Source organism: Eleutherodactylus coqui, chromosome 1, assembly GCF_035609145.1.
Source record: "Eleutherodactylus coqui strain aEleCoq1 chromosome 1, aEleCoq1.hap1, whole genome shotgun sequence".
Lineage (NCBI taxonomy): Eukaryota > Metazoa > Chordata > Amphibia > Anura > Eleutherodactylidae > Eleutherodactylus > Eleutherodactylus coqui.
Genome location: NC_089837.1, coordinates 156,827,934 through 156,972,112, shown reverse-complemented (window position 1 = coordinate 156,972,112; position 144,179 = coordinate 156,827,934). Strand labels below are relative to the sequence as shown.

At 41.6% G+C, this 144,179-nt stretch overlaps 2 protein-coding genes across 4 annotated transcripts in view; both read left to right on the top strand.

The window, feature by feature from the left end:
* Positions 1-42,883, top strand: part of LOC136630545 (tumor protein 63-like) — a 56,435-nt gene extending 13,552 nt beyond the window's left edge. Inside the window, exons 2-5 of the mRNA XM_066605514.1 lie at positions 23,916-24,041; positions 27,174-27,306; positions 41,288-41,344; positions 42,857-42,883. Of these exons, the coding sequence (XP_066461611.1) occupies positions 23,916-24,041; positions 27,174-27,306; positions 41,288-41,344; positions 42,857-42,883 (343 nt within the window). The remainder of the gene's footprint in view (positions 1-23,915; positions 24,042-27,173; positions 27,307-41,287; positions 41,345-42,856) is intronic.
* Positions 42,884-80,352: 37,469 nt separating this feature from the next.
* On the top strand, positions 80,353-143,795 carry LOC136627183 (tumor protein 63). Of its 3 annotated transcripts, XM_066602129.1 has the most exons (14): positions 80,353-80,528; positions 90,719-90,973; positions 115,772-115,958; positions 116,274-116,389; positions 116,516-116,625; positions 116,768-116,892; positions 117,755-117,837; positions 118,315-118,439; positions 119,147-119,320; positions 132,772-132,929; positions 134,469-134,610; positions 135,630-135,705; positions 136,315-136,408; positions 139,740-139,877. In XM_066602129.1, the coding sequence occupies exons 1-13, from the start codon at positions 80,487-80,489 to the stop codon at positions 136,390-136,392; spliced, it is 1,671 nt and encodes a 556-aa protein (XP_066458226.1). In that variant the 5' UTR covers positions 80,353-80,486; the 3' UTR covers positions 136,393-136,408; positions 139,740-139,877. The 3 variants fall into 3 exon arrangements, with proteins under 3 accessions (XP_066458226.1, XP_066458217.1, XP_066458221.1); XM_066602120.1 differs by lacking the exon at positions 135,630-135,705 and having other exon boundaries at positions 139,740-143,795; XM_066602124.1 differs by lacking the exons at positions 119,147-119,320; positions 135,630-135,705 and having other exon boundaries at positions 139,740-143,795.
* The last annotated feature ends 384 nt before the right edge of the window (positions 143,796-144,179 follow it).

Sequence of the window (144,179 nt, the reverse complement as noted above, 5' to 3'; positions counted from 1 at the left end):
TGGGTTCTATTGATTTCAATGGGTTCCCTCACATTCAGCGTTTTTTCGCTATATATTTTGAAAATATATATGACATGCTCTAATATGTGCACCCAGGGCAGTAAAGGAGTCTATGCGGGTACACACGACATCATATCTGCATGAAACCGCACTCAGAACTGCATGATTTTGCGGTGTTAATTGATAACACTGGGGACTAATTAAGCTGCTCACCCGGTTCAATAATGGCCTGTGAGCCTGACTTCTATACCAGGGAAGATCTTTGAACAAATTATTAAACAGCATATACAAGTACTTGGATGAGAATGGAGTAATTAACCAGAGCCAGCATGGGTTTGTAACAAACAGGTCATGCCAGACGAATTTAATTTCCTTCTATGACAGAATCACCGACTGGGTTGATCAGGGAAATATGATGGATATAGTATATCTTGACTTTAGTAAAGCATTTGACAAAGTATCTCATACCATACTTATTAAAAAAATGACCAAATATGGGATAGACAAGGCAACTGTTAGGTGGATTCAGAACTGGCTGAGTGATCGTACTCAAAGAGTGGTCATAAATGGCTGCACATCCAAGTGGAAGAATGTATCAAGTGGGGTACCACAAGGCTCTGTAACTGGCCCAGTGTTGTTCAACATTTTTATAAATGATCTGGAAGAGGGAATTGATGGGAAACTGATCAAATTTACTGACGACACAAAGCTAGGAGATATAGCTAACACTAGGGAAGAGAGTATTCAAATAGATCTAAAAAAGCTTGAACAGTGGGCAGCAACTAACAGAATGGTATTTAACAAGGAGAAATGCAAAGTCCTACATCTGGGCAAGAAAAATGAAAAAAGCACATACAGAATGGGAGAAATTGGGCTAAGCAGCAGCACATGTGAAAAAGACTTGGGTATACTAATAGATCACAGACTGAACATGAGTCAACAGTGTGATGCAGCAGCCAAAAAGGCAAACACAATTCTGGGATATATTAAGAGAAGCATAGAGTCTAGATCACGTGGGGTAATTATCCCCCTCTTCTCTTTCTTATTCAGAACTTATCTGGAATACTGTGTCCAGTTCTGGGCACCCCGATTTAAAAAAGACATAGACAAACATGAGCAAGTACAGAGAACAGTTACCAAGATGGTAAGCGGTCTGCAAATCATGTCTTATGTGGAATGGTTAAAGGATCTGGGAATGTTTAGCTTGCAAAAAAGAAGGTTGAGAGGAGACTTAATAGCTGGTCACAAATATCTAAAAGGCTGTCACAGTGCAGAGGGATCAGCCCTATTCTCATTTACACAAGCAAAGACTAGAAGCAATGGGATGAAACTGAAAGGGAGGAGACGCAAATTAGATATTAGACAGTGAGGGTGATCAACGAGTGGAACAGGTTACCACGGAAGGTGGTGAGTTCTCCTTCAGTGAAAGTCTTCAAATAGAGGGTGGACAGACATCTGTCTGGGATGATTTAGTGAATCCCTCATTGAGCAGGGGGATTTGATAACCCTGGAGGTCACTTTCAACTCCATTCTATGATTTCTTCTACAGGACAGAACCCATTACAGCTGCATCCCAGCCATCCTTGCCACTAAATCTGTAAAGAGTTGTGCATATTCCACCTGGCCAGGTGAGTGCAACTATTGCTGTATCTTACACTGCAGCAATCGTGCACATGAAGAGCCTTCCATTTATTTTTCAGTAATTGTGATTTCTTGGCTTGTGGTGTTTCCCCAAGTTATTGGGGAAGAAAAGTACTATCTTTGCAACCATTTGTTTTTGATTGCTTCATTGCATCTAAAATAAAAAGTAAGGCTGTTGTCATGTTGTGCTATGAGTTTCCAGGAACACACTTCCATAGGTGTGGAATGATTGAACTGGTTGGATGTGTATTGCTCCAGTCAGCCAATCACCACCGGTCTGCTGCACATGAATGCCAGCCCCTCTTGCTAGAGGGCATTGGTCATTTATCTTTCTCCTCATTCCCTCCCAGAACCCCGATGTATGGAGCCATGCTTGTTTTGCTTAGTGTTGCTGCATGCATGAGGTTCTGGGTGGGATTCCCTTGTCTGTTGGTGTAAACAGTGTTCTGTTCTACTTGTATGCCGTTTATCATCTATGGCGAGCCAGGGCCCCAGGTTCCCCAGGTCTGTCTCTATTGGGCTGATCACCCCAGTTGCACGCAGGACTCCCTGGGATTTAAGTTGTCTTAATAGAGTAGGAACCTACAAAACAATGAGGATTCTTGTTGTGGGCTTATGAGCCTAAGTATCTTGGTCAAAACACGAGCCAATACCTTGTACGTACTGTAACTCTTCCATTTGCTTATGTGTGTGGGTATGTTGGATGTCTGCTCATTAGCCTTGTTTTCAGCCTGCTTTGTTATGGTGTTCCATGTGAATCACAGCCGATATTGTGCTCACCAACATGCGGTTACCCCACAGATGCGAGGCATTTTTATATGAAAACCACCTCGCATCACTTCAAGGAAGTAGTGACTCTCCGCTGCGATGAAGGATCGCAGAGTGTCTCCCATTGTTTTTAATGGGGAGACCTTGCATTGCATTTGTGTGCACCTACCACGCAGTGTGATGCTGCCACTGGCTCCATTGAAAACAATGGGTGATGCACTGCGAGGGCATGCCCAAAGATAGGATGTGCCGCTCATTTGTATGACCCCATTGAAAAGAATGAAGTTCATATTCGTGTGAGATTTGTGCATCTCACAACGCACAAATCTTGAGTGATTTTCTCGACCATGTGAAAACGGCCTAAGGGCTTCCTCACACAACCATGTGGTAACAGCATATTCCGCGCATGGGTTTTGTGCACTGAGTATACGCTGTAGCAATCTGCGATAAGCTACCTATCACACATATTGTGCAAAATAAGCATGCAATAAATATCGTAGCATGTTCTATCTTGGTCCGTATTACGCGAGCATGGATGCCAAGATAGTGAAAGGTAATCGACTGCCCGCAGAAAGTATGTAGTGTCACTGTGTACTTGCTGTGTGCTGTGCGACTGTCACAGGCGTGCAGCACCCAGTGAATTACGCTCCTGTGCAGCCAGCTTTAATCAACTTTGCAAATAGCCTTGGTTAAAAATATCCTACTCTTTTGTACCTTTGAAGACCTATGCATATTCTTGGTTACATGCTACAAATTAACCCTCTGTAGTCTGATAACCCTCTACAGTCATGCTCCTATACCTCCAAACATTTGAATCCTCATTTGTGAACCTTTTAAGCCCCGCCTGATCTGCTCAGTAAATCTCTCAAATCCTCCCAGAAATGTCCAAGGTATGCCTCCTTCCAGGCTGCTCAATGGTCTAAACAATGGGATGTTTAGGGAGTATTATATATACTCCCTATCTGTTCATTACCTCTTGCTAACCTATCACTTGTAACTCAGGATTTGAGGACAGCAGACGTGTAATAAGGCATGATATATTTTTATTATAAAGTAATAAAAAGAATAGAAATGTCCATTTCCATCACTGATTTGCAGGGATATACTACAGGGATATACTACAAGCCCTGTTTTCAGGGAGGGGAATTCCAGGATATAGTTGTGGCCAAACTGAAGTCTGCACTTGGCTGTGCTAGCCCCCTCCTGCCCCCTGCACAGCTGTGCCCTGCTGAGGATGATGGCTACCAAGCTTCACGGTGATATAATGCAGAGCATGGGGAATTCCAGAACACAATACTCTGCCAAGTGTCTGCAGCTTAAGAAGCATATTCACAAATGGCTGCCTCCTCTCCCAGGAAAGTAGTAATATTATCTCTAAACATCCTTTGTTTGGTTATTACGCTCTGTGAATTAGTAAGGATTAGCTTTTCCTTTTTGCCCTTATTTGTCTTAACCCTATAAAATAAGTGATTGAAACTTCTATCTCATCCAAGTACTGCTGTACATGATATATATTTGTGGGTGGATTAGGGTAAATGTTAAAGGCATATTCCCAACATAAATATCCACAGAATATATCATGCCACCTCTAGGACACCCCTCTATATGTAGGGTCACCTGACCTGCCTGAAGAGGCAGCCGCTGCATCCAAGTAGATTCACCAGGTGCGCTGGGGGTCAGGGAGCAGGTGCAATACCTGCATCTATCAGACATATATGGAACTAGCTGATATACCCGGCTTCGTCCGAGTTAATTAGGTACTGGTGTTTATCTGGTGTTCACACGGAAAATCTTATGAAGTCGTGGTTACTTTAGACATACCGAAAAAAATATGTTCACCATTTTGCATGGTTCTTTGCGTTGCCCAGGAAACACCACGTGGAGGTAATCATGCGACGTGTCGTTTATATAAAATGACATCAGGAAGTGAGAGAATTAGATTCCATACGTAAAATTTGGACACTAATTCTTTAGCGTTTAGAATTAAATAATCGACTTGGGACCCATTAACTTTTCCTTTATATGATATAATTAAAGGGGTTGTCCCGAGGCAGCAAGTGGGTCTATACACTTCTGTATGGCCATATTAATGCACTTTGTAATGTACATTGTGCATTAATTATGAGCCATGCAGAAGTTATAAAAAGTTTTATACTTACCTGTTCCGTTGCTGGCGTCCTCGTCTCCATGGTGCCGACTAATTTTCGCCCTCCGATGGCCAAATTAGCCGCGCTTGCGCAGTCCGGGTCTTCTGCAGTCTTCTATGGGGCTCCGTGTAGCTCCGTGTAGCTCCGCCCCGTCACGTGCCGATTCCAGCCAATCAGGAGGCTGGAATCGGCAATGGACCGCACAGAAGAGCTGCGGTCCACGGAGGAAGAGGCCATCTTCAGCGGTGAGTAGAGAAGTCACCGGAGCGCGGGGATTCAGGTAAGCGCTCCGGTGAGCTTTCTTTACCTCCCTGCATCGGGGTTGTCTCGCGCCGACCGGGGGGGGGGTTAAAAAAAAAAAAAACCCGTTTCGGCGCGGGACAACCCCTTTAATGCTCGTGCCAAATTTCAAGTTTCTATGACATCGGAAAGTGAGAGAATTAGATTACGTACGTAAAATTTGGACGCTAATTATTTTGCACTTAGAATTGAATAATCGAGTTGGGACCTATCAACTTTTCCTATTTATGACATAATCAATGCTCGTGGCAAATTTCATGTTTCTATGACAGCGGGAAGTGAAAGAATTAGATTATGTACGTAAAATTTAGACGCTAGTTCTTTTGTGCTTAGAATTGAATCAAGTTGGGACCCCTTTACTTTTCCTATTTTGGACATAATCAATGCTCATGCCAAATTTCATGTTTCTACGACATCGGGAAGTGAGAGAATTAGATTCCGTATGTAAAATTTGGATGCTAGTTGTTTTGCACTAGAATTGAATATTCGAGTTGGGACTCCCTTACTTTTCCTATTTTGGATATAATCTATGCTTGTGCCAAATTTCATGTTTCTACGACATCGGGAAGTGAGAGAATTAGATTACGTATGTAAAATTTGGACGCTAATTCTTTTGTGCTTAGAATTGAATAATCGAGTTGGGACCTATTAACTATTACTATTTATGACACAATCAATGCTTGTGCCAAATTTCTATGACATTGGGAAGTGAGGGAATTAGATTACGTACGTAAAATTTGGACGCTAATTATTTTGCGCTAGAATTGAATAATCGAGTTGGGTCCTCTTTACTTTTCCTATTTTGGAGATAATCTATGCTTGTGCCAGATTTCATGTTTCTACGACATTGGGAAGTTGGAGAATTAGTGTCAAGTCAGTCAGTCAGTGAGTCAGTCAGTGAGGGCTTTCGTCTTTATATATATAGATATTCTGTGGAATTGTAATAAATGTCTGTGTTAGCAATATCCCTTTAACATTAGGAATTATTATGTATATTCTATTTCTAAAGGTTTTGAAAATTTGGTAATTGTAGTATTGTAGTAAAGTAAGGCTAGAACAAACAAAGTCATGATTATAACTAGAAAATTGCCCCCGACGACTGGGACTTCCTTCCAGATTACTGTGTGTTCAGTAGCTTATTATCTTAACCCAGTGGGCTGGCCTGCAAATTCTAGACTGGGGATAACACACAACACTGGCCCTTGTGTAACAGTCCATCCTTAATGGGGTTTGCCGGGAACAAAATGGAAATTGTGAAAATGCTGAGATCTAGGAGATACAGCTAAGTAGTGGCAACCTGTACCTTTTATCTGCCACTCTGGACCCTCGACTTTGTGCCTTGTAGCTGCTGATTTGCCGCTGTGTTTATATGCATCACTGCTGCAGTAATCACAGCAACAGACTCTTACTTACAACTCCCAGCATGCATAGAGTTTGTTCACGGGCCAGCTCTGTAGCTCCGCCCACAGCTTACAGGTCCTGCAACTTACCAGCACTGATCTATCTCTCACACCGAGCTGAAGCAGACGGACAGAGCATTCTGAACTGCGTAGCTTCTGCGTGCTCCTGTCCTCCCAACATGCACTGCTCACAGGATGTTGGAGGCTATGGACAGGTGGAGAAGTAGCAAATGCCGACAAGATAGCAGAAGAAGTGGAGATATTTTTTAGGTGGACGATCACATGACATAAAGAAGAAAGTAGCCAGACCAGGTACAGTGTACCTATTACCCGACAGATCACCCCATGTAAAAGCACCCTTTTTGTGATGATATACATTAGATTTTAAAATGTTAGTCTGTGCCCAGAACACCCCTTTAACCTGTTTACCTCTGCCTGCCATATAAAGACAGAGGCCAACGCGGTCCATGTCTTCATTCCAAGTCAAACTTCAAAGTGTATTTGTTCTGAAATGCCACAGCATTTCGGGTTCATGTGCCTGTGGTTTGGGTAGCATGGACCAGGTGACAAGTTCCCTTTAAATCCAGCCACCATTGATTGACAGGTGTTTTCAGGTTGAGATCACACATGCATGTAAAAGTCCGACAGCTAGGGATGTATTTACAAATCATGTTTCCCTAGACAGTAAATCCTAATATGCTCTCAATAACCCTTTCCAATCCACTGTCTGACGTCTAAAGACATTCTGATTGAAGGCTGTACAGCTCTGATGTCAGAAGACGTCTGGCAGGGTATTCTTACTGTATATTACTGGCCCCTCTGTTGTAGGGGGCCTCTCCAGCACGCCACATACCACAGTACTGGCTCTAGCCAGCAGATGGCGCCATTGTATAATGGCAGAAAGAGAAAGCCCCCTAGGAAACCCTGAAACCAAAATTTGATTGCAAAGGGTTAAAACAAAATCTACCCTCACCAATTATTGCCATGATAATGTCGTTTTGATCTGTCGTTTTGGAGCAATCGTAATAATGACTGGTTAACCATAAAGATCAGCAATAACATTTATCATCAATCGTGATGCTGCTAAACTAATTACTGTCAGTGTGGGATTGATAATTAAATGCTTCTCTGAGACATTTACTTAGCGCATCACTAGGTCATGATGTTAGGTGGGGTGCATTGAGCTTCCCAAGACTCAGGTGCCTCATTTTAAAATATGGGGAACACAATTCTGTACCAGAATCTGAAATCTATGGACAAAGATTGGCCCTACTGTCCAATAATATCTACAATGACTAAGCAATAACTTCTTACAGTGACTCAATAATATCTCCGTACCGTGACTAGATGACACCAATATCTCAAGCAGAGGATCCCAGGGACTAGATAACACAAGTCATTTCCTATGAGGAACAGTTAAAGGATCTGGGAATGTTTAGCTTGCAAAAAAGAAGGCTGAGAGGAGACTTAGGCCTCATGTCCACGGGCAAAAGAAGAATTAAAATCCGCAGCGGATTTTAACTCTTCTCCTGCCTGTGGATCTGCCCCCCATAGGGATGCATTGACCACCCGCAGGTAGATAAATACCCGCGGATGGTCAATAAAAGTGATTTTTTTAAAAATGGAGCATGAAAAAATCTGGACCATGCTCCATTTTCGTGCGAAAACCAAGAAATAAGAATTAACTCACCCGCAGCGGGCCGGGAGGGTCTTCTCTTCCTCACGGCCGGATCTTTCTTGCTTCGGCTCGGCGGATGTGCCCGGTGCATGCGCGCGGCACGTCGGCGATGTGCCGCCGGCATGCTGAGTTCATCCGCCGGCCGAAAAAAAAGATCCGGCCGTGAGGAAGAGAAGACCCTCCCGGCCCGCTGCGGGTGAGTTAATTCTTTTAAATTCCTATTTTAAGCGCTCATGTCCGCAGGGCAGGAGGGACCCGCTGCAAATTCTCCATGTAGAATCCGTAGCGGGCCTGATTTTCCCCGTGGACATGAGGCCTTAATAGCTGTCTACAATTATCTAAAGGGTTGTCACATTGCAGAGGTATCAGCCCTATTCTCATTTGCACAAGGAAAGACTAGAAGCAATGGAATGAAACTGAAAGGGAGGAGACACAGATTAGATATTAGAACAAAACATTCTGACAGTGAGGGTGATCAGTGAGTGGAACAGGTTACCACAGAAGGTGGTGAATTCTCCTTCAATGGAAGTTTTCAAACAAAGGCTGGACAAATATCTGTCTGGGATGATTTATTGAATCCTGCACTGAGCAGGGGGTTGGACCCGATGACCCTGGAGGTCCCTTCCAACTCTACCATTCTATGATTCTACGACAACCATGCAACCACTAACACCACCATACCATGACTGGATTACACCACTATCCCCAGCAGCGAATCCCTAGCAATCGACTATTGATGACCTATCCTGAGAATAGGTCATGAAATAGTATTTGCCTGGAACACCCCTCTGAATGAATATTACAAAACACCTAAATTAAAACAAACCCCATACTAGACCCCAAAATATATTCAGAAGCAACCCACAGAAATAACTTTTCTTTGCCCCTGCTGTTCAGATCAATTTGCATACTAGAAATACTTTAGTAAATTGCTTTGCATACTTTCAGTTTAGTATGCTAATATAGTGTAGCATGGTACAATACTTTTTAGCGCCCCCTATTGGAAGGTATCTTCCCTGTAAGTCAAGGTCCAAACATCTAATAGGCTTTGTAACGTGACTAAAGACATGTCGAGCCTCAGGGGGCCCATAAAGGCTTCTCTTTTCCATATAGGGAGCCCAGGACCATGACTAAAGCATTATAGTTGGGTGCCCTGTTACAGGTTTTGCATTGGGGCACAGAAGCTTTAAGTTACGCCTCTGCCCTTCACTAATGCTCTGCTTGTGGATCAGAAGCGGTACTGCTTCTCCTTGTGGGTAAGGAGAATTATAGGCCATGAAAAGCTCCTCTTGGAAATTTGGTAGGTAAATGGCAGATGGTAACCAGCCAATGAGACTGCAAGTCCAGAGGAATATGGTGATTTTCAGTGCACTTAAGTGGACTGCAGCTGTCATTTAATAGTTGAAATTGGAAACTCGTGCTACTAAGAGTTAGGGGAAGCATCCATATTAAAAACTGTCCATAACTGTACAAAAAAATCTGTGAAGGTAAAAAAAGGTACATGACGAAAACTCAAACGTCCAATAGTCTTGTAAACTAGCATGTGGAGCTTTTCCTTCTTTCAACATGGCAAAAGAGTGTTTTACCATTTGGTACTATAGATTTCAAGCAGGGGATTGGTTCTATCTGGTGGTGTGTAGCATGATGAAAGATTCTAATGAAGGTTTGTTTAGTCTCCAAGCCTGTGGCTCCATGCCTACTGTGATTAATACGTTTAGAGTTCTTGCAGATTGTCATAGTTCCTACAAGATAGCCAAAGGCTTTCTCAGGCCGAAGGTAGGGGTCATGTAACAAAAGCTGTCTAACTCTGCAAGGATTTAAACTGCCTCAAGAAAAACTAAAATAAAGTGTCAAGCATAGTTTTCCGAGGTTTAGAATGTCAGGGTGGATATTGAGGGATTTCTTTGACAACACTTTTATGTTGTAAATGAAAAATCCCTCCGAATGTTTATGGCACGTTTACAAACTAATGTACTGTTTTTTGTCATATTCTAACTTTGTGTTACTATTTGTAACCATTTTTAATATCACTCCCTTGAATAATGGCTATTCATTGTTGAAAACCCGCATAGTCAGTTATGAGCCATTTACACGTAACGATTAGAGATGAGCGAGCACCAAAATGCTCGGGTGCTCGTTACTCGAGTCGAACTTCCCGCGATGCTCGAGGGTTCGTTTTGCGTAACGAACCCCATTAAAGTCAATGGGCGACTCGAGCATTTTTGTATATCGCCGATGCTCGCTAAGGTTTTCATTTGTGAAAATCTGGGAAATTCACGAAAGTGATGGGAACAACACAGAAACGGATAGGGCAGGCGAGGGGCTACATGTTGGGCTGCATCTCAAGTTCCCAGGTCCCACTATTAAGCCACAATAGCGGCAAGAGTGCCCCCCCCCCCCCCCTGCACTGTCAGCATAAAGATCGTTCTCCTCTGCCACAGCTGTAACAGCTGTGGCAGAGAAGAACAATGTTAGCCCATTGAATTCAATGGAGCCGGCAATACAGCCGGCTCCATTGAAAGCAATGGGCTGCCGGCGAGCGCGGGAGTGAGACCCCCCCCCGCACTGTCAGCATAAAGACCGTTCTCCTCGCTGCCGGCGAGCGCGGGATGAATTTTCGGGAAGGGCTTAAAAATATAAGCCCTTACCTGAAAATCATCCTAAATGTGTAAAAAAAAAAAAAGAAAATGTATACTCGCCTTTCCGCTGAAGCCGGAGTTCAGCCGCGTCTGGCCGGCAGTTCTCCTGAACTGCTCTTAGTAGTATTCAGCAGCCGGGGATTTAAAATCCCCGCCTGCTGAATGAGCTGCCTCTGATTGGTCACAGCCTCACCAATCAGAGGCAGCTCTCACTCACACCCATTCATGAATTCATGAATGAGTGAGTGCTGCCTCTGATTGACAGCTGAGAGCTGCCCCTGATTGGTCCCTGCGCTGAGCCAATCAGAGGCAGCACTCACCCATTCATGAATTCATGAATGGATGTGAGTGAGAGCTGCCTCTGATTGGCTGAGCACCTCAGCCAAGCACATTCAGCTCTTTCAGCAGGCGGGGATTTTAAATCCCCGGCTGGTGATAGATCAGCAGTTCAGCACCACAGTGCAGGGGACAGCAGGAGAAGACGCAGCTGTGCCGCGGCAGCTGAAGGGAGGTGAGTATCTATTTTTTTGTTTTTTAAATCACTTTTAATTCATTTCCAGGGAATGGCTTATATGTAAAGCCCTTCCCTGAAAAAGAATTCAGGTGTGCCAGCAGACCATTGTCTTCAATGGAGCCGCCGGCAGCAGCAGCGGCTCAATTGAAGAGAATGCCTGCATTTTTATTCTTTTTTACACTAAAATCTTTCTTTTTCAGGGAAGGGCTTATATGTAAAGTCCTTCCCTGAAAAGGAATGCAGGGAGCCAGCGGGCCATTGTTTTCAATGGAGCCGCCAGCAGCAGCCGCGGCTCCATTGAAAACAATGCGTGCATTCCCTATGGTGCACGCATGTCCTATCTTTGCAGGCACGCACCTGCAAAGTACGGACATGTGCACACACCATAGGGAATGCAGTGTTGTAAATACAAGCGTGTTTTTGCGCATGCGTATGCACACACCAAAACACGCTTGTCTGAACGCACCCTTAGGATGATTTTCAGGTAAGGGCTTATATTTTTAAGCCCTTCCCGAAAATTCATCCTGAGATCGCCGGCAGCCCATTGCTTTCAATGGAGCCGGCTGTATTGCCGGCTCCATTGAATTCAATGGTCAGTGCTCGTTTAATCGAGACGAGTACCGTGTGGTGCTCATCTCGAGTAACGAGCATCTCGAGCACCCTAATACTCGAACGAGCATCAAGCTTGGACGAGTATGCTCGCTCATCTCTAGTAACGATCACACTTTGTTTAAACAAACAAATTTGAGCGATAACCGTGCAGTGTAAGTGCAAAAAAACCAAATCGCTCACTGTTTGTTCACTTGTTATCACTGACTTTCATTCAGCAAAAAAACAATCGCTGGCTTCTCGTTATGTGTAATCGCTCCCTGCTCAGCGCTTCACAGAGAAGGTAAAGTGCTGAGCAAGAAGGTGTTTAGCGCCAGTCCACGGCACCGCCGGGAACTTTTCTTCTTTCTTCGGCCCGCTGCCTAGTGTTATGTGGCCTGCGGCGTGCCGACGACGCTCACCACTGAAGCGATTACCAGCGGGGGCGCCTCTGCTCCCCGCTGGTAATCGCGCTGATTCGGTGCACACTGACGTCAGTGTGCAGCCAGGATCCTCCTCCCCGAGTCCCCTGCTCATTAGTTCCGCAGGAGAGGACTCGGGGAGGAAGCGTGCCGGGCTGCACACTGACGTCAGGGCAAGCAGATAGAGAGCGACGCTGACAGCAGGGAGGAGGTAAGTATATGGGTTGGGGGGGTGCTTATTACTAGGGGGACTGTTTATTTCTGGGGGGGAGGCTGCTTACTACTGGGGGGGCTGCTTATTACTGGGGGGACTGCCTATTACTGAGGGGTGGGGGCTGCCTGTTACTGGGGGGCTGCTTATTACTGGGGGGGGCTGCTTACTACTGGGGGGGCTGGTTATTACTGGGGGGGATGGTTATTACTGGGGGCACTGCTTATTACTAGGGGGGCTGCTTATTACTGGGGGGGCTGCTTACTACTGGGGGGGCTGCTTACTACTGGGGGGCTGCTTATTACTGGGGGGGCTGCTAATTACTGGGGGGGGGGCTGCTTATTACTGGGGGTGGGGGCTGCTTATTTCGGTGGGGGGGGGGGCTGTCTATTACTACACAGCCCCTATTGGACAAACCATCAGGAGATTTGGCCTCCAATACCACCTGTATGCTGATGACACCCAGCTATACACCTCTTCCCGTGACATCTCTGCACCTTTACTCCAAAACATCACTAACTGTCTGTCCGCTGTCTCTAACACCATGTCCTCTCTCTACCTAAAACTAAACCTCTCTAAAACTGACCTGCTGGTATTTCCACCCTCCACTAACCGACCTCCTCCTGACATCTCCATCTCAGTGTGTGGCACCACCATAACTCCTAGACAACATGCCCGCTGCCTTGGAGTCATATTTGATTCTGATCTCTCTTTTGCCCCCTACATCCAATCTCTGGCCCGAACATGTCAGCTGCACCTCAAGAACATCGCAAGAATCCGCTCTTTTCTCACTGTGGACACGCTAAAAATGCTTACTGTTGCCCTCATCCACTCCCGACTCGATTATTGCAACTCGTTGCTGATCGGCCTCCCCTGCACCAGACTCTACCCTCTCCAATCCATCCTGAATGCGGCAGCCAGGCTCATCTTCCTGTCCAGCCGCTACTCGGACGCCTCTGCCCTGTGCCGGTCACTGCACTGGCTGCCCGTTAAATACAGAATTCAATTTAAACTCGCCACCTTCATCCACAAAGCCCTCCACAGTGCAGCGCCCCCTTATATCGCCTCCCTCATCTCAATCCATCAACCAGACTGGGCTCTCCGCTCTGCTAACGAAACCAGACTGAGCGCCCCTTTAATTCGAACTTCTCATTCCCGCCTCCAAGACTTCTCCAGAGCAGCACCGGTCCTCTGGAACGCACTACCAAAGGCTACCCGAGCAATCCAGGACTCGCAGAACTTCAGGCGTGCTCTAAAAACGCACCTCTTCAGGGAAGCATACCGAATTCCCTAAACAAACCCCTCTGTACTCCGCCTGATAACATGCTCCCTGACCTACTGACTGCAATCCCTGCTAGCCATCATAAACCGCTCCTGCAGTCATACTGTTTCTGCTGTCACACGGCTAAATGTCTGACCATTGTCTATGTGTATATCACCCCTCACTCTCCACCTCGCCATACAGTGCACATCTCCAGCCCCTTTACCTTCTGTATCACCCCATTATCTGTAGTATGTAAGCTCGTTGGAGCAGGACCCTCACCCCTATTGTTTCCATGAACTGATTACTATGTAACCGTGGCTTTGTAATGTTTGTACTTTTGTCTTTCTGTATCCCCCGTCTATGTTAGCGCTGCGAAATATGTTGGCGCTATACAAATAAAGTTTATTATTATTATTATTACTGGGGGGGAGATGAATTATATGCTGCCCTATGTGTGCTTGGGGGGGGGGGGGAGATAAATGATATGCTGCCCTATGTGTGTGCTGGGGGGGGGGATAAATTATATGCTGCACTATGTGTGTGCTGGGGGGGCGGGAGATAAATTATATGCTGCCCTATGTGTGTGCCTGGCGGGGGGGGGAGATAAATTACATGCTGCCCTATGTGTGTGCTGTGTGTGTGTGTGTGTGTGTGGGGGGGGGGTGATAAATTGTACGCTGCCCTATGTGTGTGCTGGGGGGGGGGGAGATGAATTATATGCTGCCCTATGTGTGTGCTGGGGGGGAGATAAATTATATGCTGCCCTATGTGTGTGCTGGTGGGGAGATAAATTATATGCTGCCCTATGTGTGTGCTGTGGGGGGGGGGGATATATTATACTGCCCTATGTGTGTACTGCCAGGACATTCTAAATGTCATACTTAAATAAGTATGCACTAAACTCCAACCCCCTTCATAACCCCACCCCATATAACCAAAGCCCCGCCCATGTCCCACTCTACCCTACCGGGCCTTGTAAAATGGTCTTGCTTGAAGCCGGTCCCTGGTGCCAAAAAGCTTGGGGACCACTGGTTTAGACGACTGTGGTCCCATGTAAAAGGAGCATTAGTTATTTTGATTGCTAACTGTCGGGGCAAATCTCTTTAAAACAAACTACAGCAGCACTGTTTTCGACTCCAAGCTTGTAGATAGTGTTGATTACCTTAATCGGCCGGGTGATAAAATTGTCCCGATTTTTCCAAATCTGGGTAAATCTGAACTGATGTTTGGCAAAAATTGCGTGAAAATCGAATTTCTCATAATACCTGCTGAGAAATCAGCATGCAGCCAATCAACAGCTAGGGTGCCTTGTTAATGTCACCAAATGTGTCCTCCATCTTGCATATAGGCAGCAGTTTCACTAGACATGTGCATTACCTGTCCATATATAACATATGCACAATTGCAGTACCATTTTAGGCCACCACAGAATGTATGGCGCTGTACTAGTACTGATACACAGCATCTCCTTGAAGCAGTGTGGATGTCAGACACTACTGATTTCATATTGATAACCAAGTCTTAGGATAGATACTAAATATTATAGTCCCAGGTAACCCATCTAAAATGTGGTCATTTTACTTGGGGAGATAATTTGCCTGTGATGACGAGCATTAACTGACAATGAGAATGTTGATCAATGCTCATTCTTTTTGTGTACAAAGGCAGATTACTGGCTGTATGGGGACAAACAATCATTATTATGATCATTTGTCTCCATATACGGATGCACATTTCCCTGTTTACATGGGGAGATTTACAGCAATGCAGCAAGCATTTTTATGCTCGCATAAAGAAGCCAGCCATCCAACAAGGGAGCATTTGCTCATTCGTCAGCTGACTTTTACATGGCCTGATGATTGGTAAACCAACATTCAGGTTTGTTGGGCCATGTGAAAGACCCTCAAGTAACAACAATGATATAAACAGAATTACACACTGCAAACAGTGAATGTGTCCCCAAACTCTAGATAGTACAGTAGTGAGCCTGAAGAGTGCTATAGTCTTAGTACTACAGTGCTCACCTAGATTGCATATGCTGTGTTCCACAGATAACTTGGCACAGGCTAGATTGGGGTGTGGAGTTTAAGGAGCTCCCTGGAATTAAAGGGGTTGTCCCGCGCCGAAACGGGGTTTTTTTTTTTTCAACCCCCCCCCCCCCCGGTCGGCGCGAGACAACCCCGATGCAGGGAGGTAAAGAAAGCTTACCGGAGCGCTTACCTTAATCCCCGCGCTCCGGTGACTTCAATACTTACCGCTGAAGATGGCCGCCGGGATCCTCTGTCTCCGTGGACCGCAGCTCTTCTGTGCGGTCCATTGCCGATTCCAGCCTCCTGATTGGCTGGAATCGGCACGTGACGGGGCGGAGCTACACGGAGCCTGCATTCTGCACGAGCGGCTCCATAGAAGACTGCAGAAGACCCGGACTGCGCAAGCGCGGCTAATTTGGCCATCGGAGGGCGAAAATTAGTCGGCTCCATGGGAACGAGGACGCCAGCAACGGAGCAGGTAAGTATAAAACTTTTTATAACTTCTGTATGGCTCATAATTAATGCACAATGTATATTACAAAGTGCATTATTATGGCCATACAGAAGTGTATAGACCCACTTGCTGCCGCGGGACAACCCCTTTAACTCTAGCACAACTGCAAGAAAAGTTGGGCCTAGCTGCTGAAGAATTTCTGCGTCAGGATCCCATGAATAGTTGTCAGCTAGTGGAGTGGCAATGCTGATGAGTAGAGATGAGCGAACGTACTCGTTAAGGGCAATTTCGCAATCGAGCATCGCTATTTTCGAGTACCTGTCTACTCGGGTGAAAAGATTCGGGGGGTGCCGGGGGTGAGCGGGGGGTTGCAGAGGGGAGTGGGGGGGGGGAGAGAGAGCTCCCCCCTGTTCCCCACTGCTACCCCCCGCTCCACCACGCCGCCCCCCGGCCCCCCCTCCGAATCTTTTCACCAGGTACTTGAAATAGCGATGCTCGATTGCGAAATCGCCCTTAACAAGTACGTTCGCTCATCTCTACTGATGAGCAATAGAAAGAAAATGCAAATTTATCAGAATGTTGTCACCAGAAACAGTTCAAGCAGTTCATGCGTATCATTTAGAGGCAAGACAGAAAAGTAGTTAAAGGGGTTGAACCATAATTGCAAGGTATTCCCTACTATAGGATACAGGATAACTTGCTGATCAGTAGGGGTTTCACCACTAAGACCCCCACCAATCTCAAGAACGGGGGTCCGTGACCCACATCCTACTCACTATGGAGTTACTGCAACCCCCGCAGTGAGGAGGAGAGTGCTGGTTGTGCAAGTGCACTAGCACAGCATTTACTTTCAATGGGACTATGGAGATACCCCAGTAGGTGCCCAGTAGGTGCTATTTCCGTGAGCCCCATTGAAATGAATGGAGTGCTGAATGCAAATGCTCGGCCAGCACTGCATTGACAGTGATGTCACTGCTGGGAGGAAAGGGCATAAAAGAGGGACACAGGAGAGTTGAGACCCCCACCAACCATCAAGTTACAACACGCTTTAAGAGCTGCTTCTGGTCATAGCCAAAAATAGGACTGCAAGTTTCAGTGAAGTAAATAAAGAGCAATACAGAAGCATAGCCTGTAATAAGCTGAAAAGCACACTAAGGTATAGGTAAACTCTAATATCACTTACTGAAGTTAGTGTGCAAATGATTTAAATAGAGCCCTTACCCTTTGATTGGCTGGGCAGGGTAAGTTCATTATGGTCATTTAGACACAATGATTAGTGCTCAAAATTCGCTCAAAAGCCTTTTTTCTTTTTAGCGATAATCCTTGTGTCTAAATATGCCCATCTTTCAGTTTTCTGCCAAAGTTTTTCAGTTCTGCTTGAAAACCATCCTATGGCAGAGCAACTAATAAGCAGGACCTCAGGCTGTGTTCTGCCCGGGGAGAGCTGATTACAGCTGATAAGCAGGACACTGTGTCTGCTGTTCATGGTGCTGAAATGTCCACGGGGAGCTAGAGATTTCATTGTTTTCTCTTAGCAACCAATGGCTAAACAATGGAGCTAATTACAGAGCTCAGGCCTCCTGCTGAGTTCTGCAACAGCTCCCAGAAGCTCATTTGTATGCAAAGGAAGCTGATAAAGTACTAATAGCAATTAGTGTCTATTAGTAGTTTATGCAAAACGATCACTGATCTTTCAATCTTTTAAAAGATTATCTGTGTGTGTAAAAGGGCCTTTACGCTTAGGGATCTTTCACATGAGTGTACACGTTTTTGAGTTCTATCGTCTGCGCCGTAAATTCGCATGAATGGACGATTTTCCGCGATCAAGTCCCATCCTTAATTAGCATTTTCTCCTCCTTTCACATGACCAGGTGCAATGTTTTTAGCAAAAAAATTTGTCGCACCCTGGAAATCCCTCGCCCATCCTTGGAATGACTTCAAATGTCTAAATAGAGGCACCTGTAAGTTTTTTCACAGTGTTGGACGCTGCTAAACTGCCTCCCCCTCCCTTTTTTTCCAGCTCCCATAGGAGTCTATTTAAAAAAATATACTGCACAATCCAAACAGGTGCAAGACAAAAATCTATATATTTTTCAAAAAGCATATATGCAAATATGTCATCAATAAAAATGCAACTTAATCATGTGATTTTGAGCTAATAGTGCATGCAGATTCATGTTTTTAACTCTACCCTAAAAGATAAGTTTTAGAAACAGCTTCTTACTAATAAGCACAAAGTGTACAAAATACATATATGCTGGTCAAATTCTACACAGTGGAACAATATATAAAGGGAATATTGTATTAGGTGTATATACACTGCGTTGAGGGCAATTAGCCTGGATGCAGCCGCTGGCTGAACTGCATCAGAAAGCCAAGGGGACCTCTGTTCTCCACAAAGATGCAAATCTCAAAATGTGGGAACCACACCTGTCAGATACGTATGGCATATGCTGTGTATATGCCATAAATGTCCCAGTTGATAATATGTCCTTAATGGCTAGCATTTAGATACAAAAGTTACAAATTCCTCCATGAACTAGAAAGTAGCCATTATTACATAGAGGCTCCTGCTCATGAGTGGGTGGAGCCCACCAGAGCAGGAGCCTCTATGTAATAATGGCTACTTTCTAGTTCATGAAAGCATTTGCAACTTTTGTATCTAGATGCCCATTTATATGAATGGCTGCCTTGTAATACTACATAGAAAGAAGAGGGTAGTTGTTAATGTTACACATTCTGATTGGGTTACCGTTACTTGTGAGGTACCACAGGGGTCAGTATTGGCCCTATTTTTGTAATATTTAATAATGACCTTGTAAAAGGATTTTACAGTAAAATATAAATATTTGCAGATGATACAAAACTATGTAAATAAATTAATACAAGAGCGGACTGTATATGGTTGCACCAAGATTTGAATTAACTGAGGACTAGGGCAGAAAAGTAGCAAATAAGGTTTAACACTGATAAATGTAAGATTATGGACATAGGCAGAGAAAGTACATGGGTAAAACTGGCATAGAATAGGACTTGGGGATTTTAGTTAACTGTAAACTTTATTGGACAACCTGTGTCAGGCAGCTGCTGCCAAGGCAAACAGGATTATGGGGAGCATCAAAATAGCTCTAGGGCAGTGTTGGCGAACCTATGGCACGCGTGCCGGAGAGGGCACGCCGAGCCCTTTCTGCCGGCACGCGTGCTGTTCGCTAATATCACCCGCTCCTCCGCACTGCAGCTCAATAGGAGAGCTTCCTGCCCTGTCAGAAGTACAGGCGGGCAGTTCAAATCCAGTACTGACGGCAGCCTGAGGTGAAGGGGATTGCCGGCAAACACTGTTGTCTAGCAGCTCCTCGTCCCCCCACACTCCTCCGCACAGCAGCCTAATCAGAGCACTTCCTCCCCTGTCAGAAGGAAGGCGGGCAATTCATATGCGGAGCCGACGGCAGCCTGCACTCAATGTGATTGTCCTGTGAGCAGGGTGGAGCGGAGCTTGTGTGCAGCAGTAAGGAGCGGAGCTGGAGTGCAGCAGTAAGGAAAACCTGGACGGAGGTTAAAAGGAAGACCAAGACCATTGCTGCCTGGGTAATGGAAGAAGCAAAGAGCACGTACTGCAAAGATAGGGGCAAGATTAGTATAAGTTCCTGTAAGAAACACCTGAATGTACAGAAGCTTCAGGAAGAAAGGAACTGGCAGAAGGGTTTCACTGCTAACCACTTCTCAGCTCACCAACTGCCCACTGCACACATGAACACGGGCGGATTTGCACTGTGGAATCCGGAGCGGACGGCCGCCTCCGGATTCCACAGCCAATACTGCACAGACACGCTGTGAAAAATCACTTTTCCAAGTCCACGAGCGGAAATCAATTGCAACTTTTCGCTCGCGGATGGAAAATCTGTTCTATTTTGGCCAAACGCATACAGCGGATTTGCATTGCGGAGTCCACAGCAGGCGTCCATCTCCGGACTCCACAGCAAATACCGCCCCATAGCATGCCAGGGAAATACGTGGTTTCACTTCCATTAACAGAAATTGCGATTTTCCGCTCGCAGAGGAGAAATCGCAGCATGCAGCAATTCTGTGAGGGCTACGCACGGATGGCTTCCATTGAAGTCAATGGAAGCAGTTTGTCCTGCGCCCATTTTGCAGTCATGATTGCAGAATGGCCGGAGGACCCGTGTCGACGCGGCATAATCTGTACTGCGCATGCATGCTGCCTGACACATCCGCTGTACAGATTATGAAGAATCCAGATAGGTACGCGGGGGTCACTGGCCAGGCACAGGGTTGGATTCCGCTGCGGGATCTGACCCAGCTATGTGCAGGTGTCTCAAAGGTCACATTTAACCCCTTAATGATGCGGCCCCTTTTTTTTCCATTTTCGTATTTTCCTCCCCCCTTTAAGAAAATCATAACTCCTTTATTTATGCATCGACGTCACTGTATGACGGCTTGTTTTTGGCGGGATGAGTTGTATTTTTCAATGGTGCTATTTAACTCACTATATAATGTGCTGAAAAACTTTTAAAAAATTCTAAGTGGAGAAAAATGAAAAAAAAAACTACATTCCGTCATCTTTCGGTGCGTCTTGATTCTACGGCGTACACACTGCAACAAAAATGACCTGTTAACTTTATACTGCAGATCAGTACAATTACTACAATACCAAACTAATAGTTCATTTTTTCTGTACTACTTTTTTTTTCAAGGACATCTAATTTTTTTAAATTACTTTCTGCCGCCATCTTCTGTGCGCAATAACTTTGTAAATATTTCCATCAACATAGTTGTGCGAGGGCTCATATTTTGCAACATGTCCTGTAGTTTATTTTGGTATTATTTTGGAATGCGTAGGACTTTTTGATCGTTTCTTATTGCATTTTTTCTGGGAGACAGGGTGACTGAAAAAGTGCATTTCTGGCGTTCTTTATTTTTTTTTCGGACGACGTTCACCGTGCGGGGTAAATATTCTGCTACTTTGATAGATCAGACTTTTACGGACGCGGTGATCCCAAATATGTATTTTTGTTTTATGATTTTTTTTTTTTACAATGAATAAAACTTTATTGATCTTATTTGTACTTTTTTTTTTAGCCCCCCTGGGGGACCACAACTAGCGATGCTTTGATCGCTCCTGCAGTATGATGTAATGCCGTAGCATTACATCATACTGCGATCTGACAGGCAGCCTATTAAGCCATCTCACACGGGAAGTGGGCGTACGGGACCCCCAAACATTGTTTGCAGGAATTTAAAAGTTGCTGTCGATTACAGCTATTGCCCGTGGGTGTCAGCTGTACTGAACAGCTTTCACCCATACTGTATGAAGAGAGGTCGCCCTGCGATCTCTCTTCATACATACCCCGCACCTGCATGACCTAAATGTACGTTATATAGCAGGAAGGGGTTAATAAGCAAACTGTAAACATATCAGTGGGGTTCACCCGGAGTGGTATTCTGCAACATTTACAGTATTGGTAAAGTGGACAAGATTTTGAAAATCTCGTCCACAAGCTGCGGAAATAACCCGGACAAAAACGTGCGAAACGGACTTGTGGTGCGGAATTTAATCCGCGACCTGTCAATTTTATCGCTGTCTTTGTTGCAAAGTTCATCCCTCTCAATGAGGGCTCACACCCACTTGTGTTTTTTTTAACACTGCGATATCACTGCAATTGTCAATAGGACTTTCTAATGTAATAAACACATCACAAGTTTGCGCTTTGCAATTTTAGTGTGATGTGTTTTTAACATTAGAAAGTGCCATTGACAATTGCGTTAAAAAAAAACAGTGATATCGCAGCATTAAAAAAACGCAAATGGGTGGGGGCCCTAAGCCTGCCTTATCTCTGCCTACACAACTGAGCTGAAGACCAGAGTAGGCCATTTAGGGTAAAAACAGATGGCCGTATGCGCAACTACTCTCACCATCACAGGGCGCAGTTGCGCCTGAATGAGGGCAATTTCTTCCCTTTTGCTGGTCATTCACACACTGCACCAGAGCGCAGGAGTTAAAAAAAACTGTGGGAAAATAGGTGTTGCCCGATCTTCCCCGCACGATCTATTTACTACAGAGCAGGGCTAATCTTTTCTCGGCCAAAGTATTAAAGGGCGAGTAAAGAACTAGTTAAAACAAAACCACTGAAATCCATTGGCTTCAGTGGTTATTTTTTGTCCCGTTATACGGCCGTAATTATTACAGCAGCATAAGGGGGGAAACCACGTTTGCCTAAAAACGACCCCTAAGGGTAAAACAGAAGGCCATATGTGTAACTGTGCTCGCCACTACAGAACATAGTTGCGCATGAACTGTTTTTTGTTTTTTTTAAATCAAGCCATTCAAACTCCTCTGAAACCACCCTTCCGGTTACATTGCCATATTGGCACTTTGCAATAAATAAGTCGGTGTTGGGTTGCAAATTGGGCACTTGGTCTCTAAAAGGTTCGCCATCACTGCTCTAGGGGCACATGACGAGAACATTGTTCTTCCTCTTTACAAGTCACTGGTCAGACCACACATGGAATATTGTGTACGGTTTTGGGGACCGGTACTCAAGAAGGACATATCAGAGCTTGAGTGGGTTCAAAGGTGGGCAACTAAAGTAATAAATGGAATGGGCGGACTACAATACCCAGAGAGGCTATCAAAATTGGGGTTATTTAGTTTAGAAAAAAGACGTCTGAGGGGCGACTTAATAACTATGTATAAATATATCAGGGGACAATACAGAGATCTCTTCTACAATCTTATTTATACCCAGGACTGTGACTGTAACAAGGGGACATCCTCTACGTCTAGAGGAAAGAAGATCTATACACCAACATAGAAGGGGGTTCTTTACACCTTTCTTGAGTGTAACAATCTTACATATTATAGTCAGTGTTATACTCACTGATTAATGCAGAAAGGTTTATCCCGATTGCCAGACTTTGGAGTCAGAAAGGAATTTTCTTCCCCTAAAGTGAGGAAAATTGGCTTCTACCTCATTTGGGTTTTTTGCCTTTCTCTGGATCAACATGAGGGGAGGAGGGGTAATAGGCTGATCTGGGTGGACATATGTCAATACTATGTGACATGGCTGCACAAGACTTTAAAAAATCAACAGCGTGGCAGAAGTCAATGCTGCTATAACCAGCTGATTTTGCCCACAAATCTAAGCGGAAACGGGTTGTGTCTGATGATTTGTTAGACAGATTTGATGCTGTTAGTGTGCCTTGCTGAAGTATTTACTTTAAAAGGGCAGTGCTGGCGTTTTCATCTAGCTCTTCTTCAAGGGTTTTAATTGTAGGTTGATCTTCAGCTATATAAATGTTTAGAGGGAAAACCATGTCATCTGTCAGTCTATGGCCACTAAGAGTATTTCATCCTTACATCTTTGTAGCTTGGTTATTCTGTTTATACTTTGCAGTCAGTGATCTAGTCTAGTATCATATTGCTATAACTAAACCACATCAGTTTGCTTCACCTCCCCCATTTCCTGGGTCACTGCCTCTTCTTCACTCAACACTCCCACATGAGTGCTGTTCTTTCAATCAATCACTCATTGCTGCCGAAAACACTTGTTTCCTTTATCAGTTTTCCTTTTTTCTTCTCCTTTTTCTTGGCCTTATTTATTTACAGTTTTTTATCTATCCAATGTATCGTTTGTAAACCATTTCTTTTACATTTTAGAGTAAATATAACAGACATGCCAGCCCAAACATACCTGCGTTGTTTGCGTAGAGTACTGTATGTTTTTACAATGCAAATTAGTAGATGTGACATTATATCAATATTCAACAGAACCTACAAAGTGCTTAGGATTTTTGGCACCCTTGCTTTAGAATAACTGACTTTTATCATTTTTTTTCACCAGGTTTGTGGATACGTCCACCCATTTTTCCTGCAAGGAAAGGTATTACCGTACAGCAATGTCTCAGGTATCACAGGGTTCAGAAAACAAAAGCCCTGGTGTATTTGACCGCCTGTGGGAGTTTCTAGGGTAAGCATAAATTTTAGTTTTCTTGATAGTTCACTGTAACTTCATAACTAGTGATGAGCGAGCATACTCGCTAAGGGCAATTGCTCGAGCGAGCATTGCCCTTAGCGAGTACCAACCCGTTCGAGAGACAAGGTTCGGGTGCTGGCGGCGCGCATGGAGCTGCGGGGGAGAGCAGGGAGGAACGGAGGGGAGATCTCTTTCTCCCTCTCCCCCCCCCCCCGCTCCCCCCTGCTGACTGCCGCTACTCATCGCTCCCCCGCGCCGGCACCCGAACCTTTTGTCTCGAGCAGGCAGGTACTCGCTAAGGGCAATGCTCGCTCGAGCAATTGCCCTTAACGAGTATACTCGCTCATCTCTATTCATAACCCTTTTGGACATAATATGAATTGTCAACATGCTGTAATACCATTGAAAAATATGGGATAATTATAAATACTTAACTGAGGATGTAAAGATTTGCTTGGCACATGTGCCTTTTCCCTCTATGAGTCTTTTCAGCCCTATAGCTGTGACGAGAAGGGTCATGTAAAGCATTTTATTGCAGTCCCAACTCTATTTAGGGTATCTGAATACAACCTTCTGATATTATTTAAAGGGATTTTGCCATTAGGTTCATGCTGCCCCCACCATGGGTAGCATGAACCCGGGACAGGGGTGCCTGTTGCCCCTGTGAGTGTTTTATTTGTAATGCTGCAGTTTTTCAAAATAGTTTGACTCATGGGGTGGGCTGTGCCAGCATCTCCTAACCTGCTGTATGAAGAATGACATAGGAAGAGAACTGTCACTCTGTATGCAGCGGGTGGGGAGAGGCTGTCATGGCTCTCATGTGACTCAGAACTCAGCCCCGAGACAATCTTCAAAGGGTATTTGTTTTAAAATGCTGCAGCATTTTAGGGAAAAAAAACACCCACGGGGTAATAGGTATCCCTGTCCAGGGTTCATGCTGCCCATGGTTTAGGCAGCATAAACCTGATAACCCCTTTAATGGGCCCATTGGTGCCCTCTTATTCATCCTTCAAAAGGTCTACTCGCAGGTGCACTACCCAGAAGATTTTGATTCTGCAGTCATAGTCTGCAACAAATTACAATTAGGAAACCTCATTCACATGCAGTGAAAAAATGCTATCTGGGCTTAAGGGTATTTTAACCCCTCGGCGACATCCATCATACATGTAGGGCAGATGTGCGTGCTGTTTGTATGGCACGGATACAGCTTGTACACAGCTATGTTTGACAACTGACACCATGCCGCAGCTGTTATCCCTTTAAATGTTGCTGCCAGTTCTGTTGTTTTCATAGCCTGATCAGTGTTTCAAGGTCCCAAAAGGTGTATCTTTAATGAGCCTTGGTAAGGTCCTCAGGCCTGCCACTTATATTTGCCTATTATGATGTGCCTGTGGGACATCTTAATAGAATGCCTATAAAAATACAATGTACTGGATTACTGAAGTATTGCTATATATTGTTTGAGCAAACAGATGATCCCAAGTTCATTTAGGAGACATGTAAAGCTAAATAAAAGATATATATATATATAAAAAAAGAAATGAAAAATATTAACTCTGTTCTCACACAGCCCACTTTTTACCGCAATTTGAAATTTTTTAGAATTATGTATCTATGTTTTAGGGCTTCTTCAGACAACTGTGACTTTGTCCCATTTTGTGGCCACAAAAGGGATGAAACTAAACCATTGATTTCAATGCTTTGGTTTTGAATAGCGGAATTCTTGCGTGATATTGCTATGCACGAGAGAAGATAGGACTTGCCCTATCTTTCTTGCACGTAGCTTTTTGCTTTTTTTTTTTCAAACTTGCACGCAATAGTGCAGAGCTTGAATAGTCAAAAAAAGGAAATCACTGGTTCATGCACTAATACACTCCATAGCGGTGAGCGTATAAGCGCATACACCATCGGTTTGAGCCCTTACACTGGATAAACACGCAGTCCTCTTGGTGGAATGATTTAGAATGACCCAGTGTCCCAGTTAATGTTTTGACAGGCCAAATAGTGAGGTAGGCTTCACCACATTGCTGATGTGTAATGCTAAGAAACTATGCAGGGGGAAAATTAATATAAAGGGATTGTGTCATCAGGTTCCTACTGACCGGGTGAGTATGAGATACGGCTCCCCAGACCCCACATCACCTCACATGAGCGTAAGATTACTGTGTATTACGCATGCAATGTATGCACGTGTGATATGCGGTAAGTTGCAGGCAATCAAATACCTTATGCTGTTTCATGCACATTTGCATGTAAGGCAGGGTTCACACACTGCAGATTTGCTGAGGTTTTGCCGCGGATTGCCGTTGCATATCCGCACTGTGGCAAAACCGCTGCGTTTGCAGTGCAATGCAGCACACATTAGTTTTGCCAAAAAGCTGTTCTCACAGGACGGATTTTTTCCGCACAGCCGCAGTGCGGAAATGCAACTGCGGCGCGGTTTTCAAAGATGCAGCATGTCCATTCTACTGTCTTTTCCGCAGCGCTTTTTGTTCCATAGACCTGTATGGACGCAGCAATATCCGCTCCAAAATACGTGGCAAAAAGTAAAAAAGCGCTGCGGAAAAGAACGCTTGCGGATTTTTCCGCACGAAAATCCGCAGAAAAATCTGCAAGCCAAAATTAAGCTTAGAAGCGATTTTGCCGCAGAAGCAGTTCTTCTGCGGCAAAACTGCAACGGAAGTACAGCGGCAAAACCGCAGCAAATCTGCCCTGTGTGAACCCTGCCTAAGCATTGCATAATATATGAGCGCAAAAAAAGAAGGCAGCATGTTATATTTTGCCACGTATTACATCTGAGAGAGTCCATTGTTCTCCATTGGCACGTAATCAACGCCGCTCATACGCAATTGCAATGCATATGTGCAGCATATATATGCACCGTTGTGAAGCGTATATATGGGAGATTTAAACAAAAAAACAGAAAGACTGCGCATGATAGCAAGCGTGAGATACGCTCTCATGCGCAGTACAATATCATTGCCATAAAGAAATCTATTATACCCTAGCACAGTTTTCAATATTTATTATAAGTTCCCTTTGCATTTCCACATTTTGGTTGATAAACATGTGCTTGTTTATGTCTTTTGTATATTTCCATATTTTTCATCTCTTGTTCTTCTGCAGACCAATGCATTCTGTACAACCCATTGACTTGAATTTTTCCAGTGATCCAACAGAAAAAGGTCCTACAAATAAGATTGAAATTAGCATGGACTGCATCAGGATGCAGGATTATGACCTGACTGACCCAATGTGGGTGAGTTTATGACTATATGGGTTTTTGCAAAGTACCTATAAGTAATGACCGATCATAAGATGTGTTCCCGAACGTGGTGTGATTTCTTTTCTGCTTGCTGGAAATGATGGTGACTAGAGTTCATCCTGTTGTGGAAGCATTTCTTTCATTCACATTCACAAAATATTAAGGCACACAGACGCACCCAACATATTGAATTAAGTTAGTTCCTCGGCCGTGTAAACAACAAAAGCTTCAAATCCTTTCCCTTTTGACAAAAGACCTGAGTGTTTTAACTTTCTCCAATAACACTTATGTTTTCATAGTCTTTTGTGATAATGTACATTCTAGTCTAACTAGTGCTGGTCACCAGTGCAGTTTGATTCCTGTATCAACAATAGAAGAAAAATAGAGAAAAAGGTAAGACGTCAATAAAATGAGAATGCATTAGGAGTTTGACTAGGATATCTTATATACACACACAGCTTGTTTAGCCAGTTGTACAAGGTTAGATTAAAAGGTTTTGCCTGGAATATGTAAATAGATAGAAGGCCACAAAAATAAAAGAAAAAAACTTTGTTGAAAAGTGTTCTTTATTGATTGAAAGATTTTTATATGTCTCTGGATGTCTTTTGTAGAAAAAAAAAAGGAATAGAGCCATGTATATGGAGCCTGTGCGGTGTCCATGTGCTGACATACAGGTTCCATGGGGTGCCTGTTTATTGCATGGAGATACCTTCTTATGTAACGCCCCATACAAACTTACTGTAGGTAATCTTGGAGGCCTAAACCTTGTCACGGTGACGCCACTCTCTAGTTGGACACTCTGCATGATGACGCAGAAATAACGGAGACCAATCCAGTTTAGTTTAGCAATCTGAGAGTGAGCAGATTTACTAACTTTGGAACTTTGCAACAACGGATACACTTTACAATCCTTAGAAAACGTACTTATAACAGATATTCAAGAATGCAGTAATATTGATTTGATGATACTCTAACTTCAATGCTCTCTCTCTTGTTAACGAAGATTTGATTTATCAGACAATTTTCCCCACTATTGAATTCAGATGAACAATTGAGTTAGATTCAACTGTAGGATTAGATGAGGCAGAGAGACAAGTGACTGTATACTAATCCAGGCTTAAGCTTCACCGGTTAGCTATAACTCACTGTTCAGATGAAAATGAGGCCTTTGCAAGGATCTTCTGTGTTCTCTGCTGTATGATGCCAAGGGAGTGGGTTAGCCACCACACTCGACCTTTGGAAATGATAACTGCTGGAATACTCCTCCTTGCTGACTACGGAAACTGCAACCTCTCCCCACTTACTCCTGGCTGAATCTGCCTATCTGCTCTGTGTCGCTTCCTATTATAGCCTATCTCTCTCCTGCACTTTTGCATAGGGACTTGTATATCTGCTTCCCGCCCTTGGGCTCTGCACCAGTAAGATTAAACCTGACTGTCAGCCAATGAGAGGCCAGCTGACATCAGGACTGTGCTCTATGCTTCAAGCACTTTCTGGATCCAGGGATGGCATCCAGACAGGTGAGACAGGACAAGTGTACCGTGAGTGTTTACTGCATTGGCTTGATAAAGACTGTACACTACACAGTCGAAACGTTGCTGTATTTATATGCGAAATGGATTAAAGGTGAAGTTTTAAATCTCTAAGAAGTTACTGCAAATTTTTCAACAACCCTGGATGCTGCTGAAGATACCGTTTTATATATATATATATATATATATATATATATATATATATATATAACATTTTTTTCCTGTTGGATACATACAAAAGCTGATGAAAAGCTTTCACATGTTTAGAATGAAATTATAGCCATATCGAGGTACATTAGAAAGCTCACGCACCATTATGGAAGCCCTATTTTGTTTGCATGTAAAACAGAGCCCTTATATGGAGACAGGAAGGATTTTTTTTCACCTAAGAGGAGGAAAATTGGCCTTCAACACTATGGGTTATAAATTAAGCTACTGTAAGGGCTCCTTCAGACTCATAAATTTGCAAGCAAATTTTCACGGGCAGAGAATAGAACCCATTGACTTCTCATAGAAGTCTATGAGAAGTGCGCAAATACGCACTCAATCTGCGCACAAAGTTCAGCTCATTCAGCAGGCGGGGATTTTAAATCCCCGGCTGCTGAATACTACTCACAGCAGTTCAGGAGAACTGCCGGCCAGACGCGGCTGAACTCCGGCTGCAGCGGAAAGGTGAGTATAAATTTTTATTTTTTATTTTTACACATTTTAGGATGATTTTCAGGTAAGGGCTTATATTTTTAAGTCCTTCCCGAAAATTCATCCCGCGCTCGCCGGCAGCCCATTGCTTTCAATGGAGCCGGCTGTATTGCCGGCTCCATTTAATTCAATGGGCTAACATCGTTCTTCTCTGCCACAGCTGTTACAGCTGTGGCAGAGGAGAACGATCTTTATGCTGACAGTGCGGGGGGGGGGGGTCTCACTCTTGCCACTATTGTGGCTTAATAGTGAGACCTCGGAGCCCGAAATGCAGCCCTGCATGTTGCTCCTCGCCTGCCCTATCCATTTCTGTGTTTTTTACATGACTTTGGTGATTTGCTAAGATTTTCACAAATGAAAACCTTAGCGGAGCACCAGTCATATACAAAAATGCTCGAGTCGCCCATTGACTTCAATGGGGTTCGTTACTCGAAACAAACTCTCGAGCATCACTGAAAGTTCGACTCGAGTAACGAGCACCCGAGCATTTTGGTGCTCGCTCATCTCTAGAAATAACCAATAGTTATCGAGGTTAAAATATATTTACTTTAAAACCATATAATTTCTCAGCGCCTTGACTCTGTTTGATATGGAGCACCAATTCCCTGTTCCCCACGTAGTTTGTAAGAGCATAGGCTCAAGTCTGAAAGGAGGGTCGCCACTCCTCTCAGCAGGCCCAACTGCAATCATAGATTCTTCTCGCTGTTACCTAACTTCTATCAGGAGCACTTTGGTTCAGCGGCTTTCTGCCTTTACACTGTCTAACTTAGGTGCTCTGTGCACCTTCTACTTATAGGCTTGCCCTCCTAGGATGAAATTCATGCCGCGCAATGCTACACCATCGGCACATTCTGCACTTGCGATCCCTGATCTCAGCCTACTGCTACCCAATATTATCACTTTAAATGCAAGGTGTACATTCATCAGGCATTCACATGTATAGTACAATGCCTGAAATAAAGTGCAAGTTAGTCATCACAACATGACATCATTTGGTATAAGACAATATAACATAGTACAACATGCCACAACATAACGTGTCATTAGTCACCAGTTACTTCACTAGTTGTTACAGTTCAAGGCTACAATCTGTTGGCTGGGAGTCATTATGCGCTCTACAGTCCTTCTCGGTTACCCCTTTACAAGTTAGTAGTACAAATGTTCCAATTCCTACTTAGTTCAATGCAGTTAATATTAAGCTTCAAACTTTAACAAGTTAACTTTTAGACAGAATGATTATTGTTCTAAAAATCGTTCAAGCAAGCGAAAGCGAACAATAATCATTAAGCCTGAGTGCAGCCAATGACTGAATGACGAACAAGAATTGTTCACTTTTCGTTCATTGTTTAGTTTACGCAGGTATAAAAATTATTGTTGGCTCGTTCACTTATCTTTTGGTTTACACAGTAATCATTCAGTAGTTCTCAGGGGCGTAACTATAGGGGATGCAAGGGATGCGGTTGCACCCGGGCCCAGGAGCCTTAGGGGGCCCATAAGGCCTCTCTTCTCCATATAGTGGACCCAGTACTATGAATAAAACATATTTCGGGGCCCTATTACAAATTTTGCATTGGGGCCCAGAAGCTTCAATTTACGCCTTTGGTCATTCATTTATATAGTTAATGTGAAAGGCTGAACGATTCTCATTTGAAGCCAAAGATGTATTTGCCAGTCTAAACAGGCTGAACAAGAGCGAATGAGCTAGCGGTGATGTCACTTGTTCGTTCAAATGGTAATCAGCTCATCCAACAGGACCCTTACTCAGTTCTGGAAAACATACGGGTACCTCGTTAAACCATTAAAGAGGATCTATCAGCCCAATGCTGTGTGATTGTTTTAGTAAATACTATATTTGTTTTCCTTATACAGTATCAATTCTGGATCATAGTTTCTTTAGACCTCTGCATTGTGTTGCTCCTCTGTTAGGCTGCTTTCACATGGCTGACACGCAAATCTCACACAAATATGAACCCAATTCTTTTGAATGGAGTCATATACATGAGCCATTTTTTTGTGGCATGTTCTAACTTCTTACATCAGAAGGCATCACCTATTGTTTTTATTGGGACTGTAGAACACATCACATGGCCGAAAGCCGCACCGGAGGATCGCTACATCCCAGAAATGATGGGAGGTGTTTTGGACAAAAAAATGCCTCACATCCGTAGGTACCTTGCACATTCATGAACGCGATATTGGGCTGAGTTTCATGGCCCGACATCACGCTCAGCTGTGTGCAGGAAGCCTTAGGATGCATTTACTATGTATGTGCTTCTGGCCTCCTTCACATGGACAATTTTTTGCCAGCTAAGTTACATGCTTAAAATAATCATGACTAGTAGATAAATGATTTGTAGCCACATCAAAAATTCACACCAAAAAAGATAGGACATCAGTGGTGAAAAAATAGGTCTTGACTTTTGGCAGGAGATCGCAGAAGCCTCCATAGACTCCTATGGGAGACTATGCGAAGTGGCCTGCAAAGGTAGATTAATTCCCCAGCAGCACAATGCTGGGTTCCCCTGCAGAGGAGAATAAGGAAATCCCCAGCAGCACGATGCCGGGGTTCCCTTACAATGGAAAATAAGGAATTCCCCAACGGCAGGGGAATCCCTTATTCTCTCCTGCAGGGGAACCCTGGCATCACGCTGAGATGAACGGAATCCCCGGCAAAGAAGGGAAGCCCTGGGGGAATCCCCTTTATCTCTGCGGCTTGGCTTTCCTTCACTGGAGAGAGAGACAAGAAGATGGTTCCCCTGGGAACTCCTTCCATCTCTCTTCAGCAGTGCATCTTTCCAGTCAGTCCTGCACGTGTGAACGCCCCTGACCCTTGCAGCTAGCACTGCGGAAGATCTTCTGTTCAGACAATTTTCTGCAGCACTAGCTGCGATTTTTTTTCATGCAGCTATTTTGTAGCCCGTGTGAAGGAGGCCCATAACAGAGCCAATGTTTGCGGTAGGATCTACCAAGAGTTTCTGGACTGCTCTGCATGGGGTGGCTGGTGGTTGTAAGGAGATAAGATGATGTGTTTTTGAAAAAAAGTGGTGAGTGACTGACTTTTACACCATTTTTTTTCGCTCCCCAAAACTGTGAAAATTTTAAAAACGTTATTGCTGTGTGTTGGGAAATGAATGAAATGTGTTTGCCTCATGATTGAAATAACATAAATGCATGACCTCATGACATCATTGTTGAAGCCAGACTACAGCAATGTATATACGGTATAAAGTTTCCGTATTTAGGTGGGCAGAGGTGCTGATCAATGGAACAGTTTGTAATCTGGGATTTTTTCTTGCCATTTAATGGCAGTAATGCACAGAATCTGTAAGTAATTGGCCGACTGACATCTGACCACATTATGTTCAGAGCTCTGCATATTGTTCTATGGGCAGGTGCACCGTGAATAGAGAGTGTGCATTCCATATTAATTAAACATTCACATTCAAGTGCAAATATTGTCAGACATGAATAGTATTTTTCTTGGCAGACAAAACTTCTGTTTTTCTCTTCTTTTTTTCTAAAAGCCATTAGTCTGTCATTCTTTAACGTCTTGTCTACATGAATGTCGGTTTAGGTTGCACGCTATAGTCTATATTTACAAGCAGGAAACATTATTGATTGCATTAGTGTGTGCTTGGAATAGTATTTCCACCCAAAAGTCAAAATATATTAAGGTGTTAAACGTGGAAGTAAGATGTTTGTTAGTTATATTTATTTCTGACAACCCATTAATAACCATTGCAGCTCCCACTAGGATCATCGCACACACTTCTCAGGATTTTGATTGACAGATCTGCCTATCTATGCAAGCAAAAACAATAGTGCAGACTCCCAATTATGTACCACTCCATTGTGCCCTGGCCATTCAGACATCTCTAAAGGATCCAGGGCTGTATGGGGGCTCATAGTCTGCTACCAATACACCTCCCTGTAGGTTCAGGGCTATACCTAAATTCTAACCTCTTCATACAACAAGTATTTTACACCTTCATAACCAGAGTAATTTTCATAGCCATACCCATATGTAATGTAATATAACTTTGGATGTGTTTCATGTATCCATGTGAATTTCACAGTTTTTTTTTAAGTACAGGTAGGGATTTCTTTCTGTGCTATGCTTTTCCAAGTAACATTTTTTATATAGTCTTGGAAAAATGGAGAAAATTAAAAAAATGTAATTTCCATAATTTAAAGTGTAATAGTTTTAACCCTTTGCAATCCAATTTTGGATTCAGGGTTTTCTAGGGGGTTTTCTCTTTCTGCCATTATACAATGGCACCATCTGCTGTCTAGAGCCAGTACTGCGGTATGTGACATGCTGGAGAGGTCCCCCGACAACAGAGTGTCCAGTGACCTACAGTAAGAATACCCTGCCGGACGTCTTCTGACATCGGAGCTGTACAGCCTTCAATCAGAATGTCTTTAGACGTCAGACAGTGGATTGGAAAGGGTTAAAATAAAGATATTTGCTTCATGTTGCGGTGACTCCTCTCTCTCTTGTGCTTTTTTTCACTGAGCCAAGAATAGTCCAATATCAAGTTACAACCTCTTCACTGATTTGGACCTTAAAACATAACTTTTAATAATAAAATTTTAAATAAGACAGAAATTTATAGACACACTTAGTACGTGTATTAAAATATAAGGTGTATAGAGTATTAGATATATGACTTCTCTCACTTATTCCCATGAGCAATTTATAATCAGCTTATGTATGGACTGTTTATTTGATGTCCGAGATTTAACTGATTATATTAGATACCACAGTCGGTTGTCCAGGATCAAAAGGACAATAATAGGTTGGTCTATTAACTCCCCGAGGCACAAGGGAGTTAATATTGACAATCACTCCAACAGAGAGGATCGTTCCCTCTGATGAAGTATCAGTCAGATCGTTGTCACAGAGAAAACTCTGCCAAAACATTAGATAGGTCTAATCCGGACTGACGCGTTTCGCTCCACACTGGAGCTCCTCAGGGACCTAAGTATGTCTATATTTATAGAACACGGATTGTCCTTAGAACCGTCATTGCTATCTTTCACACCCCAATAGGTTAATTCCTATATTATAATATCAGCTGGAACAACATATGGTGGTTTACGGTGGTGATACAGAAGGAGGGGTTTCCCTCATGAAACACCACCGTCTGAACGTCTCTCAGTCCATTCAAAATAAATGAATTTTATATTTGTGAAGAGGGCTTCTGGTACCACCTCATTTGATTAGTTCTATTGCACTGGATTTCTCCTTAATCAATAGATTGCCTCGAATGATAACTCAATGACCTCTCTATCTAAAAGTTCAACGGCTACACCCCCATTTAGTACGCCTATTGGAGATGCCTGATTTTCACCTCACCAACAGACTATTCGATTCCAAGTACTGTCTAAGCAATAAGGTTTTGACAATATTTTCTACTATCTTGCTGAAGTTTCTTATTTCATGTTCTTTCAATCTATCAAGGCCATTAATATAGCCAGTCTATAGGTAGTTGTCCATTCAGCCCGCGGTCATCAGGACCCTCTCTTGCACTGACCGCCAGCGTGCAGACAGTCCCTATGCCACCCTCCATACAGCAGGCACCACAGGGTCACCAGTACCTGTTGCTAGATCACCACACTGCTGCTGCTTGTGCTGTTCTCTCTCTGGCTGGCTCTCTAACTATCTGTGAAGATGCTTCTTCCTATCCTTATATACTGGGCGCCTCCCTGCAACCACAACTTCTGGTTCACCCCAGAAGGGAAAAAACAGCACCTAAAGTGCCTCTGTTAACCCTTTCCTTGCTACTGATCTGAGAGGAAGAACGGGGCATTGCAACTAGCACTTTGGGCAACTCTTCTTTGCCTTCCCCACCTTAGCCGTGGCACTGACTTGTGGTGGGGCTTCTTTTACACTGCTCTGAGAGCTTCACCATTCTACCCCTTCACCTGGCTCAATCTCGGGCTGGGGGGGGGGGGGGGGGGGGGATCCTAGCGACCGCAACAGCATTTCTCAAGACAGTAGCAGCTAAGTCGCTGCTCTGTAGGGGCACATAGCACCACTCAACTGCATTACATATGTTTTGTGGTTGATTTGCAGGACCTAAAAGATAAAGAGGTACAGTATAAATCATAGGAAGTGTAAATTTCCTGAATCACTATTATTTAGGCGGAGGCTTTATGAGAAACCCTCCTATTATTCATCCAGGGGTATAAAAGATATTTTTAATAGGTGGAAATAGAAGGGGAAAAAGGATCATTTGTGGAATACAGCAATTGTATAGTTGGAAAGCCCCTCTATTGAATCAACCCAACCCAAATGCTAACAATCCTAAATCTGGCTCTGTGATAAGTTAGATAACCAGGCATAAAAGGATAAACATGCAGTGTGAAAATAAATCATTCAATAATCTGGGACTGTATGATATATTTCAAAGTAAGGATAATTGCAGAATCTAGAATGTGAGGGACTTTTAGGGCAATAAAATAGTATATCACTTGGTGTGCCATTCTAGCTGCATCACTTCTTGGGGTATGTATTGTTATCGGTAGCCGGTACAGAGTTCACAAAATGACATTCCACTGGTCTGCAGACATCTCTTGCGTCGTGGCTGAGTCTGCGGTCAGGAGAATGAAATAAAAGCTTTTCAATGATCTTCTCTAAGAAATAAAAAAAAAATTGATCACTTTGTTTTTGTGCATGACTAAGGTGTTATATGTTGCAGTCTTTATCAGGGGAATGCTGAGCTTTCTATAGCAGACCCGCAATGTTCTTTGCAGCATGTATGGCTGTAAAGCCTATTCTGATGAATCTGCCATGAGTTTATTGTACTCTGTGATGCAGACCGTCTTTTCTCTATTTGATGCGGCACCACGTTCTCTCACTACCCCTTTGTGCAGACAGTGGTCAACATGAATATGTCCTTGCAGTTATTACATTTCATTGCTCGGTTGTTTTTACTGCTAAAGCCACATGACCACGTTGTACTCTTAGCCTTCATAAGTTCTAAAGGCAGAGATATACCCTGAACCACTCTCACACAGCTTTTAAAGTTTGCTGTCTCTCAGGGGATAAACGGGTGGAATTAGAGCCTGCCCTTTAAACTCCAGAAGAATTCATCCACCATAATATTTTTTTGATGGCTATCCACAGATGGTTTCTCCAAAATGCTGATCAGGGGTCTTATTTTATACAGTCAGTTGCAGCCAGGATCAATACTGGGGGGACTTGGTGGTTGCCATTAAAAGCCATAGAGGAAGTGCGTAAGTACTTCATATCTGCTTTCTGGCATATCAGTAGGGAATACTGGTGTGGCATGTGTAGTTTTGAGCTGTAGTTGTGTAGTGTAAACACAGGAAGTCGGCAATCGGAAGAGCGGCTTTCACTTCTGTGTGAAAGCCCAAGAGGGACAGTTGTCCCGTGTAAAGCTTAGGACTTTGTATCTTTCTTCATGTTGTTCTCATAACGGCCAGCAGAGGGGATTCAGTTATCTGCACTTTGCATAGATCGCGGCTGAACTGACACTGTCTATGTGACTTTATTGTATGTCCAACTTATTCAGTGCCTAATGAGTTATCATTGCTGTATAAAAGTGCTTATTAATCATTTGGAGTGGTCAGTGGCAAAAGAAGACCTGGCCACCAAAGAATGCATTGGCTTGATACCATCAAAGCCAACACCAACATGCAAATGATCAAACTGAAAGAAGGCGTGCAAGACAGAACTTTATGGATCAGCATGGAGAGGGCCTTGACTAAACGGATAAAGATAATAATTGTTTACTAACTGCCAAGCCATTGTCTTCTGTGGGCAGACACTTAACTCCTTTAAGCTGTATAATGCTATATAGAGCATCTGAGTTATGGCCCACTTACATGTAACGATTATCGCTCAAAATTCATTCAAACGAACTAATTTGAGTGATAATCGCTCAATGTGAATGCAAAAAAATTCATCACTTGTCGTTTGTGGCTTGTTAAGCTGACTTTGCAGTCAGTTTAACCCCTTCCCACTCCAGGACATACATTTACGTCCCGGAGCGTTGGGGTATGTATGCAGAGAGGTCGCGGGGCGACCTCTCTGCATACAGCGCGGGTGTCAGCTGTTTAGTACAGCTGACACCCGCGGGCAATAGCTGCGATCGGCCGTTCGGCCAATTGCAGCTATTAACCCTTTAAATGCCGCTTTCAATTCTGACAATGCACCCCCCTCCCCCCCGCGATGAGATCGGGGGAACCGTGCAGGTGTCATGGCTGCCGGTGGCCTTCTGAAAGGCCCCAGGGTTGCCTTGAGAGACTGCCTATCAAGCCATCCCCTTGGGGGATGCTATAGCATTACGTCATACTGCAGGAGCGATCAAAGAATCGCATATTGTAGTCCCCCAGGGGGACTTAAAAGTAAAGTTAAAAAAAGAGCAATAAAGTTTTTTTTAACTGTAAAAAAAAAAAAGTTATAAAGGTTTAAATCACACCCCTTTTGCTATATCTATAATTAAAAAGTCTAAATAATTAAATAAAAATACATATTTGGTATCGCCGCGTACGTAAAAGTCCGATCTATCAAAGTAGCACATTATTTACCCTGTGCGGTGAATGTCGTCTGAAAAAAAAATAGAGAACAACAAAAATGCACTTTTTCAGTCACCCTGTATCCCAGAAAAAACGCAATAAAAAGCGATCAAAAAGTTGTACATATTCTGAATTAGTACTAACAGAAACTACAGAACATTCTGCAAAAAATGAACCATTGCTGAACTAAATCGATGGAAAAATAAAAAGTTATTGCGCGCACAAGATGACGGCAGAAAATAATTGAAAAAAATTAAATGTCTTTGAAAAAAAAAGAGTAGTATAGTAAAAAAAAAACCTATAAGCTTGGTATCGTTGCAATCGTACTGACCCATAGAATAAAGTTATCCTGACGTTTTTGTTGCAGTTTGTGCGCCGTAGAAACAAGACGCACTGAAAGATGGCATTTTTTTTTCATTTTGCTCCACTTAGAATTTTTTAAAAGTTTTTCAGTACATTATACGGTACATTAAATAGCACCATTGAAAAATATAACTTGTCCCGCAAAAAACAAGCCCTCATACAGCGACGTCGATGGATAAATAAAAGAGGTATGATTTTTTTAAGGTGTGGAGGAAAAAAAAGAAAATGGAAAAAACAAAGGGCCGCATCATGAAGGGGTTAAAAAACCTCTTTGGCTCGCTGGCTTCTTTTCCTGTGTAAACCTTCCCCGCTCAGCGCTTCACGTAGGAGGTGATGCGCTGAGCGAAAAGCCTGTGATCCAGTGGTGAAGTCTTAGACCTTAGCAGTGATGTCAGCTCTCGTGCAGTTGTTTAAAGAACTGTTGGCCCTTGTTAAAGGGTCTTTATTTAATTTGCATGTAGACGTGTTACCCAAGGCAAAAAAATGTAAAAAACAGTTAACATTCACTTCTTTCGGCTCCCCGCAGGTTCCCTGTTGCCATCTCCACATCTTCTCTGAGATGTATTTGTCGAGCTCTGGCATTGGATGCAGTAGGTTTGGATGCCCCATACACTAGCTACTGCAGCCTCTAAACTATACGTTATATTTGAAGTTGTGATATCAGAACTGAAAGTCAGCAGCATAAATTGACATGTTGCAGATTTAAAATCTACACCACAGGTGAATTTTTTGCTGTAGATATTTTTATGCCATGTGTGGAAGACATTTCTTATCTTATCCACATTGCTTGTACTGTAAAACATTGCAAATTTTCGGCAGTTAATCCGCAGCATTTACACTGCTTTTGAATATACCCTGAGCAGAGGCGTAACTTGAAGCTCCTGGACCCCGATGCAAAACCTGTAAAAGGGACCCCAACTATAATGTTTAACTCATAGTATTGGGTTTCCTATATGGAGAAGAGAGGCCTTATGGGCACCCTAAGGCTCCTGGGCCCGGGTGCAACCGCATCCCCTGCATCCCCTATAGTTACACCCCTGACCCTGAGGCTACCTTCACATGTGGCATATTTGTTGTGGGCTTTCTGCAGCGGAAAACCTACAGTAAATATGCACTCAAACTGCTCCCAAAGGGCTCCTGCACACTTGCGTTTTTCTTGCGCGTTTTTTTTTCATGCGATATCGCTGCGTTTTTTTTCACGTAATTGTCAATGGGACTTTCTAATGTTAAAAACACATCACAAGTTTGTGCTTTGCAATTTTTGTGCGATGCGTTTTTAATATTAGAAAGTTCCATTGACAATCACCTGAAAAAATGCAGTGATAGGGCGCCCACCCACTGGCGATTTTTTTTTCTTTGCGTTTTGCGTTTTTTCTCAAGAGCAATTAGAATTGAATGTACTCCTGTCCACTGGCGTTTTTTTTTGCGTTGCGTTGCGTTTTTTAACATAGGAACTGTCAGTTGCATATGTGTCCTTATTTTTCTCCTAATGCACCCATGAAAATCAATGGAAATTAATGGAAAAGCCGCGAAAACGCCGCGGAAACGCGGCAAAAAACGCAGCGGAAACGCGGCATTTTTCACGCACGAAAATCGCGAACGCCAGTGGGTGGGCACCCATATCGTGCGAAAAAAATGCTCAAGAAAAACGCAAGTGTGCAGGAGCCCTAATGGTGCGGATTTGGCTGCATTTTTAATTGCAGATCTGCGGCAAGGTTTGACCCTTGTATTTCAAGAGTTGAATTCCTCAGCATGAGATCACTTTCTCACAGGGGCGACAAAATCGCTCGATTTTTCTCATGATGCAACAGTGCTATAAATCATATGTATGTGAAGCCTATTTTTTCCAATGGGTTCCTTCCTTTGTGTTGCATCACATCGTACAAAATCGCGGTTTTCGTGCGGTGCGATGCAACTTTTTTAGTAGGAAGTCCTACTGTTTCCTCTAAAATAAGCCCTGACTGCATTTAAAAAAAACATTACATCACCTAACACGCGCTGTCTGCTCTGCCGCACTTCTCCTCCCAAAGCTTCGGCATATTTGTCTATAGTCTTCAGCCAGCGGTTCCTGGTCAGGGGGTTCAAAAATCCCACCTACAGGAAGCACTGGCTCTGATTGGTTCTTGAGCGCTAAGTCTTATTTTACTTACCTAGATGGTGTAGTAGCCAAGAGTTAGTTGGCCCCTCCATAAATGTTTTATGTCTGTCTCATGTCAATGTCTTGTCAGTGTCTTATTTGTGGCATGCATCAGATTTATGCGTACTGCACACCTGCAGGACCGAATGGGTTAAAGTCTGGTATGTCTAGTCCTGTCTGGAAAATGTATCGTTTTGTAAGTCACATTATCATGCTGTGTACATGTGTTTGCAAGACTGCAAGGAGAGGAGTCTGAAGTCTGTCAGTCAGGAGAAAGGAGTGAGGTCTGACCGTGAGTGAGTCAAGTGAGTGAGCCGCACAGATGTTGAACATCGGTCTGTGTGTGGAGGGAATGGAGGAAGCCGAACCACTTCCTTATGCTCAGCCTGGGCCCATTCTACCCAGGAGACCTCAGTGTTGCTACTGAGCACTGGGAGTAGGACGAGCCGCTTCACAGCAAGGAGAGGACAACATGAGAGAGAGAGTCTCTGGGAGTGGCATCACATAGATAACTGGGATTGTGGATTATCCGAGTATCCCGAGAATCCTCCCTGTTGCACCACTCTGGTTTGTTGTACTTGTACCAAGACTGTTTCTTTGGCATTGCGTTGAGAAGATTACAGTAAACGAACAGAACCAACCATTACCGGTTCTTGTTCAGAAAGTTGCCCTGTGTGTGGACTACTTTATTTCATAGGTAAGATCCACCGTAGAGGATGGAACAGTGGCATCACGAGTGACAATTGGACTTAAGGTAACCCTCGGTTACAACCCCTGTGATCTCCCCCAGCAGTAATGTGGTCGGGTTCCAAGCTACCCCCAGGGGAGGAGGTGGAAGAGTCCTGTGACAAGGCCTTTCTCTACCCCGCTGTCTCCTCGGCTGTGGGCCCTGTAATCGGACGCTACACTGATGTAGTCCGGTTACCTCTCGCTGTTCTCTGAAGTTTCTTAACTGCTGCGCATCCTTCACTCCTTGGCTGCCGACAGAACATCACTTCCTGGTTGAGGGTTCATAAATCCCGCCTACAGGAAGCACTGGCTCTGATTGGTTAAGCAAGCACTTCTCTCAGCCAATCACTGCAGCGCTCGCTGAAACAACACGATGGCTGTGATGTTCTGTCGGTGGCCAAAGAGTGAAGGACATATGGCGGAGCTGCGGAACTTTGGAGTGTAGCGGCAGGGACCCGGACTGTGCTGACTAGGTAATGCTTTTTTTTTTTTTAATGTAGTCTACCTTTTCAGGGTAGGTCCTATATTTTGGGGAAATACGGTACATGCGGAGCAATTAACAGTTGGGAATCCCAGAAGTGAAAATGAAACCACTGAAATCAATTGAAATCAGTGGTTTTGTTTTGCCCCCGTTACACAGCTGTGATGAACCATTTGATGGCTGTGATTGGTGCATCAAGCGCCAGCTCTGATTGGCAAAGCCAGCTGACACTCACCTAGCTCAGCCAATCAGAGCACTCTCTCTGGAGGTGGGGATTTCAATCCCTGTCACTACCAATAGATGCTTTGTCGGCCATGACAAGTGCCCGGCAGCCTGCCCATAGCTCCGGAGAACAGCGGAGGCAACCCATAGAGCACCAGCTAGGTGAGTAATTTTTTTTTCTTTGGTAGTGCAGCTAGTGCTTGCATTTAGCGATGCCAAAAACATGGTACAAAGTTGTGCCGCGTTTTCAGCAACGCAGGGCTGAAGAAGGCCAAGGATAGAACATGCATCACTGTCAAAGTGCAGCGTTGTAGACGCTTGTGTGAACAGCCCCTTTGAAATGATTACGAGTGTTGTACGGCGTTTAGTGGAACGCTGAAAAGGCAGCACTAAAGGCTGTACAAAAACGTCCGTGTGAGGGAGGCCTTAGAGCGTACCTTTTATATGGAGATTATTTGTCTACTACATTTCCCCCATTTCCTCTCTGTATTGGATTTGCTCCTTTTGCAATACAGAACAATTCCATCTGACTGTTACAACAGTCTATAGTCCGCCTGCAACACAGACAAACTATAATCTGCAGTGAAGGGCAGTGTGCAGAGACTATATTTTTCTATGGCTTCCCCGCGCTTTTCTGCTACTTACTAGTATAAATAATGCAGTGTCTTGATACATCCCAACCCGAGTTGTCTATGTTTTTTTAGCACCAGCAATAGAATCAATGCCAATATTGTTTTGTACTAATTTACTGCAAGAAATAATGATCCTTATTGTGTGTAAAGGTGTGTTTGCGTTCCTTGTGGCTATGATTTTTCTTTCCTTCTTCTTTTTCAGTTTACACTGGCAGAAAGCATGACCTGAGGGGAGGAGGAGGGGCGGTAGATCTCTGTATAGTGAAATACCTCTTTCAGAGCCTTGTTACTTCTCTAAGCCTCAGGGTGCAGGTTCCTCCATCACCTGTCTGTGGGAAAGTCTAAAAGATGTCTCCAATAGATGCGGTTATATAGCCTGTCTTCTGGCAGAAGAGGTGAGAAGGGCAGATATAGACAACGGAATTTAGCAGTGAAAGCCGGCTTATGTCACAGTGTACAGAGATAGAGATCAGTCCACTTACACAGGGAATATCATGTCAGACATATACTTAATTGAATCTCCAGTGCCCATTGTCTTGGCTTACTTGCAAACATCTATTCTGCATTGCATAACAAACACCTTCCTTAATGGCGCTGCTGCTTGCAGCACTGGAGTCCCGGGTTCATATCCAACCAAGGACAACATCTGCATGGAGTTTGTACATTCTTTCCGTGTGTTTCCTACAGGTGTTCTGGTTCCCTCCCACATTTCAAAAACATACAGATAGGTGAATAGAGATTGTGAGCCCCAATGTGGACAGAACCCATTATCAAGTAACAGAGGCTTAACTTGAAGGTACTGGACCCCAATGCAAAATCTGTAACAGGATCCCAAAGTATAATGCTTAATTCATTATACTGGGCTTCCTACATGAAGAACGTAGGTCTGATGGTCCCCCTAAGGCTCCTGGGCCCGCGTGCAAACGCATCCCCTGTAGTTACGCCCCTGTCAAGTAATATAAAGTGCTGTGTAATATGCATGTGCTATATAAATTAAGGTGATTATTATTAATGGGGTTGTCCAGTAATAGAAAATACGGCTGCTCTCTTCCAAAAACAGTGCCGCACTTGTCCATGTGTTGTGTGCGATATTGCAGGTCAGCAGTATTCATCTGAATAGAGCTAAGTTGCAATACCAGGTGCAACCCATAGACAGTTGTGGCGCTGTTGTGTTTTTCTAATTCTTGAAGACAACTTTAAATACACTGGCTTTTTTTAAATGTTAGTTTTAATTTTTTCAACATCTGATGTTTTTGCAACTATTGGATGAATCACTGAGCTATTTCATATTTAGGGCTTCTTAGTATAGAGCCACACAGCAACTGTGCACTGTCATACAGGCTCTATCAGACTCTTTGTACAATGCTTGTAGGGAAGAGTACAGAATCCAACCTCTATATGTCTCCATATGAAATGAGAGGTGAAGAAAGCTACCATAGAGGCCTCATTGACCTTTACCAAAGTCCTATGAAGGGGCTCTGCATGTTGTTCCCCCCTCCCCTCAATGTGACAGCTATAGAAATTATATTGTGCAGCAGGAATGTCATAACATTACTAGAACTAGTACTCTGTACGAGGTTGAAGGGAGCACTTCAAGCTCTATTCACACACATTGTCTGAGTGTGTGAGCCACTGAGCCACTCTAACAGCACCTTTGAAGGCCACACTAAGCCCCATTCCCTGCCAGTGGTGAGGCCGAGGGGACAGAGAGAGAGGCAGCATGCTTCAGTCACTGGGAGATGGCTCTGCACCCCCTGAGTGTTGCAGCAGTGGCAAGTCTAGTTCAGCAAGTATGTAATGCAGTGAAGCTCCGCCCCACAGTAAGGACAATAAATATGACTAAGCCTCGCCCATTGAACCATTCCAAACTTCCGGGTGCAAGAGACACAATATAAAAAGGAAAAATAACTGTGCCACGCAGTCAGTGTGTGTGGTGCAGCACCAGCAAGGGGCAGCAGAGTAGAGAGTAGTATCCTAAAGTGGCAGAGAACAACTGCACCAGGGCACCAGCACAGTGGCAGAGCTGCCAATAAAACAGAGAAAGAGAGACCAGAGACCACAAGCTGAAAGGGGCCCATGAAAGGTCTGCTGCACAGCTGAAGAATGGCCATGCCTTTCTGGCTGCAATAGCAGGTGAAAAGCGGACGCAGAACAATGGAGCGCATCTGGACCATCGGAGCCAAGTACCCCACAGTGAATGGGAAGAGACAGATTCTCCCTTCTGTTACCCTGATGCAGAGAAAGATGGCTAGGTAAAAGTCTGCGCAGACGAATATAAGTGAGTCCCAGTGTAGTGAAAGTCTCGTTAAGGACAGCTGTGAGTACACTATTTTCTCCAGGTTATGTTACATGTAAAATCCCTGGCCATGGTGGGGTCATGGACATTGTTTTACAATATGAAATTAGCCTGAAATTTATCGCCAGTGAATAATGTTAGTTATGGTGCCATAGTTAGTGCAAGGTGTGGTATAATGATATTGGTAAAGTGTCACCCAACTGTCCAACTATCAGCTTCTTGTTCTGGGCTATGGGAAGTTGGGTGGAACAACTAAATATATTTTTTTAATGCCCCCTTCCTCCTTAAAACATTGGCCGAGGTCTCTGATATACATTTGGCCTCAGGAAGTCTTTGATCATGATGGCAATAAAGTTAGCCAGTGACGGGGGATGTTAATTGCCCTCTGCCAGCGAGATTCGACACCTCTGTTATTTCAAGGGCCTCTTGTGGTGCAGAGTGTTAAGGCAGCAGTATGTACTCCTCAGCCCTCGTTCATGACCTGAAGATTGCAAGTTTAATCGCCGCAAGGTTGGTAAAATAAGTACCCAGTTTGCTGGGGGGGGGGGGGGTAATACATAAAATAAATTTTTTAAAAATTACCTGAAAGCGCTGCGGAATAAGTTGGTGCTATACAAATAACAAGTCCCTTTCCCTTCTTGCAGACACAGTGGCTCCAAAATTCAAATCAGAAGAAAATCTCTTAATAAGGATTATTGGTCGTGCGAATGTCCTAGCTCGCATACCTGGGTATAATTTTCGGGTCATGCTGGTATCACTGAGTAGATAAAATCATAACCAGAAATATGCTAGGCATATATTCCCAATCAGAGGATCTGCTGCAGAGATATGGCTGAAATGGGGAATTATGTTTTTTTCACAGGTAACTACATCTCTACCCCAACTCTCTGTGAATGACCTCAGAGAGGGCAGGGAGAGGTGTGTTCCGGTGAAACCTTTAGGATCCAGGGGGGCACAGGGAACGGGTGTCAGACCTTTGGAGGTACGCTGCAGTGTAAGGACTTTCCCATTTTTTCCTGTGACTCCTTGCAAACAGAACCTTGAGTCAAACATCCCAAATCTGGTAGCTTTCTGTTATTCCTTCCTTGTTTATTTTAAGTACTGACTGTTGTGTATGGCTGTAAATCTTATCTCCACTGCACATCTTTTTTCTGTATATTTTTGTACATATACAACATATACAGGTATGTAGCACTGCTAGTCTTTTTCTAGAATAAATCAGCAATTTATTAGTCGAACCTTGTCCGTTTTAATGAAAACAAAGGTTTGGTACCGTGTTAGACAGTAGAGCAAAATGTGATTGTTCCCAGCAAGAGAAACCACGTAATCTTGTTGATATGATACCTTTTAATGGCTAACAAAAATACATGATGTAATAATAGCAAGCTTTCGAACCAACGCAGGGTTCTTCTTCAGGCTTAAATGGATCCATTTAATGAGCTGTTTGTCACCACTGTGCCATCACGTACCATCTACCTGTTTCAAAATCCATATTAATGGCACTTAACACTAGGGTAAAAGCTATATCTCTAGGCCACAGATTTAATAGGATTCTTCACTTTCAGGGCTCAGTCACACGGGTGCATCAGAGATGCAAGGGGTAGATTTATCATTCCAAAATCGAGCAATAGATATCCTGGTAGCTATCAAAATGTGTAGTATTGGGGTGTGTATGCTATAGGTTAGTTGGTCAGAATCGATATTTAGAGCCAGTCCGGGGTTAGGGGGTATTTGTATATCACATAAAATGGACCTTTAATATGGGAGCATGACCACCATAAATGAATTAGAGTTCCATTTGCTTGAACCACATCTCCAATAGCAATTAGAATAGCAGGGTGATATTTATTAAGTCTCTGGGGAGTGAGATACCAACGCTATAGTAATTTACGTATATTTTCTAGATGATTAGTACATCTGGAAACCCTTGAAACGGAGATATAAATAAGTCCATTGGTCTTCTGTTATGGACATCTGTAGGTCTGATTCTGATTTCTCTTTTATAGAAGCCAATGGCTGAGGTGTACAACATATTAGAATGTGGCAGCAAACCGATATGCCTTTATTAGCTTATTGAGAGGAGTTCAGCTAGGCTTTCAATTTCCTAGGAATGTTAATTCTGGTGGGACTTGGAGTTTTTTGTAACAAGTGGCATATTTGAAAATATTTCAATAGGTAATTTCTGGGTATATTAAACTTGTTTACTACCTCTGGGAAGGTAATGAAGCCCTGATCTATCCATAACTGGCAAATCAGGGTAATATCCAGTCTTTTCTATTTCCCACATATTTGTTATAGCTTGGATTGTGAGAAAGTGAAAAGCAAGTTGTCTTTTTAAAAAAATGATAAGTTAATAGATGAATTAATCACTTTTATTGTGTTATATTAGGAGGCAAAATGAACAAAATAAGCATTTGCCTCCATTTTTTAGTGTTTTTTTGACATGCATGATAAAGTCTGTTCAATTTATTGTGCAGGTTGTAAAGATATGATGATACCAAATATGTGGGCTTTTTTGTAATGTTTTTATTTTTTTATAGAAATAGGGGAAAGTGTGCAAAAAAGGGGATTTTGTTATTTGTTTTTCTAACTGTTTTTTTTTTTTTAATTCCCTGTAGGGGACTTGAACCATAAAAGCTATGATAGCTATGATAATACATTGCAGTACTTTTGTACTGCAATGTATTATCACTCACAATTAAAGGCCATGGCAGGCCTGGACACCAGTGTATTGTGTCCATTTGCCATAACAACCCATTGGCCCTCTGCAATTACATTGTGCAGTTCCGATTACGTGAACCCTTTACATGCCACAATGCATGTCGATGTAAGGGGTTAAGAGCAGAGATTGATGTTCTCGTCAATCCCCGCTGTTGCAGCAGGAAGCCGACTATCAGTCGCAGTCAGCTCCTGCTGCGGGATGGTGCAGGCTTACTTCTGAGCCCCTGCCATCCACAAGACATAAGTTTATGTCTTGTTGTGTTCAGTACCGTGTGCCCATGATGTAAACTTATGTCCTGTAGCATTAAGGGATTAAAAGGTGTAATTGCAAGACTATTAATTCTCTTATTTAGAACAATAAGACTTTTTAAACTTTTTTTCTTTTGGGTAAATAAAGAATTCCAGAATGTACTGCACACAGATAAAGGGAAAACATTTTCTGAAGAAACTGGCAAAACAAACCAATGCAATTTCACATATAGTTATTGGGGCTTTTCATACTGTATCCACCCTCCTCATAGCTATATATGGCCTTTGTGTACATTAGTTTAACTGCACTTTTTCCATAACATTTGCATTTTTTAGAAACTTTCCAAAGTGCGCAGCTGCTCATAAGGGAAAAGGATTCAAATAGAGATGAGCAAGCGTACTCATCCGAGCTTGATACTCGTTCGAGTATTAGCGTGTTCGAGATGCTCGTTACTCGTAACGAGCACCACGCGATGTTCGAGTTACTTTCACTTTCATCTCTGAGACATTTGCGCGCTTTTCTGGCCAATAGAAAGACATGGAAGGCATTACAACTTCCTCCTGTGATGTTCCAGCCCTATACCACCCCCCTGCAGTGAGTGGCTGGGGAGATCAGGTGACACCCGAGTATTAAAAGAACCCCAACGGCCTTCTTAGGGCCACATCTGACCGTGTGCAGTACTGTTGAGGCTGCTGGGAGCAGTGTTGCACTTTTTTTTTTTTTGTATATCGGGCGTGCAGAGCATTGCATCCTCAATCTGCAGTCATTGTACAGAGTATAGGGCCAGTACTGGTAAGGCAGGGACAGTGGTACAGGGAAACAGATATACAGGCTATATAGGCAGTGGGCTTTTTCAAAAAAATTGGGGAAAAATACTATATTTGGGCTGCCTGTGACTGTCTTCAGTGTACTGCGTTCTGCTGGGGGTAGTAGTCCTAATTAATACGCAGCTAAGCGTTACAGCAGGCTTGCGCAAAATTGTTTCCTGGCTCTGCTGTCTCCATTACATCACCGCCGTCATCCTGCCAGAGGGAAACAGTATACATAATATACTCTGCCTACAGTATCTGTCTGCTGTATCAGCTCAGCATTTAAAAAAATTGAAGCAAAATACTTAAGGCCTACTAGTGGCCTTTGGCTACTTGACTGCTTCGGTGCTGTGAATTCCACTAGCTGAGTCATACGCACCTACGTCTCAGTGCAGGCGTGCGCAAAATTGTTTGCTGGCTCTGCTGTCTCTGTTACATCACCGCCGTTATCCCGCCAGAGGGAAACAGTATACATAATATACGCTGCCTACAGTATCTCTCTGCTGTCTCAGCTCAGCATTTAAAAAAATAGAAGCAACCCACACCCTCACCTCCGCTGTCCTCGGCCCCATCCAGCAATGTCTCTCAGCGCAGCGTCCAGACATCACTAGCGCAACTCTTTGAGCGCAAGCGCAAGTACGCCGCCACGCACCCGCACGCTCAAGCGTTAAACGTGCACATAGCCAAATTGATCAGCCTGGAGATGCTGCCGTATAGGCTTGGGGAAACGGAGGCTTTCAAAAACATGATGGCGGCGGCGGCCCCGCGCTACTCGGTTCCCAGTCGCCACTACTTTTCCCGATGTGCCATCCCAGCCCTGCACGACCACGTCTCCCGCAACATTGTACGCGCCCTCACCAACGCGGTTACTGCCAAGGTCCACTTAACAACGGACACGTGGACAAGCACAGGCAGGCAGGGCCACTATATCTCCCTGACGGCACATTGGGTGAATTTAGTGGAGGCTGGGACCGAGTCAGAGCCTGGGACCGCTCACGTCCTACCCACCCCCAGAATTGCGGGCCCCAGCTCGGTGCTGGTATCTGCAGTGGTGTATGCTTCCTCCACTAAACCACCCTCCTCCTCCTACTACGCAACCTCTGTCTCGCAATCAAGATGTGTCAGCAGCAGCACGTCGCCACCAGTCGGTGTCGCGCGGGGTGGCAGCACAGCGGTTGGCAAGAGCCAGCAGGCCATGCTGAAACTACTCAGCTTAGGAGAGAAGAGGCACACGGCCCACGAACTGCTGCAGGGTCTGACAGAGCAGACCGACCGCTGGCTTTCGCCACTGAGCCTCCAACAGGGCATGGTCGTGTGTGACAACGGCCGTAACCTGGTGGCGGCTCTGCAGCTCGGCAGCCTCACGCACGTGCCATGCCTGGCCCACGTCTTTAATTTGGTGGTTCAGCGCTTTCTGAAAAGCTACCCACGCTTGTCAGACCTGCTCGGAAAGGTGTGCCGGGTCAGCGCACATTTCCGCAAGTCCAAGACGGACGCTGCCACCCTGCAGACCCTGCAACATCGGTTTAATCTGCCAGTGCACCGACTGCTGTGCGACGTGCCTACTCGGTGGAACTCTACGCTCCACGTATTGGCCAGGCTCTATGAGCAGCGTAGAGCTATAGTGGAATACCAACTCCAACATGGGCGGCGTAGTGGGAGTCAGCCTCCTCAATTCTTTACAGAAGAGTGGACCTGGTTGACAGACATCTGCCAGGTCCTTGGAAACTTTGAGGAGTCTACCCAGATGGTGAGCGGCGATGCTGAAATCATTAGCGTCACCATTCCTCTGCTATGCCTCTTGAGAAGTTCCCTGCAAAGCATAAAGGCAGACACTTTGCGCTCGGAAACGGAGGAGGAGGAAGACAGTGTGTCGCTGGATAGTCAGAGCACCCTCATGTCTATATCTCAGCGCGTTGAGGAGGAGGAGGGGAAGGAGCATGAGGAGGAGGGGGAAGAGACAGCTTGGCCCACTGCTGAGGATACCCATGCTGCTTGACTGTCATCCTTTCAGCGTGTATGGCCTGAGGAGGAGGAGGAGGAAGAGGAGGAGGAGGATCCTGAAAGTGATCTTCCTAGTGAGGACAGCCATGTGTTGCATACAGGTACCCTGGCACACATGGCGGACTTCATGTTAGGATGCCTTTCTCGTGACCCTCGCGTTACACGCATTCTGGCCACTACGGATTACTGGGTGTACACACTGCTCGACCCACGGTATAATGAGAACCTTTCCACTCTCATACCCGAAGAGGAAAGGGGTTCGAGAGTGATGCTATACCACAGGACCCTGGCGGACAAACTGATGGTAAAATTCCCATCCGACTGTGCTAGTGGCAGAAGGCGCAGTTCCGAGGGCCAGGTAGCAGGGGAGGCGCGGAGATCAGGCAGCATGTACAGCGCAGGCAGGGGAACACTCTCCAAGGCCTTTGCCAGCTTTATGGCTCCCCAGCAAGACTGTGTCACCGCTCCCCAGTCAAGGCTGAGTCGGCGGGAGCACTGTAAAAAGATGGTGAGGGAGTACATAGCCGATCGCACGACCGTCCTCCATGACGCCTCTGCCCCCTACAACTACTGGGTGTCGAAGCTGGACATGTGGCCTGAACTCGCACTGTATGCCCTGGAGGTGCTTGCTTGTCCTGCGGCTAGCGTCTTGTCAGAGAGGGTGTTTAGTGCGGCTGGGGGAATCATCACAGATAAGCGTACCCGTCTGTCAACTGACAGTGCCGACAGGCTTACACTCATAAAGATGAAGAAAGCCTGGATTTCCCCAGACTTCTCTTCTCCACCAGCGGACAGCAGCGGTACCTAAACAATACATAGGTTGCACCAGCGGATGGAAGCATCGTTCTCTATCACCATCAAAAACGGGGACCTTTTAGCTTTATCAATCTGTGTATTATATTCCTCCTCCTCCTCCTGCTCCTCCTCCTGAAACCTCACGTAATCACGCCGAACGGGCAATTTTTCTTAGGCCCACAAGGCTCAGTCATATGACTTTAGTAAACAATGTTTATACGTTTCAATTCTCATTAAAGCGTTGAAACTTGCACCTGAACCAATTTTTATTTTAACTGGGCTGCCTCCACGCCTAGGTACAAATTAAGCCACATTAACCAAAGCGATTACTGGGTTTCACCTGCCCTCTTGCTTGGGCATAGGCAATTTTTCTGAGGTACATTAGTACTGTTGGTACACCAATTTTTTTGGGCCCTCGCCTACAGTGTAATCCTAGTAATTTTTATGGGCTTTGCCTGCACTCATGGTACAGAAAGGTGTGTGGGGTTGGCCTACACTTTTGCTACATAAATGTAACTGGGGCCTTGTCTATACTGCAACCTACTGAAATGTGCAAGAAACTGTTATCTCCCTAAACTGCTGCAACGGGAATGTTACTGTGGCCTGTCTTGACTGCTACTACTACTGAAATGGAACTAATACTGTGCTCCCCCTATACTGCTGCTTCCGAATTGTTACTGGGGCCTGTCTTGACTGCTACTATTACTGAAATGGAACTAAGACTGTGCTCCCCCTATACTGCTGCTTCGGAATTGTTACTGGGGCCTGTCTTGAGTGCTACTACTACTGAAATGGAACTAATACTCTGCTCCCCCTATACTGCTGCTAGTGATATGTTACTGTGGCCTGTCTTGACTGCTACTACTACTGAAATGGAACTAATACTGTGCTCCCCCTATACTGCTGCTAGTGATATGTTACTGTGGCCTGTCTAGACTGCTACTACTACTGAAATGGAACTAATACTGTGCTCCCCCTATACTGCTGCTAGTGATATGTTACTGGGGCCTGTCCAGACTGCTACTACTACTGAAATGGAACTAATACTTTGCTCCCCCTATACTGCTGCTAGTGATATGTTACTGTGGCCTGTCTTGACTGCTACTACTACTGAAATGGAACTAATACTGTGCTCCCCCTATACTGCTGCTTCGGAATTGTTACTGGGGCCTGTCTTGAATGCTACTACTACTGAAATGGAACTAAGACTGCGCTCCCCTTTTACTGCTGCTTCGGAATTGTTACTGGGGCCAGTCTGGACTGCTACTACTACTGAAATGGAACTAATACTGTGCTCCCCCTATAATGCTGCTAGTGATATGTTACTGGGGCCTGTCCCTAATGCTACTGCTGAAATGTTACTAATTCTGGGCTCTACCTATACTGCTGCTAATGCTATGTCACTGGGGTGTGGAAACGGAGGCTTCCCAAAGATGATGGTGGCGAGGCCATTTCCCACCAACGCGGTTACTGTTAAGGTACATATAACCACGGACACGTGGAGAGGACACGTAGTGCCTCAAAAACATCCCCCTCCTCCTCCAACAATGAAAACATTCTTGGCAAATACCTTTGCATAGGTCCGTCTGGTGGCAGTCGAAGAATTTCACTTTTACCGACACAACAAGAGAGCCCCTCCACCATTCCCCCGCCACGGCCCACTTAATGCTGGCCACATTCCGAAAACCAACTAAATAAAACCGCGCTACCAGGTCCGCAGTCGCCACCACATTCCCACCAACGCGGTTACTGTTAAGGTACATATTACCACTCTGACTGGGGCATGCACTGTGGGCCGAAGCACACGTGTATTGTATGTGACGTTAGCTCTGCTGAGCAGGGCACTGCAATGGGATACATTAATGTACCACCGAAGCCCACCTGCATTTAATCTGACGTTAGCTTTGCTGTCCAGGGCACTGCAATGGGATATATTTATGTACCGCCGGTGGCTTCCTGGGACCCACCCATGCTGTCGGTCCACACGGACTTCACAATAGGGAGTTGTACCTGCCTGTGCCTACTTATAAAAAAACCCAGTCTGACTGGGGCATGCAGTGTGGGCCGAAGCCCACCTGCATTAAACCTGACGTTACCTCAGCTGTGCTGGGCACTGCAATGGGATTTATGTACCGCCGGTGGGTTCCAGGGAGCCACCCATGCTGTCGGTCCACACGGAGTTGTAACTGCATGTGTCTAGTTCTAAAGAACCCCAATCTGACTGGGGCATGCAGTGTGGGCCGAAGCCCACCTGCATTACACCTAACGTTACCTCAGCTGTGATGGGCAATGCAATGGGATATATTTATGTACCGCCGGTAGGGTTCCAGGGATCCACCCATGCTGTGGGTCCACAGGGACTTCACATTAGGGAGTTGTACCTGCCAGTGTCTATGTATTAAAAACCCCGGTCAGACTGGGGCATGCAGTGTGGGCCGAAGACCACCTGCATTTAATTGGACGTTACCTCAGCTGTGCTGGGCACTGCAATGGGATACATTTATGTACAGCCGGTGGGTTCCAGGGAGCCACCCATGGTGTGGGTGCACACGGAATTCCCATTGCCGAGGTGTACCTGCCTGTGACTATTTATAAAAAACCCCGGTCTGACTGGGGCATGCAGACACCTTGACAGAATGAATAGTGTGTGGCACATGGGTTCCCCACGTGTGCAGCTCCTGACGGAGGTGGCACAGGATTGGAGTTCTCATTGCTTCTGTACAGTATTGTGGGCTATCGCCCCGCCCCTTTTTAAAGAGGGTCTATGAGGCCAGCGTGTGGCATGAGGACAGCTGAAGGCTGCGCAGGGACACTTTGGTGTGCGCTGTGGACACTCGGTCGTGCGGGCGGGTTGGGCAGCATGTTACCCAGGAGAAGTGGCAGCGGAGTGTCATGCAGGCAGTGATTGTGCTTTGTTGGAGGTAGTGTGGTGCTTAGCTAAGGTATGCCTTGCTAATGAGGGTTTTTCAGAAGTAAAAATTGTTGGGGGGGGGCCACTCTTGCCGCTATTGTGGCTTAATAGTGGGACCTGGGAACTTCAGATGCAGCCCAACATGTAGCCCCTCGCCTGCCCTATCCGTTTCTGTGTCGTTCCCATCACTTTTTTGAATTTCCCAGATTTTTACAAATGAAAACCTTAGCGAGCATCGGCGATATACAAAAATGCTCGAGTCGCCCATTGACTGCAATGGGGTTCATTACTCGAAACGAACCCTCGAGCATCGCGAAAAGTACGTCTTGAGTAACGAGCACCCGAGCATTTTGGTGCTCGCTCATCTCTATATTCAAACTGATGTGGATGAGCAGAATTACAAAACATTGCAAGAGTGCTTTGCAACATTGTAATTTATGGGGTGTGGAAGAAAAATGTCCACCCAGTCATGAAATACGACTTTAAACACACTGCATTTACCCTACAGGCTTCTTCTCTAAACACGTAATCAGGGAGTGCACTAGAAGTTTCTTCAGGCACATAGGTGGAATACATTCTCTTTAGCATTTACATAATGTTGGTAACAGGATGGTGGCTCCTGTTCACATTTTATTACTCTGTGTAACAAAAAGTTAACAAGAGAGGACAGTACACTTTTGGATCTGGATAGGTGGGGGGCTTGGGTAGAAAAGTAGCAAATGAGGTTTAACACTTACAGATGTAAGATTATGCACATGGGCAGGGAAACACATGCCAAGATTACTTTATAGATTGGAAAACACTGGGTAAACCTGACTTGGAAAAAGACTAAGGCCTCATGTCCACAGGCAAAATTGAATTGCAGAATCCCCGTGGTTTACCCCCGCGGACGATCCGCAGTTCAATATGCTCTAAGACAATCATTGGGAATCCACAGTTAATTAGTTAATTAAATACCTGAAGGTGTCTTTAATCCCTGCGTGTGTTTCGCACACGTGGAATAGAAATCAAAAATGCTCCATTTTCTGTGGATTTCTGCATGGACGGCTTCCATTGAAGTCAACTGACACTGCGGACATGCCGCGGGTATTAGTGTACATTGATGCCACCAGAAGCAAGGGGTTTAACAGCGAAAACGCCCCTCGCACACCCCTAGCCCCCGATTGGCGGTATAGGCAAAGGTCCTGCAACCTGCAGGAATGGCTGACTGCCTGAAGTGGCTTAGCATGTAAGTGAGGTGATCTCCATGTGTGTCTTACCCAGCTCCGTTTGACTGTCCGGCGGGGATAGCCTACCGTCGCTCTGGGATGTGCGGTGCATTTGGCAGTCCCCTGAGGATGTTGGGTACGTTGTGCGCAGTGTCATCGCAGGTATGCTCCTGGATGCTTGTAGTGAAGGGGTGGCCACTAGGGAACCGAGCCCGGCGTGTGCTTCAGGATAGTGTGGGCGCCACACTGATAATAAACCTCTGCAGATTTGAAGGTTAGAAGCAATTGGGCCCAATGTCCACGGGCGGATTTTAATTATAAAATCTGTGCGTGTCTCCTGTGCAGGGGATCTGTAGATCTAGACGCTCATAGAGATGCATTAGCATCCGCAGGGCAATTTAATGCATGCGGATGTGATTTTTTTCCCTGGCGTGTGGATCAGACGCGCAATAAGAAATTGCAGCTCCATTTTTCTGCGGATTCCACAAGGACAGCTTCCATTGAAGTCCATGGAAGCCATCATTTCCGCAGCACCGCCACAGCTGTCACTGGGTTCAAAGTTGCGCAACTAAAGTAATAAATGGAATGGGTGGACTACAATACTCGTCTAAAGGTGGGCAACTAAAGTACTAAAAGGGCTTTACTATATCATTGTGTATCTTCAGTGACCAGTGTTTTTGCTCTAGGTTGGGTCACAATTTGCAGCCAAGTTAAACATTTATTTTAACTATTTTATTTTAATACTCTTGTATAAAAAAGTCGAAGGTATTATAGAGGCAATACCTTTATCGGCTAACCAGGATAATTGTTGTATTTGCAAGCCTTTGAGGCTACTTAATGCACTTTCATCAGGCTTCTGTTTTAGCAGACAATGTGCGTGATGCCTTCATAGCTCATGCAAGGCTTCATTGCCCTGGTTCTGTCAGTTTACAAGTTCTCCCAAAACGTGGCTGCATTGTATGCACCAGATGTTTTCCATTTCTGAATAACATTTCCGATAGAGGACTTTTAAAAAGGTCCAAAAGTGCTGCAATGTCTTTTATTGATTGATTGCTCAGGGGACATCCCACCACCATACCCCGTTGGAAGTCTGTCAACTCTACACCTTGTCACATTCTGATGGTTTCTATACTGGGATATGCCTGTGTGATACCCTCCTTTATACCTAATGCTCACATATCCGATTTGCACATCCCCTTTGCCTGAATGTACAGGAATGGCGGGGGGACCAATACTTTTGTTAACATAGTTTATATACACACATAAGTTAGTGAGCACAAGTTGCAAATATGGCTTTGAAAACAAGCCTGAGGGCGAGCACCCACTGGCGTTTGCGTTCTCCGCGGGAAAAAAACGCAGCGTTTTCGCGGCGTTTTCGCGGCGTTTTGCGTTAATTTCCATTGACATTCATGGGTGCATTAGGAGAAAAATAGGGACACATATGCAACTGACAGTTCCTATGTTAAAAACGCAAACGCAACGCAAAAAAAACGCCAGTGGACAGGAACACATGTTATCTCTATGCCTGTGCAGGAAAAACGCAAAACGCAAAACGCAGGTAAAAAAACGCCAGTGGGTGCTCGCCCTGAGATGGATGTTTATAACTGCCGGTATCTGCACCCTGCCGAAGCTTACGGAGGTTAAAGCTAGTCGGTCGATGAGCTTATTGCTGCTGGTTCAGCTTCTCTTAGGCCATTCTCACACATGCCTTCACAAAATGAATTTGGGCATTCAAATTGAAAATCACAGCATTTTACCATAATTTCGATTGGCGTTTTTGAACGCATTGTACAGCGTTTCACTGTGTTTTTTAATGCACGAGATCTTTGTGGTGGGTGATGAGGTACGTTAAAAAATTATAAAACAAGCAAAAATAGAGCAGACTGTGGTCAGAAATCATGGTGTTAGAAATGCTGCGTTCGAGCGCAGGTCTCCAAAACTCTATTGAAATCAATGGAGGTGTTGTACTGAGATTAGCACGGCGTTTGAAATGCTGCGCTATTCGCTGTAAAAAGCGATTGTGTCAGAGCGGCCTAAGCCATGATAATCAGCTGCTATCACTGAGGGAATCTGCTGTACAGTACGTTTCCCCTGTAATGACCACTGCAGGGTAATGTAGTATTATGTTTGATCATATAACTCTACCATTCTATGATTCTATGGAAGTCTTCAAACAAAGGCTGGACAGACATCTGTATGGGATGATTTAGTGATCCTGCACTGAGCAGGGGGTTGGACCGATGACCCTGGAGGTCCCTTCCAACTCTACCATTCTATGATATTACATAGTAACTCTTCATTCAAGCTAATAGATTGGATTTCCATACAAGCACCCCCTCTATGACACCTATCCTGTAAATTCATCTGATGAAGTCCAGGGATGCATTTTAGGCCCCTATAATGTAGCAGGCCCTCCGTTACTGGTATATATAGCTATTCTTGCCATACACATATCAAATACTAAATTGTGTATTCTAGGAAGAGTGTTTTGTGGAACCACCTCTAATGTATATTCATAACCATTATGTTATGGTTATGAATATGTATTACAGGTGGTTCCCCAAAACACTTCATATATATACATATATTATGTAATCTTGAAATCATTTGTGGAAAAACATTAAAAAAAAACTCTGCAGGCTCAGTTTGCACTAACGTCTTGGCTTCCAGCACCAACCGACCCAATTAACCTTAATAAGGTAACAGTGTGTTTATAGAATGCACTTTTTTACCATCTAAAAGCTTGAAGGAAACCCCGGAATAACCCTAAATGAGGTACATTCTGTTTCGTAAGCGCATGTTTTACTACACTGGCCAAATATTTATGCAAACAGAATTTCTGAAAAGCCCATTTGTGTAAGATTTTTAGGGTATGCTACAAGTTTGTGAGAAGAAAAAAAGACAAAAATACCCCAAAAACACAGGATGCCTTATGATTCAGAAGTTCCTTCTGCTATGCATTACAACTTTATGATCCACAACTAGGAACTGTGAGCATCCCAGTGAGTGAACTAAAAGCTTAAAGGGAATGTGTCATCAGAAAATGGCCTATTATATAAATCAGGCTTTATTTTAAGAATATATTTAAAGAATTTTTTTTTTTTTTATTTTATTTTCAATGTCACAATCCATGTATAAAAGGAATCCTAAAATCCTGCATTTTTCACACTAAACCTGAAAGTAATCTGACTTTCTGATCTGTAGAGAAAACCACTTTAAGGCCAATTTAGTTTAACCTTCCAGACATTATTTATATATTGCTACAAATACATAGAAGCAGGATTTGTTACCATTTACTCACTGCTTTATTTCCTTGTTTCGCAATTTAGACTCAATGATTCCTGCTCAAAATTCACTCAAAGCCGTCTTTTGAGTGAAAGCCGTTGCGTCTAAATGCATGGACATTGTGCAGTTTTCGTGCATGATTCGTTCCTCGCTTAATTCTAGTTTTCTAGAATTGAGCAATGAACTCTTATCAGCGGTACAGGCTGTTATCACAGTCGGCAGCGCTGATAAGATTCTTTCAGCTCGTGTCCCGCTGGTAGTTCATAGTGGGACGCAAGCTGTAAGCGCGGGGAACAATGCTGCTGTTTACTTATGCCAAGCGATAGCAGCGGTGTCTTGCTCTGCCTGCATAGCTTTTTAGTAGCTACTTAGCTACTATAGACTAGGCAAAGATAATCGCTCAAAACTGCTACTCAAACTGTCGTTTGAGCGATTTTTGAGCGATCATCTATCAGTGTAAATGGGGTCTTAGCAGTCATCTTATCATCATCGCAGGCAGGATTATGATAAAAGGTTACACCTATACAATAGCTGATGGTCACAGTTCATCTCCTCTTTCTTGCATAATGACCTTTACACAGGTTACAGAGCATTCCCACAAGACTCACTTATAGAAGCCAATGTGTTAATTCCTGTCCATTATGTGAATGGCCCATGAGACTGCTGTAAAGTATATCTCTAAAAGCTGCGGTAAAAATTATCTCTGCAGCAAATACAAGATAGCAGCCCCCACCGTTATGTACAGATTACAGAGAAAAAAACCTTCAATGAAAAAATTAAAAGAAAATTACAAAAATTGAATGTTTTTCACTATGTAGTTTAATTAGTAATGGAAATATTAGTGACATAAGTTGTGAAGAGAACAGTAAAAGGAGACTCGAAGGATACAATGAAGGATATATATAAAAACTAGTGCAAAGAACAGTGGTCACCCATTATCAATAATCAGAAGCCAATACAATCTGTATAATTAAAATAGAGATTGGTTGCTTTGTGCCGCTCCTCCGTTTTTCCTTTGCACTTCTTTTTATACATCCTCCCAATATATAGTAGAAGTGGTCTAGTTGGGTGACTCACAGAAAAACAGGTGAAATAAAAGGAGCTTGTCCAAGACATTATACTGTATAATCAAATTATACTGGTGACATGGAAAGTATAGAGCAAAAAAATCAGTTTTCTTGATATAATCCTTTTCTAAGCCCATGTTCATGACTCCACCATGAGTCACAGGGAAATAAAGCGGTGAGTAAATGGTAACAAATCCTGCTTCTATGTATTTGTAGCAATAGATAAAAAATGTCTGGAAAGTTAAACGGGAATTCTGTCACGATTGCCTCTGTGATAGATTGGTGAGCAGCGCAATGAGTAAGAGCAAGGCCACATGCAGACGGCTGTAATATAGCCTGATGCGGGAGTCAGATGTATGGAAATATTCGAGCCTAGAACACTGCTTCTAGGGGGCATACCTCTTAAAAATGAAAGGTGTCTAGTACAAAGGAATCATCCGGTTCCAGTAGGTAGGTGATGAATGTTTTAGGCGAGAGTACCCCACTTAATGATAGAGCATTTCCCTGCTGTGGTGATCTCCTTAGGTCTCATCATCTGACACAGACATAAAAATGAAAAATTATATTTCGTTGTTGAGTCTCGTTTGTCATTTTTTGTTACATATATGTTTAATGATCATCTCTGCTGATACTGAAGAATGAATATCGGTAACATATGCCATGCCTGTCTATAGGTTGTGTCTGGTATTACAGCTGAGCTCCATTGCAGTGAATGGCAACAAGGCAGCAGTGTTGACCACTGAGCCACCATGCTTCTTCCTTCTTGCTCCTCTGGCGGAGAAGAAAAAACACCAGTAAAACATGCAAACCACATGCAGATGTTGTCCTTGGTCAGATTGGAATCTAGGAACCCAACACTGCAAGGCAAGAGTGCCAACCACTGAGCCAGTTTGCAATCTTTTTCCGGGAAAGAAGGAGGGGAAGGATAAGATCTTCTTCTCCTCCTCCTCCTCTGAGGCAGAAAGAAGGAGGAAGAAGGAGTTTGGTGGGTCAGTGGTTAGCACCGTTGCTTTACAGTGCTGGTGTCATAGGTTCAAATCTCACCAAGGAGAACATCTGTATAGAGTTTGTATGTTTTCCTTGTGTTTCCTTTTCACCTCCTCCTCCAGAGGAAGATGAAGGCAGCAGCATGGTGGCTCTTGAGTTTGCACTGTTGCCTTGCAGTGCTGCGGTCTTAGTTTCAAATCTGACCAAGGATAATGTCTGCATGGAGTCTATATGTTTTCCTTGTGTTTCTTCTTCTCCTCCCTCAGAAAAGGAAGCTTGAAGAAATGTGGTGGCTCAGTGGTTAGAACCGTTGTGGTCCTAGGTTCAAATCTGACCAAGGACAACATCTGCATGGGGTTTTTATGTGCTCCCTGTATTTTGCATATTTCCTCACTATAATCACCTTATATAGTGCATATATTTACTGAGAAGAAGAAACACAAACAAAGTGAGAATATAGAATTCCACGCAGATGTTGTCCTTGGACAGATATGAACCTAACTAACCACTGAGCCACATAGGACCACCACCAACAATTTTAGGGATATTCATGGAGTTTTGGTTTGGTTTGAGCTAATTCGGACTGCACTGAACTTTTTGCTGAAATTCAGCAAACCAGACAAACAAACTTTTCAAAGCTTACTCATCTCTAATTATCATTATCAGTAATCAAATTTTTTAATGTAAAAATTAGGGTACTACAAGAAAATAAATTTGCATTGAAAAATGGTGCGTGTATAATATTCAGAATGTTATTAAAATATTGTGTGTATTGGGGATCATTCGTAGGTGGTTTGCAGAGTTATTTAATGCACCTTAAAGGGTTTTTTCAGGAAGAATACTACTGATGACCCATCCTTAGGATAGGTCATCAAGAGTTGATCGGCTGGGGTCCATTGCTCGGGACCCAAACCGATCAGCTTAGCAGGCGCACGCTGTTAGTGGCGCGAATGCGCAGATGTTAGAGCGGAAGTCTCTATGCTGACCTCTGTGTAATGGCTGGCGCTTGAAAATGCAGACACAGCTCGCATTGATTTCAATGAGAGCCGTGCCTGCAGTTACAAATGCCAGCCACTACTCGGTGGTTGTCATGGTGACTTCTGCTCTGACCTCTGTGTATTTGCAGCACTGACAGCATGCGTCCGCTTAGCTGATCGGTCGGGATCTCCAGCAACGGACCCCAGCCGATCAACTATTGACCTATCCTAGGGATAGGTCATCAGTAGTATTCTTCCTGGAAAACTTTAACTTCTCCCTTTAAAATTTGCCTCAGCACTAGGTAAAAAAAAAAAAAAAAGATTACACATACCGAATAAAGCAATCAGGCTAACACACATAAAAGAGTAAGGGTCCATTTAGACGGCACGAATGTCGGGCACATGATGCCTGACACTCATCTCCGCATACACTCTCTCCTGTGCTGCTGCACGGAAGCTAGTATCGCATGCTTGCTCACAGAGCAGCCAGCAGGGGGGTGGGGAGGTGGCAGGAGACTACACTGCTCATGCTCCCCCGCCCCTCTCCATTTACTTAACATAGAGGCCGTTCAATACTGAACAGCTGCTATTTACACTGAACGATCAGTGTTCAGCTCATTGTCCATTGTTTATGCTGCATAAACGATGGCCGATGATCTGAATGATCATCGTTCAGTGTAAATAGCAGCCGTTCAGTATTGAATGGCCTCTATGTTAAGTAAATGGAGAGGGGAGAGGGAAAACGAGGATACTAATGATACTAGCTCCCGTGTGGCAGTGCGAGAGCCAGTATGTGTGGGGACGAGTGTTGGACATTGTTTGCCTGACATTCGTCCAGCCTAAATGGGTCTTTATATGTATTATCCCCCCACCACAACCTTTCTTCCACATTATGCATGTCACAAGGTTACGCATGTCTATAGTAATCCAAATATATACAATGATGTTCTAACCACACTCTAATTGTACAAGCCTACAAAAGACCAATCAATGTGGCCATATTATAGTAATCCAAAAATAATGTTATGAATGAATACAAAATAATCACGCATATGCTATAATATGTGATTTATAGTTCTTTGTTAGTTCCTATTACTTTATGCACTTTGACATATATGTGCTTTTAGACATTTAAACATTGGTATTCACAGGCATGTTTAAAGCATCATGGTACTATTTATTAATGGTAATATGGGTTGCTTCTGGTAATGCTGCTAGACCCGTGAATGATGTCATTTTTTTCATGATTTTTTGATTACTATCATATGGTCACATTGACTCATTGGTCTTTTGTAGGTTTGTAGAAGAAAGAAATAGTAGAAAAAAAGCTCATTTTTTTCTGTTGATGGCACCTGTTTTTGTTTTCTTTTCTAATGAAGCCCCTCAGGCATCGTTCTTTTAAGTCACTACTGGAGAAACCAGTTTTTAGGAATGTTTACCTTAAAACAGATTTCTTAGCAGTTGCAAAACTGCCAGCGGGTATACATTGTGGTGGGAGATCTATTCTATCAACAGTAAAAATACAGACAAAAAGAAGTGAACTGTACAACTTTTTGCTATGCAGTGTCATGTGCAGTTCACTTGGTGATATGAAGGCTAGTGGTTCCCTATCAGTCTCCTGAACGTCTTATAAGGTATATCTTAGTTTCACATCTTAAAACATAATCTTTTTTATTAAATAAGACAACTTAATAAGAAACCCAGGGTTATTGTAACAGCATATGCGAAAATGTTTCTGTGGATTCACACAACAGCTTTTGTTTTAGTCTTTAATGCAATTTTTTGAGCCATCCAAAAAAAGAAGGAACAGTGAAACTATTGATACTTTTTTACACTCCTGTATATGGCCTGATTTCATTTTGACACATTTTTGGTGGCTTTTTGATGGAATTTATTTTCCCCAAAGATACATTTCCTCACTTTTGTATCCACTCCTCTATTTAGAGCAAAGCATTTTTGACACATTTTCTGTGCAGACAGATGTTATTTCAAGGTCTATAGTAACCTATGAGGGCTCAGTCAGGCGAGCAGCGATCCACGCATATTTCTGCGTGGAAGAACATGAAAATCCACATGACCACGTCCATTGCCACTAGAGATGAGCGAGTATACTCGCTAAGGCACATTACTCGAGCGAGTAGTGCCTTAGCCGAGTATCTCCCCGCTCGTCTCTAAAGATTCGGGGGCCGGCGCGGGTGTCAGGTGAGTTGTGGCGGGGAGCGGGGGGAGGGAGAGGGAGAGAGAGATCTCCCCTCCGTTCCTCCCCGCTCTCCCTCGCTGCTCCCCGCACCCCGTCGGCCCCCCGAATCTTTAGAGACGAGCGGGGAGATACTCGGCTAAGGCACTACTCGCTCGAGTAATGTGCCTTAGCGAGTATACTCGCTCATCTCTACTTGCCACCCATATGTTGTTTCTTTGGCGGGTGCGGATTTGCATTCGCACCTGCGGTGCGTTTTCCTTTCCACGCATACATACGTGCGGATCTCCGCTCGTGTGACCGAGCCCTGAGAATTTTTCTATACACGGCGCTTTGTATTTTTTTGCCATTTTGTCACTTTTTTGGAAGTCTAAAAATGGTATATATTCTGGCCTTATTTTGAAGAACTTCCACAATGTGCTTTGAGAAAACCCCCAAAATATCTGTACAAAATGTCAAAAAATAAAACCGCCATCTAAAACACCTGTAAAAACTTTGCTTGAAACCCATGACCTTTTTTCATGCATTTTAAAAAGCAAAAAAACATGGGTTTGAAGAAAGGCTACTGAAGAGTACAAATACTGGAGCTGCTCTTTTTAAAGAGTAAAGTCAGTAAAGTCACAGCTGGCATGGGGTACTGTAATGGGATGGGGTATTACCACAAATAACATAACATAGGTCTTGTTGAGCATTTATTCAGGTTGCAGATCACTCCATAGGAGGGAACAACGTAGTTTAATGTTTCAGCAATAGCCTGCTAGCCAAAATCGGGTAACATACACATAGGAAACGGTGAAAGCTGAAATTTAATTTTTTTTCAATAATGCTTAAATGACACAATCTAAAGTGCACATGAATAAATAATCCAAATTATTGCATAAAACGTGATTGCCTTTTCTACCGTGAGAACGATACCAGTGATTCACAATATGCACAACCTATGCATGTCATCAATCCTGGTATAGAAAAAAACAACAATACTCTTGCTAATGCCATTAAACTTAGCACCACATTACCATGTTCACAGTCAGGTTAACATCATTAGGGCTCAGTCACACGGGCACATCGGCGCCCGTGTCACTGCAGGTGGCAGATGGCCGTACCTGAAGACGAACGTCTCTCTGCAGCGCCGAAGGATAGAACATGTGACCGGCTTCATTGCCGGTCATGTGTTCTTTCATCAGCGCTGCAGAGACGTCCGTCTTCAGGTACGACCGTCTTCTTTCTGCAGTAACGGCTCGGTCACACGGGCGCATCGGTGCCGGTGTACGGGTTCCAATGCACCCGTGTGACTGAGCCCTTAAGTTGCACAAAATTTGCAAAGGGTTGGATGCTACCTGTTCACTACATCCAGATCTCTAGTCAGCAAAGATAAACGAAAAAAACTTTGCATGCCCGTATAGCAGCAAGTCTCAAGTTGTTCTGGCGCATGACGGTGACATCATCAAAGGGCCTTCATGGCCAGTAAGAGTTACATGCTCCACCCTTTATCACATGATGGTGACATCATCACAGGTCCTGCATCTTTGTGCGATTACAGACGGACTACAAACCCCCTGTGGCCTCAGTTGCTATGGAATACTAACGAACACTTAGCGGGACAGCAGCTGTGTGCATACAGGACCTGTGATGGTGTCACCGTCAGGGGCAGGGCATGTAACTCCCTCACTGGAGATGAAGGACCTTTGATGACGTCACCATCATGTGATCAGGGGCGGAGCATGTAAGTCACTCTCAAACCCACTCACGCATGGACAGACAGGTCATCATTAGTATTTTGATTGAAGCGGTGCTATCTCATCACTTCCAATGTGACCTGGGTGATGTAATAAGAGATTTGCCATACTGATAACATTATTCAATTAAACCACTTAATGAGCCATGCTACATTAACAGCCTATTTTCATTATTGATGCAGACACACAACTGAGCCCAACTTAGGGCATACGGGCCAGCCACCCCACAAAAGGTACTTCCCCCAACTCCCCGGGCGGAAGATACGAAACAGCTGTGGCTATCCAACCCAGTTCGGGGTACCCAACAGCTAGCACCAGGTGCGCATGAGGTTGGTCCTCTATGGTCTGAACCAAGGGGGAAAAAACAGCCACCACCTTAGATCCCCAAACCCCTTATTACAAATACAGCCTCAGCTTCCATTTTTTGTAACATCCTGCTATGGGTGTTGGCCAGACAGCTCATTTCATTGTCCCAGGCCTGATTGTATGACTAAATCGTTTGAATCACACTTTGAACAATCCAATGTATATTCACCACAGTCTTTTTACCTATGATCAGCAAAGAACATGTATGAGTCATAAACCAATACAATAAATGTGATTTCATCTTGATTTCCTAAGAAGTTGGATTCTACCTCACAATACTCCTGACTCACTGTTCATACTACATTGTGAATAGCTTTGAAAAATGACAATATAAAACGCCGGTATTATACAGAGTTTACATTATGGCCCAGGAGCTTCAAGTCACACGACTATATGGACAGGCTCACATAAGCGTAATTTAACAGCATATTACGCGTGCGTTATACATGGTGAATGGAGTCAATGAAAGTACACTGATTTTTTACTTTGCATATAAAACGTACATAAAAAGATCGCAGCATGTTCTATTTTACTGCATATTACATGTGATAGAGCCCTACTGTTCACGCTCGTGGAAGCCCGGCTTTGTATGTACTACTTTACAAGCTGCTTTTGCAAATATAATTTTGTTTCGGCAAGCACAATCAACTTTGTTGTAGTCTTTCCATATATTACAGCTATTTTCACTGTTACTTCTCACACATTGAAAAATTGGACAGAGAGAAGGACGGCGGCCATCCAATAGCTAGTATTTTCTGCTTCTTTCTCTAGCATGTACCAGTTAAAGGGGTTGTACCAAGATTCAAAGTTATCAACATTCTTCATAACTTTTCTTCTGACAGAATATGCACTTAGGGCTTATGGGAGAAAAACAGAAAGCCTGATAAGTATTGTATGTTCATACGTTTGTGTACAGGAAACTTTTGGCCCAGATTACATTTTGCATGATGTTTTAAGCACCATTTTTCTTTTACACAAAAGCAGAACTTGATCCTTATTGGCAGAGCAGCATAACTGGCAGCTTTATGATTAACTTTAAAAAACAACACAATTTTGGATTGCTAATAATAATAATCTTTATTTGTATAGCACAAACTTATTCCGCAGCGCATTGATGAAGAAGTGCAAATAAATATTACATCAAAAAGCAAAGTTTGGAGTGAGTTATTATGGGCATGGCCACTACAACAGTAGGAAAAAAGAAGACATGGAACACTCATCCATACTGTATATATTCATCTATGGCTGTTAAGCAAAATTTATATAAATGAACATGAGATTCTTAGTACACATTTTGAGCAAATGGTAAAAGCCCACTTTCCACTTCACAGTGACATTCTTAAGTAGATCCCTACTCTACTAGGTGAAACAATGCAAGATGACTGTCGCCGCTGCAACACAGCACCTAGTTACCCAACAATGTCTGCCATTACAGCATTGCTTCATGTGAACAAACCAAAAAAGCTTGGACTTAAGGCTCTCAGCAACTATTGGATGAATGAACGTTCATCTGACAGCTTTTTCCACTGGCTCAGCTGAATGTGTTTATGGAGTTACCTCTGGTGCCAGCTTATCTCCCGGGGTAACAAAAGAATCGGGCATTGAAATTCAATGTCCCCAATCCTTTTTTCTCTTGATCTTATCTGTTGGAGGAAAGTTGAGCCCCCCATCCCTATACATTCAACAGATGCCCAGCCCCGCTGTTGTCAATGTCTTCAGACAACGAAACACTAATGTGTATGGAGGCCTTCAGATAGCTGACTGAGAATCAATAGGGGGATACCCTTATGTAGTATCCTGCTAATTAATAACATCTGGGTCAAGTGGGTGGAGTGCTGGTGGGAAATATGGGCAGGGACCTCTCTCCTCTTATCTCATCGTTTATTTGGTTTCATTTTATTTTATGTTGCTCATTTTTAGGCTGGTTTGACACCTGCGTTGGACCCTCCAGCTGGACGTTCCGTCACAGATCCGGCTCAAAATACCAAAAGAAAAAGCGCTGCATGCAGCACAGAGAGTGGCCGTAGAGAGCGGCAGCTGGGTAGAAAGTGAGCGGACCCCATTATAGTCAATGGGGTCCGTCTGGCTCTGTTCGGTTCCGTCCAGAGTGAACCATACTGCTGCAGGGATTCCTCTTTCCTGCTCCTCAAACAGCAGGAAAGCGTAATCCTCAATGCAGATGTCAAACCACCCTTAATTCCGCAATTATAGAGTACTGCAGAATATGTTGATGCTATATAAAGATTATTATTGTTATTGTTACATACTTGGTGTTGACAGACTGAAAGAGGAATGTAAATATTTGCTCGAAAAAGATCCACTTGAGGTCGAACACAAGTTGAATTGTTAAAGAAGTGGATAACCCCTCCCTGCCCTTTCGCTGGCACTCTTTGCCTACAAGGCCTTAGGTCTGTCTTATCTCTGGATTTTGTCTTATCTACCTTCTTTCTCCTGTCTATACACATTTTTCTCCTTTTATTCCTCTTTCTTACATATGTCTAGTTAAAGCCCTTTAGTTGTAATCCTTGCTCCAGCCTGAGGCTATTGTACCTTCATTGGGCCATTAACAGTGCAGTATATTCAAATAATCTGGTGGGATCACTGGTATAAGTGTAATATCTAAATGAATCAACTACAACTCCAAACTATTTAACCCTGGAGCATATCCTTTTATGTTTTTCGATCAATCATTCCAATTTTTTACTAGTCATTAATTTGAAATGTTAATTATTTACATTTCAGTATGAATTTTGCTTTACTTCACTAAATTAAGGAATGGAAATATAGATTATTTCAATGTCAGAACTTGACAATTTAAAGGGCTGCTCCACACAGCCATCTATTAGGAGTTTGTGTTATCAGCTATATGTTATACAGTATATTAGTTGTCTTACAAATGAGTGATAGGATAATTCTCCACAGCACCATCTACTGAAATGGTAGCTACCCTATGAGTCAATATCTGGCATTACCCCTTTGTGACACAACTGCATATACCCTGTGACATTGGCATATATTTAGTCTTCCACTGCATATGCTGTGTATGGATCGGGCTCACAGTTGAACATGTTCCATACACAGCAGGGGTCAATGGTTCATGACAGCTGAAACCTGCCAGCAACAGCCGCGATCAGAGAGAACTCTGCTCATTGCTGTTAACCCTTTAAATGCCGCTGTCAGTTCTAAAAGCGAAATTTAAAAGTCCCAATCAGGTCTTAGATGTTCTCAATGGCCCCACCATGATAAGATCATAGTGGTGCCGTCCTGGTGTCATGGCAGCCTAGGGACTTGTGAAAGTCTCCAGGGATGCCATGATTATTTGCTTATTAATGATATGCCTGTGGCATGGTTTTAACAGGACGCCTGTTAAAATATAGTATAATGCAATATCATAGTATTGCATTAAACTATATAAGCAATCAAACAAGCAAAATAAAGCTAAATTTAAGTTTTTTTTAATTATTAAAAATTATATAAACATAAGAAGTATTGAAAAAACTTTTCCCAGTCATTGCATCTGGAAAAAAAATTGATATTGCTGCATCTGTGAAGGTCCATTTTAAAAAAAAATCACATTATAAATCTGGCATGATTACCTGCGTCAGAAAAAAATACGATATGGCAGAATAGCATTTTTTTGGTCATTGTGTCTCCAAGAAAAAAAAGCAATAATAAATTATCAAAAAGCTGTATGTTCTCCAAAATCATACCACTACAAACTACAGCTTGCCCTGCAAAAAATGACCCCACACAGCCCTATTGATGGAAAAATAAAAAAGTTATGGGGGTCAAAAGATAGTGGCAGAAAGCTATTCTTTTTTAAAGAAAGGGTATTTCATTTTTTTAAGTATTACCTTATTTTAAAAAAAACTATATACATTTGGTATTACTGTTCTTTGTACTGACTTACAGTATAAAGATAATACATCAATTTTACTGCACCATGCACGCCTTAAAAATAAAAACCCACCCACATGGAAATTTTTTTAATATCTTACAATACAATATATTATATGTTAAATGTTGCCATTGAAAAATACAACTTGTGCCGCAAAAAAATACTAACCCTCATGTAACTATGTCACCTGATAAACCAAAAAAGTTATGATTTTTTGAAAGTAAGGCTACCAGAACTCAGAACTGCACAATGGGACCTGGACGCAGGCGCACCAAAGACCCTTGGTCATGAAAGGGTTAAAGTACCTTTATATGGGACAACTGTCAGATGCATATGCTCCTGACAACTGTCCAACAGACTATTACTACTATGCTTTCACACAGGATAGATAGTCGTTCAGAGACTAGAAGCACAGCGGGTTGGCTAAAGATCTCTTCTGGCCCCCCGCATTCATTTAATGCAAACAGAGATTTGCTCTATATGTTGTTCCCTAGTATCTGCTTTCAAGCTCAAAGACAGAGTCTAACTTTATATGATAACTGTTTTATAAAATATTTGGTATATTGTTGCTTTGGTAAAAGTGTTGCCCGTTTACTGGACAACATGCCCTCTTTAGTGCCCCCTGTACTAAAATAAGAAAAAGAGCAGTACTTACCTGTTGCCTGCTGCTACAATCCAGGTGGCAGGGAAGAGGTAAGTACTGTTCATCTTCTTATTTTAGCACGGGGCGAGCACTAAAGGGGGCGTGCTGTCTAGTAACTGGCAACCCCTTTAAATAATTAATTATTTTGCCCATTTTCATCCTGCTGTGATAAAAAAAATCTTAATAAAATAAGTTGCAATTTCCAGGTTTTTAATATCATCATCAATATTGTGCTATCTGTAGCATGTGCTTCAGGAACATTCTAATTAGCCCCAAAGGCAGTTTGCCTAGATACAAGGTAAACTATTAGCGCTGTGCAGATGTTTGGAGAAGGTCAGAGAGTAGCCTTATTATGACCTGCCACGGAGATGGCGCACTCCTATCTGGGTGGGGCATGGTTCTTGTGATTGTATACTAAAAAAGTTTTATTTGTATAGCGCCAACTTATTCCGTATACTTCCCAAAAACACAACCTTTACTACTTTATGTGCATATCTACAGGTTTATGGTCATTTATCACAATTTGGACTATTATTGTGTCCAGCAGGATTATGGTTAGTATTATATATTCATTTTGCATTGGTCCTTTGGTAAGCTGCAGGTGGATGTGCGGCAGACTGGAATAATCTTAAAATCCGCAACTGTTCTACTGGATGCAAGATGGTTGGGAGGCATGTCCGCCACTAAAATTAGTTGTAAGACTGCCATGTAATGCTAAATTTCCTTTGCAGTGATCAATAATGGGAAATTACATAGCGAGAAGAAAAAGTTAAAATCCCTTTACACCGGACAACTGCTTCCGAAATTCATGGTTTCCAGCTACATTTCTCGATAACCGCCCTGTGTAAAGGTACCTTTAGAACAGCTGGACTGGCAGCCATCAGTTGAATGTTGCAAGGGGTTTGTCTTAGTTAATGAGCTTCTTTAAAGACAGGTGATGACATCAGCACATGCTCATTCCCAGATAATGACCGCATACAACAACACTGATGATTACAGGATTTAGAATGATGGAAGAAATTACTATTTCTAGCTTTGGGACATTTTTCTAAAGAACTTCAAAAGCCTACCTTCCCCCAGTTTTGTAATATACAGGACTAATTTACCTGTAATGTCGCCTTATATGAAGCCTCTTTCAGGCTAAGAAAATATCCTGTCCTTTTGTTATTTATGTCATGTCCAGGGCAATATAAATCATCCAGGTAATACAGGGCAAGAGGAGGACTGCATGCCAAAATCCGATGAGGGAATGTTTGCACTAGGCAAACCTGATTTATGATTAAAACCACTGATAGCAACTATACCATTTGTCAGTATGTGATTGAAGGTTACTTCAGTAACAAATTCTTTTTGCAAGAAGGATTTTTTTTTAATTTTAACATCATAATGAAACCATAAATTACTTAGGGACCAGAATTATTATGCAAGGGACCCAGAGGGACAGCTGTTCTTTTACCTTGGAGGTACTAAGAGGGCTTATTACCTTAGTTCACAAAGTTGGTATTATTATGTGAAGGAACAAATAGGGGCACAGAGGGGGTATCAGTATTTTGTAGGGGTAAAAAAGGGGGATTTTTCTGTTGGAAAACAAAGGGATCCCTATCAATTTTTAATGCACGAAAGGGGTATTATTACTATGTAGGGGCATAAAGGAGGACCATATTTCTGGCAGTCACAAAGTAAAGCATTATGTTGTTGTGAGAACGTTGGTCGAATTACTGTGTAGGGGACTGAGTTGAGCCATTCTGTCTAAACTAATACTGTTGTTGTGTTCTAATAGTTGTCTTATAGATATGCTGACTCCAATCTATGTTTATTTTTAGGGCTGTAGACATAAACCATGACATGAAGGTGCTTAGTTATACTCCTGTCTTATAGCCATGGTGAGGGTGAATAGAAGGTTTAAATAATCAGCTGGGGTCACTGATGGTAAATAGGATGATATAGAACCTGCAGGCTTTTCTGTAGAATTGGAGTACTATATATGGGATCAGGTTGGTGACTGAACAAGAGCTACAACAGTAGTCAAGAGAAAGTAAAAAAATCTGAACCACCTGAGACAACCAGAGGTTAGCGACAAGGATATTAAGCAGACACTAAAGGCATGGCAGGGACACACAATAGGGCAGACATAAATGGGAACACGCTGCCACAAAAGAGAGGTAAGCTTGACAGCTATGGCTGATGACAGTGTTTCCAGTCACAGCGTGCACTTCTGTCTACATTAGTCACCTGTGCCCTCAGGTTTCCTTTACTCAAGTACTCAATATTCCTTGAAGAGCACTGGAGACATAACTGTGTGCTAGGGCTAAGTAGGGTACCAGGTCTACTTCTAGGAGAAGATTAAGAAGAAAAAACACAAAACAGGAAGTCACGGATGTTGGTACATAAATGAAGCTAATAAAGTCCAGATTTATACTTGTATTATTGTGAAATCTGTATGGTTGGTTAGACAAGCAGAAATGATTGTATTAGTAAGCATGTAGGAGTTAGTCAAAGTGCAGGATTGCCTACAGCAGTGTTTCCCAATCTTCAGTCCTAACAACTGCCCAACAGGTCATAAGTTGAGGAAATCCTATTGAGAAGACCTTTGCAATGTCTGAGGTACAGACAATAATTATATCACCTGTGCAATGCTATGGAGATCCTGAAAACATGACTTGCTGGATGGAGGTTCATGGGAACTGGAGTTTGAGAAACACTGGTCTACAGGCTAAACTACTGTAGATCAACTACCAGAGGATTTTCAAATATATATTTGCCATCTTAACCTGGGTTCTAGCTGTCTTGAAGACCAAAACAGTATCCTTTGTTGCCTAGAGGGCAGATATACTAGAATAAAGTTGATGAAAATGAACAATTTCAACCAAAATCATTGCTTATCATGTGAGATTTTAACTATGAACAAGGGTTTTAGTTGACTGATGACAGACTGTCATCATCTGGAAAGAAGTTGGCCACATTTGAAATATTCGTCCAGTAGTCGAACAGAAGGCCTTTCGTTCAAAGAATGATCTTTTGTTGAAAAAATGCTCCTAGGAAGACCTTTTGTCTATCGCCTGGTCCATCGTCAAGGAGCATGTATGTGCTGTTTTAACAACTGTGCAGCCAATATGGACTAAAATGTGCATGGCTGAAACAGCATAATGCATGTTCACAAGATCATTGTTCAGTCAATGGTTGTTCAGTTAAGAAAGATTGGATATAAGAGTAATTCTGTGACACATTGTATGATGTCTGCATATTCTGGTTTTCTGTACTGGTTAAGGCAAAGTTTTATAACCTAAGGGAAAGCCTCATGAAAAAAGAAAGATTTTCTATATAGATCACTTTTTTTTCTTCATATGTTCTTTTTGTATTTATTACATTGAAGAATAAACAGCATGGAACATATTGCACATTTTCGTTGCATTTCTTTTGAAACTATTCAAAATGTTTCTTAGGCTGCCTGTACATGGCAGAGCCAGATTCCGCATGCAGGTTCCCACAGTGGATTATGGCTCTGACCTTAGCTGACGACCCCGCATACCTGTTTTTTCTGCACTGCGGACACTTGCTGTCGGTCAGGCGCAGTACAGATTTTCTCTTTTAACCCTTTCCAATCCAATTTGTATCCTGGTTTTCCTAGGTGGCTTACTCTTTGTTGCCATTATACAAAGGCGCTATATGCTGGCTAAAGCCAGTACTGCATGAGGTGACACGTTGGATAGGCTCCGACAGCAGAGAGGCTGGTAATATACAGTAAGAGAACCCCGACGGATGTCTTCCAACATTGGAGCTGTGCAGCTTTAAATCATAATGTCTTCAGAGGTCAGCCAGTGGATTGGAAAGGGTTAAATGTTTGTTTTTGCTGCGCCATCCCTGAGTGATGATATGGGTACCGATGGCCTATCTGCAATGTCAATTGTGGATGGGCTGTGGGTCTGGCAGCTACCTTTGACTTCAATGGAAGCTGTCCATGTGGATTCTGCACAAAAATGGAGAATGCTACAATTTTTCCTCCGTTCACGAAAATCGCAATTTGTTTCCGTGAGTGTGAAGGAAAAAGCAAGTTTACATAGCATGCTTTGAACGGCATTTGCTGCGGATCCTCTGTGTGGATGCCCACTGCGCATTCCGTATCAAAAATCTGTTTGTGTGCCAGCCGCCTTACTGTAGTTGTTGCTGTTTGCTATTGTATTATTTGATTTTTCTTTATTGGCCTAGTAATATTTTAAGAATTCTAAAGTAATGTGTCTTTCTTAAATTTCAGAAGAATATATCCAAGTTTTCAGTACTTTTAATAAATTCTCTTTTTACAATGAATGGATATTAGTACGCTTCTGTGGAGAATATAATGGTAAATAAAGACTTATAAATATAGCTCATTGAGTTGCCCCCCTTTGTGTAGTCCTTTACTTTTTCATCTATTTCTAACTGTAGAAAAACATGTCATTCATTTCAGGTTAACCAGGGGTCGGCACTAAGCCTTCACTGCTAATTCTATATATTTATGGAGTGATACAAATCACACTGTGTATTACTGCACAGCTAGGCCAATTTACTATTTTAGAAAATGCGAAATCTGGGTAAACACTACTTTGGGAGCTGTAATGTTGACCATAATTGAGATCATCCAACTTACTTAGAACATAGTATAACTATTCAATGACTGAGTAGTGTTATAAACGTGACAGAAGGACAATTCAAAGTTTTCTTACTAGAATCTGCCTACTAGAATCTGCAGCCTCAATATGCACAAATATAAACCCTCTGCCTGTTGTCATAAATCAATTGTGTTTTATCAAAAGATGTTGTCATATATTTTGTTTTCTGAACTTGCTTTGGGCAATGTGCGGTTATTGTAGGAGTCTGAAGTTCTATGATGTGGAAAAACTGTAAAAAATTATTAACAGTAGTATTTTGTTTGTTTTAATTGCCACAAATTCTTATTCTCTAAGAAAGGCAGCCCTGCTATAGTTGGCCGTAACTCATTAGGTAGACGCCGATGCTGTCTCCATCTTTGTCTTGTTTTAATAACAATTATTTCCTGTTTTTATATGATATAGACTAATATTTTACTAATTATAATGATGAAGATCATTTGGCTTTGTTCACACTTGCATTGTAGATTCTGTTTATGAAAAAACCACAACGCAGTGCCAGATTCGGAATTCGACAACCCCGCAGGTGTCCAAACTCAATGATTTCTAATGGGGTCCAACTAGTTATGTCACAGTGTCTGTTGTTTTGATGGAAAAATCATATTGTATGCACGGCTGTTTTGTCACCAAATCAGATGGTCTCTAATGTCAGCGTGTGCAGAGTCTAACAGCAGAAACCTTTCCTGTAAATAAATAACTGTTGTAAGCTAAGAAAGCGCTAGTAAGAACTGCTGTTGTAACTACTATTGGTGGATTGATAGTAGCGGTAATGTCAGGACCGGCGGCTCGCGGGGCCTCCGTGCCCACACCGGCGGTCCTGTCACAGCTGCTGCTGTGCTGCGCAGGGGAGCCCCGGTTCTGGTTACCTTCCCCGCCCGCAGCGTTCCTCCTCACCACTGGGTTGCTAGGTACGCGGCGGGTGCCGCCCTGCGCTGCGTCCTCGGCGCCATGGTGACCAGGCATGCGTCTTGGTCTCTGTCTGTCCTGCAGAGCTGGGGGCTGGCTCCCCAGGCCCATTTTGAGTACTCTGCTGCTGTCAGACTCTCTGCCCCAATCAGCTGCTGGGGCGGGAGCTCTGTCAGCATTTAAACTTCTCTGTATGTTCCTGTCCTTGCCAGTGTTAGGTTGTTTCAGCTTCACTTGCTTCTTTTGGAATTTGCCTGTCTACCAGGATCGACTTTTGCTTGAACCGGACTTCGCTTGCCTGACTCTTTTGTACCTCGTCCCCTCTCATTGCCGACTTGGACCGTCTGACTCTCCTCTGTGTTCGTTTCATATATATATGCCCTGTTTCCCCTAAAATAAGACCGAATCTTATATTAATTTTTGCTCCAAAAGATTTTACTCTTTTACATGAATAGCTGCCTGGACAATATTTAAATTGACTTTTTTAGTGACTGTAACTAGGGCTTAATTTTGGAGTAGGGCTTAAGGTTCAAGCATCCTCAAAAATCTTGAAAAATCATTCTGCATCCTATATATATTGGCCAAAGAACTGTGTACATACTTCAATAACGCTTAGCCATGTCCTTTTTTAAAGTCCAACTTGAATTGTGGTGTCAATATGTAGTATTATGTTGTCTTTAAAGATATCAGTAGTCATACAATTACCAAAGCCACCATGTGAATATCAAGAGAGTCAAATACAATGCCGAAGGCATGCTTGACTTTCGAGCAGTACAAGAAGACCTTTTTGGAGTGGTATTAGAAGTGATATCGTGAAGAAGAGGCATAACTTGAAGCTTCTGGACCCCAATGAAAAACCTATAACAGGGCCCCCAACTATATTGTTTTAGTTATAGTACTGGACTCCCTATATGGGCCCACTAAGTCTCCTGGGCCCGGGTGCAGCCACATCCTCTGCATCCCCTATAATTATGCCCCTGTTGTGAAATATAATGACAATGGTGATGTGAGTTTACAACAGGACCACTAACACAGCCGACAATCACATGCATTTGTGATAAATTGGAAACCTATGTCTCTGTGTATGATGTACACAAGCAAAGATCTGGGAGGCGTCGCACTACAACAGGTCCTGCTTCCTCGGATATGGTGTTGGAATAGTTTACATGCTTACCACAAAAGTCCATCAAACAATGTGCATGTGAGACAAAAGTTAGCAGATCAAGCATAGAACACATTCTTAAGAAAGCATATCAAGGGGCACCAGCACACTACCAGTGAGCCATGAGAGCTTATCTCAGTGACATTCTGCCAGGACTGAGGAAGAGGCGCTGTCGAATTCTCTCCTTGTTCCCCTGACTTAACACTCTTTTTTAATATAAATTCTTTATTTATAAATTTTGGGGTGGATACAGAAAGAAAAAAGGCAAATTTGCTTATCCGGATCAACACCCGGGAAGCATGTGGGAAAGAAAGAAAACAAGAAACAGTTTCTCTGCGAGCATGCAGAGCATTACTAGAATAACAAATTAAAAGTGGACAATTCTGTTTAATGGCATACAATATTTGAATTGTAATAGAAAGTATATCTATGCTGAATGTCTTTTGTTTCTACCTGTAGGGAATCCTAAAGGCTGTGGTATACTGTAGAACAGTGTTCCCCAACTCCAGTCCTCAGGGACCGCCAACAGGTCATGTTTTCAGGATTTCCTCAGTGTTGCACAGGTGATGTAATTCTCATCAGTGCCTCAGACATTGATACAGGTGTTCTTACTTATAGGATATCCTGAAAACATGACCTGTTGGAGGTCCCTGAGAACTGGAGTTGGGGACTCCTGCTGTAGAAAATCAGCTACACTGGCTGCACTATGGGAATAAATTGAAATGTCATGCAGAACAATCCCTGTGGACACTGTAGCCAATATTATTTGTGCAGTAGTTTGCAGAAATCAAAAGTGTCTGACTGTTAATGGTAACCACTTTGAGCATCTTATGTGATGACAGAAGTCAAACATGACTTAAAGCTATCCTGTAATGTCTATAGAAATGTAGTATTAAAGCTGTTATGCAGATACATACATATCATACATATCATAGTGTACAGAATTCGACAATGATGAATCAATCCAATCCATTATTTGTACAATTCCATTGAAAAACAAACTGAAATAATTTAGGGTGGAAAAAAATGTGGTTGCATAAATATGAACTAATACTTTGTTGATGTTACCTTTGACTTTATGACAGTATTCAGTCTTTTTGGATAAGTGTCTGTCTATCAGCATGGCACATCTTGACTTCGCAATCTCTGCCCACTCTTCTTGCAAAAGCGCTCCAAAGCTGTCAGGTTATGAGGGCATTTGGTCTGTTCCGCCTTCTTAAGGTCAACCCACAGATTTTCAATGTGGCTCTGGCTGGGTCATTCCAAAACTTTTATCTTCTTCTGGCAAAGCCATTCTTTTGTTGATTTGGAGGTATGCTTTTGGTTGTTACTGTACTTAAAGGTGAAATTTCTCTTCATCTTCAACTTTTTAGCAGAGGCCTGAAGGTTTTAAGCCAAAATGGACTGATATTTGGAACTGTTCATCATTCCCTCCACCTTGACTAAAGCCCCAGTTCCAGCAGCAGAAAATCAGCCCCAAAGCATAATGCTGCCTCCACCATCCTCACTGTGGGTATGGTGTTCTTTTGGTGATAAGCCATGTTGGTTTTGCTCCAAACACAACTTTTGGAATTATGGTCAGAAAGTTCCCCCTCGGTCTCATCAGACCATAACATGTTCTCACATGTACTTTTGGAAGACTTGATGTAGGTTTTGGCAAAACATAGCCGGGCGTGGATGTGTTTGTTCGAAAAGGCTCCCATCTTCCCCCCTACCCCACAGCCCAGACATATGAAGAATACAGAAGCTGGTTATCACATGCACTACACAACCAGCACTTGCCAGAAACTCCTGCAGTTCCTGTAATGTTGCTTTAGGCCTATTGACAGCCTCCTGGACAAATTTTCCTCTGGTAGTTTCATTAATTTTTAGGGGATATCCACTTTTGGTAATGTCACTGTTGTGCCAAATTTAATCTACTTCTTGATGACCGTCTTCACTGTGTTCAATGGTATAATGTCTTGGAAATTTTTTTGTCCCTTCTCTTGACTGATACCTTCCAACAATCAGATCCCTTTGATGCGCTGTAAGCGCTTTATGGCTTTTGCTGAAAAATGCAACTAAGAAAATGTCAGGAAAATCCTCCTAGAAGAGCCGAACCTTAAATGGAGTAAATCATAATCCCTGTAACTAATGGCAGTGGAGTACTGACTACTATTTATCATGAGCTTGAATGTGATTGGCTAATCACACACAACCACATCCCCAATATAAGGGGTTGTGCACATTTATGCAACCACATTATTTTAGTGTTCTTTTTTCACCCTAAAGGATTTCAGTTTGCTTTTAATGGAATTGTACAGATCACATTGAAAGGTGGAAATAAATCTGAAATGATCCATCCTGGTCGGATCTTTTAACATGACAATATATAGGTATAGTGTAATAGTCATGGGTTAGTTCTTTTGTTTAAGTGAGGCATTACATTGATCAATACACTTGAGAAACTATTAGTTCTCAGTTCAGTTTATTATATAGTTGAAAAGCTAAAACTATTGCATCCTGCTTCTTGTGCATGGGACGGTGTATATGTGTATCTAATAGGCTGCAGTGGTTTCCTAACTCTCTATCATAGAGCTTTCATAGTGACACTGTTTATTTTGTACTAAATTGCCACCAGTTGTGTGTGTAGTTAGCCTCCACGTCCCTTTTGTCTGTCTCTTTTGTAAAAGAGATTTGAAGGAATTTTAACTACCTGGTAAGGTGGGGGAGGCTGATCTAGGACCAAGGTGGAACTTTTGACAGATTGGACAGGTATAAGGAAAAGGCTCCGCCCCTCTGCTCCAGAATCCAGGTGTATATATATAAACAGACTTGTAAATAAATGATGTGACAGACAGTGGGAGAGAAACTTCATTATTCTTGGTGTCTTCTTGCAAGAACTATACCTGCTTTGGGCCATTCGGGGGGTGTACAAAAGATCCTGGAGCCTGAAGAAAGGACAGCATCTCTGATTAACCTTACAGCAAAGATGTTGTACCTGGAAAATAATGCCCAGGCTCAGTATAGCGAGGTAAGGTATCATAACTGCAAGATTTATAGAATTCATGGAAATATTCCAAACTATAAATAATATTTGCATATATATATATATATATATATATATATATATATATATATATATATATATATACAGCTTGGAAAAACTTTGGAGTTACCGGTAGCTGGAGTTTGTACACTTGATGGATAATAAGATTTCATCATGCATATGTACACTCACACATTGTATGCATACATATATACTGCATATATATATATATATATATATATATATATATATATACACACACACATATATATATATATATATATATATATATATATATATATACATACATACATACAATGTATATTTACACATACAGGCTCTGTGATCTGGGTGTATGTGGGTATATAATTTGGAAAATTTGGAATGAAGTGCTATGCTACATTTTGCACATGCATTTCATTCTAATTTTTAAATTGCGCTGCTAAGCAAATTGCATGTTTTGGCCATTGTTAATGAGAATATACAGCCATTTATACATTTGTATTCCGCATACAATATGAATATTCCATGCTTAGCTTTATCCAGGAACATCTTAGAAGCCTGATATGACATTCCAGACTATAACAGTTAAATTGCAGCTGCTGCTACTTATTTGAATGGCCAGAATTACATGATATTGTGCAACAAGAAAAAATGTCAATTGTTGAGGCGGAGGACTAGGCAGTACACTTGGAATGATTAGCTAGTTATTGTTAGAGGATAAAAAGTGACCCTTTCTACGGTTTAAGTACATATGGTTTGATTACAAGTTTTCTAAAGGCTTTTTTGAGTAGTATTTTATGGCTTTTGGACATTTTCCAAAAATTTCTATGTGAATTGTGAGCGTTGATAGTGTTTGTTCTGTAAAGCAGGTGGAAAGAGAGAAGTTGTTGTTCATGGTGATCCAAGGGCTCAGGCTGCTCTATGAAGGATTGCATTAGTGTCTAATGAGGTGTTGCATGTAGTAAGATTACTTACCTAAGGTTTAATTGAAAGGTTAAAAAAAACAACAATCAAGAACTCTCCTTTTTGAAATTTTGGAAGATTGGTCAACCGTTTATGACAGACGTCTTTAATGTCTGGTACATTTGCAGTGTGGGAATGTGTTTATGGTGTACAGACAATCTCCATTTAGGGTAAGACAATCTGTTCAGGTCAGAAGTTGTCAGGAGAGCAAGAGCTAAAGCAAATATGCGGCATTTTTGAAGAACCTTGACCTAACTATGGTAATCATTATTATTACTGCTTAGCTACCCAAAATAACAGTAATGCACCAGCTTGAGTTTTAGAAGTCATGCCTTTTTCTTTCTTGCTCTAGAAGTAAGATAAGTATATTGTATTCTGATATTGACTAAAGGTCTCCTTCAGATTAGTGTTGTCATAATGTCCTAAATGAGAGCATACCGTGCTGCCCTATCCAGTAAAGAGGTACATTTTAATAATATTCCTTATTTATACAGAGCCAACTTTATCTGCAGCACTTTTCATTACTTTTTGTTGCTACTTTAAAGTAAATGGAAGAAAGATAAAAGAGAATCTTTATCCTGAGTTTTCAATGTCATTCCACAATATACGTAAACATACATTGTTTGAAGGGAGCTGGTTTTGCTACACATTTAATGAAAAAAATCTTATGAAAGTAATCAAAGTTATTTTTTTTACAATATATACATAACCCTACTTTCCTATCTACAACATCAGTTTAGTATTCGACATTGTAAAAACTGCTAGTATTAATTCCGTCTCTTAAGATTTCACTAGTTCAGAGCAATTCAGTTTTTGAATATAGGAAGGACAGGTATTATAGTCTAACTTAACGTATTTATGAACTGCTGAGATTAAACACACTATTGCAGCACTCTAAGTGATAATGGATCCGTTTTAAAGGATGAGAGGAAACCTGGGTTAAGACTTGGGGATTAAGGTAGTAATACAGTGCAGAGGGGCTGGGAGGATAGGAATTTCAGCTTGTCAAGATTTCCTCCATCCCATCTTGTTTCAGTCTCATCCCACTAGACATAAGGAATTCAGATATCAGAATTCAAACATACCCTTATACACTTTGAGGCGACACCATATGGGTACTTATGTTACCAGTATGTCATTATTCAAAATAGCCATCTAAAATAAAAGCCACAAACAAAACTTTTGTGCATGCTTCTATAATGAAATGACTTTGAAATACCAGCATCATATAGATGAACTTATTGCAATTTCTTGAAAACTAATACCATTTAAAGCACAACAACTTTTAACAATATTTCACTGTGCAGATCTATATACATTTAAATGACTTTACAAATACTTTGCTGTCCAATTTTTGGCCAATTCTGAATTAATTCACATATTCCTGTATACATCTGTTTTCAAAATTCTCCTGGTTGCCCTCGGAAACAGTGGTTTAGCTCTACTCCACAGACTGTCATAATGACTGGATGTGATCTTATGAGAACAAAGGATTTAGAGACGTTTTTGTGCATTCCCATGATAAGATGATGATGCTAAATATTTGGCATTTACTAAGAGTCAAAACAGAGTATGGGAATCCAGAACAGCAAAAACGGGTTATCCCACAAAACATATTTATTACCTATCTACAGGATGGTTGATAAATGATTGATCACTGGTGTCCCACTAGTGGGACCACAGAGATCATGAGAATAGTGACCCTAAATTCCTTGGGTGAATGGATTAATTACGATAACACCTGCATTGACATCTATGTCTCCGATAGACATAGCTGGACGTTGGGCTCAGCTGTCTCTATAGACCATAAATGAAGCAATTGTCACACTGTGGTCCTTTCACCTGGTGCACTTGAAGTGCACCATTCTCCTGTTCCATGGGGATCCCAGCAGTCAGACCTCCAACAATCAATCATGTATCATCTATCCCGTGGATAGGGGATAAATAATTTTCCTTGGACAATCCCTTTAATGGTCATGTGGGATCCCACAATGCAGTGCACAACAATCTGAGCTTTAGATATAAGCAAAGAAGAAAAAATAATGTGATACAAAATCAGTACAAAATTAAAAAAAGCTCTAGATATCAACTATAGAATGATCTAAATTCTTAGGGTACTTTTACATGGGCCAATTATCAGCCAATAAATCACTCAACCGAGCAATTTTCAGCAATAGTCGTCCCAAGTAAAAGTGGGACCTAAAAGGCACTGGGCGAAAATTTCTCATTATTCGCTAGTCACTTTGTTTCAGCTCACTGAAACAAAGTGACTAATGAGCGACTTCTCACTCAGTGTAGACAGGCAGTCATTCATTCATCTATGAACAACTGCCTGTTCACTATGAATAGAGGCAGCCGCTTTGGAAAAATGTCTGTCATGCTCCGCCTCAATTGACTGAACAACTATAGCCCATGTGTCAAAATTTTCTTGCTGATCATAAGGAGCTAAAGTTATTGCTAGTTATCTTTACTTCCTAATAAAGTGGCAGCGCACATTTAAAATTGAGGTTGTAAAACGCTCAAAAAGTTGGTTTACTAATGTAATTCACATTGCCTCACTTTCAGCCTTTATTGATGTTAGGACCATTCCTGATCACTCTATTACCATCTCATCCTGTCAATTGTTCAAGTACTGCTGCTTCATGATGGTATTGATCATCTGGCCAAGCTGGCTTTAATGTCTGTTAGAGCAGATTATGGTGGGGCTTCCGCCTGTGGGTGGGTGTCCTTGGCTGAATTGAGCTACTTCCTTGTAATTATCTGGATAGTTACGGGAAACTCTTGTGAAACGTGGATGCAGGTGGGAGGACACCTAGAAACCTTTTATCTCCATTGCCTTCTTTCTCATGCAGTCTATTTGCTCATGATGTCTCACTGCAATATAATAATCATCCCAGATGTTAGCACATTTGTAGTCTTAATCAACGTGTGATTTTATTATTTATACTCCATATAGGGCCACATAATACAAGCTAATTCATTAGAGACATCAATAATGCTTGGAGTGGTTAGTGGCAAAAGAAGACCTGGTGCCAAAGAACATGCTGGCTTGATATTATCAAACCCGACACCAGCATGCAGATAATTGAACTGAAAGAAGTATAAAACACAACCATGTGGAGAGGGCTGATCCATAAAGTGTCCAAGAGTTAGCCCCAACTAAATGGATAAAGATAGATAGGGTCATTCTAAAGTACAAAGTCCTTTTTATTAAAATACAAGGGAGAGCATCCAGTCTCAAAAATGTTACTAGATTACAATGATATGAGTAAAAATTAACTATTTACGCATTACATTTATTCTGATTGTTTACCAATGCATTTAGGTACAAGATTGATTAGCAAGACAATCAGTAGTAATGATGTGACCAGTAATATGCTCTGTGGACTTAAGGAGCAATGCCTAACCCTTCTTTAAAGACGAATTCTTGTTTCATGGTTCTTGAAACTGAAACTTTCATTTGTGCCCTGCAGGAACACTGATTTGACTTGGAATGCACAAGAGACAATCTAGGCTTTGCCCTGTAAATACCTGCCCTCAGGGCAGCCAAGGGGCAGTAATGTATCCATAATATAAGGCACACCATTGCAAATGTTTTTTCTAGAGTTATATAGGAGACATTCTAATCACTAATTTGTCTATTTTAGATTAGAATGGGAAAAAAATGATATTAAATCCAGTATGCAGGACACCTATCTCCAGTACTCTGATCAGTATTGTCCAATTGATGCATATTAATCATACCATCAGTTCACCGAGGACTATGTTTAATGCACTTGGTGCATGAGTCCCCTATTTGAACACCTTATATTGAGTTAGCTGCAGTCTCCATTGATTCTTGAAAAACAAGGTTCCTCGATATCCTTTTACCTGCTCTTACTAGTCAGCATATATCCAGTTACAATCCTGTGTTTGTGCTACCGGTGAAAAATCATCTATACAAAATAGCTCAACGGTAAATCGATAGGCATCACAGCATGTAGTCTGTTCCGTTGGTATGGGTTATACTTTGCAGATTTTTTATGATTACAACTGATCTCCACAAGGTCATCCCACCAGCAGGTTAAGGGCTAGTGAGACCCAGACATTTGTTTATTCTGTCATGAGATCTTTGCTCTTGAATTTGTTCAGGTTTTCACCTGGTTTAGACTTTGGGTTTTACACTTCCTGCCCCCGATACTTCTGTCTGTCTTGTTGACGTTTCCTTTGTTATGTGAGCAATATGAGAGCATCTGATGCTGGCCTCCACTCTCTGGGCATCACACTTGTCTGGGATATAGGCATTTCACCTAGCAGGCTACAAACTCTCTGAAACTCAATCTCTAGAATTCCTTTGCAGTGCTGGCTTTTATGTCTGAGAATTTCTTCACATGTTTTCCTTTTGCTGTGATGCAGTGATGAAAGTCTAGAAAAGTACTGTATTCTTGTCTCATTGATATAGTGGAGCTGCCTCTGAGAATGTATCATCCAGGGGCAAAGGGGTTTGGGGGCCCAGGCTGTTAAGTCTGATCGGACCCCCTCATTTTTTTTAAGTAGGCAGAAATGGTATCAAATAAAATAAAACATCCTGTACTCAACTGTTTTGCTCCCTACCAGTCTAGTCTGTGTCACTTAGTATTGGGTATCACAGTCAAATGGTGGGTGGGCAGGTTCTTTGCATAAAGGGCCTTTGCACTTTGTGTTCACCCCTGATATCAATTGTTGTCAAATGTCTGTATTTCTAGTTTTCCTTAACCTCGTTCCGCCACAGTCTTTTTGCTTTTTCCTCTCTGGCTACCAAGAGCCATAACTTTTTAGTTGTTGTTTTTAATGGCACCAGTTACTTTACCATATAAATATATTGAGAAACTTCTAAAAAATTATTTGTGCTGTGGAATTAAAAAAATAAACCATTCCACTATTGTTTTTTTTGGATTTTGTTTTTACGGCATTCCCTGGGCTGTACAAATGACATGTTAGCTTTATTCTCAGGGTCAGTACAACTGCAGTAACATCAAATTGATAAAAGTTTTGCTGTATTTTACTACATTAAAAAAGTTTTATTATATAATACATAGGAAAATAATTTTTTAGGTAATATTTGTTTTATTTTCTTAATATTTTTATACATTTTTTTCAAACTTTTTTCATGGTATTTTAGTCCCACTAGAGAATTTTAACATGTGATCATTGGTTTAATATACTGGAATACTTTTGTATTGCAGTGTATTGTGCCTATACCATCATCCTGTTAAGCCCTTCACTAGGCTCCTGGCTGCCATGACATCCACTTGACATCTTGCAATGTATCGCAGACTTAGGACGATTGAGTGACAAGAGGGAGTTCCATCCAAATGTCATGGTCACTGTGGACTGCGGTATCTGATTAGTTACACAGCCAGGATTGGAGTTACTTCTGATCTCTGCCATTGCAGCCGGATGCCAGCGGTATAGTACAACCAGAGCCTGCAGCGTTTAGAGCAGGCTCAGCCCCAACCGATATTATGACGTATATGTACAATAAATGTCAAGGAGTTAAAGGTTTTTCTAAATCTTATAAAGTGATGTCATCTCATTAAGATATGCCATAATTGTACACAATGTTAGATTGTTTTTTGTAAGCATAGCAATGCTTTTTGTCAAAAAAATTCTAAAACTCAATAAAAATGGATAAAAAAAATATGCCATCATTTTATGATTTGAGGACATGACCTCTGAGACCATCACCGATCTTGAGAATGAAGGAGATACAATGCTGATTTAGCACAGTATCGCCATCTGAATTTCCTTCCACAGTGGCGCTGTATCCTTCATTCTAAGGATTTATAAGGATGACAATGGTGAGACCACCACGGTTTTTAAAGTGCTAGCATTTGCTAGTGATATCATTTTATAATATAGGAAAAACCCTTTAAAATAAAGACAAAGAAACTCCTTATAAGAATAGACAAATTAGCCATTTCAGTCTTACGCCAATTTCACATGAGCATATTATGGCACATTTATATGTTCATGATATGGATGAGTGTCCCATCCTGAGCCAAACTCAGACCATTATAACAATCTATGAGCTCTGAGTTCAGGTCAGGAGACCTACAATCGGGCAAGGACACTTGTCCGTATTCAGGATGCATAAATGTGCCCCTAATACATTTGTCTGAAACTGGCCTTATACTCTATGATCTACAAAGTCTTTGTATTTCATACTGAAGATTAGTTAGGCAGTTGGAGTTTAGCACCACAACATTTTATAAAGTTTGACTCATCTCTTTCAGGTTCTTATTCACACTTTCCATTAAGCAACATGTTCCTCTTAGTCACCTTCTTAGAGGCAAACTGCTTAGCCAAGAGCAAAACAGTGTTATGAAGTACATTTCTGATGATCCTGTGTGCAAAGAAGTGGAACGTTATTAAAATAAAAACTGCTTTCTTCCGAAAATAGGAATATATCAGTCCATAGTTTGTATCTAATACTGCAGCTCAGCTCCAATGAAGGGAATCAGGCTGAGCAGCAATACCACACACAACCTGTGCACAGGTCTAGCACTGTTTTTAGTAGAGATCTGTCATGTATTTTTCATTCTGTACCACCCCTTATGATTTTATATGATTGTTAAATATTGAATGGTTTGAAGACAAGTACCCCAATCTGCGGACTAAGTTGACGCTATACAAATAAAGATTATTATTACCCCCTACTCACATAAATTTCCCCCATGGCTATGATCATACACTGGGCTGTACATTAAAACCACATGGACAGTGTCAGTATCCCCTAAAAACATGTTGTGTACCCCCTGGAGTACATATGATTCAGAGCTGAGGTTCCAGTCTATTTTGCTTGCTTTGAAGATAGTGTAATATAATCTGTATATATTGTGAAAACATACGTTTTCTAGCTTTCCTTTCTTCCAACATACCACAATAGCAGAAATTTATTAATCCTGTCTAATATTTAGACAGTGCATACTTAGACCATATAGTCTAAAAAGGCACCAAATTCATCACAGCGACCCATGCTAGATAATAAATTTTGTGCATCTTTAGACACTTTGATCTAACTTTATACCATGTATCGGATTGCTTATTTTATGTCTAAATTCTGGAAAAATGTTGGTGCACATTTTCACATTTAAGCTATCGCCCATTGCAGATAAGCCACACCCTTTCCTAATAAGCCATGCCCCTTGTTGAGCACTGTGGAGTTATTCTTTTTGGCACATTTGCTGTAATAAGTCTTGAACCTTTGGCCCTCTCTTTAATAGACACAGACCAATAGAGAGGTTGTTACTGAAGACTCTATATAATTATGCTAATTTCTAAGCAACCACTTCTCTCTACAGTCGAAATCGATGCTTTCTAGTTCTCCTCTTTTTGGCCATCAATTTACTTGTTCCTTCTTCATTCTTCCAAGATGGTCGTGGTGATTCTTAGTCTACCTACCAGAGGCACACTGAGTACTGGTGGTAAATCAGTAGTCTAAGAAATTACCTGCTGCTCTGATTGGCCACCACTGCTCATGTGAGCTCCTCTGGGCAATCAAAAAGCAGCATGCAGTGTCTGAATAGTGATGTACAATAAGCATCAAGTGGTGACAGGGGCACTGTGGTCACTTTTTTAACACCATAGAGGGGCCCTAAGTAGAAACAGATTGGCGACTGAACTAGGAGAAATGACTGCAGCAGTTACTATAACCAGCCCTCTCCAGTCCCTGGACAAATTGTGTCCCCAGAAGGTCACCTTAATGTACATTATTAGGAGATTACAAACTTTACATAGGAGGAAAAAGACAAATTAATCATGTTCAGTATGCTATTTTAATGAATCAAGTTTTGTTAGCTTATCTTCTACCTGCATCTATTGGGATTTACTGTAACCTGAGTTACAATATCTGCTTAAGGTCATGGCTCACATACATGAACATATATACATACAGTATATATGTTAGTGGTTGAATGTGTAGGTTGTTTTATCAGTTTGGACACGCTTCAGTTTTCCATTTAATCTCCTTTTTTGAGATCAGTCATACACTTGGGAGTGTCCCAATGTGCACTTTTGAAAAGCTGATCTTTAAATCTGCCTTTCAGTTGTTTCTTTTGAAAGTCCTATATTAATTATGGCTTACTTGTTTGTATTTAATATTTAAGCAGTTAGACAGGTTCTTATAAAGCATATTATCCTCAAATGGCAAGTTACCAACCACTGGTACTTTTGGTGTTTAGCTACGCTTACATTTCTATTGATATAATACATACATGTTGTATAAATCTGAATTTCATTGCTTGGATTTCTGTATATGCAATGTGAACTAGTCAAACCTCTTGGACCATGCAGCTACTGTATATACAAAAGTTCCACTTAGTTCCTAGATGTGTCTGTTGTATGTTTTGTAAAGCCTTTCCGCACCATATTTATCCCTATACAATTCAAGTCATATGTTTTTCTTCCCTTTTGAGCAAGTTACATTATCCTGTACAGTAAAAATGACTTCCTGATGTCAAATCTATTGGAGGCCGATAGAACACACTTTTAACATACATTAGACCCATAAAATGTATCAGTATAGCTCTTTTTGCTATAAAGATGTATTCTTCTGACATAGCTAATTAACATGGTGTGAAAGGGTTATAACCAGGGGCGTAACTATAGAGGATGCAGGGGATGCGGTTGCACCCGGGCCCAGGAGCCTTGAGGGGCCCATAAGGCCTCTCTTCTCCATATAGGAAGCCCAGTACTATGAATAAAGCATTATAGTTGGGGGCCCCATTCCAGGTTTTGCATTGGGGTCCAGAAGCTTCAAGTTACGCCTCTGGTTATAACTTTATCTAAAATTGTATTTCTGAAGTCTACAGACAACAATACCAATGAACTATATCTAAAATCAGCCTATTTACTAGTATTAAATTTGACAACCTAACAAATAAAGTCATTTGACCCACAAAATGACTCCTTCCACTTAAGAAGACAGCAATTAATGAAATATCATAATATAGTAGTCTATAATAAAATTTTCCATATATCTTGCTCAGGTGATAATAACAGCTACATGAACAATAGGAAAATGGTTGTATCCCTGTTCGGCCTTTGGATCGATACATCAGTTTTTATTCTTTTTGGTTAATTACTCTACATTACTTTGTGTGTTAAACATTTTATTTTTGCAAATTGTATACTTTAAACGCTGGATTTCATATTCAAGTTGTTCATGAAACTCATCTGTTTTCTTTTAGCCGCAGTATACAAACTTGGGCCTGCTGAACAGTATGGAACAGCAGATGCAGAATGGTTCTTCTTCTACCAGTCCTTATGCCAATGAGCATGCACAGAACAGTGTGACCACACCATCGCCATATGCTCAGCCAAGCTCAACCTTCGATGCCTTGTCTCCTTCTCCAGCCATTCCATCAAATACTGATTACCCAGGACCTCACAGCTTTGATGTCTCATTTCAGCAGTCTAGCACAGCCAAATCTGCTACATGGACAGTAAGTAAAATATGGTAGACTTGTACAATTAGACAACCTGTTATGCAGTGATCATGCAGAATTCCCACTAGCTCAAAATTTTATCCAAGGAAATTCCAATGTATTGGTAATAATGACGCAGATCCAGGACTTGCCACGTTGGGACATAACATTGTACTTAGCTCTATCGAGAGGATCATCTATTATGGCTGTTTTTAATAAGATTTGCTCCTCCTTTTTTCATTAAAAATGTTTCCTGTTTTGCTGGGATTTATATGTTTTTTCCCTTATAGGATGGATTTGTTTAACAGCGAGGCTAGAAGCAATGGCCTTGATAGTAGAGAACCCCCATAATAACACCTTGATGTCACCTTATGTCTGGGGTGTTGCTGTGTTATTACTGCAAACTGAGGAAGAACGATAATTGTGCTACTCACATGACAAGAAGTGAACATTACGTTTCTTTGACAAGTTCACTGTGTCATTACTCCAGTGAAATTAAGAACATGTAATTAGCGCCGCATTATTTATTCTACTCTTTGTACGGTGAGACACTGTCAGTATCCAGATTCCCATGTGCAACACTCACCTTGTCTACTCCCATCTGCTTCAGAAAGGCTTGACATTGGACAGTATGCTACACCTAAGAATTCTCTTCAGTATACAAATTATGCTGCCTATTGCAAGAAAGCAAAACAGCTTCTGCCTATTATTTGTTTGCAAACATGTCTTACAATCAGATATGACCTGTAGAACCTGTTTCATGTGACACATATGTCACAACTATCAAGGTACTGGTTGCATTGCCATTAGCATTCTTATTACAATCATGGAGCACTATGACACTCTTACAGCTACTATTCAATATCCTAACTGGACTGTCATTGTGGCCCTACCCAGTGGTCTAGAGACATAGAAGATTTAGGCAGATGAAAACCATACTGTCCATCTAGCCTGCCCTTGTACAGTATAATTTGGATATATTGTATGTTTATCACAGGTAAACTTACATACTCTCACTTTTGATTTTCTAACCACATTCAGTTGACGCTTGATCGAAGCATCTACTATTCTTTTAGTAGAATAATATTTCCTGATGTTGCTTCTGATTTTTCCTCCCAACTAATCTCAGATTGTGCCCCTTGTTCTAGTGTTTAGCTTCCTAATAAGAACACTTCAATCCTGAACCCTATTTATACCTTTAACATATGTAAAGGTTTTGACTATGCCCCCTCTCTTGTCTCCCCAGGCTATATAAATGAAGTTCTTTAAGTCTTTCCCTAGAAGTTTTGTTCTTGAGACCTTCCCCCATTTTTATAGCCCTTCTTTGGACATCTATTTTATCAATGTCTTTCTGTAGATGAGGTCTCCAGAACTGAACACAGCATTCTAGATGTAGTCTCACTGGGGCTCTATACAGCGGGATCACAATCTCCATCTTTCTTCTGGTCATAACTCTAACTATGCGGCCAAACATCCTACTTGCTTTTCCTTCAGCCTGATTGCACTGTTGACTGTTAGGTCTGTGGAATAAAAGTTAAAAAAACTTAAATATTGAACTCGCCTTTGTTTCCATGAGGAGCAGGCTGGCAGTCACTGGTGAGTGACTTGATCTGCTATGCTCAAGCACTTGATTCACATAGACTATGGTAATGTTTACAGTTATCAACACAGTTTTAGATTACCACTTCCCTACATATTGTCACTAAAGAGCAGTGGTAGCAGCTAACAAACACCCAAGTAATCCAAGGGAAAAAGGATGTCAAAGTGGAACTTACCTATTAAACCCTGACATTGTATCAGAACTTACCTATTAAACCCTGACATTGTATCAGAACTTACCTATTAAACCCTGACATTGTATCAGAACAGACAGTCGCTTACATTCAGTTTCTATGAAGAGTTGCATACAATTTTACTTAGTACACATTCATATATTTACATGTTGCTCCTCACACTTGATCTATGTTCTTCTAATGTGAGTTGTGTATACTATGAATTAGAGTGTACTATACTAAAATAATGGGTTTAGCTGACCATAAGACATTAGTTAGTTCTTCATCTGACAATATAATTTATATCGGGTCATGCCTTGGGTCATATCAAGGAAGACATACATCAGATATGTGGTGCCACCCGTATTTAGCCCCTGCCCATCACTTTCCTCCATAGTATTAACATGTTTATTTGACTAAACTGAGTTGTCATTTTTATGGGGGAGTCGTTTTCGGTGTTTGTGGGCTGGAAGTTCTTTGGCCATGATTTTCCGTCTATGGTAATATCTGTTTTCTTTCTGACATGAGTTCAGAAATTAGGTATCAATATAAGATGATCAGGGTGTGAGGGTCTGATTGTGCTGTTTTTATCATAGATTGTTTTCAGTAGGAAATATTGTTTGTCAAAATTATAGATTGTGTATAAGCACAGACAAGTTGTTCATTTTGGCCACTCATGGCCCAGGAGAAAACCTGATATTTACATATACAATGTGCAACCCATTCTGAAGTTCTAACAAGACCACATTATCTGTTTCATAAATTCATTCCTTCTAATATGTGTTTAATCTGTTTCATATACATATATTTTTAATGCCCAATTTACAAGCAATCCACATCTTAAAGGGGTTTTCCTTCTGCTAGCTGTTTTACTGCAGGAAGCAGACAGCTCCATACATTGTACAGTGGCCCAGGTTGGTATTGCAGGCTGAGTCCCATTCACTTCAGTAGGACTCATTTGCAGTACCAAACCAGGCCATGTAAAGAGCTGTCTGCTTCCTGCAGCAAAACAGCTAGTAGTCCTATAACCCCTTTAAAGTTAAATTTCCTTTCCAAGGAGTTGAGAGCTCTTGTGAGCTATTTTGCATTATAACTACTAGATAAAGTAAATCTGACTACTTAGCATAAGGGCACTTCTATCTTTCTAGGTTTTAGCAGTGCCCTATGTACTCTAATCATACTCAGTACAAAGACAAAAATAGGCAATCCTTTTATTCATTCCACAAAAACATTAAAGTTCACTTGAAACAGGTCAAAAGTCAAAGAAAATTGAATACACCCAAGTCTTTTAAGACCCACAGTTCTCTTATGAGCTTCATGTCCCTTTGGTCTCTAGCTGCTTCTGACATGCTTCAATGAATGCAAAGTTGTACCTTCATTTTAGAGTCTTAATATCTGTTCAAATACGAAGAGTCGAATTTCTACAGACAGCTATACACATGTGATGGCCTACTCATCTACCAGACTTGTGGAGCAGAAGAGTCGATCATTATATTTAATTACCATATTCTAAATGAAAACCCCACCCTGTTTTACTACAGAAGATGCGACTGGGAGCCTGGATTAAAACTGTGTTCAGCATATAAAAATGAAATCACCGTGTGAAGGTGAACAATAAGCACGTTCCAAAGCCTATGGCAATATTCCCTGAGACTTGAGTTTATGAGCCAAGGACAGACTACAGACATATATAAAATCTTTCCCAATTTTCCTAAACGTGGCACATTATTAGGTTACTGATTTCGACAGGAGTTGGGATAGAGTCTGTCTCCTACTCTTGCTTCATAATTATTGTTAGGCAGTTGTCTAGAAAAGGCATTCTCCATATATTTGCTTTTAGTCTTGTGTTTTTATTAGGAAAAGCATGTTATGGTTTTTTATCAGCTTTCTTTCATGTCAGTCCTACAAACGCCTTGGCGATCCGACAGGTGGTTAGAGCTGCTTTTAACTTGCCATAAAATAGAAGCACCTGGTTTCTTGTCTGTTGCCAGGTAATTTAGAGATTTACCACCTACCTCGAAGATGCTATCACTAGTGTTCATTTCCTATTGTCATTTCTCTTAACCAGGGTTACTTGTGACTACTGTATGATTTGTCACTAACTAAATTCTGAAATACCTTAAGGTCACCTGGGCAGTTTATCATCTCCCACCACTGACAATGAGCTTTAGTAGGTAGCCAGTTAGCAGCTATAATTCTATTTCTTTAGAGTCCGATGATATAAACTATAACTTTAAAATAGTTATTAAATTGGTGTTTGTGACCAGTGTGCACGTCATTGTAGGTGACAAATCCAAAGATGTAGGCCTCATACTTATTCATAAAAGAATCTGAAGAATCTCTGACTGAATTATTGCAATGAGACAGGTTTGTGGATGAGGCAGTGGATAACAACTGAAATAATGTAAAGGGGCTACTGTGCTTTACTACTGTTGTGCCTGCTACTTGGTCAAGGTCCCAGAAATTGAAATCCAATGATCAGTATGTGATGGCATACATACAGAGGCGTAACTTAAAGCTCCTGGGTCCCGATGCAAAACTTGTAACAGGGCCCCCAACTATAATGCTTTATTCATAGTACTGGGCTCCCTATATGGAGAAGAGAGGCCTTATAGGCCCCCTAAGGCTCCTGGGCCCGGGCGCAACCACATCCCATATAATTACATCAGTAGTAGGGGCATAGCTAAAGCCTCATGGGCCCGGGTGCAAAAGTTTATCTTGGGGCTCCCCAACTTCTCTCAACCCCTTAACGCAGAGGCGTAACCTGAAGCTCCTGAGCCCTAATGTAAAACCTGTAACAGGGCCCCTAACTATAATGGTTTATCCATAGTACTGGGCTCCCTATATGGAGAAAAGAGGCCTTATGGGCCCCCTAAGGCTCCTGGGCCCAGGTGCAACCGCATCCCCTGCATCCCCTATAGGTACTCCCCTGCATACATACATCTCAACCTATTAGACAGTTGGAGAGGAACACTTTCCTGAAAGATTAACTTTTTATTTAGATTTTATACATTTGAATAGTTTTACATTTACACATTAGCACAAAAATCTGAAATTTTTAAGGTTTAAATTTCATGTTGAATGTTGATCCAGTCTTACCGCCACTTGGGATCAGGAAGGAAATGTTTCCCTTGAAGGACTAATTGGCTTGTGCCTTATAGGGTTTTTCTTTTCTTTTGGTCAAAAGAAAAGAAAAAGTTTTAAAATTTACTTTTACCCTTTTTTTACCCACATCCTCTCCCATGCCCTGATTTAAAGGCAACCTGTCACCAACTATAAGCACCATAAATGAAGTCATGATACTTATATTTTAGGTGATGTGCAGTCCAGGGAGCCTCTTTTTCAATACTTACCGGTACTCCATTCTTGCGGTGTTCAACAGCGAAGTCAGCGTGCACACAACAAACTTAACTCTTTTCAGAAGGAAGTGTGTGTGCATTCCCATTCATCTCTATGGGAGGTGCATGCACACAACCTTCTGAAAAGAGTTCAGCTGGCTGTGTGTGCACTGACTTCACTGGGAGGGTGGCACTGCAGGAATGGGGGACCAGGTAAGTATGAAAAGAGGCCCCCTAGACTCCATATTACCTAAACTAAAAGCACCATAACTTAGTTTAGGGTTGGTGTCAGATTCTCTTTAACTTGAGGGATGTGCAACTTTTTTAACCATGCTATTTATGCAATTATATAAGAGGCAGAGAGGGATTTAAGTTAAAAACAGAGTCTATCCAGAGGAGCTATGGTGGTATATTCTAGTGATATCTCAAATCATTGTTAACTCTTTATACCCTTAGCTTATCTGGGTTAGTATAACATTTAGAGATCCCAGTGAGTCTTCCACTTGGGAGCTGATTAATGATCTTGAATCCATTTAAATTTTTATTTGTCATCTATTGTAAAGCTCAACTTATTGTAATGTCACTTTTTGAGTGCTCAGTGGTAGGCAACACTGGACAGTACCTCCATTTTGACCATGACATGACTGCTATATAAGCATACATATAGAAAGTGCTCTATTTTCTAAGGATATAACAAACCCTTTAAAGAACTCAACGTGATAAGACATTATAACATTGAAGGTATATTTGCGTGATCTGCTTTATAAGAATAAGCCAGGAGCACAACCTGTATGTTTTCGAGTTCCTTTAGGAAAGTATTTTATTCAACTATTAATAAAACCACTCCTCATTTTTGCTGAAGGCAAATAATACAAAATGATGTGTTTCAGAGATGATTGTTCTTGCTTGGGACAAGATGCAGCTTGCAGAAGAACATCTGCAGCCAGCCCGTTCTGTATGAGATGGGGCCAAGACTTGTTTGTATCCTGATGCCTGTCATAACATGCAGAGGGCAGAAAGAATACCTATACTTTTAGAGAAAAGAAATCATACAGCGCATATTGATTTATGTCTGTTAAATGAATGTGCAGTTCATTAGTCAATGGATTTGGCAATATCAACTGTGCTGTTTCTTTTGAAATGAGGTCATGGAGGTTTTAGAACTGTGACTACTGTAGGCTACTTATCGAAGAGTCATAAGGTCAGGGACTTTGTATATGAAACACTTTTACCCCAGAAAGTTATGGTTGCTGTTTAAGGGATCCACTTTGATTTAAGATAGAACCTCACAGACCTAAAGAGAGACACAATGTATGAATGACATATTCTACAAGTTAGCATTACAGCTTACAATGGGAAAATTGCTGCAATGAGAAAAAATTTTTGTGTAATACCATTTACTGCAAGCGTATGTCCTTGACAACTGGTAGAGTTTATATACTTCCATATGAATGCCGGAGTTTAAGATGTATATGTTCAAAGCTAAGGTGGAGCTCCAAATGTAAGAGATATTACAACATGGAATTACATCATGGGTATTGCTATAGCATTTTTGAGAAGTCAATTGATACGGTAGGATACAGGCTTTATGCCGATCCTGCAAGGAAGCTGTAGGGAATTAGAAATGCCTATTCTCATGTAACTCCTGCATATAAAGGGGGAAACCTAACACAACTCTCTGAGGGCTCAGTCGGGAGAAAGAACATGTGACCGGCTTCATTGCCTGTCATGTGTTCTTTCTTCAGCGCTGCAGAGGTACGGCCGTCTTCTTCCTGCAGGAAGGGCTCAGTCACACGGGCACATTGGCGTCTGTGTACGGGTGCTGATGCGCCCGTGTGGCTGAGCCCTTAAAGTATATTTTAAAGTGTGGTTAAGGCTCTTTTTACACTAGCATTTTGATTTTCGATTATAATGGAGCCATGATCACTGTGACAGATCCTTTCTGCGAACTAACAATGACAGACGCCATTGATTTAGTCAGGGTTCCTATACTTTTGACCGTAAAAAAAGAGCTAAAGACTGTTCTGTTTTTGCTGTCATAGGTACCAGAAAACTTGCTAAAAACTCCAGTGGTACCCATGGGTGTGATTAGAGACTTAAAGGTGTTTTGGGGAAACTACACTATTGTTTGCCTAGGATAGAACCTCAATATCAGATTGATTGAGGTCCCACTTAGTCTTTTTGGTAGTGGCTGTACCTGATATTATAGCTCATTGCAGCTCAGTCCCATTCAAGTAAACTGCAATAGCAGGCACACCATTGATCTAATATTGAGCGCCCAGTCATTAATATTGTAGCCCAGAAAGCCTGAAACTTTAATGTTTAGCAGCCCTATTTCATGACTGATGTTGAAAGTTTTCTTTAAGGTAGTTGAAAATCCTTTTCTTTTGTATTAAATAGATACGAGTAGTTTCACATCTGTGCCTGGGATTCTGTTTTGCTGCCCCATTTTGGAAGCAGGAAAGGGGAATCCCTGCGGCCGCATGGATAGAACCGAACAGCGCTGAGTGGACCCCATTGACTATGATGGGGTCTGTTCAGTTTCCACTCAGGTGCCCGGCTTTTGGACAGAAGAAAAAGTGCTGTATGCAGCGGTTTTTCTTACGTCATTTTGAGCTGGATCTTCCAACGCAGATGTGAAGCCAGCCTTATTCTGTAGCTGAACATATGTATTGTATTTCTCTGCATTTATTTGAACAGGTCTCACCACTGTCTTTTTGCAGTCTTTGCTAAGTACATGAGTGGGCTGTAAAATAAATCTGTAGGGAATGATGTCAAATGTTTGTGTTTTTTTTTACTTTATTCCATGTTGATTTTAAAGAAGCCATGCAACACAGTGTGGGCTTGGTAACATATATTGTTCCGACTGTTTTCTTTGCCATAGGCAAGCACACATTTTGGCAGGCCAGCCTACTTAATGCTACCCCACATTATTACTAGAAATGTCTAGACAGATGTGAGGAACCATAACAAGGGAGGAGTGTTAAAGTGTGTTTAAAGTTAAAAAATAAATAAATACAAAATGATGATAAGTAACGCTGTTTTCATGGCTTTTAAAGGAGCCTTTCATTACATGAAACAGAGGAGGATGAATTTTCTTGAATCAGGTCAAATCAGCTTTTCAAATACAATTATGAGTTGGAAGAATGCAAAAACCTGCAGTACATGGAGAACAGATAGATAAAATGTTCAATTTTCTTTGTCTTTCAGATGCATATGCAATCCTCTTCTAGTCTGTAGTAATATGTAGCACAGCGTGGAACCCACTTAAAGAGGATCTGTCAACACCAGAGATGAGTGAGCATACTCGCTAAGAACAATTACTCGAGCGAGTATTGTCATCAGCGAGTACCTGCCCGCTCAGAAGAAAAGATTTGGGTGCCGGCGCGGGTGAGCGGGGAGTTGCAGGAGTAAGCAGGAGTAAGCAGGGGGGATCAGGGGGAAGAGAGGGAGAGAGAGATCTCCCCTCCGTTCCCCCCTGCTCCCCGCCCCCGCACCCGAATCTTTTCTTCCAAGCGGGCAGGTACTCGCTAAGGACAATGCTCACTCGAGTAATTGTCCTTAGCAAGTATGCTCGCTCATCTCTAGTCAACACCTCTGACATGTCTATTTTAGTAAATGCATGTATTCCCCATTAAATAACAAATCCTGAGTATCTTTTCTTACAACTCTTTATCGTGCTGTTTCTCTGTTATTCCTCCTAGAAATGTATAAAATAAACTGACAACTGCAAGTTACCATTCCTCTTGTCAACATCTGGCACCCAGTTTGTCATTATCAACACTGATTGGACAATGCTAGACTATTAGAGAGACATTTCCCTAATTAGTAACACCCAGTTGTCAATTTATTCATAGAATAACATGGCATCACATAAAGAAAAGATGCTCTAGAATTCCTGTTTCATGGAGATACAAGTATTAACTAAAATAGTCAGGAATGGCGACAGGTCTTCTATAATGACACATTATGGCAGCACTGAAATCTTCTCAATCATTGCTTCTTTTTTCTATACCTTTTAATTAAAATGCTAGAATTGCCAAAGTACTCATACTACTTGTATGTTTTCATAGCTATAAATATTAAAAAGTCAATCATCTGGACCATTTCACTCTTGCAATCGGCATTCTCAATGTGAGCACTTTGCCAATGCAAAGTCTAAGATAGTGACTGGTGAATACAATAGTGGCATGAATGAAATACATATAATGAAGTAGGCCACTACACTACAAATCTTGCTCAAAAAACAAGGTGTGCTTTTTACCCCAAAACACCTAAATTTGGAGCAAGATTTAGAGTGTTGCAACCTTCTTCATTTTTGTATGGTTTGTTAGAGGTCTACTGACTGAGACATCAACTGTGAACACTCTCTCGGATGGACTGTGAAGTGGTGCTGCTATTAGCTTTATCACATGAATGAAATACAGTGATGGTAAATAGGTAAGGTCTGTGCATACATGCTGTTTTGCCATATTTTGGCTACTGTGCAATTTTATTGTAGCTGCATTGTATTATCTGCCTGTGAATGGAATTTTGTAGAGTCCCGCTTACAATATGCATTTGTAAACTGCATGCAGAGCGAAACAAGGGCTAGGTAGAGTAGGCAACTGCCTAGACTGGTATAATGAATGGGAAATTTTAGTCCACTAAGAGGGGGAATTGTGCCTGTCAAGGAGCCAACTGTGACAAGCAAGCTATTCCATGCAATGTGGCAGCAGGAGCTGATGTACCTTGCTACAGATAACTGGTAGGGTACAATCGGCTCTGCCATAGGGAATGAGGAAAATAAGGAATGCATATTGTAGATAAGAATTTTAGGTGTTGGGAGGAAAGGGGCACAGTATTGTAACATGTAGTGACAAAAATTATGGATCAACTTAAAGAGACTCCTAATTTTTTGGTGTGTTATTCATTTTTTTCATAGAAAAGGGGAAGGATTTGATAGGAGTATACAGATGTAGCAGAGTTTAACTTAAAGAGAACCTATCACTACCATCTCACCCCTAAAACAAACTTTATTGTCCAGCATGGGATGAGAAATCAATTACTTCTAATGTCTTTTATTGCTAATGAACCCATGTACTGTATGTCCACAATTAAGTTCCAAAGTCATCATGTGCTATATGCAAATTAGCAGAGAAGAGTCATCTGGCTGAGAAGAGTCATGCTGATTCATGAGCTGCTGAGTTATCCTTGCTTCCTTTCTCTTGATGAACAAGATTTCCTGTGTAATTGAGGTTGCAACAAGCTTTCTATCAAGAGAAAGGGGAAGTTTTTAGCTCGGCAGCTCATGCATCAGCATGACTCTTCTTGGGCAGATGACTCTTTTCTACTCATTTGTATATGGTGTGGGAAAACTCTGGAATCAAATTATGGAAGTACATAGGCTCATTAGAAAAGAGAGAGGATATTAGAAGTGATTGATTTTTCATCCCCCTGTTGGTCAATGAAATCAGATGGTAGTGACAGGTCCCCTTTAAGACTTAGCGCCTTAGGATAACTTTCTATGCTACAATTTGTTTACCATTTTAATGGTTTTAGAATGGCTTTTGTTGTGTTAAGATGCAAGAACAATAGCTTTTTAATGGCTTAAGATAAGACAACTTGTTACCGAACTTTTTCATACTTAAGTTACATTTTGCTACATCGGTACCTGCAGCACCGCTGGCACGGCAGTATTTGTTAAGTCATGACACTATTCGAAAGTATCAGCTATCTCACTATGTATGGACAGCTTAAAAGTGTTCGCTGTTTACCAGTTTAAACTGTACATACTGATGTGTGCAATCCTTGGTGTCTTAATACAATCATTCAACAGTCCTGACAAGGAACCAGGGTTGCCAATAAGCCATGTAACCACTTTGTACTGTAGTTTGGATCACAAAATCAAATAAGCGCTACGAGTAAATAATTGACATATACCATGGTTCCTCCATGATCTGATAGAATTGTGGAGCAAACAACGGCATTGTGCAATCCTACGCATTGTCCTAGTTTGTAAAGTAAGAGATCTAGTTAATACTCCCCACTGTGTTTCTTCACTTTTGTTGAGGCCGTGCCATGAAGAGTAATTATGAATATGTAAAACAGAACAAATCTTTAACTGTGTGAAATGTAAAAATGTAAAGGCAAGATAAGCATGTTTGTGCGTACTGCAGATGAGACAGATTTTGAAGACAAAGTTTGAAGACATGACGATACTTGTGAAATATGCAGAAGGCAAGACCAGAGGCGCCGTACAGCTTGATTACTGTATAGTGCGCAGTTGGGACTTGCCTTTCTCCTGTGGCCTACAGCATTATGAAGAAATTGGGACGCTGAGACTCGTTCCAAAATGCTGCCTGATCAGACCTGCCCATGTTGGGAAAAGTGTTTGAAGTAAACAGGCGAATTACTCACTCTATAATGATGTGTTTTACTGGCAAAGATAATACTTTGATAGACTTATAGAATTGATATGATACTGTGATAAATTATATAACAGAGAACTGGAACAAGTTTTCCACACCCTATGGAGCATACACAAGAGTTGCCAAATAGTGTTTCCATAAGGGGGTTTTACAGGTGCCCCACCAAAAACCACTGCACAATGCTTGATGTTGTTGAAAGCCAGTGTACCATGGGTATGTGAAATGTGTTTTGACTGCTCAGACACTATTACTCCTGCAAGGAAGTGTCTAGTCAAACAAGACCTTTCGATTGCAAAAATCCTTCCGGAAACCTAGTAAGATTTAGGTTGCGGATTATCTTCCTTTGTGCAGCTGATTTTAGATCTTCCTACTGTTTTTGTTTCATATATGTTCATAGACCCATGCTTTAAAAGTTAGTTGGATGCACTTAGAAATAAACCTTCTTATAGAGTTTACAGACTTCTATTTCATCTTCGAACTCTAGATAAACCTCTATACTGAAGGCCATTCTACAAAGAACGATTATCGTTAATTGTTTAAACGAGCGAAAATGAACTGTAATCTTTCAGTGTAAAGGCAGCCAACGATCCAATGATGAATGATGATGATTCATTCACTTATCGTTCATTTCATGTAAGCATGAAAATAATTGTTGGCTCTTTCACTAATCGTTTGGTTTAGATACCGATCGCCCTGTAATTCTCATTCACTAGGCATAGTTAACTAATGTATCAGCATCATTACACTCCTTGTTTTAATACATAGGATTAGAGATGAGCGAGCATACTCGCTAAGGCAAACTACTCGAGTGAGTAGTGCCTTATGCGAGTACCTGCCCGCTGGTCTCTATAGATTCGGGTGCCGGCGGGGGAGAGTGGTGAGTTGCGGGAGTGAGCAGGGAGGAGCGGGGGGGGGGGGGAGTGAGAGAGAGATCTCCTCCCCCCCGTTCCTTCTCGCTCTCCCCCGCCAGTCCCCACCGAATCATTAGAGACAAGCGGGCAGGTACTCGCATAAGGCACTACTCGCTTGAGTAGTTTGCCTTAGCGAGTATGCTCGCTCATCTCTACATAGGATTAGTGACCCCTAAGGGATTTCACAAAATGGGCCTAATGTTAAAATTAAAACACTTGTTCTTACCAAATGTAGCTAAATCTAAATGGAAAATTAGTTTTTGAACAAAAATATTCAACAATCTGCAGTTAATCTGCATGAAATGTTGACTCATTTTCTAAATAGTTCACCGCACTGATTTTATATTAAGGAGTTACACAGCATTTTAATTTCCTTACACCTTCAGAATGAAATTCTAGATCCTACTGATTTCATGTTAGCAGTGAGCAGTGCATTATGGAAACCCAGATGAGAGTTGCAAGAGATGACAGAGCCGAGCTGTTAGATCTCATGACTGACAGCAGGGTGGAGACAGACCAGTGTTAGTTTCCAATGACAACCTAATTTGAAGACAGTTGTGTATATGAATGCAGAAAATGACCTGACCGCTCAAAATTGGGACAGATGCAGGAAAACCGAATTTCTTATTTATATTTAAGCTATTTTTCTACAATTATGATTTCTTTATATCGTTCCTACTAATATTCCTGCTTGCATTTTTTCTTCTCCATTGTTTTTTTTTTCTGGTTATATAGTATTTTACACTATTCTAATAAGTAAAGAATTTTACTGTGCACCAAGAACTATTAGCTAAAGGCATTTACACCTTAAACATTTTCTGTGTTGGAGTAAAGGAACATGACTACTTAAATAGACTCTGTCACCATCTTTTTGCACCGCTCTCTGAGAGCACCTTGGCATCGTGCTTGTCACACTGATTACAGTGATATGCCTGCTGTGTAGATCTGTGCAGTAGTTTTGGAGAAACTTGCATTTTAGCAGTGGCAGCACATACATAGAGGACTACTTGAAGTGGTCCTGATTTGCAGACTAGCCACACCCACACCACTCTCCAGCCAATGATTGACTACTGTCCACCTATTACTGTGCATAGATAGAGAGAGCTGCCAATCATTGGCTGGAGTGTGCGGTGGGTGTGGCTAGAATGCAGCTCATGAATATGCAGGACTAGTTCTGTGTCTGGCTGCTACTAATAAAAAGCAAGGTTCTGCAAAACTACTGCACAGATCTACACAGCAGACATATCACTGTACTCAGTGCTCTCAGTGGGGGCTGCAAATAGATGGTGACAGTCTCTTTAAATATCATCATTAGAAATATGTTGAGTTATTGCAGTCTCCGTTGAATTATTTTTTAAAAATGCCTAAAAGTTTTTCAACTATTTTTTCCTTATGCATTCAAACCCGCAAGATGTGGAATATGGCATATGCGGCTCTGTGAACATCAAATGATATTCCTTATAAGTGCATTAGTTCTAATCCAGACACTACTGACTCATTTTAAAGATTGGACTCCACACTGACAATTCTTCCCCTGAGCAATCAATTATATAACCATCCCACTACATTTATCTATGATTGCTACATTTGACTTTTAATAAGAGGGAAAGGTTTATGAGGACTTTCTTCTTACAATACACCTGAAGCAGAAACTGTGGCATCATCCCTGTTCTTGGGTTCTAGCCTGTGATGGCCTATAGTGTTTGATCTAGGAAAATTATACTATGCTCTTTTGAGCTTTTTTAAAGCTAATGCCCCCTTTACATGGGACAATTCTCATTTGGCTGAGCTGATGACGTCATCACTAGGTCATTCGCGCTCGGGGAGCCTATTTAGACTGCATGATTCTTGTAGAGAATTGTCATTCATTGTCTCACATACCTATATGAAACACTGAGGATCAGTATTTAAACTGCCTGACAAGTGAACGAGTCGGTGCTGATTTTTATCCCGGCTGTTACGAGTGAGAACCTCACAATTCTCGCTCATCGTTGGCTGCATTTAAACTGAACAATTATTTTTCTGTTTTGCTCATTTGAGCGATTTTCTGAACAATAATCGTTCAGAACCTGCAACCTTACAAGTGAGGGACTGCAAGCTTTTGGCTATCGCTTTAACTGAGCCTGAAAGTTATCCAAAGAAATATACATCTATGCAGGGCATTGATAAAGTAATCACTTTAAACATTATTATGGATGACATTGTAACTTTTTTTTTAATGAGGCTCACATCCCATGAAATGTGCAAAATAATGTGTTTAGTAGCAGTCTAGTAAAATAGAAAGGCATTAGCCTCGCTAACACAAGGGTTTTGCTCACTTGTTCTGGTCCGGTATTATATATATATATATATATATATGCAAGCAGTACTAGATTTTAGCACAACCTTGTCTCTTGTATGCTAATGCATACTGCATATGTTTGATTTAACTTCAGTTTCCATAACTTTAAGGTTAAAATACTCAGCTCTTGAAATGGTATTTTATGTATTATTCAACTTATTTAGGAGTTCCTATTAATATTTAGAGATTGGACTGCAGTTTTGTTGCCTGCAGCAATATCGATTGAAAAAAAATATATGTATGAACCTTATTCTTGAAACCAAAATTCATAATTTAGTTTGTGATGTTTGTTTCTTGCATTTTTAATGATGTTAGTCTGACAAAAAAATGCTCGACTACACTTGGGTGCAGATGACAGCTCTACTTTAAAGTGTTACCCACATTTCAAAGAACTCGTGCTTATATAATAGCCAGTGTGATGATTAGCAAAACTACTTTGCACTTTATTTACCTAAAATCATGTTTTGTGTTAAAAAACCCCTCTAAGCCAGTCGCAAACAGGCGGATGATCTGCGGTATTCCACACCCATTGAAAGAACAGAACATTCGCATGTTTGCTCACTGGATTGCGATTTCCGCAAGTGGATATAAAATTGCAGGATGTTCTATTTTTCAGCAGGATCTGCACTGTTGGCTTCCATTGAAGTCAATAGAAACTGTCCGACCCGTGGCTCATCTGCAGTTGACATTAACAGAGATTAAAAGAAAACCCCTGTACTGCGTATGACTGATACCAAGCTGCCATGGTCATTCGCAATACAGGAAAAAGCAGGTACGCAGGGTTGCCGACCATGGTCAGACCCAGATTCTGCTGCGGGCTCTGACATGCGGAATCCGACCCGGTCATGTGCTGTCTCCCTTCCACCTAGCTTGCTGTCCACTGTCTGTTAGCTCTTGATTGGCAAGGGGTTAGCTCTTGATTGGCAAGGGGGCACTAGGACAGCAAAACGGGGGAGTCATCAGTGCTGTATGCAGAGAGGAGGGGAGGAGGGAGAGACACAGACAGGGCTGCAAGAAAAGCTGAGATACACATGTACATTGCTAAATTTTTCTGTACACTCCTATCTGATGAGATTATGTCTTTGTGTGTAAAAGACATTTAGAAAGCAAGATCTCTGCAGTTCTCTATATATAGTCTATAAAACACAGTATAGAGCACAGCAGCAGCTCCACCCACCAGTACTGAGAGGATGGAGAATCATGTTTATACAATGCACAGGGGAAATTGGGGACAAATGTATGATATAAGATATATAATGGCCAGAAGGAGGGCTATTCCTCACGTACACATACATGGCAGCTTATTCTGAAATGCTATCTAAAACCGTAGGTACACGTTAACCTTTTCACACTGGGAGACAATAATGTTCACTTTCATATGCTTCATTCCACATGGTTTCCGAAATTCTTAGGCCACTTTCTTCTAGTGTAGAGATAAGAAAAACAACTTCTGTTGATGTCATGGCTTATGTATAGAGTGTCATGCCTACACTACCGCAGTTATATCCTCACTTCTTCAGTCCATAGACAGCATGGAGTACGGCACAGTACTATCATTGTACTTTCATGTGATATCCAAGTATCTCCAAAGAGCTTATTCTTTTTCACTTGTACCTTTCCTCTGTTTATTTAGTTGGTTGGCAGTGATGTAACAAGCATAGCCGACTGTATTATGCATTCCTCTTGCTTAATGGACTGAATGGTTTGCCTTTTCAAACACTTCTTTTCTTCCTCCGTTCTGTCCATATATATATAGCCTCAAGGCATACATGCCAGAGAAACTGAAGTATGCTGTTCCCTCCCTCCAACCTTTTCCTTTTTAATTTCTGTGTAAACTGAACTATGTTTGACTAGAGGTAGTTATCAGCTTTTTCTTATTATTCTTTCTTTTTATTTATACTGGGGCAGCGTGGCTGGAACGTGGCCCAAAACCTCAGGGCGAGGCATAGCCCCCAGGGCAGTCAGCCAGGCAGGAGGTGCTGCAATTACAGGCACACGACAGCCCTATCCCTCCCTCCAACTCATACTTGGAAACTTGGAAGCTTTAAAGTTTTATCTGAGCTCATATTGTGCAACCAAGAAGTGATACTGCTTTTCTAAGGGACTTCTTCCTATATGTATTTATTAGCGAGAAGAAGATAATATAGAATATTGTATTGTTCTAAAAAGTTTTCTACTGACTCTTTGCTAAATTGGTGTACTTTTTACTATTGCTACTAAGCAGCGTACAGCAATAAGTAGGGAGAGCTCCCTAAGACGAGGTGGGTAAAGGATCCTTACTCTTAATACAATGAATGCGGTAATTATATAAAAGTATGCCTCGCTCTCAGCAGCTTGCATTCATTGAATCCCTTAAGATTAAATATGTGCAGAGTAGACAACAATGTACTGATCTACTCAAACTATGCCTGAGGATAGAGCTCTTTACCTTAGCCTAATCATGGCTAAATTAAGGGAGTGTTTTCCACATACAGCATAGAGATGTACTGCTCTCCTATTCTGCCTGGAGGGGCCATATAGTGAGTGGGACATTGCAGGGTGGGGCTAGTCTGCAACCTTCCAAGCAGTTTAGGAGGGGGACCTCACCTGTCTGATATCAACACCTCTGGGTGCGGCCAGGTTGGAATGTGCCGCTCCCAGCACTGGCCGCCCAAGTAATTAATCTGCTTTGACTGACAGGTGGCAGGAGGCTGCATCTGAGCTAGAAGGCTACACCGAAAGAAAACTATGTACACTGAATAAGCACCTCTTTAGCCATATTATAGATCTATTCATCATTTTTTTTGAGCATTTCAGCATAATGTTGAACTAGCTATTTAAACAAGTATTTTCTGCATTGAATACTTCAACAGAAAATACACAGTAGAAATGTCTAAATTAAATGATAGATGGTGTTTGGCTCTTTAACGTATTCCATTTACAAAGTAGGATTCCTAAACTCAAGGGGCATTCCAGGTCAAAAATCATTTTCCAAAAATCTTCCTTTTACAGTGCCAATAGCTTCCTTGCCTTTGTAGCCATGGGCTCTGTGCTCTTCCGGCTTCCATGGCACTCCACACTGCACCCGATTGTTTACATCCTAGTTTATACTTTTGCTTCAAGTCCTGTCCACTCTCCCCTTTGATATTACAAGCCCCAGCATCATCAGGTCAACCTCATGACCCCATGATCACTCTGCCACTTAACATATTGATTAACCGGCCGGCCGCCCTTGGCTGTCCGTCCATTAAGGATTTACAACCTGGAGCTAAACAGGGCATGTACAGTAACAGAAACCACTGGCATCAAAGCAATGGTCAAGACATCAGTGAAAGAGAGTAAATCACGACAGAAGAGTGTCACGTGATGCACGCTACAAGCTGGGAATCTCCCCAAAGTTGGTAATCCATCTCTATGGTAGATCAATACCTTGCTGCGTAACTGGTATGTAGTTGGAGACTTCAGGTGGTCCCAATACCCCTCTAAGGATATCATAATCATTATATTTTATCTTGAGGGTTCATTCATTTCTTTTTTGTCACTTTTTTCAACCAGTGTTTTTGAGGGTCTGGATTTATGTTGCCCTCGACTGCTTTGGAAGTCCCTACTTATTAGATGCACTTCCAGACAACAAGGTGATCACAAAGGGCTTCCCCACTGTTACCCTAAGTATTCAGCTGTAATCTACGGGGAAATCTAGTAGTTAGTGTACAATTTCCCTGTGGTGCCACCAGAGGGAAAATAAAGCATTGCACAGTCTTGTTTCAAATTAATTGGCTGAATGTGTAGTGAAGGACAGCACAGGTCCTCCAGGTCAGAAGACAGTTGCTCTCCACTCTGACCAGTAGATGAGGATCCAGAACAGGAGACCTTCCTCTATTAGAAGTCTCTAATTGATTATAAGAAAATGGGTTTTCTAAACTGTACCTCTTTAAATTAGTTGTTAAGAACGTATAATGTAAGTAATTTCAGATACAAGGGGATACCCAAAAGAAACAGGAATCTTCTTCTGGTGGGTGGGTCATTACTAGTACAGACTTCTGAGGCTATATGCCAGCTGACATTATTTGGGAAGATTGCGTTTGGCTCCAGTGATGTTTTTTCAACACGTTTTCCAGTTTTTCACCTATTTTGTGATAGTTGATTCATACAAACAACATATAAACAATGTTTTTTTTTATGTGGCAGAGATAGTGTAATCAAAATATGTAACACAGCATCAAACAGTCAACCAAAGTTTTTATTTGAAAGTTTTGATAAGGCTGTGTCAAGGTGTACGGAGAAAACATCCCGATTTGTGGCAAACAGGTGACCGGTTCTTCCATCCTGACAACACACTCGCCCACTCAGTGCTAACTGTTAAGCAATTTTTGAAGAAAAACGGCAACTCTTGCCTTACCTCTATATTCACCCGATCTTGTAATCCATGCATTTGGCTCTATGAATACTGAGTCTGTGAAAGCCATATGCTTTGTGTCAGACCACCATAAAATCATTTCACTTTTTTTTTAGGAAATATTGAGCTACAAACGTAAAACCTAAACTAAGAAACTATTTTGCCAGTAGCAATCTGCATGCATCTTCCCAGATCTTATTATTAAATGGCACGGCTGATCTGATTGGTCAAAAAGTTTTAATACATCAAGTTTATTATAAAGTAAGATTCACACCTATATATTGCTATTAACTGAGAAACCATAGACATCCTATAAGCAGGATATTTGGCTGAGGCACTTACTTGTGGATGCCTCTTTTAAGCAGAATAGGAGGTTTTTTTTTTTTACTGCAGATTAAATGAGCCTGTGAAAAATGACAAAAAATGGCTTTTTCTTTACAAAAGCAGACAGGTGTTTGGTGTTAGTAACAGGCACGCATTTACATTGTCTTAAAGATTCAGACTAAGATGCAAGGACCATGTTACTCAGAAGGAAAGTGGTGTGAGTAGGGTCATATTCACTGGAATGTTCTTTGAAAACGTGTTATTATTAATGTACCCGAAATTGCTGTTGTTCTCCTGATTTGCTTACCTGAAGCCTACTTATTTAAACATGACATTGCAGGTGAACCTGAAAACAAGGAGCTGAATAGAAATGGCATGCCAGGTAATTTGATCCAGGATTGCAGCAATAAGAATACTGGATATCACTTGCAAGACATATTTCCCCAGGCTATATTTTTTACTGTTTGTTCTTATTTACCAGTGCATACAGAATAATTGGATGGCTGCTAGTATGGGTATTTAGAAGCTTTTAAACTGGATTAGTTTAGGTCAGCAGCTATGTTTGAAATACAAATAAACTTTCAAGGCGATCAGGATAATGCAACTGTATGGAAAGTCAGGCAAACATCACCTCTATATGTGCCATTTAAAATAGAAGAGCAAATGTTGTCCCGGTCATATATATGTGCGCATAAGGGCAGAGAAAATGTATCTTCTGTTTGTTCTGCAATTAGATCTGGAATGTTCTTTATGTCATTTCATATTAAATCTGGTGTTCTGATATCCAAGAGTCTTGTAAACCATGTGGGTGGTATATCACGACACAGATAATATAATAACTAGTAACTGGATGACAGTTAGTGCTTGCATGCCCAAGAGCTTGCTTCTCCCGCTTTTATACAGTAGCATAAAAGAAAGGATGACAGCAGGGCAAGAACAGTGGATTTGCTAGTTGCATGCAATCTATGGTAAAATAACAATTTATAATGAATAGGGATTTATTTCTTCCTGGTGTCCTTGCATTTCTGATCTAATTTATAATGAGGTAGTAAATCTACATTTCTTTGAATAACCTTCACACATGCTTTAGATATAGCCGACAGCTATACTGGTAGTATGCGTATTTTGTCTTCTCGCCTTCTGTAGTTTCCATTTCACAGTAATAGTTTCTTGCTGTATAGCACTTTTGAACCTTAATATGTTGCCTGTTATAAAGAAAGCTTACTCTGAATACAAAGTCCAAGGAGACAGAGAAAACACACCTTGTAGCTGTCTACTCTTAAATATTACCTGACAATGGGAACATACTTCAAAAGTGGATTTTTAGGTTATATAAAACTGTCGTTTATGATATGTGAAAAACTAAATTTTGCCAAATGTGTTTTTTTGTGGCTTAATTTTGATGTATTTAATACATACCAGAGAAGATCTTTACTGCAGTCCATCATTGGCTGTGTCCGTCAGCACTGCTAGCTTATCTTGTGCTATTGAAAGTTTCTTTAAAGGGGTTCACTTTGGATAATCTGTACTAGGTAGAGGGACCCTCTGACACACAATTTCTTACCCAACTGGAATCCTCAGTAGAGATGAGCGAGCGTACTCGCTAAGGCAAACTACTCGAGCGAGTAGTGCCTTATGCGAGTACCTGCCCGCTCGTCTCAAAAGTTTCAGGTGCCGGCGGGGGAGAGCGGTGAGTTGTGGGAGTGAGCAGGGGGGAGCTGGGCAAAGAGTGTGAGAGAGAGATCTTCCCCCCGCTCTCCCCCACCGCCCCCCGCCGGCACCCGAATCTTTTGAGACAAGCGGGCAGGTACTCGCATAAGGCACTACTCACTCAAGTAGTTTGCCTTAGCGAGTATGCTCGCTCATATCTAACCCTCAGTTTAATCTGTGGAGAAACCTACAATTTCCCGACAGCATCCATAGGGGTAAATGAAGATTTACACAGTGTTGATCCAATTCAATAGTTTGTGTAATAAAGGATAGGACAGGTCATCCAGAATGAGAGATGCTCTTTGTAGCACTTTGGCAAACAGATGAGGGTCCTGAATTGAGAACCTCAATACCCCCCTATTAACTCAGAATTCCATTATAGGGTATATTAGGATGAAATATTAAACTACACAATCCCTTTGAAGATCTATTGTAAACTAACCAACATTCTGACATAAATATTAATGATGAGCAAACTTCCTTGAAAAGTTCAGTTTGGTGAGTTCACTGAATTTTTGTAAAAAGTTTGGTTTGGTCTGAATTAGTTTGAACCGAACCACTTAAAACTGGTGTATAACACTGTCTAAGAGCCAAAAAAGGCCCGTATAACACTCTGAGAGTATTATACAAGATTTATATAGCTCTTAGTGTGCAGAACTAGTGCTGAGCAAACTGAATGGGTTGAACTTAGTTAAAAGCTCAATTTGGGCTCATGCCAATCAGAACTCTTAGCAAGGTTTGACCTGAAACTGGGTTCTATTGGTTTGGTCCATCACTAGTAACACTAGTAATTCTAGTAAACATTTTGAATATGTTTTAAAGGATTTGGACCGCCATGCTTTCTATGTTAGCATGGTTTGCATTGCTTAATATTGTGTTTACTTTCACGCCAGCTGCCTAATGTACTTCTTTTCTCAAGTTTACAGGAAGGAAGTAAAAAGAATGTATTTCGCAATGTGTATTTTAAATCTATTTATCTTCTGGCAGCGTTTGGTGTATCCGCAGGCTACTTGAAGCTATTATGTTTTAATCCTCAGCCTGAGGGCACAGGACAAATTGTACAACGTCTACCAGCAAATTTTGAGAGCTATGCATTACATTATAACAAAAGCCATGATTATTATAGATATATTGTAGAGCAATAAAATCATATCCTTTCCACATAACAAGTTTAGTTGTATAGAACCTTGCATTTTGTAACAATAGGTGGGGCCACGGAAAAGTAGGCCGACTCCGAACCTGGCACCACACTCTTTGGAGGAGGCCGTAGCCGTTTTTATTTGACCTCAGCAGTATAAGAAATGAAAGTCCTGCTGTGATTGGTTGCTGTAGGCAAAAAGACAGATTTCCTTTTACACAGCTTTCATAAACCACCCTATGCTGTTCTCCCTGCAACAGTGAGTAGTTAGTGTGGAAGACTTTGTGCAAGAGGCCTTTGCCGACAAGTGCCCAGGTACAAAGCTGCCAACTAAACATTGTATTTAGATCCTGATTAGAGATGAGCGAGCGTACTCGCTAAGGCAAACTACTCGAGCGAGTTGTGCCTTATGCGAGTACCTGTCCGCTCGTCTCAAAAGATTCGTGTGCCGGCGGGGGAGAGTGGTGAGTTGCGGGAGTGAGCAGGGGGGATGGGGGGGAGAGAGTGAGAGAGAGATCTCCCCCCATACCTCCCCGCTCTCCCCCGCCATTCCCCGCCCCCCGCCGGCACCCGAATCTTTTGAGAAGAGCGGCCAGGTACTCGCATAAGGCACTACTCGCTCGAATAGTTTGCCTTAGCGAGTACGCGCGCTCATCTCTAATCCTGATTCAGAAATGGCTTGAAACGAGGTACATTGCTATCATTAAGAAACTGAGGCCACTGTCAGTCCAGATGTCTGAAGTTTTCCATGACATTCAGCAGCAGATTGCAAATAGCCCTTGGAAATCACCTTGGAGATTGTCCCAGCAAGTTGGTGTATCACAAACAACGTGTTGGCTAGTGCTGAAATCTCTGAAACCATAACAATTAACACATGTGAAAGCGTTAAACACATAAATAACTGTATATCACTGCTGACTATGATTGCTAGAGGACTTTTGGACACATTGCTGGACTTTATTAGTTTCATTCATGAGGTCACAGAAAAAAGGATGGCCATATTTACTTACCAAAGTACTAGTAGGACATAGATGGGAAGGCAAATACACCACATCCCAGTAGACAGTCTAAATGTTAAATGGAGGAGCCTATAACAGGTGCGGTTGTTCATCAATGCTTTGCACCTTCCCATCTATGTCCTATTAGTACTATTGTAAGTAAATATGGCCATACGCTTTTCTGTGATTTTGTAATATTTTCTCTTTTCTGTGACATTTATTAGGTCAAGTGAATTAATAGAATATGAGGTGCCGATCTATTGAAAATCCATAACGAAACACCGCTGCACAACCAAAAAATTAATGTTTGGTTTGCAGTGTCAGGAACACAAATAGTGGGCCTGATTTTCTTAGAATCAACTGCGAATACTGCAGTTTATTTGGACATGTTTGAACAGTTTTACGACCAACTTACACCAGCAGAAAGAATGTACTGCTTTTTCCAACAAGATAGGGCAACAAGCCACACCTCCAGCGACTCACTGGCACGGCTTGATGAACTGTTTACGGAAGAGCAAACTGCGAGCAATAGGTTATAGTCAGCATGTTCCCCGGACTTATCGACATGTGATTTTTATTTGTGAGGAAATTTAAAACAGAAAGTATTCACCAATAATCTGCATACCCTGGATGAACTCAAGGAAAACATCATGAACACTATCCGCAGCACTACTGTTGAAGAGCTGCAGGCAGTATCAGCCAACATGCTGTGATGTACCCACAGATGCATAGAAATGAATGGAGACCATTTTCAGGATCTGTTGTAACATGTGGGTACATCTATAAAGCTTTGGAAAAAAAACAATCCACTTGCTCGTTCTTCCTGTCGTAGTATTGTCAGATGCAGTAAAATAGTTTATGAAACAAAAATGTGTTTGTCCTCAAATTTACTCTTTCAAGCAATTCTGTATGAAGAATTGCAAAAGTAAGCTCATTGGAGGCATACCATCAAATGCAGCAAACATTAAATTTCACTGATCTGGTGGTATAATGGGCTCAGAACCATAATTCCCAGAATTTTGCATGAAATACAAAATCAAGCTATAGCTAGTCTGTAATGAACAAGTGTGAAAATGTACTTTAGTATACAGTCTTTTATGCTAATTTTCTGTCAAAATGAAAGTAAATATTCTTTTGTTAATCCACAAATTTAATCCTGTTAGTGCTGCACCCTACCAACACCTGGTTACATGACAATACTATTTCCCATTGCTCATCTGTTTGTTTTGCAGACTTATGAAGTTGAAAATGGTGTTAATCTTATTGTTCATCATTTTATGATCTCAAGGATATGGTGAATTACTATATGTAGTCTAAATGTCTTAACCATTCAATCAGATGTATGAGAACAAGACATGCTTAGGGACTAAGTGTTGCCACACCTATAGTAGGCACAGTGGCAAAAGTGCCTGGTATAGATACTACTCATACTTCCTTATACACCTTGATAGGTAAAGATTGTTGAATTTAGTAGTAATTCTCAATTTTTTTATTTTCAGTATTCTACAGATCTGAAGAAGCTCTACTGCCAAATTGCCAAGACATGTCCAATTCAGATCAAAGTGATGACTCCACCACCACAGGGAGCCGTAATAAGGGCAATGCCAGTCTACAAGAAGGCTGAACATGTCACAGAAGTTGTAAAACGCTGCCCAAACCATGAGCTCAGCCGGGAGTTTAATGAGGGTATAATAAAAAAAAAATACATGCTTATCGACCTTACAAGTTTGTCGCGGATTTGAAAAACATGGCTGCCTTGTTCCAAAAAGGGCAACACACCTGTTCACAGGTTGTGTGTGCTATTACAGCTCACTGTATTCACTTCAGTGGGGCTGAGATACAATACCAAAGTAAACCAATAGACAGGTATGCCATTGATTTAAAAAAAAATGCAGTCATGTTTTCTAATTCTGGACAACCTCTTTAAGGTACTATTTGATATAAGTTATACAGCATAGTTATAAAAAGACAAGTAACAATTTGTGCATTTTTGATTTGTAGGTCAAATGGCACCTGCCAGTCACCTCATAAGAGTGGAGGGAAATAGCCATGCACAATATGTGGAAGATCCAATTACTGGGAGACAAAGTGTTCTGGTGCCTTATGAGCCTCCACAGGTAAGAAGAAACGTAAATAGACATAACATTAGTATTTCTTGTCCAATGTCAATGGAAGTGCACTGTAGAAATATGGTTAGAACCTTATCATAAATGTAACTCCCTTTTTTCTCATATATATTTTAGGTTGGCACAGAATTCACAACGATATTGTATAATTTTATGTGCAACAGCAGTTGTGTTGGGGGAATGAATCGTCGGCCAATTTTGATAATTGTAACCCTGGAAACTAGAGAGTGAGTATCTGCACATCTCTCTCGCTAACTTCATAAATAGTTTTCATGACTCGAGTGTGGTGAGATACATTGTGATGACCAATCACCTCACTACATTAACTGTCTTTGTTAGGTTTAATACTTTTTCTTTGAATTTACTCAGTGGTCAAGTTCTTGGGCGCAGGTGTTTCGAGGCTCGAATTTGTGCTTGTCCAGGCAGAGATAGAAAGGCAGATGAGGACAGTATCCGGAAACAACAAGTCTCAGACAACACAAAAAATGGAGAAGGTATGAAGCAACGTAAATTTATTTGTTGAAGCTGGCAGTAGCAGGCAGTAACTGTGTGCTGAAAGACCCTTTTCAGACAGTTGCAATGCAACCTTATTTTATTGCCCATATTATGACCACAACCCCCAGACATCTGGAGGCTCTACTGAACTTAGCTCACCAAGGGCCTATAGTAATCTAGGTTCAGTTCTGTAGAACCTTGGAAGGTCTACATACTGTGGCCATAGTATGGGCGATAAGATTCAGCTACCATATATTTATCTGTTACTGGTCTGACTAGCAGGTTAATTGCTACAATACTTTCTATGGTTCCATTTCAACAGGACACATTTGTTTTCCAAAAAGACTGGTAACCTACATTGTAGTAAATTTAGATAACTAGTACTCATGTGTTAATTTTTTCTCTACGATGCACTTGTTTTTTTTTAAAGCCTACAATGCCCATTATGTAGTCTAAAAATGAGTGATGTCAAACTTTTGAAATATTCGATTCCGGCCAGTTCAGCATACTTTTGTAAAATGTTCAATTCAGTTCGAATTAGTTCGAAGTGAACCCGAAGTACACCAAAACTCCTGAAACTGGTATATAGCACTGTCTATGAGCCATCAATGTCCTCTATAACACTTTGAGACAGTGTTATACACCATTGTTCAGGACTAGTACTGAGTGAACCAAACAAGTAGAACCCTGCTTCAGGTAGAACTTTGCTCCCAGTTCTGGTTTTAGCAAAGTTCAGTCTGAAAGTGTTCTACAGGTTTTGTGTGCTCAACACTACTAACAATGATAATGTTGTGTAGATCCAGAGGATATAACTTGATAAAATAGTTTCAATGTTTTCCTTTGCTGTCTTTTTGTCAATAGCTTTTCGACAGACCACACATGGTATTCAGATGACATCTGTGAAAAAACGGCGGTTACCGGACGATGAGGTGTTATACCTACCTGTAAGTCGCACACTTCATTCAAACCTCTTTTTATTTGCATGTGCAACTCTTTTTATACTTGTGCTTCTATATTACAACTGAAGTAACTGAATTCCTTGGAACTCGGTTATAAATGAATATAACAAAAAATCACTGAGCAAGACATGGCTAATACCTCACATCTCATGTGTATCTAAATTATACTATGACTGTCTTATGCAATCTGAATAGTGTTTAAGGGGTTCATCCCACTCCTTGCCATTCTATGAGCCAGTGCAGAAAAATATCTGGCCAGCCAAGGCTTTCCCTGAAAAATTGAGCTGTTGGCCAGGGGTGCGAGAAGCTTGGCCAATGACTATTGCATTCTGAAGGGATTTGTCTCTGATGAGACTATCCCTTTAAATATTGAATAAGAACTGAACCCTACATCTTTAGTGACTAATTAGAATAAAAGTATTGTAGATATTTTAGTCTTCATTCTCTCTCTTTGAATTCTAGGTAAAAGGCCGGGAGATCTACGAAACTTTATTGAAAATTAAAGAGTCTCTGGAACTTATGCAGTACATTCCACAACATACCATTGAGACCTACAGACAGCAACAACAGCATCTACTGCAGAAACAGTAAGTATATGATATTTAGGCAAAATAAAAGAACATGAAAAACTGTTTGTTTGCTTTGTTCGGTGTGGGAAATATTTTTTGCATGTTTTATTATTGCTTTTAAGGTTAATACTTTGCAGTTTGCCTATTTTTTTTTACATTTTTCTCCTTTACTACATAGTGACATATTTAGTAGTTGCAGTTCTAACAGTTTATTAGAAGTGCACACGTAAATACAAAGGCCAGATTGTTTCCCTTTGTCTTAGTTTAAAAGCATCTAGAGAAGATTGGCCATCTCAGGGTATAGTTATTCATTAGAGATGAGCGAACCTACTCGACTACGCCCCTCTTTCGCCCGAGCGCCGTGATTTTCGAGTACTTCCATACTCGGGCGAAAAAATCGGGGGGCGCCGTGGGTGAGAGGGGGGTTGCAGCGGGGAGTGGGGGGAGAGGGAGAGAGAGAGAGGGCTCCCCCCTGTTCCTCACTGCTACCCCCTGCTCCGCCACGTCTCCCCCCGCCCCCCGGCGCCCCCCGAATCTTTTCACCCAAGTACGGAAGTACTCGAAAATCGCGGTGCTTGATCGAGTAATTACTCGAAACGAGTAGGTTGGCTCATCTCTATTATTCATATAATGTTATATAATAAATTGTCCAAGCTTCCTGGGATAGCATTAGTTTTCATCAACTTGGCTTTAAGACTCTTAATACATGACATTAAATTGCTTAGGGACAGAAGCCTACAAAGCAACATGCCTGGCCCCCGAAATACAGGGAGGAGTGACATCTTCTCCAGACATCAGTGGCAAAAAAGACTGCAGAACAGCCCCAACTACATGGAACACAATCTAAAGTATTCTCCAGTAGAACAAGATGTCAGAGATGAAAATTACCTAAATGAACGGTACAACTTCACTACCATCTTTTAATCTGTGTTAGAATTTAATTCACCATGATATGCAAATATAGGTGATCCATGGAAGTTCTGGCTCAGTCTGCAATGTACTATAGGAATAGCATATCATAGCATTGTCTTATGTATATTTTGTATATGTACTAATTATATAGGACTGTAAGATATATGTATTGGAACAACAGCAAAATATTTTTGGTATGTAGCTCTTTACAAACTGGTCGGTCAGTAAAGGAAAACTGAAGAAGATAGATAAATAGTGCTACATTGGGCAAATAGCAAAGAGGTGGAAAAGGCAAATACAGTTTAGCACTATGTTGTTGCAGTTAAAAAGGCTTTCTGGTTGTAAAGCATTGAGCAGAGTCTGTTGCCTGGTAACCCCTGCTGATTAGCTGTTTGCTAAGCCGACATGCTTATGCACTGAACTGATTTCTGCAGGAAGCAGACAGCTCCATTCTTATTGTAGTGGCCAGGCTTGGTATTGCAGGCATAGATCCCATTCATTTCAATGGAAACTGCACTACCAAGCCACTACAGTAATAATGGAGCTGTCCGCTTTCTGAAGAATACAGTTCAGCCAAAAAGTGCACCAGTGAAGAACTGATCAGCAGGCGGCTTGGTCAACGGACTCCTGCCAATGTACTATTAATGACTTATCCTGAGGATAGACCATCAATATTTTACAACTGGACAATCGCTTTAAACAGAATCACTGCTATGCCAATTTCACATGAGCATATTGTGATATGTAAGTAAAACGGATGCTTAAGGCCGGCAGCACACAAATGGATTTTTGCTTCGGAATCAGTGGTCAGCGACCGCACGGAGGATCCGCAGCAAAAACTATTCAAAGCCTGCTATGCAAACTCGCATTTTCCTGCAAACGAATTACGATTTACGCGAGTGAAGGAAAATTCGCAGCATGCTCTTTTTTGGTGCAGACTCTGCGTGGACAGCTCCCAATGAAGACAATTGAAGCTGTCCAACCCACAACCCATTCGCAATTGACATTGCGGATAGGCAGCGGGTAGCCGTGTCATGGCTTATCGACGGTGCGGGAAAAACAAACATTTTTTAAAAATATGTAATGCGCAGGACTAATGCAAGCATCCATGGTCATCCACAGTATAGATGAAACAGGTATGCGGGGTCACTGGCCGGGGTCAGAGCCGTAATACGCTGCAGGAACTCACATGCAGAATCTAGGTCTGCTGTGTACAGGCGGCCTAATATGGATGTCTTACAGATGATATTGCATCTGTATGTCATCAGTATTTGATTTGCATTTGCCATTGTATTTGTTGTCATTGGTTTTAATTTCTTTTGTAGACAGCCATAAAAATATGCTCATACAACTAGATACCTAGATTTACACTAGTTCCATATTATAGTTCGCAGAACATGGACCAAAACAGACTAAAATTGCGCTCGACTGAAAGCGGCTTTACAGTTCGAGTTAAGGTGGCCGTACACATTAGACAGAAGTAGGTTGATGGTTAAACCAACGATTGCCTGGTGGGCAATTGTTTCACTGATGCAGCCATATACATTTTAGTCCATATAGGCTGTTAGAATTGTTCAAGCTTGCCATACACGTCTAATAGCCTTTCTGGAACGTTCTTCATGGCAGCAAAAGATCTTTTCTCCAACTATCAGACAAAAATTTCAAACATGACGGACTTCTTTCCACATGATGATAGTTTGTCATCGTTCAGCTAAAATGATGGTTTATGGGTAAATTCACCCGATTTATTGTTCTGACATTTTCATCAACTTTAGTCTAATGTGTATGGGCAGCGATGCATTCTTGTTCTGTGCAAGGAAAACACAGGAACTTCTCTGTAAATTGGTAATAAATGGTCCAAAATGTGGTCCCTTTGGATTGAGACTGTACAATACTTGAGTGTGTTAGATCTATTTGTGTTCAGTTGTATACATTTAAAACACTTAAAAAAACTTTTAGTAACTTTTAGTAAACTTTTTCCATCTTTTGGATTTGTCTAACATAAGCTATTTTGGGTTGTAATTTCCTTTTTTTATAATTACCACATATTTCAATTTACCATAGTTGACTGTAAGGGCTTCTTCACATGAATGTGATTTTGCCTCGTTATGCGGACCTATATTCTGTTTTTTTTTCAAACTCGCACGCTATGGTGCGGAATTTGAACGGCACAAGAGAAAAAAAAAGTTCTTACGCAGCTACGGTGGCCATGTGTTTTTGACCTAAGACAAATTTGTAGCCTTACCAACCCTTTCTATAGGATTGTTTATGGGCATTGGGGCATGTAGTGGGCAGCAGATACACTATATGGCCAAAAGAATGTGAACAACACCCCAAATAATGATTACTTTCTAATGTTTCAGCCACACCCATTACAAACAGCTTGGAAAATGAAGCACACAGTCATAGACAAACACGTGTATTTCCCAGGACACAAATTATGTTTTCCTTCGAAATATTGTGTCTATACATTGCCTCACATATACTTTTCTTGGACGTTAGTAAATGCTGCAATTGTTGTTCCTACCAATAACAAATAAGAAAGTGTTGAAGTGTGAACCATAGTTCTTCCGATCACTGACCTGTTCTGATTGCTATTGATAGTCGCAGCTCTTAGCCATTATTTATAGTACTATTTCAATGTTGAATTTGCATGAACTATTACTTGCCTCTTACTAATAAAAATAGTATCTAAGTAAAATACATTTTTGGAATTCTACTCGCCAGGCTGGAAGAATATAAAAAAGCCATAGGGCTCCCTTTCAATGATTATTGTTCAGATTCTGGCTGGATGGCAGGAATCTTATCAATCAATGTAAATGCTGGCAATGACTGAATGGGCAATCATAATTCATTCGTTATTCAGTTCTGCAGGGATAAAAATCAAATGACGATCGGCCTGTGTAAGCAGATAGTCATTTATCTATGACTGCCTGTTTACTGTGAATGGAGGCTGGCGGACGGAAGAGGTATCTGGGCTGCTGTGCCTCCATTCACTGAGCGATTATTGCTCCTGTTTGAAAGCACACGAATGATAATTGCCCCATGTAAAAGGACCCATACTCACCCTGCTGGATCCCCTGATGCTCCCATTATGCAGATGCCTGGCCCCCTGCTGCTCTCTACTTCCTGCTGCAGTGATGACTTCACCAACACCACTAGGGACATGTGACTGCCGAAACCAAGCATAAGCTCACTTCAACCAGTGACTAGCTGCAATGGTCACTTGTGCCATTGTTGGAACATCATCCCTACTGCAACAGTAAGTAGAGAGCATCGGGGAACTAGACACCTGTAGAACAGGAGTGGGGAGGGATCATGTCTTTTTCATGTTTTTTTTCTCGCCAAATGAGATTTCCAGAAATGGACTTTGCCTGGATTACTCCTTGACTGGAGGAAGTGCATCATATGTAAATATGGTGCAGTCAGCATAATAAGACTTTTGAGGAAATTTACCAGTGTTTCCTTGTTAGTCTTAATATAAGTCCTTGCATTCTTCTACATATATTCTCATTTACATTGCATTTAAGGGCGGTCAGGCAACTAAAAATAAAATAAGGCCCCCTATCAGCTGGTATAGATTTCTGATATAATTTTTGCCAGTTTCTGGAGAGAAATATACTTAAATTCCTTAAAGCTGGCATGGGCGGTGTAAATTTAAACAGTTGCAAAGTTCTGTTTGTGCAAAAATGTGAACATTTTTTACACCGTTTTTAAAATGACAAATTCTCCCCTGTGTGTTTTGGAGAAATGATTGTCACTGCTGTGGATATTCCTTCCTCTTTCTCTTCTTCCAAGTCTCCCAATTGGCAAGTTACATGTCTTTTAGTGTGTTACGTTTTTTTCCTCACTAACCTTCACACCACTGATATCACAGAATGGTTACTTTCACATCTGTTCCGTTTTCCTACTTTATTTGGCAGCAGGAAAGGTGGAATCCCCTGGCCAAGCGGGTTGCATCTTATGATGGAACTAAACAGTGCCAAACATACTCCATTGACTATAATGGGCCTGGTGGTTTCAACTCAGCTGCCTGGAATTTTACCAGACTTTTTAAAAGTTTAACACTGACTTGCAGGAATGCTGCCTTTTGATAGGTGGCACTGCAGAGATATTATTCCATCTTCTCATTTGCATATTTCACAGAGGAGCATGGATGGCCTTGTAAGTCTCCTCACACACATCGTAGGTGCTTTCCTTGAAGAGGTTCTGTCATTAAAAAAAAAAAAATATATATATATATATATTAGTACTACTTACCTATTCCTCCAGGCAGTCTTCTTACCACATCTTCTCCCTGCCAGTCTTCTCCTGGCTCCTGCAGTCTCCCGGGTCACATCACCTTCAGACAGATGATTCTTCTTCTTCCTGTGACGAAGCGTCAATTCTCGGCAGTCTCCTTCCTGCAGGTCAATGTACGCTACATCACTGGTGGCTAGCAGGGAATTCCAACTCGTATGTCATGTACACTGACTTGCTGGAAGGAGACTGCCGAGAATGGACTCTCAAAAACAGGAGGAAGAGGATCCAGCCAGCTGGAGGTGACGTGGCCCGGGAGACTGGAGGAGACAAAAGAAGATCAGTGAGGAGAAAGTTTTTTTTTAATGACAGAACCCCTTTAAGGAGAAACGATACCCTTCCTGACCCATATAAATAACCGTAAAGCAGTCCCAATAAAAGACATTATGGAGATAAATATGTCCTGATATAAAATGCTTTATACAAAGTCCTGCACATTAGTATTATATACATAGTTATACAAGTAAGAGAATCTAAGTAACAAAGAATTATGGCTGTAATTGGACGGGTTCTTTTACCTGTGCATTATAGAAGAATAACATAGCAAACACTCGTATGTAATACAACACATCTCAGTCAACAGGATGATGACTAAATCAATTAGAAAGCACAAGAATAATAAAATGACTATCACAGTGTTGAAAACTCTCACCGTCATAATAGCTGTTTTGTGTAATAGTATGCTTGGCTTGCTGATAATTTGAACTTCAGGCATTAAGGTTGTTTTCTCACTGGAGGCATATCAAGATGGAATCGTAGGAGGAAGCATTATGTTTCATTCCACCTTAAGCATGCTGCTTGTCCTGCACTCATGCTATTGGCTTGAATTTCAGGAAATTACAGAGCTGGCACGTGTTGTAATCCCAACATTGTAAGCCTTTGTTTTTAGATCTTTGTGGTACACTTGCTCTCTCACGTCCATTTTCCCAGAAAGGCAATATTGTATGAATATTTGTTCGATGTGTGCCAATTCTAACAGAATAAAAGACAGACTAAGACATTTTTAGCACCTGGCCAGTAGGTACACACTATTAAGAGGAGCATGTCTCACTTTTCTGTCCTTATTTCACTTCTTTATGGAAGGATTTTCATAGTCTCAGCCTGGAAAATACCTGTTACAGTAGATGACGGCAAAGTTTTGTACAAATTTCTCTTCTCCTCTAGTACGTCACACTTTAGTTTTAGTTAGCGGTGAGCGAACCCAAGCAGTTGAACCCTGTTTTGGATTGAACTTTGCTAAAAGTTTGGTTTGGCGTGAACCCAAACCTTGGGCGGTTTGTCTTGGCCAAACCCACTAAAACCTTCCTCCTCCTTTTCTTCTTCTTTTAGGGGTATTGGTGAAGTTTGGGCTCAGTTTAAACTAATTTGGATTGAACTGAATTTTTTGGCCAAATTTAGTAAGCTGGTCAAATCAAACTTTTGAAAAGTTTGCTCATCAGTGGTTATAGTGGTATCACTGCACTTTCCAACTCCTCAATGTCTTCATCTTTTCTTCTTTTCTTCTCTGCTTTCTTCTTTACAGTCTCCTTTCTGCCTGTTTCCGGAATGAACTCTTGGAACCTCTGGGAGAGCCTTTGAAAGACAAAGAAAGCTTCTCAAAACACTCCACATTCCCTCACCTTGCAATGTTTCCATAGACTTCTCCTCATTGGGCCTTGCTCTAGGACAATACTGCTGTTACATAGTAAAATTAGGAGCGGTCAGATCTTTCAGTATGTCTAATCCCGATGGAATACGTATTTCCCCATGCTGACTGCTGTATAATGCGGCCTTGAAACAATCTGAAAATTACAGCATTCTACAGCTTTATGGACTACATTGTAAACAATCCTTATTCAAAGATTACATATATTGAGCAGAACTATGGATGATTTTCTCCAGAAGATATGCATATGGCATAAATACTCTTTTAGCCACTGTGAATGTCAATAGTGGGACTCACTGATCATTTCTTGTGCATGATATTAAGGTCCATCCTATCTTTAATGAGTATACTATCTGACTGTAGAACTACATATACATTTCATATAACACCCATATTCTGGGGCTTGTTTACATCAGCGATAGATTTGCAATGTAAAAAGTAGTAATTTCAATGAATGTTCATTCTTAAATGATGTTTTTCATTCATCATTAGTAATTTGCATACTGTTGCACATATTTTAGTAGTGCATACACTGTATCGGTAATGTGTGTACAGTTGGTAAGAGGCAGCCGAAAAGTTGAGCTTTCCCTAAAAGCCTACCGTTAGCACTTTCTTTGCTATGTTTCTTTTCATTTGCCTATAAAGCAGAGTATATTTACAGGCGGTGCTTTACTTTTGTTGTTGCCATTGTGGTAAATAACTGCAGCAGTCAAACTTTACGCTGTTGCAAAGGGGATTTTATAAAGTCCCATTCTCACAGTGTGATAAGAACACAATTTTTACGGCATGCTATAGTATTTTTCTAGCATTGTTTCATTATTGATTTTACATTAAAATTGCATATGAAAACTGTTGTAGGAACATTTTCCTAGAATTACATATTTGAGATGCTCTTTTAGATACGTGTGCGTTAGGGGTATGACCTTTCGGCAGGCTAGATATTGGTAGGGCAGAGATCTGCTCTTATCACCAGAGAAGCTGCTTACATGTGCACACTTAAGTGCTGGATGCATTACAAGACGCCCATTGTAGTCAACAGTCTCATAGTAGGTTTAGATGTAATGATTATCGTTCAAATAAAGCGTTAAAACGAGCAAAAATGAATGATAATCATTCGCTTTAAACGCGAGCCAACGACCGAATGAGAATCATGCACTTTTCATTCATCAGTCAGTTTCAGCGGCACTAAAAATCATCGTTGGATGGATCCCTTCTCGTTAAACACTCCCCGATTAGTGTTCTACATAGGAATGTGGAACACTGAGCGAGAAGTGAAAGAGAAGTGAACAATTCTCAACGATAAACAGTTCACATGAGTGGCATTACATGGTGGGAGCTGCTATTTGGGGAGTCATAACAATAAACTCCTTGAATAGGGGTTGTCATGCATGAAAAACCCCTTTAAGGCTATTTATCAATAGAAATGGGCTGATTAATATGTAATACCATATCTGGTAAAGTAAGGTCTCTTTCACATGGGTGTTGTGTTTTAACACTGCCTGCATCTCTGCCAAAAATTGCATGAACGAAGAATAGCCAGGACCAAGTCGTGGCTATTGTTCGCGACTTTTTGTCCATTCACACGTCCGGCTACGGCGTATTGCAGGGAAAATATACCGCAGCCTCAAAGTCCCTCACTCGGCAAAAGTACTTTTAAATGCCTGTCAGTGTTTAGCAGTGCTAGCCGCTGCTAAACTCCCTCCCCCTCCCTTCTCTGATGGCTCCCATAGGAGTCTATGAAGTTGCCAGTGTGTTTTGGTCAAAAGATAGGGCAAGACCTATCTTTTTTGGACACGTGTAAAATCGGCTGCTGAATTCGGCTGCGGATATGCTATTTTTTTTGGCCTAGACAATTTGACGCATTTAAACATTGCCCATCTGAATCAATGCATTGGAATCCAATGCTTCAGATGGTCACGATTGTCGGCCAATGATTTTTTGTGGCTGCTAAAAACGCTCATGTGAATAAGGCCTAAACACATAAAATCTAGTAATGAACTGGGCAGAGTTTGTAGTCCAGTTGCTAATTGATTACATGAGATGCCCTGATGATCAGTGATCAACTGCTTTAAATGGACTGTGTTCAAGTAGTTTGAGTGATTGTAGCGCTCTGATGTAAATCGTTCCTGCTTAAGGACAAGCCATAAGTATACTTAAAAGGGTTATCTGGACAGAAAAAAAAGATGTTGAAAACTGCTCAGGAGCCATAAAACCCTACTTGCCTCCCCTAATGCCCCACAGCTCCTACCTCACTGGTGCCGATCCCTCGTTGCTCTCCAGGTCCTGCTGCAGCAACGAATCACTGACACAAGGGACATGTGACCACAGCAGCCAAAAACAGACTAACTTCTACTAGGGATTAACTACAGCAGTCATATGTCCCTGATTTGGGATGCTATCAACACTGCACAAGGAAGTAAAAAGCAGTGAAGGACCAGGAACAGGTAGAACAAGATTAGCGGAAAATTGGGTAGGGTTAGTATGGCTTCCTTTATGTTTGTGCAGCATTCTGAGCTATTTTCAGAAATATTTTCTGTCCAGATAGCCCCTTTAATGAATGGACAAGTTTGTTTAAAAATGAAGCATATCCCGACATGGAGCTCAGGGAGCTTGTCCTGAAGTGATTCAGACGTACATACCCGTCTATGGACACTATGCAAGTGGCTGACGTAATTCTTCTAAGGAGTCAGTCATTTGCTCTAATTGTGAGTACTGAAATACATTATTTATAGAAGTGAGCTAAGATGCTAATAATTTGCATGCAACCGAATAAAATACTTTGAAGTCTGACTCCAAGGACCTGGGTGAGCATCTGCAAAGAGGAGCAGAAGTTCCTCAGTAAATGACGTTGTTCCACTGCTAAACATCTTTGGCGATGTGTTGTAGAAGAACATTTCAATTGACTTACATGTATGGGAGTGTGAGACGAGCTGTTTGTATGGCTTTAAAGCTATGTAGATTCTTTTTTAAGGGACTCAAGCACAGATCTGTCATTTTGGGAGATGTTGTGCCCTTTTCGCCTGTCCTTTTCTGTGGCAGATGTTTCTGGATTGGTGTTTGTGATACTTGTGTCTATTTGAGCAGGTCTCAAATCTATACATTTATTTTTTTAATCCTATTTTACTTGTTACGCTGGGAAAATGCTTTTTTCCAGCTTGCTGATTTTTGTGAATGCTGGGCATGTGAGATTATGTGTAATTGCTGCTGGACAGATAAAAGTGTTCCATATTTCTAATATTGGAGCGACAACTTTGGCTTGGGCTGTATTTACAATTTTTAGGATTAAGGCCGTTTTCAGACAAGTGTATAAAGACACTAGGGATCCATATTATAGACATGTTTCAAAATACATCAATCATCAATTTTTCATCTAATCCGTATTTGCCCAATAGAAAAGATTACAAATAGGGAGGCAAATGCACAAAAAATAGATCATACTCCATTTTCGAAAAACAGTTGTAAAAAATATGGCCATGCGATTAGTCCTACAGATTAACGTTAGCTCAGCCTAATAGAGAGCAAAAATACGCTCATCTGAAAGTGGCCTAAGATATAGATTCAAGTGAGCCTTTGAGTGGGCAATGCAGATGCATTAGTTGCATCCGTATGAAATGAATGAAAGTTACTATCTGGAAGGAATATGCATAGGATTACATTAACTATTCCCTGATTTTGAATTAAGGTTTTGTAAATTTGCATTGCTTCAATGACAGTATACTGAATTCTGTTTGTCATAGGCTCATAACACTCCAGGATGATAGTGAGATACTATTAAGTTACTATATATAAGGATACTTGCAAATTGCAATAGGTTCAGTTTGTAACACGATGGAACATTTTTACAATAATTTTTTAAAATAACGATATAGAGATATTTGTACCTAAAATCCAGTATGTAGTCGGCTCACCATACCACAGTGCTGTGGGTAAGGTCTAGAGATGAGCGAGCATACTCGTTAAGGCGATTTACTCCAGAGAGCATTGCCTTTTTCGAGTACCTGCTGGCTCGTCCCTGAAGATTCGGGGGAGGGGGGGGGCTGCGGGGGTGAGCGGGGGGTTGCGGAGGGGATCTGAAGGGAGAGAGAAAGATTTCTCTCACCCTCCACCCCCCCGCGCCGCCACAGGAGCCAGCAGGTACTCGAAAAAGGCGATGCTCTCTCGAGTAAATCGCCTTAACGAGTATGCTCGCTCATCTCTACTAAGGACCCAATGGGTCAGAAACATGTGAGTGAGAAGCTTACATCAGTACTACTATTTTTCATGTGTTTAAGAAGGCTTTAATATAGAAGAGACATTTTTAGGCTTCATTTAGACAGTCTTTTTTCTGGTACTTTTTGTATGAAAAGTAATTGGAGTAATCACATGCATTTTTTGAATGATGTCGGTATTTTTTTACTGGCATTTTTTGTGGCCTTTTTATTAGTCCCCTGTGTTATTCCCTCAGTGTTCATACACTATTGCTATCAAAAAATGTCAGAAAAAAAGGCCATATTTAGCTCATCCTGCAATTTGCCAAAAAGTCAGTGAGATAACAAAGCAAAAGTGGAAAAAAGTGACACTACAAAAAAAACCTGTTTGTAGCACATTTCATATTCTACTACTGACCTCCTGCTAACATCTAGACATAGCATTTTTTACTTTAAAAAATACCTTGTTAAAATTCAAAAATTATGCTTTTTTAAAAAAGACTAAATGGAAGATTGATAAAACTCTCTAAAAACAAAACTGTCTTTTTTTCCTATAGCAATGGATCACAGCGCAGCTTTCATTCTGTGTTTTTCTCTGCAAAAAATGAAAGCTGTGTGATTGGTTGCTATTGGCAACAAAGACGGTTTTGCCTTTATTTAGTTACATATATCTCCCCCCGTATGTGAAACCAGTCTTAAAGCTACCAAATTGCCAATCTCCATTTAGGTTTGTTGCAATATGGAGTTACTAAAGCAAATAAAGAACAGGAATGCTGACTATAGAATGTAGGACTGTGGTTACTGTGTGGTCATCCGACATAAGTCACTTAGTAGTATTGTTTATTGCATTGTTTTTATTTGCATATTGTTAACACCATTGGAAAAGTATAGATATCAATGTTACAATGCTGTTCAGCTACTGCTATTACCACTGTACTGTTAATACTAAAGTTAACATTGGATTGTATGGATTGAACATGCTGTGCTTTCTTATATTTTGTCATTCACTCAAAAAATAAAAATGTGATCTTGCATAAAAATTGGAAAATATTCTTTTTTGTTTAGACAAAGTCCTCTGGGTTTCCCCTTGGCACCCTCTTGAATTGCTGTTTCGAGTGGCTGCATGTTCTAAATTGCCAATAAATATTTATACTAGTTTATCTTGGACATCGGATGTCTTTTTGTTCCAGTTCCTTCTCTTTCTTATGTATAATCCAGGTTTGTCTTAAGTTCAATAAGACAAACACATCAGTGTAGTTGCCTGTTAAGTTACCAACCCCGAACACTAGAGCTTCAGTTTTTGATAATTAAGTACTATAAAACATTTGTGTTAAAATATGTTACAAAGTGGAAGCCAATGGTAACTTTCAAGAGAGCTGCTGGTTAAAATATGATGGTCATTCCAAGTCTATGGACATGGAAGTGGAAGTGTGAAAATTTTGTATCGGTGCAACCATATGGTTGGAATAAGACTTGAAGAACAGGATGAATAAGTCCAACTTCGCTTTTCATTGATTATCAACCAGCAGTAAATACATGCATTGAGACAAAGGAGAGTTTCTGCAGTTCTGCTAGGGGGGCAAATTTACTGAAATGTAAACCAGATCTTGAGTTCCAGGGGTTCTAAACCTGTGGTGTCGAGAGCCTCTGCGCCGGGTGTAATCTCCAAGTAACCGCTTAGTGGAAAAAGTTCATGTTGGTCATCATCTTGGATTTCTGGATCTGGTTTAGATTTCAGTAAGTGTGGGAGGATACAGAAGCGAGTGTGCTCTCCGAGCACAACTGAGGAAGGGGCTCCTTTGTCATGAAATGCATCTTTATTGCTGGGTTGATAATTAATTGAAAGAGAAGTTCTTCAAGCCTTGTTTCTGCCACAGGTTACACCATTACCAAATTTTCATACCCCCACCTATCACTATTACACCAACTTTTGATGTATGTGGCACATCTCTTGATTGGCAGCACTTCCATAGATATGGGTTTGTTAAGGCTGGTTTTACATGTGTGTCGGAACATCTAGCCAGAGGTTCCATGGCAGATCTGCTTGAAAATACCAGTAGAAAAAGAGCTCCATGCAGTGCTTTTTTTTCCGTCCAAAAGCCGGGAAGCTGGGCAGAAATTGGTCGGACCATTATAGTCGAAAGAGGTCCATTCTATCCAGAGACAAAACAGTTTGGCCACGGGGATTCACGAATGGAGCAGGAAAGCAGAATCTCTGCCACAATTGTGAAAACCACCCTTGCCAACCATCCTAAGTATTCCCTGGCAGATGCCCAGACAACCTGAGCAGAACCCAGGTTGAGTATATGTTCCCTACTAATTTTTTATTCAGATATGATAACTCATTTTTAAGAAAGAGGTTGCAGAATCCACGGAAGATGGAAGTCCTATAGAGGTAGCTACAGTGCTTAGACATCTTGAATAATGCAGTAGACAAGTAGGTTCATTAAAAATGTCTTTATTACATGTAAGATTGTTAAATGGGCATGTAGATTAGCTAATCTAGGACAGTCTAAGTCATGTGTGGATGCTCTTCACACACAATTTCCAGTCATTATGTTCAATAACAAATGCTGAATCATGCATTTTATGACAACAAGACTAATCACAATTTTAAATACTCCATTCTGTAATCAGTCCTTCCATCATTGTCAGCAATAGCCTGCCATGCAATATATATATATAGTTTTTTTTTCATTATCAAAACACAAATGAACTAAGTCTGGAATCTAAGTAATTGATTCTTTACGTCCTACCACCAGTAACTCAGGGTGTATGCTCATCACCTCCTCCACTTGGCTTGATGCCATATACCTGGAGGGTGAGAGTGATCCTATTTCTTCACATACCTGCCCGGAAGATGTGTTCACTGATTCTAGAATGATGGAGTTGGAAAAAAAATACTTCCTCACAGGAACATGAAAATAGAAATTCTGAACTTTTCCAGGTCTTTATGCAAATCAGCCAGCATGAAACAAAGACGAATGGCCTTGTCTATTTTATCTTAGATGGTGGAAAGCTCCAAATCATCACCTGTGCTGTCTAAAATCTGCTACATGCACACCACAGTGTGGTGGATTATTAGAAGATTGAACTAAAGAAACAAGGTGTTCACTATATACTTTTTTCTGCTTGTAGTCTATTAAGCAGTCTGTGTATGTATATGTATATTCTTTTAGTAATCCAGTCTATCTCCATTAATTCTGAGGAAGCTGGATTAAAAGATTAAATAAAAGTTGATATTTGCTAGTAATTTAACTCCCCAGTTGATGTCAACTTCAAACATGGACTTTTTGTACCTCTACAGATCGTCATTACAAGGACAACCTACCTTTGGATCTGCCTCTCCTCCCCTCAGCAAGATGAATAGCATGAACAAGTTACCTTCCGTTAGTCAGCTGATGAATCCACAGCAGAGAAACTCTCTTACTCCGAACGCCATGTCAGATGGCATGGGATCTAACAGTAAGTATATACTCAGCACTCATTCTATTGCCCCAGGCCAAAATGTCTTAAAATGCATTATTTTACAGTTATAGTCTCCGTGGCTATTTTATATTGGCTGTTATTTGTTAGTCTATGGGAAACTTTAGACAAGTTGGAAATCTACTTACATTTCCCTGCAGCATAGACAGGATCAGTTTTCAAACTGTGCATGAGCACTATTTTACATATGTTGTTAAGCATACAAACATGATATACAGCGAATATAAAAATTTTACACACCCCTATTAAAAAAGGCTTTTTTTGCCATGTTAAAAAAACTGCCAAGATGAGTCATTTCAGATTTATTTCCACCTTCAATGTGAACCATTGTCTGTAGAATTACATTGAAAAACAAACTAAATTCTTTTAGGATGGAACTGAAAAAAAACACACTAAAATAATGAGGTTGCATAAATATTCACACCCTAAAATATTTGATGTACCCATTGATTTAATGACAGCATTCAGTCTTTTTGGGTAGGTACAGTATCATCATGCCACATCTTGACTAGGCAATGTTTGCCAACTTTTCCTTACAAAAGCGCTCCAAATCTGTCAGGCCATCACGAGTGTAGTGCCCCTTTCAGGTCAACCTGCAGATTTTTAATGGGATTAAGGTCTGGGGTCTGGCTGAATCCTTCAAAAACTTCAATCTTCTTTTGGCAAGGCCATTCTTTTGTTGCTTTGGAGGAACTTTGGATTATTGTCGTGCTGAAAAGTGAAATTCCTCTTCCTCTTCAGCTTTTTAGCAGAGACCTGAAAGTTTTGTGCCAAAATGGACTGATATTTGGAACTGTTCATCATTCCCTCCACCTTGACTAAAGCTCCAGTTCTAGCAGCAGAAAAACAGGCCAAAGCATAATACTGCCTCCCCCATCTTCACTGTGGGTATGGTGTTCTTTGGTGATCCGCAGTGTTGGCTTTGCACCAAACATACTTTTTGGAATTATAGCCAAAGAGTTCAACCTTAGTCTAATTAGACTATAACATGTTCTCCCACTTACTTTTGGCAGACTTGATGTAGGTTTTGGCAAGGTGTAGCCAGGCTTGGATGTTTTTCTTTCTTGCTTCCATCTTGCCACTCTACACCACAATCCATACGTATGAAGAATACGGGAGATGGTTGTCACATGCACTACACAACCAGTACTTGCCAGAAACTCCTGCAAATCCTTTAATGCTACTGTAGGCTTTTTGGCAGCCTCCGGACCAAATTTCTTCTAGTTTTTCATCAATTTTTGATTTAAAAGGTGTTAATTGCCTAAAATACCGCTTTAAATATGTAATGTTGTCTGTTATTCCTCTGACTGATTAATTCTAGATTTTTTAACTAGTCTAGTCTTTATTCTGGGATCCCAAATTTGTCAAAGTACTCATAGCCCAGGAGCTTTTATCTGTTTTCCCGAATAAAATATGTATCAGATATTGATGTAACCCTCTACCCAAAGATTGATTGCACCAATAAAAATGCACTGCAGGTCTTTGGCTTACATTATACACTGTTTATTTTGTTACCAGTTCCCATGATGAGTGCACATATGCCGATGGCCGCTGATCTTAATGGACTAAGCCCACCACAAACGCTGCCGCCTTCCCTATCCATGACAGCATCACACTGCACACCTCCCCCACCATATCCAACAGACTGTAGCATCTCCAGGTAAGTGCCCCCCAAAATACCAGTCATCCAATTGACAAGATCAGTGGATATGAGTGTCAGTCTTGTCTGGAGAATGTTTTTGTAGTCTGAAAAAATAAATATTTTTTAAATATTAGTATTAAAATATTAATACTGACAGCATGGATTGACACAGGCTTAAAAAAAGCCATACCAACATGAATGTGGAACAACTGTTCTGTTATTTATAGAGATATATAACTACATTTATAGTAATATATCTCCCCTGGAGATGAGCGGGCATACTCGCTAAGGACAATTGCTCGATCGAGCATTGCCCTTAACGAGTACCTGCCTGCTCGAGAGAAAAGGTTCGGGTGCCGGCGCGGGGGAGTGGTGAGTTGTGGCAGTGAGCAGGGGGGAGCGGGAGGGAGAGAGAGAGATGTCCCCTCCGTTCCTCCCCGCTCTCCCCCGCAGCTCCCTGCCCGCCGCCGGCTCCCGAACCTTTTCTCTCGAGCGGGCAGGTACTCACACACCTCCAGTTATAGTTACCCCTTATCTCCACACCTAAGCCTCCTTAATGGGTCTAAGTAGACTAAAGGGGACTGCATATACCCAACCCGCTTACGAGATCCACGAGGTTGATATTTGATGTGATACTAGTTATTGGTAATGTGTAAACCAAAACTGATCTGCTGGATCAAATATGCACAACATTTGACAGGATTTCCTATCAGTTCCTACATCATCTCGTCTTGCGCCTTGTATGGAAAGTCTGAACTTGAAGTATTTATTCCCATTGAGAGATTGAACTTTTACATTCTTCCAAGTTCTTTTTTTATTGCCTTCTGATTGAACTTAAGTGGATTTCTGTGCATCGTGCTAAACTCTTTATAGTTTGTTTGTTCTCTTCATGTTATAATACAATAGTTTGCATGACAGTAATTAACTTAGTGTTTGTTGTATAACTCGTAAGTGCCTTCTGCATCTTTTATGTATCAACATCTAAATCACATTAAATATATGGAAAGTAAGGGGTTGTATTTTGCACCCCCTTACAGTCACCTGGGCATGGATTCATCCCCCGCCCCTAATCAATTTGTGCATGCGTATGGACAAGTAAAAGAAAGACGTGAGGTGAGATGACACCAATTTTACCTCTGCAACCCAGTCCTTTACTAGACTTTGTATTAAGGAATACTTCTGGCTAACATGGCTGAGTTTTGGGCACTTCACGTCAAATTAGTAAAGTTGGGCAAAATCTTTCAAACTGTGAAGTTCTGAGGTTCACCCAGAAGTACCCGACAACTCTGCCACTTTCAGCTACGCTGCTTGCTTGGTCAGGTGCTTTAATCTTTGCCATTATACTCCTGAGTTGACTCTTCTGGCTGTGAGTGGGTCCCTATAGGTCTTGATGCTTTTTATACTTTCAGAGCATGTCTGAACACTCCATTGAGCAGAAATCTTCATCTCTCATTAATGAGTGCAGACTGACATTATATGAAAATTCTGTGCAGATTGGTTCTACCCTTTTAGTAATCGTACTTCTTAGCTTTGATGTCAGTGCTCTTAAAGAAGTATTTTTGAAAAGCTTCCAAGTGTTAAAAGATTCAGAAAGCACATAACAGATGTTATGTTGTCTGATATCTCATGTAGTATTCTGAAAACATATATTCTGAAAATAAATGCGTTTTGTTCTAAATTGGAACCTGCTTTTTATACAAAGTACGATTTCTTCTCTTGTAGTTTTTTAGCGAGATTGGGATGTTCATCCTGTCTGGACTATTTCACTACCCAGGGTTTGAGCAGCATCTATCAGATTGAGCACTACTCCATGGAGGTGAGTTTCCATCCCATTTCAATAGTATTGCATTTTGTAGATATGGCATGGCGACTAAAACTATTTCCACTTATTTATAACTGTCATGTTTCATGCCCCAAGCAGCAGGAAGTAAAGTGGGGGAACATTGATAGCCTATGAAGGCCAATGCTTTTTATCTTATGTATCATGGGAACATTTCCTAAATATACCTATGACAATCTATTGCACCTTACTATCCAGGACTAAGGAATTTTCCTGTACTAGCGTTGTTGTTAGCCGTTTAATTGCTCACGACCCTCGGTGATCCTAAAGGCCCCCTCCCTCCATGTTTTTTGGCTTTGCTTCTTTCAGTTGTGTGATACCCATGCTAGTATCAGCTCTGACAGTATCAGCCATCGTGTCCTTTGGCAGCTAGGTCTTCTTTTGCCACTGATCTGTCCAAGCATTATAGATTTTTCTAGCGACTCTGTTCGCATTACATGGCCAAAATCCATGAGCCTGAGCCCGGTCATCTTGCCCTCCAGTGATATATCGTGTCTTATACGATTCAGGACTTCTCTGTTTGTTACCTCGCCATCCAGGGTATCCGCAGCAGCTTTCACCAGCACCACAGCTCGAACGCGTCAATCCTCCTATCAGCTTTTTTCGCAGTCCAGCTTTCACATCCATACATATCTATGGGGGAAAGGATGGTTTGCACTATTCTGCATTAAGTTGCTAAACCGATATCCCTACTTTTCCAGATTTTGTCCATGTATAGCATTGTTCTTCACTTCAATGCTATCCTACATTTTATCTCTGGCATAGATTCTGCAGCCTAGTCAATTTTTGAACCAAGACAGATTAAGTCTTGCACACATTCTTTGGCCTTATTGTCGATTTTGATTTGAATTTGGCCGTTTTTTGCAGTTATCATAATTTTAGTCTTCTTTAAATTCAGGTAGAGGCCCATTTTTTCACTTTCAGTTTTATTCTTACATATCAGCTGCTTCAGACCTGCTTCTGTTTCTGCAAGCAGAGTTGTGTCATCCACATAACGGAGATTGTAGTAGCATTAGGAACCAATATTGATCTATTTCGATATCTTCCTATGTCTAAAGCCTCTTTTAGAGCAAGAGGTGGTAGCATAGCAATTAGGAGTAAATTTTCTATAAATTCATGGCTTTCTGGTTGAACTCTCCATTGGTAATGACAATTTTAGTTAGTATCTTGCTTTGGAGTAAAGAAACTAAATTACACTATGACTGAATAAGTATTTAATAGCTATAACTGTTGGGACAGTGTCCGTAATTCTTTAGGAAGTGCCTTGTGAAACTTGAAGTGGATTTCTAAACTGACGGGGATGTGTAAACTGGCAATTAAAACACCTACAGGAAGTGAATAAAAAAAGTTTAATGGTTCTTAAATAGAGATGAGCGAGCATACTCGTCCGAGCTTGATACTCGTTCGAGTATTAGGGTGTTCGAGATGCTCGTTACTCGAGACGAGTACCACGCGATGTTCGAGTTACTTTCATTTTCTTCCCTGAGAAATTTGCGCGCTTTTCTGGCCAATAGAAAGACAGGGAAGGCATTACAACTTCCCCCTGCAACGTTCAAGCCCTATACCACCCCCCTGCAGTGAGTGGCTGGCGAGATTAGGTGTCACCCGAGTATTAAAATCTGCCCTCCTGCGGCTCGCCACAGATGCCTTCTGACATAAATCAGGGAAAGTGCTGCTGCTGGTGCTGCTGCTATAGGGAGAGCGTTAGGTGTTATTTTAGGCTTCAAGAACCCCAACGGTCCTTTTTAGGCCATAGAAATCGCAGATCGCACCTATGTGCGATCTGCGATTCCTGTTCTCTTCTCTATATGCGCTCAATGGGGCCGGCGGCAGCAGCGCCGACCCCATTGAGAACATATAGAAGACAAATCATTCTTCTCTGCCACAGCTGTAACAGCTGTGGCAGAGAAGAACGATGTTTGCCCATTGAATTCAATGGAGCCGGCAATACAGCAGGTTCCACTGAAAGCAATGGGCTGCCGGCGATCACGGGATGAATTGTCGGGAAGGGCTTAAATATATAAGCCCTTCCCTGCAATTCATCCAGAAATGTGTTACAATAAAAATATATACCGTATATACCGGTGTATAAGACGACGGGGCGTATAAGACGACCCCCCAACTGTCACCTTATACGCCGGGAATACAGCGGAGCAAAGAATAAAAATCATTACTCACTTCTCCTGGCGTTCTGCGGCGCTGCTGCAGGCTGTCGCTCCCTCCTGGTCCCCGGCAGAGCATTGCTTTCTGGACACAGGGCTTGAAATCCCCGCCTCCAGAAAACACACGTGCCTTCAGCCAATCACAGCCAATGACAATGATGTCATTGAATGGCTGTGATTGGCTGAAGGCACGTGTGTTTTCTGGAGGCGGGGATTTCAAGCCCTGTGTCCAGAAAGCAATGCTCTGCCGGGGACCAGGAGGGAGCGACAGCCTGCAGCAGCGCCGCAGAATGCCAGGAGAAGTGAGTAATGATTTTTATTCTTTGCTCCGCTGTATTCCCGGCGTATAAGGTGACAGTTGGGGGGTCGTCTTATACGCCCCGTCGCTTTATACGCCGGTATATACGGTATATATTTTTATTTTTACACATTTCTGGATGAATTGCAGGGAAGGGCTTATATATTTAAGCCCTTCCCGACAATTCATCCTGCGATCGCCGGCAGCCCATTGCTTTCAGTGGAACCTGCTGTATTGCCGGCTCCATTGAATTCAATGGGCTAACATTGTTCTTCTCTGCCACAGCTGTTACAGCTATGGCAGAGGAGAACGATCTTTATGCTGACAGTGGGGGGGGGGCCCACTCTTGCCACTATTGTGGCTTAATAGTGGGACCTGTGAACTTGAGATGCAGCCCAACATGTAGCCCCTCGCCTGCCCTATCCGTTTCTGTGTCGTTCCCATCACTTTCTTGAATTGCCCAGATTTTCACAAATGAAAACCTTAGCGAGCATCGGCGATATACAAAAATGCTCGGGTCGCCCATTGACTTCAATGGGGTTCGTTACTCGAAACGAACCCTCGAGCATCGCGAAAAGTTCGTCCTGAGTAACGAGCACCCGAGCATTTTGGTGCTCGCTCATCTCTATTCTTAAACGAAAGTGGAAGTGGTTGCTATAAGTTATATAAAAGTGCTTCTCAAGTTGTGAGGCAGATGAGGAACAGATAGTGAAGCAGTTGTGACAGAAATGATTATATGCTGATAAAATTGATGCTTGCTAACTATTTGGCCAAATTTAGAAGGTAAATGCATATATAGAACCCATGCTTTTGATAAAGACTCATCTTCAATTTTTTTATTACTTAGGACTTGATTAGCCTCAAGATCCCAGAGCAGTTTCGCCATGCAATCTGGAAAGGTCTAGTAGAACACAGGCAAATCCATGACTTCTCATCACCTCCCCATCTGTTGCGCACAACAAGCAGTGCTTCTACAGTCAGCGTGGGATCCAACGAATCTCGTGGAGAAAGAGTCATTGATGCTGTACGTTTCACACTGCGCCAGACCATCTCCTTCCCACCACGTGATGATTGGAATGATTTCAATTTCGATATGGATGCTCGAAGAAATAAGCAGCAGCGCATAAAGGAAGAAGGCGAATGACTAAATTCTTACTTTCCCTCTTAATGTTGCCATACAGGGCAATATTGTATTTTCAAAACTATCATCTGTTTCCATCACTCGCCTTTGTATTTATGTGTATATATAATGTATAGGGGAGTTGGTGGGCAGCAGACACAAGTAAGAGATGGAGGTCTAAAGCTAAATGTATAAGTCACCATTTGGTTGCCATCAGTAACTTATATTCAAGAACTATAAAGCCCTGTGTAGAAATGACGCACCAACTGTATAGATACTTAATGAATAATATTAGCAAAGGGCGACAACAAAAATTGTTGTCTAGAAGGATTTGATCTCATGCCATATATCTATTACAGCAAATTCACATTTAAATAAGGCATACGTTATTTCTCCCTAGGACTACATTTCATTTTACTGTAGAAGTGGTCGCCATATTTTTATTTTTCTGTATTCTGTACTGAACTAAAACAAAACTATCATACTAATTTTTTCCTACCGGTTGAAGTATTTTTTTACCCTGTTTTTACACTGCCACACCCAGTTCATATACAACCATTACATATTTGCTTTATTATATGGGTAGTCGAAAGAAAGAAGCTCTCTGTGCCAGCCAATGCCAGCTTGTCTAGGCCCTGCCAACACTATTATGTTACGGATTGAAACATGGAAATTTTTAGATTCCCCTTCAAGCTCATGTAAACACTTATTGCACTTATAACCATTGCCATTACCATGCTACAAGAACACTAGTAGTTGTCCATAGAATCAAATTTAATCTTATGTGTTACCTCATGAGCAGGACCAATAGATTCCTTCTATTTGTTACAGTTGATTAAAGTGACCTTCCCATTTTGTGACAAAGTTCTGTCCCTGGACTGAAGGGTGGAGGAGATATATTACGTGTAGATGATCTTCTCAGCCATCCCTCTATTCTGCCAATTCCGGGTTTTGCTTTTTGTGGTCAAGATGACTGCTACCATTTTCTATCTACACTATGCACTGCTCTGTGATTGGCCATGACAATGGTGACATCCGCAGCGCTGGCCAATCATAGACCAGGTATAGTGCTTTGGTAGTCCTATAACTACAAATGTGGGATTAGGTAGTCTAAAGACAGTAGTCACCTTGGCAATCTCAAAACAGCCGAATGGAGAGGCTGCTGAGGAAATCATTCACAGGTAATATATCCTCTCCACCCTTCGGACCCAGACTTTTGTCCTGAAATAGGGGGGTCGCTTTAAAGGGAACCTGTCATCACTTTTGAGCCCCAAAAACTATGATATGTGGCTCAAAGGTGAGGGATCAAGGAGGCTGGAAAACTGTGTTTCATACTCACCAGGTGCCCCAATTCCTATGCTGCATCCCTGTGCCATCCATCCTCATTCATTTCTATTGAAGAACGTGCGCACAGAGCCATCTAAAAAAGAGTCACACTGTGTCCATGCCCCAAGTTCATGGGGACTAAGCACAGGAATTAGTCACCCCGGTGAGTATGAAACATAGCTCCCCAGACTTCCCATTCCCTCACCCTTGATCCTCATAGTGTGGGGCTCAAAGGTAATGACAGGTTCGCTTTAAATGATATCAATGAGGATAATTTACTTGGATGGCTCTCAACAGCCAATCAGGAATTAACTTTTGTGCATAGGCGTCTTTTCCTACTGAAAGTGTTTACATTTTATTATACTACTGTATACTTCATAGTCTAAGGTTCTTAATAGACTATTTGTATATTTTTACCAATATTCCTACAGTTATATAAGCACTTGGTTTTCTTTCCATCAGCTATTTGGGATACATGGCCTAACCATTCCACTGACAAGATGTTGCATACATGAGCCCTATCTGTCAAAACTATCATAGACAACAACTTTTCTTGTTGCTCATTTCTACTAAAGCTCACTTTTCTTTATTGAGGCAGCTTTGATACAGGGATCATAATGCATTTCTCTGAATCAATTCATGCAAATTTATGGTTCATGATTTTTTAAAATTATTTTGGATGATTTATTAATTTAGAGAACACACATTTTTAGCATTTGACAGCGGGTACATTCAGAATTCCGTACTTAAGCAATATTAGTGCTGCTTTCTAGTCTGGCGTCCCCTGTTGGTTAGGGGCAGGTTGAAAGTTGCTTCTTCTTGGTCCGTCTTTTGAAAATAGCTTGGGAAAATAGTTGGCTGTGCCGATGCTTTGCTCTTGATACGTGTCAATTCTCTCCTATTGTCAAATAAGACTGAATTGGTTCGGTTACTTCAGGCTTCATTGTTACCAGGTAGAGATATTATGATAAGGTTATTAGCTGTCACACAAAAGAAACCCATAAGTTCTATTATGAGAGTAAACAACAAAATTTAAAGTAGATCTACCATCAGAATATAGGGGGGAATTTATTAATATACTTCTGTTACCAGAGGTGTAACTTGAAGCTCCTGGGCCCCAATGCAAAACCTGTAACAGGGCCCCCAACTATAATGCTTTAGTCATAGTGCTGGGCTCCCTGTATAGAGAAGAGTGGCCTTGTGGGCCCCCTAAGGCTCCTGGGCCTGGGTGCAACCGCATCCTCTGCATCCCCTATAGTTACGCCAGTGTCTGCTAGTATTCGGGCATCAGAAAGTTGCAATTTTGCCACAAGTGGTGTTTTGCACCAAGAATTGTGACTTTTCACAGTTTTATGCTATTCACTCCTTCACTTTATTTTTAAAGTGGGCAGCACATAGTTGACGGGAACATGGAAGGCGCCAGCCCCTCATATATTTATTATGATTTATATCAGAAACTGGTGCAAATCATAGCTAAGTTCTACGCCAGCTTATAGCTGGCATTGATTTCACAGTCTGGAGCATAGGCCGGCCAGACATGACAAATTTATTAAGAAGCGTGCACTTCTAAATAAATCTGCCGTACTTCACTCCACTGCACTGTTCACTTAGACCAGCGTATAAAATGCCAGTCTTGATAAATTTCCATCTTGCTGTCCTATTTAAAGACTGCATATTATAATGACAAGTCCGCTGGGGTATAGTGGACTCATAGTTATGAGGCTGCTATATTCATGAGCTTTTCTACATCCCACTCATGCATCTGGTCAGGCACTTAGTTTACTGTTACTGCCATTTATATGGGCCTACATTGTGCTACAGAAGTCAGAATATAATGTACCTATTTTCTGATAGACCATACAGGCTACAAGTGATGGCAGCTTTACTGTAAATTGACAGATATCATCGTACCACTGCCTTATTATAGCACTGATAGGTCATATATTATAAGCATTTTGTATATTTTTGTCTTCATACATTTTTTTCATTTTCATATTTTTGGGATAACAGGACTTCCAAATGAGATTTATTGTATTAATAATAGAGCTTTTAATCTTAAACTCTCATTTTCAATAGTTTTTTTTCCTAAACTGTATATATTCAACTTTAGAGTCCTATATTTCAACTATATTGGAACTAATGGACAGCATAAAATAAGCTGTTCATGATTCAAAGGGGAAGTTTTGGTTGTTCTTTTTCTCATTTCCTAGATCTGCTTCCTCATTGCCAGCTACTGTGTGAAGTATCCAGTGAAGACTCTGATGTATTATTCATGTTCAATGTTTATAGCACTGACTTTTGATGTCATTTACTACAAAAAAATATAAAATGAAAAAAAGTCTTAAACTGTTTCCAAGCTTTAGAAACATATTTTTTATGTAAATATTTTGTATAATTGCAAATTCAATTATCTAAATGTGTTTGATTTATTTCTAAATAAAACAAAATGAAATAGTTGCCATGAGTTTATGAGTGTCATACTTTGGAGGCTATTACTGCAATAACCAAGCATTTATCATGACTCATGCACTAAACTAAGGAAAAAGCCCACAATCAGTGAGCAATTCAGAAAGAGAAAGATGTACTTTAGTAACTTTTAGGAACTATTTTTTACTTTGCAACAGACTGGGTAAATATGGGGCTGGCCTTACACATTAGATAAATATTGGCCAAGCCACATGATTTTGGAGAGATCTGCTGACAATATAATTTATATGGGAAGAGACTGACTGTTCCTGATGGCTGATATCAGAGGAGAAAACAGTTGGCAACCTTGAAATTCAGCATTCTTGATCTTGGCAATAACCCATCTCACTTAGCCAAGAACAAATCTGTAAAATG

Coding starts and splice junctions, on each gene's coding strand:
- LOC136627183 (XM_066602120.1), top strand. CDS start 80,487: ATGTTGTACCTGGAAAATAATGCCCAGGCTCAGTATAGCGAG. Junction 132,930..134,468: donor AGATGGCATGGGATCTAACA/GTAAGTATATAC, acceptor TTTTGTTACCAG/TTCCCATGATGAGTGCACAT. Junction 136,409..139,739: donor TTGAGCACTACTCCATGGAG/GTGAGTTTCCAT, acceptor TTTATTACTTAG/GACTTGATTAGCCTCAAGAT.